Source organism: Electrophorus electricus, chromosome 2 (genome assembly GCF_013358815.1).
Source record: "Electrophorus electricus isolate fEleEle1 chromosome 2, fEleEle1.pri, whole genome shotgun sequence".
In the NCBI taxonomy this organism is placed as follows: Eukaryota; Metazoa; Chordata; class Actinopteri; order Gymnotiformes; family Gymnotidae; genus Electrophorus; species Electrophorus electricus.
This window is the reverse complement of record NC_049536.1, coordinates 11,706,022-11,850,200: the sequence shown is the minus strand read 5'-3', so window position 1 is coordinate 11,850,200 and position 144,179 is coordinate 11,706,022. Positions and strand designations below refer to the sequence as shown.

General features: G+C 41.1%; 2 protein-coding genes across 2 annotated transcripts in view; one reads left to right on the top strand and one right to left on the bottom strand.

The window, feature by feature from the left end:
• Nucleotides 1-78,457: 78,457 nt before the first annotated feature.
• cspg4 (chondroitin sulfate proteoglycan 4) lies at nt 78,458-123,871 on the top strand. Its single transcript, XM_027004064.2, is given in 12 exon segments — nt 78,458-78,571; nt 103,822-103,985; nt 104,754-107,366; nt 107,369-107,405; nt 107,408-108,309; nt 110,968-111,438; nt 113,660-113,836; nt 116,173-116,371; nt 117,023-117,154; nt 117,574-117,734; nt 118,702-118,885; nt 119,090-123,871. Coding segments are annotated over 12 exon segments (6,957 nt in total). The 5' UTR covers nt 78,458-78,501; the 3' UTR covers nt 120,937-123,871.
• Nucleotides 123,872-135,663: 11,792 nt separating this feature from the next.
• snx33 (sorting nexin 33) overlaps nt 135,664-144,179 on the bottom strand; it is a 10,948-nt gene continuing 2,432 nt past the window's right edge. The window contains exon 2 of the mRNA XM_027004035.2: nt 135,664-137,398. Within this exon, the coding sequence (XP_026859836.1) occupies nt 137,145-137,398 (254 nt within the window). The 3' untranslated portion in view covers nt 135,664-137,144. The remainder of the gene's footprint in view (nt 137,399-144,179) is intronic.

Here is a 144,179-nt window from a genome sequence, read left to right as displayed (position 1 = left end):
ATCAATTTACTGAAGGGGACTGTTTAAAAAGCTACATGACCACTGACTTACATTATACATACATTATAAATGTGTATTTCAACAAGTGTCAGCTGTCGTAAAAGCTGTTTTTATCAACCTTGATGTTGACATAACTATCTTAGCTAACTGCCACAAAGTTTTGATAACATATGAATCCATTTAGCCTTTCAATGTTTGAAGAACAAAAGCATGTCGAATTGTCAGGTAACAATGTTCTGGATTTACCAGCGTTTCGCTGGTATAACCAACATAGTACCAGTCACTCATGGAATGACCAACATTGTACCAGTCACTCATCAGTAATAAATAATTTTTTAAAAATCTGTAAGTCACCAATTGATAACAAGAGCTAATCACTGCTATTTCCATAAAACACATTAACTAACAAGTTAGCATTTGACTAACTAACTAGCTAGTCAGTAGGCTTATCCAGCTAGTTAGCTAACATTAGCTAATTTAGCTAGCTACCTTAGCTTTGTTCTCAGTGCTCTTCTAATCTATCTAGGTAATGTAAGGTCAAGACTCAAAAGGAACTAAAAATTAGGCTTCTTTCTAACATTGTCATTTCATGCACAATATTTTACATTTACATTTACGACATTTGGCAGACAACTTATAAAAGTGCTTTGTCAGTTACTCATAGAATACATCTTAGCCAGTACAGTACATTAGAGTGCAATATACCAATGAACTAGAATACTGTTCAAATACAGGGATCAATGTTGATGCCTAGAAGTGCAAAATACATAAGCTCTATCTCAGACAACAATAAGTGCAATAAACAAGTACTAGAGTTTGTTAGTCAACAAAGGAACAGTCAACATCAGCATAATAAACAGTGGGCAGTGTTTAAGGTACTTTGACTTGTAATTGGAAGGTTGCTAGTTCAAACTCCAGCACTTCCACTGTTGGGCTCCTGAGCAAGACCCTTAACCCTCAATTGCTCAGGTTGTATTCAGTCATAATTGTAAGTTGCTTTGGATAAAAGTGTCATCTAAATGCTGTAAATATAAATAAACAATAACCTACAATAAGTACTAGTTTCAATTAGTCCACATAGGGTCAGTGATCATTTAAATATTCCACAAATAGATGGGTCTTCAGTCTATGTTTGATGTCTGATGTGCTGCTGGATAATAAACAACAATAACAACAACAACCAATTGTTCACCAACAACATAAATGTTGAGTTAGCAAATTAACTCACTCTGCCTAGTCAAACCAACCATGAACCTGTCTAGCTAAGCAAGCTAGTGTTAGCTAATAAATTGTCACTTAAGCTTTGTGGCCTATGTAACCTAAACAAGTGGGTAGATTTTGCTATTGAGTGTTTAACATAGTAATCTATTAGTGCGTGTGCGTGTGTGTGTGTGTGTGTGTGTGTGTGTGTGCGTGTGCGTGTGCGTGTGCGTGTGCGTGTGTGTGTGTGCTTGTGCTTGTTGATTCTTGTTAAAATCAGAACAAATTCAAGAATACACACCTTCGACTTTAGAACGTGCTACAACCAGGACATAAATTGACGTCCTAATTTGTCATCTTTTTATTGTTATGTTCTATTATATCTAAATTGGCTCTTGAGCAAAAAATCTTGTGTGTGTTTGTGTGTGCGTGCGTGCGTGCGTGCATGTGTGTGTGTTTGTTTGTTTGTTTTCTTCTCATTCCAGGCATTCTCAATATGTGGTTTAAATGTCTTGTTCCGTTGTTGCAAATTTTCCACAATGCAGCAAGACATCCTATGTAAGCACTCAGTGGCAGAGGTTATTTTTCCTGTGGTGTTAATAATGCACCTTAGAAACATTAAACTCTTTTGCTGTGTTGCATTCATTGTATGCGGTGTACTTTACTTTTAATTATCACAATATAAAATGTATAGTTCAGTCAACTCATTTAAGGGATAGAGAAAATATAAACAACTGTCATTACAGTGTCATGGCACTGTAAAACGATTCATAAAAATCAATCATCCAAAAAGAACTATATTAACTTTTTTAAGCCCACAGGTAACTTTAGCTGCCATAGTCTATTCTCTTTTTTTAATGCAGGTTTGGTGTTATATAGTTTTTCAAAAATTCACACATGACAAAATACAATTGTGCAAAGGCACTTCACGTTATTCAAATTAATTTACTGAGAATTTGTAAGTTTACAGTTACAGATTAGGTGTATCTCTTAGAGTTTGTGTTAAAGGCCAAATAAATACACAAAAATGTGTCATTACAGGGTAAAACTGTCATTGTCCAAAACTTGACCACAGCAGTTGTTCATGTCATTGATAGATTAGGAAATGCTACAGAACATCTTTTTTTTTAACTCTTCTCTTTTGTTAAATTTTACCAGCAGCCTCATTTGGTAAAGTGTCATATCATTATGTCACCCTGACATGCTAAAGAAACACTGAGCTGCAACATCAGTTGTCATAATGTGCAATGCCATTTTTCCCAACATGTGTTATGACACATCTTAATGGCACCAAACTGTGATTGATATAGCTGTTCTCAACTTGATATCAAAGTTGATAAATGCAGTTTTTATGACAGCTGATGGTTGTAGGAATAAACATTTATAAATGTTTATATCAGTTGTCATAAAGGGCTTATATAGGTGTCATGTAGCCTTATAAACAGTGCCCTTCGGTGAAGTGTTACTATGGTGTCTCTGTACACCTACACATTGTGTCTAACTGTACGACTACAGTATCTAACTGTACACCTACACAGTGTCTCTAACGGCACACCTGCATGGTGTTTCTGTGACAGGGACCGTCACTCTCTGAAGGGGAGTATGGTGTGACGGAGACTGTCACAGAATGCTGGCTCTTTGGACCGGTGGTCAGAGCTCATGTTTACCTCCTGTCAGACCTGGCTTCAAGTCCATTAATAAATAAATATTTCTAATAAAGTGAGTGGTGTGCATGTCTGACATTCTGCCATAACTATGCAAAGAGTTCATATTTTACACTATGGAACACAAAATCTGTTATAAATAAAAAATATTTCAGAAATACAGTTTAGAAAGTTTTCTGCTGGCACGTTGTAACCTGTATTAGGTATCATATTAGTCATAACTAGTTGAAGCTACTGGCCTACAATGTAAGCTATACTGTCAAAGCATGCACCAGAGTGATTTTTATCTCAACACCTGATAAAAAAATCCAGATGAGAAAAAGCAAATGAGGAATGGTGAAAGGCTCCCAATGGATTTTGGCTTTGCTGTGCATGTCCACACTTGAGACCTGCCTCAGAGCATCTCTGACCAGGCTGTTCCACACTGACGCATTTAATCATAGCGTTGTCAAACAAAGCATGTGTTGAAGCAACCTAGTGACAATAAAACAAGGCAAGTTTCAGAGCATTTGGTGAATACCATGAATCTGTGACTAATATAACAAACAATTAGAAAGCAGATGTCATCAATTTCAGAAATATGTAACACAGAATCTGTACAGAATGTTTCACATCTAGCTTGTTAGGTACTGGCAGTATTTGATTATTACACTTCTGCTTCACTTCAATGAAAGTGGCTCACAGTTGGACCATGTTGACATGAGCTCCTAATGGCTTGGGACACTTCACTATGCTCCTTGAAAGCAATTGCCAGTGCAGATCAACAACCGCTCCTTATACTGCAGCTTGTTACAGTGCAGCTCCTTATACTGACACTGATGGGGGCAAAGTGGATCTGCTGAGAGCTCTGCTGGCTGAATCTGATGCAGGGTATGCACCATTAAGCTCATAGGACACATCTTTGATCCATGTCCTTGGTCTAAGGAGGAGCAAGACTTTCACATTTCGAAAACATAATTTGCAGTGGTGATTCTTCAGCACGCGGTCCCCTTACATGTTCAGGCTGAGTGTACTTTGAGGGAACAGAAGCACGTGTAAAGCAAGGCAGGGGATATCTGGAAGCCTCCTCTCTGTATGACACAGTTACTCTCTGTATGACAGAGTCCAGACTACTGCCCATGTATTCAGAAAATATTACCATTGTCTTTCCACACCTTTCAGCAGCACTGCTTGTTGGAGGAAATTTTCACAGATCAATCCATCAGGAAGAAGTGTAGAAGTCACTTATCAGACAAGAGCATGCCTGCTTTAATGCATGCATTTGCAAGCCAGACACATTTGACCCTAAGTCTGCAGCTGGACTGTGGTTCATGGAGACATTTAACCATTTACTGAGGTTGTATACAACAAATGTCAGTATCAACATGAGGGAAAGAAATGCAAGTCAGTATGAAAGTGGAAATGAAGGTAAGATGGGCAGTAAGTTGGATGACATTTAATTTGTATGTGTACCATACGGTTTTTGTATGTATTGGAGGACTGCTGCCAAAACACTGTCATATGCCAGTGTTATTGGCGTAATAATCGGTTCTGAGTAGGCAAACATTACATAAACAGTTCTCTATGAACTGACCTTCATCTTTAGCATTTATCATGTCCTACAGATAGACACTCACAGAACCTTTGGAACCAATCTGTAGCAACTAACTTTGTTTCATTGTATTAAATTAAACTAGAGGAGCCAGGAGAGCCATGCTTCTGTTCAGTATTGAATTACATTCACAGGCAGAGTCACAGACACACACAAGACCTGAAGATGGAGAGGAGAGGAGAGAAGAGAAGTATTTGACATAATTGATCAAATATAAAAATGAAATGCTATGTAAAACATAGCTGTTATTCATTGCACATTGTTATCACTAACAAAATAGAAGATATGGCCTTTCTTTGAGATGGTTTCTGCTACTAGATATGCTATCAATACTTAATTCTTAGTTCTATGGCCATCCATCCATTATACTTCAGTGTAATTATATCATGCTTTGCTAGTTTTGTTTGAACCTTGGCCTGTTGTTTATTTTGTTATCTTTTATATGACTTATACAGTACATTAATTTAATAGGTGTGCCAAAGGTTTGCCTATTTCCAAGCAAAGCACAGAGTCTGAATGGGAGTTAATCAATCATTAATGTAAATAAAGAGAGAACAGTGAGTGATTCTACAGACATTAGGCCAGATCATTCATACAGACTGCAAATTACCTTGCTACATGGGACAGCAATGAGCTGAACATGTGATGAGTGCAAACATATTGCCACAGATGCATTTTACTGAGGCCCAGCCCCAATAATCAGTACTGTGAAAACAATGGCAGCCTCTTGGATTACGGTAAGACACAGCAGCATACTCAGTGTCAGCTAGATGATGACAGGACAGGTCTAAAGTCCTCTGTAAGACTGCAATAAGTAGGCCATGTGCAGGTCTGCAGCAGGGAACTTCCATAGTTCCCTTCTACTTCCATTCTACTTCCATAGAAGTACATTTAGTGTGTGGCATTACTAGAAAAGTACATTATAGAGTATTAAAAGTGCCATAACTGATATCTCATGCATTGTTGTGTTCATATTTGAATAATGACCAATGCTGATGTCAGGGTTCATGATAATACTGAGGAGAAAGCCTCCAGCAGTAATGGGCTGGATGTTCCTGCATCCACAGAAATAAAGCTAACATGGACACATTCACAAACACGCAGCCGTGCCTGTCTTACTGCTGCAGGGTGACATCGTGTCCAAGCAGCCTGCCAAGCACAAGCACAGGTAAAGGGAGAATAATGCAGCTGTTCTGAAACTGAGGAAGAATGGAACTTTAGGGAATCCCTGGCATTTTTCATCCAGATCTGTTAACACCATGCAAAACCTGTATACCTAATGAAGCCACACTGTAAGCAAAGCGATCTTGCTATAAATCCAGTCAGAGGCATTCACCAGACCAGCTGAATGTATTAGATTTGTCATCCAAATAGCACAGCACAGCTGCCTGTGTCAACAGGTCAGACACTCTTAACACACAGCATAACAGAAGATCTGAAGATTTTCCTGGTGCCAAGTGCTTCTTATTATACTCTAAAATTACTTTCTAAAAGCCATTTGATTGTACTTTGGCACTTAAAGAGCGTCTATGCTTTCCTTTTGGTTGGCCACTGGGTGGGAGCTTTGCAGATATCCTTATCCCTTCTGTTTTTTGAGTGTGTGTGTGTGTTTGTTTGTGTGTGTGTGTGTGTGTGTGTGTGTGTGTGTGTGTGTGTGTGTATATTACTACCAGTTTTGGCTTGTCAAGGACTTTATTACATCTTAACATGTGTTAAGTCTTAACATCTGATTGTATAGTTTTTGTTTTGTGTGAGCTCTATATTTACTATTGGAAAAGCATGACACTCAAATAATGTGCTCACATGTAAAACACATTTTGTCTTCCAGGCTCATAAATTTGGCTCAATATCCAATCTACTAGAATTAGAAGCATCATATCTCACACCTTTCAGAAAGCAAAGCGTAGTCAGTTCATATGTAAATCCTCAGGTTATCCATAATGAAAGCCAAATTAAACTAAATGGCAAATGTAAACATTCTGACGAGGCAAATCTAGTAGTGACTGAGTAGTGACTGGTGCTTCATTAAGATGAATCTGCAACACTGACTGCTTCATTTGGGCTGAAGGTCCAGATCGTTAGAGAAGCCTGCTCCGGCCAAGCCTCTTCATCTTAATTGAGCCTTTATGGGCAGTGCTAGCAATGCACTCTGTGCATGTACTGTGACGAAAGAAGCCTCTCTACATCACTGCCCTCGGGTAATCCAGCTCCGCACATGAAGAATGAGACACACTAGGAGAATAAGAGGATTAGAGGCAATCCAGGCAGGCTTTGGTGAAGCAATGCTGTGTGGACCATCATCTGCTTGAATTTTTATAATGCTGACTGTGAGTGTGGCAATATAAACCTTACAATTACAATCAAAAACAATCAAAATATAGATGGAATAGATAGGTCACACAAAAATGTAGGCAGATAAGTTTTCCACAAAGCTTACCTGAATACAGATATCTGATGTGTGTGTGTATGTTTATTCATGTGTGCTGACCCTTCCAAATGTCAGCAGTCAGTGAGTGATCATGATTGATCAAGCCACTCCTTGCTCTTTTCTCTCCCTTCCTTTATTCTGTAGCTAATTGATTTTGTGTTTGTGTGTATGTGTGTGTGTGGGGGGGGGGGGTTTACACTGTTCTTTTCTTATTGAAGGCTGCCATAACATTAAATAACATTAAGCATCATTTGATCTGTAACCCAGATTAAACCACATACATGCAGAAACACACGCTCACATACTCTCACACATACACACACACAGTCTGCAAACATGTGCACTCATTAACATTCACAGCACTCTACAAGAAGGCACAGAATGAATGCTGTCTGAAAATGCATTGGGAAGCTTGCATTTTCAGAAAGACTGAAGGCAAACATCTGGAGCTCTAATTTAGATCTTTAAATTTTCACAGGATGAATTGTTTGACCATAGACAGTACAACAGGCAAACACACAGGCTATGTGCAAGAGGAATATTTTCCTGAGCAGCATTATAAGAAACACACATGCAGGCCAAACACATGGCCTGTTACTGTGAGCCACTGCATGTCCAGCTGGCAAAGCATGTTCCCATAACTGTGTTATTAAGTTCTCCAAGACTTCTACAGTGATGTCTAGTTCTGATAGCAGTGAGTTGCCATGGTCTCCAGTGGGTGTACTATTTACTGCACAGGATGTGGGTTCCAGTAACTCACTAATCCTCTAAAATGAAATAAAAATACAGCCAGGTCCATAAAGCCGGCTCAGTATCAGATAGCAGGGGGTTGTTTCGTTGTCATCCTGGTGAGTACCAAGAGTGATGTTGCTACTGGGAACAAATGGTCTCTAGTTGATGGACTGACCCTTTAAGAAGCAGCCTGCTCCCAGAGAGAACCGCAAATCTGTGCTGCGCAGAGCTCAGTTTCAGACTCACAGAGGGCATTATGGGTTAGTGCCGAGTAGATTCTCCCACAGAGACTGTGCACTACTGACACATCAGCTGAGGAGGGCTGTACAGGAAGCTGAGACATGTATAGACACATATGATAAACTTGAATCCCATATTTACATACATTAGCTATGTAAAGGGCAGGGCATATTAATTAATTAATTAATTAATTAATTAATTAATCAATTAATTAATTAATTACACAAGATTACCTCAGGTACAAAATGTGCCAGTTATATTCCAGGAAGGATAAGTGCATAACAGCATATGGAGGAGCTTCTGGCCTGGCAAAGAGTGATCACTGTTCCCAGGGATCTGATCAAACTTAAAGTGGTGCAACAGGCTGAATGGCCTCTGAAGTGTGTGTGTGTGTGTGTGTATGTGTGTGTGTGTGTGTGTGTGTGTGTGTGCGTGCGTGTGTGCGTGCATGCGTGTGTGTGCGCACGTTAGCACTCATGATCATGTCTTTAGCTTGATCATGAGAATCTTTCTGAGGGTGCGATGCCAGAAGGTGTGATTCCCTCTTTCACACACACACACACACACACACACACACACACACACACACACACACACACACACACACACACACAGTGCACACACATAGCTTCCTAAGCCAGCTCTATCTCTGTATCTTAGTAATATACCCCAGCTCTAATATACATTTGTGTATGTTAGAAGCTTTACATTATATAGTTTAAGCAGTGTGTGGGTTTAGGATTGTTTGGTTTCTCTGGTGGATTCTGGAATAGTAATACAAAAGAGCAGCTGGGCAAACATAAACATGCACACACAAACACAGCACTTCAGATACTAAAATTAACAAAGCTTTCTTTTACCATGCTACACAGAGGCTTTCTTGTGCATTAATAAAGATGAGAGTCATAGTGGACAACTGGTTTGGGGGTTTAATTAATGCAAACTTCATTATACTGTGGCATGAGAGCTCTCTTTCAGACATCTGAAACATGAAGAGCCTTCTTCTCTCGCTGAAACAGGAAGGCCCCTAAATCCTTACACATTAACTCCCTCAAGGCCTCAGAAGCAAGTGGCAATTATCAGTTTCATCTGTTACATATATATGCATGTTATCATAAGTTGTTATATGTGTATGGCATGTGCACATTTATTAAAACACACACAGACACACGCACACACACAACACAGCATGAATCTTCATTACTGTTGCAGTGTATGAATTTGTATCATTTGTAATCTTCTGTTTACATGAATTTAAAAAGCGATTTAGCAGTTAAACTGATGGATTAATTACCAGTGAACTTCCCATTAAGATTCATTTATGCTTGAGGTTGTAATTATGCCTAGTCTACCAAAAAATGAAAGCAAATCTTTGTGCTGTCGCAGGACTTCCTATACCAGAATACACCTCCTCCATTTTCTTATCCTGTGCAAGGACGTTCTTTTAATGACATTATATTTATCACTCATGGACCATTTTCAGAGTAGCAGCTCAGGCCAAAGCTTCTCATGTGAACATGAACATGGCAAAAATGTCCCTTTGCATTTGTGTCTGGAGTAATGGTGAACTGCAGATAGTGAGGGAGGCAGACTATCATGAGCTAGGAGAGACAGAGATGGAGATAGCTGGGGTAAGGATGATCAGAGAATGCTTGTGCTGCAGAGAATGCAGTGACATTTGCACCTGACTGGTGTGCTGACTGATGGCCAGCTTTGGAAAAACCGCTGTCATCTACCACCAGGACTCTGTACTGGCTGTGCTGCCAAAGCAGATGTGCCATCACCCCAGCCATGAACCACAACAGCAGCAGACGGATGGTGGTTCTGTCCTGCCACCTCCGGCTGAGTCGTTAAGCAGTCAGGGTGCCAGCGGGTCACAGATATTCATTGTATGCTTTATCCAGGGAAAGGTCTGCAAGGGCCCTGTAACAGCAAAGAGGAAGGTCTTCAGGCAACCTGTAAGTAAAGGAATAGTCATAGAGTTTTTGACACTTTGGCTCTGTGGTCCAGCCCTTTGGAGCTATGACTTTAAAGTGCAGGGTGTCAGCGATAATTTGAGGGTGCGAACAGGATGAACCAAACGTCACAATTTGGCCTTAAACTGCTTCAGTAAGCTCACCAGCCATTGTTACAAACAAGCAGAAAATATTTTTTAACAGAGGCCCTTGTTCAGAGTTCAGAGCACTTACAGCAATAATGATAGCACAATAAGCCACAGTAATTGAGTCAGTATCAGGTGTTTGTCATTAAAAGGCCATATCAGTAACCACTGTGAGTTAGGAGCAAGTGTTTCCATTTGAATGAAACATCTGGTGCCACATCAAAATGAAGTAAATGCATGAACCTGGTATTTAGGTGCATTTCATACAAGCATCTCACAAACATAGCGTCACAGTGCCCTCCCCATGCCGGTAGTTGCCAGCATGCGGCAGCGGATAAGCACATGGCGTTGGTTTTGGTTCACTTGTCATTGTCTTTGTTTTTGCGACACCTCCCTCAACCACTTCAGGATCGCTTTTGTTTCCTTTTGCGTGTGTGTGTGTGTGTGTGTGTGTATGTGTGTGTGCGTGTGTGTGTGTGCGTGTGTGTGTGCGTGTGTGTGTGTGTGGGTGTGCGTGTGTGTGTGTGTATGTGTGTGTGTGCGTGTGTGTGTGTGTCATTGTGTGTCAGTGTGTGTGTGTGTGTGTGTGTGTGTGTGTGTGTGTGTGTGTTAGTGTGTTGTTGGTCTCTTTTCTCTGTTTATGCTTAGTGGACTCCCTCCAGGGGCCGATCGAGATGTGCCTGGCTGTTCTAGTGTCAGATAGGTCGACACGGAGGGCTGCGGGGGAATTGTGATGGGTTTGTATGTTGTAGGCATGAGCATAATGACAGTCGTTGGTCAATGGAGGAGCTCCGTTGATGAGAAAGGGTGCCAGTGGTGCACCGGGTCATCTAAGGAGGGATTTCAACCACTGAAGAGGGTGACGGTCACCCTGTCAAGTGAGGAGTCCAGAGGATGGGTCCTGTCAACATAAGGGGAGCACCAGATATCACCTCCCTCCACCACTTCAGGCCCCTTCTGGATGATAAGTCCAGGTATAGTGAGAGGTCACCAGCACCATGTTCCAGTTGTGCTCTAATGATGAATGAGGCTACCATCGACGAAAGGGGCGAGGTCCTCATGCCCTGTCTGGGTAGAATCCCCATAGATGCCCTGAGGATGGTAGCTCTGGGCTCTGTCATTGTAAGGGGGCACTATGCTCTGGGGATGCATGGTACTGCCTGCCCATGCTTGGGAAGCTAAGCGGCCTCTATGCAACAGGCTCTAGATTGTATGATGTGTCTGTGCCCCAGGTCCAGGCAGGCATGGTCCCTGTTGTGTCCCCTGCCACCCTACCTTTGCTTTTCTAGAAATTATTAAATATATTGCTGAGAAAGACTGACCAACAAGAAGCAACTGTTTGCTTACTATTTATTAAGGTAGCAAGCAGCATGCTAATCATTTCAGCAGCAAAACTCTTCAGCCATACTGCACTTCTTTAGGCAAGTTAGCATTCTTTGAATAGGTAACATCTAACGCCAGTTTTAAGCTTCTCATTATACTTTAGCCCACATCACTGTGTGTGTGCGTGTGTGTGTGTGTGTGTGTGTGTGTGAGAGAGAGAGAGAGAGAGAGAGAGAGAGAGAGAGCGAGAGAGAGAAATCTATCTTACCTCATATTATCAGTTTTTACATCAAAACTGACAAAACAATCCTTTAGGACAGTTGATGCCTGATGAAACTAATTTTTATTTAATGTTTAAGATGATTTCAATTGTTATGAAGGGCTTATGCAGCTTTATATAAACACTGACCTTGTTAGGTAAAGTGTTATTGTGTGCTAAAGGCTAGCATAAACAAATCTAGAGCATTCTGGTCATCTCAACTGAGCCTTATTGTTTCCCAGGCCTCCAGTTAGGTTTCTCTCTTGTTCTTCTTGACTGCCCAGCAATCATGACAATTGTCTCTGTTAAGTGAGTTTTTTAAAGCTGTAATTTATAGCTCCTATTATTCAAACCGATGGATTCTGGCTATCTTATCAAACTATTCCATCATGATTAGAGAACAGATCAGAAAACATGAAGCATAAACTGTACATAAATCACCCACAACCGAATGCTTGTGTTCACATGTGCAATATATGTATAAAGGTTTTTATTACTGTATTTGCTTATCCCCAGTTACCCAGGGCCATAATAAAAAATAGGTGCTGATGAAGGTTTAATTAAAGTAAAATGTAATTAATGTATCTGGTTCTAAATTATAGTTACAAATTAGATAGCACTGAGCACTCCCTTTTGTATAGCCCATCTTATGTTATGAGAATATGAATAACCAACTTAATTTCTGTAGTGTTAAAACCTGGTTTGTTGGAGATATACCATTTGGCTTGTGTCTTGCTTTCCTCCTCTGGCATCACAGATCCTATGGTGTCATTACCATGTGATTTTATTTTAGCTTTGGTCTGTTCCTGACTTCACCCTGCCATAACCTCTGTTCTTCCCACCCTCCAGTGTCCTCACCTAGTTTTTGTAACTATATATGTAAATCCATATATTTATATCCCATGTTATCCAGTCTTTCTTTGTGAACTATAATATAATTGTATAGCTATTTTACTATATGGCTTAGTTATTTGTGTTTTCCATGTGTTCCCAATTTTTGTGATTACATTCTAGTATCTTGACATTAGACTGTCCTTTCAACTTCAGTTATGGGATTACTACTAATGAAGCCCATGCTTACTCCACTTGTGTGTTGCCTCATTGTACAGATGGTGTAACCTAGTATGTATGGTGTAACCAAGTAATCATGTGCAGAGTTTGCTATCTATAAAACTATAGTTGGTTCTTAGAACATATTTCACTCTCGTAAGTAATTATACATTTACTTTAGACATTTACTTTAAAGTAATGCTACCTAAGCTGAGCTTCACAACAGTTCAAGATAACAAGGTCTATTTGTGAAATACAAGCCAATTAGTTACAAACTATAACTGAGTAGATATTGTAATGAGGCTATACAATTATTCTGTTTCACATAAGGTGAACATCCTAACTGCCTATCCACTTTCATTATAATGTAGCAACCGAGCATCTCATAAAAACAATGTAAGACTCGTCATGACATCACCTGGAAAGCAATGTCAGTGATGGCAGTTGTAATACTGTACTCTTGTACTGCCAGATGCAGCAATGCGTGAATTAATTTCCATTCTCTGTAAATTAAGCAAAGGAAGCAAGGGTAATCAAATTTAGAATTATTATAACACGACTAAATAATGTTTGGCCCTGGAGTCAAACAAAAAAGTCAGCACCCTTGGAATCTGAATTGACCATTTATAATCAAGTATTTATCAGAGCTATGGCTGATAAACAGAAATTAAAAACTAATCTCTTGTTCCCTTGTGTGTTCTGACGGAAGCACAGCCTTGAGAAATTAAGTCCTGGTTTGTTTATCTTTTCTCTCTGTGTGTCACATTGATCTGAAGCTTTGCCATTGTATGAGAAGAGCAAAACAGATTTAGAGAAAGTGAGAGAGAGAGAGAGAGTGAGAGAGAGAGGGAGAGAGAGAGAGAGAGAGAGAGAGAGAGAAAGAAAAAAGAGAGAGAGTGTGTGTGCGTGTGTGTGTAAGAGAGAGAGAAAGAAAGAAAAATAAAGAATAAAGAGGTAGATGGTAATAATGACACCCACAAATACATGCACACTTGAAATGTCTTACTGACATCTTTATATTGTTAACCTCAACAGGGCTGTGTGGTTGTACAGCCACCCTGGCTAATATATCGCTTTCATAGGTGGTAGCCATCAAATAATACTTCTGCTTAGATATACAAGGAAAAAAATCAATAGTAAAACATTACTGTTTGCATTACATTTAAAAGATTGATATAAATACATAAGGTTAATTTAGGAATTTTGGAGCATCTGCTGCAGATATTTTCATACAGATGTGAAATTATATCAGAAGAAGGTGAAATGTAATGTACTGTTGTAATGGTTCATGTATACTGCTTCAAATTTTTCATTTCTATTTTATTTTTATCTAGTGAAAATTAATGATTCCTCTGTCACACATCTCTTGTGTCACAGTTTCCCTGGCATATGCACCATGTGTTTTTGGTTTTGGTTTCATTTCTATTTCCATCCAGTCTTATGCTCATTATATCTTGAAAAACCTCTGGAAGGTGCCTGATAGTGCATAAGGACATGAAAATGCTCAATATTTAAACACAAAGGGAAATCAATATAATATAGCTGTCATGCTTTCCGCAAGTACTAATGATGGTTGCTCCAGCACCTCAGAGTGTATCTCCCAGCATCCACCTTCCAGCAGCATGTCATTTCATCCCGAACTTCTAATCACAGCTCCCATCTTTTTCAGCCCCCTGACTACTGATTATTCTCACCTGTACATCGGTCTGCTTACCTGTATAGCCTGTTCATTCTAATATGCCTTTGCGAAGTATTGTCATGTTCATTGTGTGCATACTGAGCGGGTGTTCTTGTGCTGGCCTGTCTGTGTACCTCTCTGCTTTATTTTCTGATATTCATCTCTGCCTTTGTCCCTTTTTGTTTGGTTGCCTGTTTGGAATGCATTCTCTGGCATTTGATTTGGCCTGATCTTATTTTCCCTCTCATCTTCCCCACATGTTTTGGTTGCTTTCTCTTTCGTTATTGACCCTTGCCTGGCTATTGACCAGAGTTTTGGTTAAACTCCTTTATAATAAAACCAGTGTGTTCATTCCACTCTGCGAGCATCTGAGTTTTGTTTGCAGCAATACGGAATACTTCTGCTCCATGCAGATGGCAGAGCTGGAAGCTTTGAAAATGGTGGTCAGCATGCAGGGATGGCTCCAGCTTGCAAGGCTCAAACTCAGCAACCTGGACCAACACCAGCAGTGGTTTGAGAACTTCAATCAGTCTGTTTAGCATTCTCACCCAACAGCAGTATGATCAGCAGAAACGGTTAGTTCTCATTACTGATAGCATGAAAGAGATGTACACAATGCTGCAAACAATACAGCCCTTGAGATCACCTCTGTTCCTTGGAATGCCTCAGCCCCTGTGTTCCCTGTCAATCTCATATTCAAATCAAATCAAAGTTTGTCACATACATAGTCATACACAGTACTAGCAGTGAAATGCTTTGATGACTGCCTGCTCACATGAAGGGTAATGTAGAAATAGAGAATCTAAAGCTATAAGATAGATAATGTAACTAAAAGAAAACTATGGACTGTAGTTGCATTATATACCATACAATGTATCTACAATGTAATAAACAATATAGAGGTATAAGGATTGGCAGTACACGGTATGTACACTTTACACTGTAAGTTTGAGTGTAAAGCGCAACATATAGTTGAGAGCAGTGTATAGTTGAGAGCATAGTCGAGGTTTCCCGGTGAGTAAACCACATAAGGATGATGGGAGCCCCAATGCCTGCTGAGGGTTTTTGCCACAATGCTACCTCTACTTTAATAACTCATCCCTAGCTCAAATCGAGCATGCTTCTCCTTTTTGGTGTGCAAAGCACTAGACTGGGTTACAGCAATCTGCCCACAATACAAGCTATGTCTTAGGAACTGTTTCAAAAAGAGTTTAGAGCGATTTTTGACCACCCTCCTGAGGGAAGTTTAAATGGCCAACGACTCCCTGAAAACCAGCAAGGCAATAATTTTGTGTCTAATTATGCTATGGAGTTTCACAGTCCAGTAGGGGCTGAAATGATCCTGCTTTGATAGATGCCTTCTGCAATGACCTGTGTACAGAAATCCTGTCAATGTTGTCATGCAAGGAAAAGGGCTTGGACTTGGAAGGGCTTGGATCTGGAGCACATGCTCTCCACATAAAAGAACAAGAGATTCCTAGTGTTAGGGATTCTCTGCTCTCAAACTAGTCCTTGCCGCAGTGGTAGTGGAGAATTCACCATTCTTGAGTCCTCTGACCATCAACCTAATGCTATGCTGTGCAATTCATCATGTCTTTCCCAAGAGGAAAGACTCTGCGAGCTACAAAGAGGTTTTTGCCTTGACTGTGGTCACCTACTATGTGAGTGCAAGATCCTGGCCACCTAGTTGTTATGTGCTGACCCCTGGGCAGAGCGTGGAGTACCATCACTTTGTACACCCTTAGTTCTATATCTGTTTCAACACTGATTGACACTGAGGGGAACTTCCTCCATCCACCATCTAGGCATCCAAGTTACACCCTTGAGAAAGCCTATTAGCCTATCAGGGATTCAATTGGAAAGGACATCATCTCATCCAAGACTGAACCTGTCCAGACAACTTCACTCTGAGTCAATCGTATTGTCAAAGACTCAGTTATATTAAAACTTCCCTTGTTACAGTGCCCCTAATTTCTTGTTCTGCTTTAGAGATACTTAGTCACTTTTTTTGTTTCAAGAACTGTTTGGCTCTGCCTCCCTCAGTTAGTTCAACCTCTGTGGACAGTCCCATGTCAAATCCCTTCTGAATATGCTGAACTTTGTGAGGTTTCTGGTAAGGTTAATTCCATGAAACAATTGTGCCAGTACCCTTTTGATTGTGCTGTTCCACTCAAGTCCTATATTTATTCCCTGACAGTGTCTGTCCCTACTTCCAGGCATTATGAATATTTGGTCATGCTGTTTGGCCTCTGTAATACCTCATTTGTTTTTCAGGCACTGATTAATGATGTCCTTTGCAACGTGCTTGGTAAATTTATGATTGCCTTCATTGATGACATTCTAGTACATTCCCCTGACCTAGAAACCCATGTCAGACACATCAACCAGGTCCTCACTAGTTTACTGAGCACCAGTTGTACCTAAAGGGTTTTCCCTTTATATTACTTACAGAGAACAGTGGCAATGGACCATCACAAAATAGATGCTGTAGTTAACTGGCTTGTCCCTGCTTCTATTAAAGCGCTCCGGCAGTTTTTTGGGTTTTGCTTTTACAGGAGGTTTATTAAAAACTGGCCATTGGTACCACATACTGTTTTCAAGTCCTCACAGACCACCAGAACCTGGAACACTTCCACTCTACTAAGTGTTTAAAACCCCATCAGGTCCATAATAATCTCTCCATATTGTATAACCCCAATACATGTAATATCAATGCTGATGCAATATTCTGTACATTTTCTAGTGAGGAGAACTCTCTTTCAGAGAAAAACTCCAATAGCACAGTGTCATAGTTTATGGAAAACATAAGGAACAGGATTAAAGGTTCTGGACAGGGTGACAGTGTACCAGGTTTCCAGTTACCCATTGAAAACAGCTCTGTATATAGTCAGCTCTGTATATAAAAAATCTCACTACTATCTCACATTACAGTCACTACATATATATTCATTGTGTCATATGCAACACACCAGGACATTCACGATAATTCCTAGTCCTGCATAAAGTCAATAAGACCATAAGGGCCTTCGTCTAGAACTCAGTCTAATACTGGAGGACAAACACTAGAATCCAAATTGAAGACAATTGCCCAGGTAACATGAGCAAAACTACCATCAGCTACCTCCTATATATGGATGATTCCAAGCTGACACCAGGCCTCACTTAACACATGACCTGGATCAACAAGAAGGACATTGTAATATCAGTCAGGCTGGAGAAGTGTGGTCAGGTGACAGTAAAAAGGTGATCAGGACAAAGGGAACTGAACTACCATAAGGCCAAATAACAACTTGGAGGACAGCTATTAGTACCTGTGGATTCTCCAGTCACAGAAAAACCATGAGGCATAAACCAGAAGGATAGCAAGAAGTACTTCCACAGGCTAAAATGGGTCGTCAAGAGCCAGTTGAATGGGAATAATAAGAGTAAGGCCATAAACACGTGCCCTGCCAGTCATCAAATACTTAGCAGGCACAATAAGTTTGCCAAGAGAAGAGCTGGAATATGTTAACATTAAAACCATAAAATTCCTATCAAAGCATGGAGCACCCCACACAAGACCCACCATCCGAAGGCTTTACAAAATGAGATGGAGGGGCAAAGCACCCTACAATGTGCAAAATCTACTGTGCAGGATGAGATGCAGAACATTGATGAATACCTCCAAACAATGGCCCCAGCTGATGACAGAGTACCTCAAATAGATGGAGAACATGGATAGCACTGAATTAGAGCAAGTGACATGGCAGGATATGCACATCTATGGAATGTACCACAACAGATAAGTCTATTTAAGACAATTCTACCAATGACTGGAAAAGGCGGGATTGAAGGAAAGCACAGAAGCACAAATCATGACAGCACAAGAGCAAGCACTAAGCACTAGGTCAGTTTAAGCAGGGTTGTATCACACCAGACAAGACACAATATGCATACCGTGCAAAGGAACTCCTGAGGATGCAAGATGCTAGTGTGTTAAAACATGCAATGAGAGAAACAACAAAGTGGCAGAGGATATATACAGGAACATATGCAAGACAGAATGAACTGGACACATTTAAGTCAAATGAGAGGAGCTATAAAGAGTGGTGGAAAATAACAAAAAGTTAAGATCCCATGGGGCCTCCAGATCTAGACAAATAAGCAAGTGATGGCAAAATAACGAGACATCTTGATAGGAGATCAGATGCAGGAGATGCCAAAAAATGTGGCAAAGCCAATGATAAAAGGAAGGAATGTGAGAAGTCAGAGAACTGAAGAGAACTACCAGAGACTGAAAGAGAAAATAGAATATGGAACGTTAACACCAAGGTCGTCCTAGTGGCACATTGGGCTATGAACCCTAAGATGGAGGAGTGGCTCCAAAAGATCTTAGCTCTCAGTCCAGAAGAGTGCAATTAGAGGAACAGCGAAAATATTGCAGCTCACCCTCAAACACCCCTCAAAAAGGATTGGCAAAGGCCCAAGTGTATGAAAAAACAATAATATATGATAACACACTGAAAGAGTGAAACAAGCCCTGTGTGTGTGTGTGTGTGTGTGTGTGTGTGTGTGTGTGTGTGTGTGTGTGTGTGTGTGTGTGTGTGTGTGTTGAATAAAAAAGGAAAGTAGCCTGTAAATGGATTCAATGTGGTCATACTGTTCTTACACGATCAGTTATAACATAAACAAACACAGTAATCTCTCTGTAAGCAGTCTACTCATCCCTGTAAAAATTGGCCAATTGCTTAATATCTATGTTTATGACTGGTTCCCTGATGAAGATGTCAGAAATGCCAAGTAAAGAAAAAGTAAGTAGGGAATCTCTTATACTGGCCTAGGAAGACAGATTTGTGGACAGATTTTTTCAAGTTCTCTGGTGACCCAACACAGACTGTAATATAAACAAATTAACAACAAGATTATTGTTATGGTTCTATACTGTAATGAGACAGGGAATGGGTCATACCCACAGAGGAGCAGGTGAACATAAATGGGCATTTATTCAGCCATATTACCATGCAGGTTAAATAGATTTCAGTTGCAATTATATTAAATAGATTAAACCCTCAATCATGACTGAACATAAAGTCCTAAGAGCTCTCTTGGCTGTCCTCCATCTTCTCTCTGCTTTCTTTCCATGTGCTTCTTCCTTTTCTCTGGGGATCCAGCTGTCCCTTCAAACAGTTCTAGACCCTCCCTATCTCCCTCTGGACCTGGCAAGCTGCAGGTAAAAGTCCTTGAGATGGGGCTGTGACTAATACTGAACAGATGAGTATGGTCTAGCGGTTGCTATGGCCCATCAATGATAAGTCAGACAGCTCTGCCCTTTTGCCTGTCACAGCATTAAAGGACCACCTGTAAAAATGGTTCTAGGGCCAGAGCACATATTTAAAGGCTTAAATTATATCTTTGTCCCACAGGCAATAGCACAGATTTCAGTTTCTGCTTCATCAATGAATGTGCTTATGCAGTTTGCCCTGTGTCGAATCTGCCCTTTGTGAACAGTTTTGCCATCATAATAGACAAGCTAATACAATATAACTAATATGGTCATGCAACAGTGCTTGTTATGTCATCAGCATGTTGTACAGCTCTGACTTTTTTCCAAAGGAGCACTGATAAGGTTCAGTGGTGTGTTAATAATAAACAGTATCAGCAACAAGCAGACACTTGCTGCTAAGCAACTTTCAGTAACTACAGTATTTGTGCTGAGAGTTCCATGCTCCGTTATCTCCATTCAGAGGAACTTCACAATTGCATACTTCATATTTTGCTAAGAAACACTCAGGCATCCATTTCAGTCTCATATAACTAACTGTTAATTGTTCTCGGGTAAAATTGCATGTTAGAAATTCATAATCATTGCTTAGAAAAATAAATGCAACATGAATAAATACCATAAACAGATAACATTCTCCAAAGAGTTATAATATTGCTGCTATGGGATTTAGATTATTCAAGTAGGCATCTATGTATGTGTGTATGTATATATTTCCAATATATATTTAAAATTTTGAGATTAAAAGTGCTTTTAATATTTGGTATTTAAAATAAGTTATATATGATAAAGACTAAGTTTTTCATAATCTGAGGCTCATAATTGGTGCCATGACTAGGGGGCATGAATACAACATATTCATATGAAATCAGTACAAATTCATACAAATGGATGCAAAATTGTTTCTGTTAGTGAATGGCAAGACTTGTTTAATTTTTCATTGCAACTGATCAGATCTGTTTAAACTCTGTAACAGTACTTTTGACTTTTCACAAATATATATAAAGTGTATTTTTGGTGTTGCAGTTATGTGCAGTGATGTGTGTCATGTTTTCTAATTCAGTGAATATTTCCTAATGAGGTGACATTTTTTCTCTATGTCTAGCTGACTTGAATATCATAGAGTACTTCTGTAATTACCCTCAGTGATGTCTGACCACAAGTCTTTGATTCACAGCTGTGAAACAGGAATACAATTCAAGCGCACTTCAAGCTGAGAGGTTGATTACACAGTATTCTAGATACATTGCATAGTAAAATGAAAATGAGTAATGGTTTCATTAAGCAGTGCACTGTGAGACTGAGGGAATGTGTGTGTGTGTGTGTGTGTGTCTGTGTGTGTGTGTGTGTGTGTGTGTGTGTGTGTGTGTGTGTGTGTGTGTGTGTGTGTGTGTGTGTGTGTGTGTGTGTGCATGTGTGTTTGTGTGTGTGCCAGTGTGTACAAACATACATGTGTGTACATGCATGTGCATGCATGAGTTTGTATGTGTGTCATATCTGACATCCGGTCCAAGCACAGAGACGTGACTATTCCCACTTCAATATAATATGTGAGTCCATTCATGTTTCATGGATTTCTGACCTGCCTATCATTTACACACATGCCTGCTGAAATATCCTGTCCAAAAGCAAAATCATCCCCATTAGTTTATGCTGATTACTCCTGACATTCATCGCAGAGAGGGAAAGGTGATTGATGAATATAGATGTCAAGACAGCTCTCACTACACAGAGTACCTTGCAATCACAGATGGAGACGTTTTGGAGATTTACCTTTTATCTCTCTGTTTTTACCCAGAAAGTTATTGCCTAAATGATATATTATATTTAAATTTATAATACTGATCTCTCAGACTGAGTCTGTCTATAATTACTGTCCATCAGTATTATAAAGAAATAATAGAGTGAGAAATCTTGAAACTCACATTCAACATTTAAGTTGTTAATGTTTCAAACAGCATGAAACAAATTTCATTTACAATATCTTTTATACCATACCACACACAGACTGTTATATATCATATCAATGTGTAGAATTTTTGGATGGACTGAAAATATTGCACATGACCATGTATAGTGAATCAAAAAGCCATTTCCCTAAACTCTCACACTGAATTCATTTAAACTAGTGAATTCTTTGAATTACTTGATTGATTAAATGATATTATTTTTTGTGAGATATATGGTAACAGTCTAAGTCGTTACACTGCTTTATATAAAGTTTGAAGTCTGCAAATGCCCCTTATATTGTCAAAGTTAAGTATAATGTTATTTTAAGATACATACATATACTCTATTTGTTATGATCTTCCCAACCCAATGTATGCACATGCAATGGACTGCTTTGTTGTCGCTGTTTAGGTGTTTGCGATGGAGACCGTCATTTAGGAACGTTAAATAGGTGCTTTGGCTGCTATGTCAGGGAGCTGGCTCTTTGATCTGGTGATCAGAGCTCATGTTTACCTCCTACCAGAGCTGGCTTTGAGTCTGGGGTAGGGTGGCTGCCTCCAGCCTTTGTCATCCATGGTGATAGTAGTGGGATGGTGGTGAGGCCATCAGGAGTGAACCCCAAGTTGGTAAACCCACCCCTGCTGTGAAGGGATGGTGTAGCCCACTGTGAGGCGCCCTGATGGAAGGCCAATTGGGTGTAGAGGGACATGTGGACAGTGGCATGTGCAAGGGTGCTCCTCTGAGGTGATGGAGACGGTCACTCTCAGAAGCAGAGGATGGTGTGATGGAGACTGTCACTTAGAAAGGTTAAATTGGTGCTCTGGCTGCTATGCCAGGGTGCTAGCTCTTTGGTGAGAGCTCATGTTTACCTCCTGTGTTCAAACAAATCTGTACTCACCTTCTTCTCTAGAAGTTCACTAACAGTATGAATCAACATTTTAAGAGTTCCCTGAATCCAGTTATTCTAAGGTATTGTATTTCATTGACTGTAATCATGTTTTTAAAATCAATTTCTAGTTAACACGTTTGGTGAACAGTGACTGAGGAAACATAACTGAGGAAGTTGAAGAGAAGAAACTGAAGTAGCATGAAATATATATATATATATTAGAATAACTTTCATCTAAATTTAGTGGAATATTTTAAGCATAGCAATGCACACTTGCTGTTTCATCCAGTTGGTACTATTAGTTCAACTGGATTGTTTACTCGTGTATATCAGTCCACCCACATAGCAGACGCTAACTCTCCCTATAGACACATTCACCTGGCAGGGGCAGTTGTAGTGGGTGGTTGGAACAGCTGGCCCAGACATTGAGCTGACATGGGTCTGTGAATGCAACTGAGACCCAAATCTTTACATATTTTAAACATATTATATGTAAACAGATTTTCTCTATGGTCCATTGGCTATAGTGAGGGCACAATGTGCTCTTTTAACTGATGACCTTTTAAATAAAAGGTATTTCAGTGCTATGATATGTATGGGCTTGTCTAATTCACACACAGAATGAAAAATATTTAAACCACTAACTGAAGAGTTAAGAATGTTTAAGCTATACCCCGACTTCAGTTACTGAGAGCATAGCCTACCTTGACTCACTCATATGTAAACACTGGTTGGATCCACATACCATAATCATCTATGATTTCAGAACAAAACAGTGCACGCTAGCACCAATTCTACACCCCTAGCCCTGCTGTCATAGCAACTAATGCATTGCATTGTTTTGGTGTCGACAGTACAGGGAGCTGTGTCCATTCTAACCACTGTAACTGTGTTCACCACTGTTTGTTGGACCCATGTCTCTCCCTTCACCACTGAAGGGTTCCAGCTCTTTCCCACCCAGCTGGAGAGCGCTACTGAGCTCAGAACCATCACATTCATCCTCATGGCATTCAGAAAAGTCCCAACATCCCAGACACAAGCGACAATCCCAGAATTCCCAACCACCACCATTATTCTCAACCAGGAAACCAAGATGGACAGACTCTGATCAGGGTTAATGGATTCCCGGTGAAAAGATCAATGAGTCACCCGCAGGCGAATAACCCCAGCAAAGCCTGGCATGGAAGAGACGTGGTTTAGAACTGAATAAGGTGAAAACGAGGAAGGTTATTGTGATTTATATCAAACAGAACAGAAGCCTAATTTAAATGATGAGCAGTGTTCTCAAATTAATTTATTGGAGCAAGGCACTCCGTCATGCCATTCATCCTCGCCATTCGTCATCAGTCTTTGTACGATAGATGAGGAGTCTGCTGATGTGTCAGATTTGTCTCTCTGCTGGTCTACTGGCTGAGGATACGTGTGTGGGGGTGAATATCTAAAATCAAGAACACAATCACCCTTGCCTTACCCCTTAGACAGCAGCCATCTCGTCCATCTTTTTTTTTTGTATGACTTTAAATATGTTGCCCCACAACATAACCAACTATTGCTAATGCCCAAATTATTTTAATCATCAGCAAATAATTAGTTATATTTGTTCCTAGACAAACAAGTATGCATTACAATTTGATGTATTCAGTACCCTGTATAGCACACAGAACATCTTCAAAGCATGTCACTGCCCCATACCCCAGAAGAACAGCTCTTAGATGGTATATTCAATCTCTTCACCTTACATTGACTCCGTAAATAAGATCTGTGGCCTCACAAAAGGATTTAATTATCAGTTCAATAACTCACAGGGAGATAAAGGCACCATTCCGGCGGATATCTAAAAAACATGGCTGTTTGTACCATTAGTTTGGATCATTAGACACATATAAGCTGTGTGATGTGTGTGGCAGCGGGTGCCCCAGAGCTGCGGTGCCTGCGGTGTATAAATGATGAATGGCTGCCATGTGCCTCACCCACAGGGAGTAAGCCGAGTTTGAGTTTTACTTATTCACAGCAGGCAGTGCTTAGGGAGGAGGACGGCTGAGGAGCCAATTAACATAAGCAGTGGGGACATACACGGCAAATTAGAGAGATGTTTATTGCGTAGCGCACTGGGGCGTGGACACTCATGTTGCAGACGTATGTGTTTAACAGATTATCGGTTGGACCAGGAGTTTGGCCAGAGGCCCAACTTCTTGAAAATGTTTGGGCTTTCTGACCATGGTGCAAATGTACACACACACAAGCGAGGGTGTTTCCTTTTGTCACTCTGAGGGTTTAATTTAATTATAGAAAAGGAAAATGAAAGTACTTGAGTAATATAAATGGAACACATATGAGTATGTCTTATCACATACAAAACAGTGAATCATCAGACCAATGATATTCAATTAGGTCTGACCAATTTTTATGTGTATATTAAAATAATCTGCACAAAAAATGCACAGATCAGCCACAAAAGCAATTTGTTTCCAGATAGTTTGCTGCTTTACAGTGGCTTATCAAAGGCTTTTAGAAGTTATTACAGCTTACAGAAAACTAAGCAATGCATTAATTAGTCTACTTTCATCTGTGTATATTTACATTTATTTCTAAATTTTGAACATCTATGCAACACTTGACAATGTACACAACCAAACATTTTGATCCAGGGCTGCAAGTGCTGTGTTTGGACTAGCATGCAAGCAGGAAAACAAGAACTACAAAGATTTTTAAATGAACTACATAAACACTAGATTGACGCATGTTGCAATTAAAAGTAATTAAAGAATAAAACACTTTTTTTCACATATCACTATGCTTTAAGCACCACACTGCTGAAAAAATAGGATCCACAGGCAATATATTATGTTAATAAACTTTTACGTCTAGAATTATTGTGAACAAGGTAGGATGTTGCGATCAGTGAACCACACTGTGCCAGGCCTTAGTCTGAGAAAATGAGGACATGGCGGCTGGGAATCCTCAGGGGTCAGCAGCCGTCAGCCTGTCACTGTTTTAATGTTTTCCTGGCACTGACACTTCGTCAGTGCTTATGTTGTTAGGCAACAGCAGTGGACTACATGCTGAACATTTCGAATCAAACCTAGACCTTTTGTTAGCTCTCTTTATCATGAACTAATGATGCATAGACACACTGCTGACCAAGACACAGCCAAGTTGCCAATTTCCAATTATTTGTGGTCCCCCGAAATGGGCGTGCTACATGTGAAATGGGCCATGCCTCGCCCAGTGTAAATGGAAATGCGCTCAAATGAAAGCTGACATTCTGCACTGTAACCTCATAGTCACTGTTTCATTTTCTGCTGAAGAACAGATCCAAAACAGTGAAAGTGCGCCACTGTCCATGGACTTGCAGATGGCACTTTGGGTCAGGGAGCAATTCTGAGTGGTAACGAAAACAGATGGAGGGACAAACTGCATACCCATAATTTATAAGCAGTATGCTGGAAGGAGACAGACATGCATAGAGATCCAAGTTGATAGCATAAACACACACACACACACACACAAATGGATGCTCCAGATAACACACTTGCAAGGGGGTGAGCACGAGGGTAGGCATAATAATGAAAACACCTAATGTATATATTAATTTCAGACACCTATCAAGGGGCAAGAACTTTGTAAAGCGGAACAAGCTTTGCTTCTTCCTGCAATACTACCCTACTAGTATCTAACTGTTTATAATGGTATATTGGGTCATTCTTCAATAAGAAAAGTCTCCAGTTCTTTAAGAGGTGAAAGGGGGAACCCTTCATATTCTGTGCTCCAGATATCCCCCTAAAGATGCAGTGGGGAAAAGTATTTGACCTCTTCCTGGTATTCACTCCTCACTTGGTTTAACAGTGGAGAAATGGGCCATCACCTAGGAATAAATGAACCTTATGAAGGAAGAGTGTTTGCAACACACAGCATTCACGCTGCCACATTCTGTTGTTATTATATGATCATTTAGAGTTGTTTGATTTTGTTGGTCCAATTCTGTGGTATTGGTACAGTTCCATGATATTGACTAGACTATTTCAGAGACTTCCCCTTGAAACACTGTTCAATTTGCATTTGTCCCTCATGATATATTTTACAGCTTTTGCCATTGATTTGGGTGCTGCCTGCATTTCCATTCATCACCTCATGTTACTTTGAGAACTTACATAATGTAGCTGCTTTATATGTGACATATGCTGATACAATTCAGTTATATGCTGGCTTTGTAACTGTGAAAATGGCTCAGTCTAGGGTGGGTCATTTTGTCCATCCTCTACATGGTGTAACTGAACAGTTTCAGTTCCACCTGTCTTGAGTTCTACAGCTCAAAAGTGATGTTTCTTAAGTGGAATGGAGTGGGGCTCATACCAACACACTGCTGTGAAAAAGCATCAAAATGTGTAACTGATAAATTCCTGTTTCACATTAAACACTTACTGGCATTCATCCATTTACATTCTGGATCCAAAGTGCCCCCAAATTAGCAGAGCTATTAGACTCTGGCAAAGCCACACATTACAGATGGATGTGAGTTTGGCATTTCAGGAGCTTTAACAAAAAAAGGGCGAATTGAGTTCACTGGCTCAGTGGATACAGACAATACTGTCTCCTGGAAATGGAGGCTACACACACATACACCCACACTGCTCTCTGCTGCAGGTAATTTCAGTTCCTGTATTGAGACTGAACAGGAGTACTGAATCATTTAAGGAAGTGAGTGTCTTGAACTGATTTGATTGTACTGGAAATTATTAAATTACAACTTGCACAGATTATTCTGTCCCTCTCTCTAATTTTCTGTCCCTCCCTCTCACACACACATGTACAAACACACACATGTATCTACACATGCAAACGTTTGCAGGGCATATCAATATTACTTGGCCCAGACAGAAACGTGTCGATTTTCGGTTTCCTGCTTGTTTATGGATCCTGAATTGTAACACATTAGGTTCAACAGCAGCTGGCATTCACCCTCAGGCACTTACATTGATAAACAGACATAATCTTTTTTAAAAGCAGTCTCAAAGCTTCTCTTAGTAGAAAGCTTTTGCTCAGGTTCATATCAGCCCATGAAAGCATAAATCTGCAGGGCAGTATTCCCTTCTTTAAAAAAATCGATAGCTGCAGAAATCCACAGCAGAGCCCTCTTCCTCTCTCCACACCTTTTTTTAAAGTTGTGTTTTATGCCAGGACATTTATCCCAGGGGAAAGAGGGCAGGAGGAACGTGACCTAAAAGGGAATTCAAACAAAGCTTTTCTAACATACTTATTTACATAAAGTCATCCTGCCACAGCAAAATGTAGAACACTATAATGGTACCTTTCTTTTAATATGTTAAAACTTTGTATTGATTTTTCCTCTTTATATGTTGAAGTTGCTGGTATAGAATGTAGTTTTCCTGCCTATTGCTTTCGTGTGTGTGTGTGTATGTGTGTGTTGCTCAGGAATTTGTTTATGCTCAGAGAAATCAACTAAATCAGCATGTCTACACAGCAAAATTTTATCTTTGCATTAGTTATGTACAGAGTTGATCATATACGAAAGACGCCATTTCAGCTTCCCTCTTTGCCTACTGTGCACCCTAACAGAATATCTCCTCAGCCCCTGTGGAGAATTTGCCTAATTAACCACCATTTCCAAAACTATTTCTTCTGCATGGTGCTTCAAGAGGTTTGCCTCACCCACTTTATGAAGCCATTCTAACAGTTTGGAGACATGTGCCAGAGGTGCAGTGTTCTGCTGCAATGAACCCCATCTTCATAATGTCAGGTGGGAGCCAGGTGATGTCAGATGGGAGGGGCCCCTGCCTCCTTCTGTTCCTTTAGCGTACTGATAGGCTGTGTGCAGTCTGACATATATCCCAGGGTAAAAATCAACTGCCAACTTTGCTTGAAGTTCATTTGTAAGACTTTAATTTTACCATGACCAAGAATTTGTCTCAAAAAAGTCAGGTGAAGTCTGCATTTTTGGAGTGTTTTAGAAGAGCATAGGTCACAGCTTGCTGTCAGATTTGCTTTGTTAAATTTGAGTTACAGTTCAACAAATAAAATTATAAGATCATGTTAACATGCTTCCAAAGCAGGTGGATAATTTTAGGCAACTAGAAAAGTTTCTGAGCCCTTAGCCAACTGATCTGGGGATCTTCTAATTACAGGATAATGTGTATTTATTGGTATTCCTAGAGTTTATGCAGGCCAGCTTTGGGCTATGGAGTAGACTCCGAGCTGCAGTGCTGGCGATGATACTGGGAGTGAATCTTCAATGAGCACATTTACTGGGGGAGGCGGGAAGGCTGTTCCAAAAGTGTCTGAGCCCTCAAGGGTTTTTGAGGACCATGAACACAGACTGCAGCACTGCGAATGTGCCAGATACCCAGGGAGTACTCAGATGGGAACGCTTGCATCTATCGCGCCATAATTTAAACTGAATTATTGTGCTTTTATTTTGCACATGGATAAAAGGCACCTCAAAGTGTGTTTTCTGCTTTTATGAATGCTTTCATGCATTTTCACTAATGGAAGCCCACTCAGCTCCCAGTCAAGTGAAGTTAATGTTTTGTTGGTATCTAGAGCTCAGTGTGACGAAGGCTTAAGTGATAATTATATAGAGAGGGAGAACAATGGTAAATGGTCACTATGCACTAGGCATAGTGCAGCCTATACTCTGTTGTCATTTGCAGTTGAAGTCCTTTGTACTTGTTGCAGTCAGCATTCAAGAGTGTGAGAATGCCCTGCATGTGTGTCAGCTAACATGTAATCACGCAAGACACAAACATCTAAGATTAGACTTTCATAACACTTGTAATAACACATAGAATATGTAGTAACAGATTGAATGGTCTGTTACCTAGAGTGGACCTAGCACATAATAGTTACAATATTTTGAGGGCCTGGAATCAAACCCATTTGGAGTTGGTTTATTCCTCATGTAGCAGGATTCAGCTTTGCGCTCTGTCCTTGGCCTTTTTGCACAGAACATGTCCAACCTAAATGAACATAAACAAGCCCTAAGGGCATCCAAGGGAGACCTGCTCACTTTGAAGGTGCTCCATTCTCTATAGTCTAACTTCACTGAACCTTTGTGTTTTGCTACCCCTGAGAAGGGATAATGACTTGCTATATATTTGTGCTCGCCTGCAAAAGACTGTCACTTTATGTGACTTCAGGGACTATATAGACACGTCTGTTCAGATATTTATGACAATAATCCAAAGAATATGTAAAAACACCATGAAAATTCAAGCAATTAAGATGCACAGTCTAACCTGTGAGGCATGCGCAAGCTCTACACTTCAGCTAAATTCCTATGTGATCTATGAATCTATGAATTTGGAAAATCTGTTCAAAAGTAACTGGCTATGCCTTGCAAAAAGCCATGAGTGTATAGCTTCTCATTGGCAAACATGGTAGTCAATGCAGCCACGGTGTAGCTGAGCCAAGACTACCATCGACGCTCTTCAGAAAGCCCCATCCAGGAGAGCAGGGGCACTATGGCACCTCTTCGGTGCACCTGAGTTCAGTGGCACAGTTGCTAATTACTGCAGCGTGCCACATGGCTCCATCCAGGTGCTCCCTTCCTCTAATCAGTAATCAAACCCCCCAAATGCCTCTCCTCCTCAGGTACCCTCAGCTGTTCATGCCAATTTGTTGAATACAGACCTTCCCTCTGATTGTACCCAAAATCTGCATTTCGTATGTTTGCTCCACTCATGGCAAACTGGCACAGAGTACTGCTGGACACTCAGTCAGTCAGACCACATGGTGCATGAGCATCACACTTGTGATGGCTGGCTATCCACTGTCTCATAAATAGCTGTTGATGTTTTTGGCCATTCAACATCAACAACTCCTCAAATCCTGCTTGTGCCCTCACCTGTTTGGACCTCATCCCCTCCCCTTTGCACCTCAGCCCCTCCCCTTCACATCTCAGCTCCTCCCCTTCACATAGCCTTTTTGCAGAGGGCTTGCAGAGTCAATCAAAGGCTGCCTGAACTGATAGGGCCAATCTCATCCATGTTCAACACTCCCCAACATGGCAGTCAACGATGGTCACTCGCCCCTGAGCCTGGCTGCTTCACTCAGGGGTCACAGACTCCATCTTCTTCCCTGCAGTCCCTGCTGCAGCAGAAGAGATTGCATTCAATTCAATCAGCCTCAGTGATCTCTTATCATATCTCCCCCTCACACTAGATGGGGTGTGTTCTCAGAGCCTAGATCTGACTTGGACAGTGAGAGGGTATATAGGAGGGCATTACCTTCTCTGGCAAAGCTCAAATTTGTGTGGATCTCCACATTTCACCTTAAAAAAACTCATGGCCGGAGAAGTCTTTTACATTCCCGAGGAGTAATATCATCTAATCTCCTGCCATGTGGATTCCATTCTCCGGCTACACAGCTTGCATTCTCCATCCAAGTGGATATCCTCGGCTATGGTAATCCACAATTACCATTACAGTTCTTCAACCAATTCAAACTGTGCTTGAAAACAGGTTAAAACATCCATCACTATTTTCCACAGAATGACAGACAACAGTTTGCGCTTAATTGAACACACGTCATGCAATTTCCTCTATTTCATATGTCTTGTTCACCAAGCATCCATTATCCCTTTACTCACTGGTTGCCCTGGGCAATTTTAATCACTGGAACTCCGAATGTTGTGCTTTAAGTGTGAGTGCCACAGCTGTTGGCAGCCTTCCACTGTGTTCACTCCCTGAGGCGTCGACAGCACCCGTCAGCGGATGCTGCACACGGGTAGCCAGGAGCTCCAGTGTGGGTGAGGGAGACCACCTGCAGACACACTACAACCAACTTCCTGTAATTGATAGATCCCATTCTGTGACACCTTTAGTGTGCACACACAACATAAACGACACATGCAACACACGCGAATGCATGCACATAGACTCAACAGTTGCTAGAGAGTGGAGCTGCTACATGTCTGTGCACAGCGAGTGCTGTCTGTAAGGACTGTGTGTTGGTGGTGGTGAAGGAGGTCGTGAGATGAAGCTGAGCTCATGGCAAAATCCCATTCCCCATGCAGATATATACCCACACATGTCCCCAGTTTCCATGTGACTGGTAGTTACCATGTGATCAGCAGTAGGTTATCTATCTGTGGGAGGAAATCCAATTGGACAGAGGAGTCTTGCTTGGGTTCATGACTCTTACATATCTATTATTGAGCAGGCAGAAGACACAGATAACAAAAACAAAGTCTGGTCCTCAGGGTGCTGCACTGTTCACCCACACTGGGGATAGAGGGAGGTCTGGCTTCTGCCTGTGTCAGGCTGTGTTCTTGCTTTGAGGAGCAGCTCCTAGTGACAGCAGCTGCTCTGAGAGAGACCCTGTCTGAGCACTCACTTTCTGCCTTTGATCACTCAGAATTCTGAAACTGTTTGAAGAGAGTGAACTCATGGTATGTTTTCACTGGCAGTCTTTAAGGCCAAAAGAGCCCACCCATCAAGTCACACACAGTGTGTGTGTGTGTGTGTGTGTGTGTGTGTGTGTGTGTGTGTGTGTACATATGTGTGAGAGAGCGAGAAAAATCTGTACCCTGTGACTATGATTTCGTCCAGAGAAATGAGAGTTTATATGTAGCACGAGTTCACATGCTAGGCGGAAGCAGGTTGCAGCCAGCTTCTAATTAATCTGATTCAGATGAAAGACATGCTGGCAAAATCTGCAGATCTACATTTGCAGCCTTCTCATCCTCATTGTTAGTAAATGCCTCTATTTCACCAAATCTTCCCTTCTCTTCTCTTCTCTTCCCATCATGGCATGGTGCACTAAATAACTTAACTCTCTACCATGGTAATCCTGAAAAATGATTCATTCTCTCTCTCTCTCTCTCTCTCTCTCTCTCTCTCTCTCTCTCTCTCTCTCTCTCTCTGGAGAGTATGGATGTTTATGAGGATGTGGGTATGCTCCTGTACGTTATCCAGCCTGCAGCATGTGCTATCTGCTGTAGGATTCAATAAGCCTGTTTAATATAGGTGACTCAGTGGTTGTCAAGTGCCTGTGTGAGAGTGTGTGCTTGGAATAAGACAACTGCTCCAAAATCTCTTTAGAGTTTGAGATCCAAAAGTGATCAGCAATTTCTGTTTCAGTGTATTTGTTGTTGTTCTTCTTCTTCTTTTTCTCTTTGCGTCTTTTTTTTACAGAAGTTAATTCAAAGTAAATCCACTTTATTATACCTTATTAGATTCCTGAATGATTCAGAATTCTGAGACACAGAATTATGAAAAAGAAAATCACAGTTATTAAATTCTTGACACTTTGGCTAGTGCATAATTATCATAATCTGCTGCTGTTGATGTGTTGATGCTAACTCTAAATGCCTCTTTCTCTGCAATTCTACAAACTCATAATGACATTTCATATGTTAATTATACATTTTCAAACACAGGCAGCCCCTGTTTAAGATTTACATAATAAATAAACTGTCAATTAAATTTCCTAATTAAAAAACACTGGCTTCCCAGCTTCCAGTGGGGTATTCATTTAAGTATATTTTGATCTTTCCGATATCGCTAGCATTTAGAATCTGAAAACCTGAGATCTCCAAAATTGCAATAAATCAATGTGACATTAATGCATTTCTAATTATTTAACTCTTTTTGGATATGTTATGCTCTCTCATCTGGCACAGTGTATGTTAGAACCAGGGTACTTATAATCACCCTGGCCAAAGACAGGTGACCAATCTCATAAAGTTCCCACCTGGCAACAGTAAATAATGTTACTGCATTTAGCATTGAGGCACAGTAGACATTATAGCACTGGGTTATACAATTAAGAATCAGATTATTAGAATTTGACCATTTAGGACAGTAACATCAAATAATGATCTGCTTCAAATGCAGAGTAAAGACTCATCTATTTGTAGAATATTTAAATGACCACTGATGCTGCTCCTATATTTGGTAACTGAAACTCTAGTACTTACTGTAGGGTATTGTTTATTGCACTTATTGTTATAGAGCTTATGTGTGTTTTACACTTCCAGGCCTCAGCATTGATCCATGTATTTCAACAGCATTCTAGTTCAATGATATCTTGAACTCTAGCCCACTGTACTGGCTAGGATGTGTTCTATGAGTAAATGACAAAGCACTTTTATAAGTCTGCCATATGCCATAAATGTAAATGTAACATGTAAATTAAAGGAAAACTGTAGGGCTGAATGACAGGAAATCTCTCACCTCTGATCAGAGGCTTTAACACACAGGATCTCAGATCCCTGCAGTACAATAATCTGTGCAGTTTATTAGACAAACCTGTGTCTCCTTATCTACATCACGAGTATTGATTTTAAATTCACTGTCATAGAAATGAGCTACAGGCACAAAAAGGATGCTCCCTCTACTGTAAATGTGTGCTTCTTAGAGACCTCGAACCAGATAAAGAGCAACCTTCTGTCTCCCCTCCTGGTTGTTGCAAAGAGTTGGAAATGGTCAGTAGTTAGACTGAAAGACAACCATCCTTAGAGCATTGTGCCTCACCCAACCCACGTTCATCCATGCTTGCCTTTGCAGGTGTTTCTCTGTGAATTTATGTCAACAGTGCCAATGCACCATGGGCTCTTCGTGTTAGAGGCGAGAGAGGTTAATGCATGACCTCAGTGAATGAGGCTTTCAGAGCTGTGCATTTTAATAATTAATGCAGACATTCACTTTGGCACTGTCCACCGTTGTGATGACATGCTTGCGGGAAGAACGGAGAAGAGTAACAGCGTCTTCTCTGCAGCTGCAGACAGAGCACTCAGCCGCTGTTCGCAGCTCCCCCTGCACCTCCATTATCATGTCCTATTTATCCGATTTGCATGGAGGGGATGGGGAGGTGTTTTCAGCAGAAACAAGGCGCAAGCCAGCAGAAGAGAGGAGGCACGAGATATCATTACCAGTCTTGCTTTGCATATTTATACTCTAATTATAGACAGTGAATACCTACACATTCTGGCCAGCATTCCTTCAAACCTTTGGAATATTAAGTTCAAATATGCGAGAATATGCATCTTTAACTGTTTGAGGGGACCCACTTCTGTGGAAAACATGGCAATGCGTTGAACAAAGAATGTAACAACTTGCCAGATATAAACCTTGCCAAAGATATCACTATGCAACAGTGAAAGCACAATGTAAAAACATGATCAGAGTCTGGCAGATCCACCAGTTCAGCTGAACTGACTACTACATAAGATGACTATTACATAAGCAGGACCATTTAACAGGAACAAAGGCAGATTGTTTCCACATGCCTTGAAATTGTGCACCAACTCTTCCACCTTTGCATGAACAATGTCACATGATCTGTCACCTGCTAAATACTACAGGCTACTATATATCCAGTACTCTAATATTCTAATATGGTTAATATTACAATATTAGAGTAATTGTAGAAGTAAGATGTTTTGAGAGCAGTAGTACTATTCTTTGGAATTTACACTTGCATGTCATCAATAATCCATCCTTACCCAAGATACATATTAGGAAACTAGGAAAAAAAGAATAAAATAATAATAATAATAATAATACATTTCTATCATTGATGCTGAGTGAGCTTTTATCCAGTCATAAAAAAACAACAAAATAAAAGCAAAACCATCACTGCATCATCATAACTGAGATGTTATGAAATATGTTTCTAAATCCATTATCATGGGCTAAGCAGGCAAGAAGATATTTGCAAGTGCACCCCTATAGTGCATTCCCAGAACAGTGCCTCCAATGAGCACTCAACACCTTTACAGATTTAATTAAATACTTGCACCGTGATTAGCAGTTACGGAATTTATTAAATACTTCCTGGTTTTGTCTGGTGTTTTCCAAAGTTTTACCTCACGTCCTGTGTGCAGTGCTTACTTTCACACTGCTTATCTCGGTGTGACAGTTATTGTGTTGCACAAAAAGAACTGCAACAGTGATTCCTTTAAACCCAATGTGAGGGTTAAAATGCTAAAGCAGGGGACCCTGAGGAAATCTGCTTATTCGCCTCATAAGTGATCAGAAGCGTACATGCCTATAAGAATCCGTAGACGTCCTTTTTAAGCAGCTTCAAATATGGCCTGCTAATAAGATGGAAGCGTAACAGCAGGCTGTGAGGAATTGCTAATGAAGAGCAGAGACTAAATCATGCTAGGAGATTTCTACTGGCCAACCGTTTGCCTTATCTATAAGCACTAGAGGGCCTAAGTTCAGTGAGTCCCACTCTCTCTCTCTAGAATAGCAGGAGATTCTCATTCACATGACCCAAGGATTCTGACACAAATGACATGTTACGTTGGATTTTGAATTGCGCATGGATTCTGGATCCACTGTCTGTGCACGGCAGCCAGCTGTGACAGCCATTAAGGCCTAGTGTAGTCATCTCAAACATGGCCCGCCATAAAGGTTTATCATAACCACAGGGAGTATGAAAATATATGTGCCAAATAGGTTTGCTTATGTAAGTGCCTTTAATATGGCTGTAAATAATGTAGCAGCAGCAGCTGAGGTTTAATGGGTTATTTAATTTTTATTTATTTTTATTTTTTTAAGCAAATGATTTATTAATCCTTTTCTCTACGTGGTTATTGACTAACCAACAACTATTTTTTCTGTGTAAATTCTCTGTAGTTAGTCATGGTTTTGGATTAGCTTTAGTTTTACCACTTTTAAAAAACTTTTTAAAGGACCTGCATTTGAGGAATGCTGACTGCTACACAAGTCCCTTATGGCTGAATGAATTCATGACAGAGACTAACAGGTTAAAATAGCTAAAATTGTCACCTTTGTGCAAATAAGACAATTGAACACAGATACTGTATTGTTATGGCTGCCATCTGGTTAAGAGATGCTGCATTGAAACTTAACAAACAGGTCTTTCCGCCTTAATGAGAAGGTCACCCCCTTATTCACTACAGTGCATTGGAATAAAATGTGCAGTTTTGCACAATGCATCTTTTTAGAATTCCCTTTCGGTCAGAAAGAACATCGGTATCAGAGCCTCATGAACTCCCTCACAACTGCTTCTCACCTCATCTCTACCTATACTCTTCTCATAATGGACATTTTCAAAACACCATGGCTCACTATAGCAGAGATGAATGACATTATAAATGTGCCCATTTGCTGCTTCTGTCTCTGTAAGAGGCAATAAAAGCCTCCCCATGTCTGTCTCCCCACTCCCTTCCACCTCCTCTCTCTCTCTCACACACCCGCTCACCCCTCTTTCTAACTCCCCTTTCTATCTCATACACCTGTCTTCTCCCTCTTTTCCCTCTCTCTCTCGCTCTCTCTCTCTCTCTCTCTCTCTCTCTCTCTCTCTCTCTCTCTCTCTCTATCTCTGTCCTTGCTACAGGGTGATGCTGTAGGTCATTGTATTTTTGGGAGACACCTGGACTGAATCAGGCTCCACACATGCACTCATGTCCACATGGCCACATCTGGGAGAGCAGCACACATGTACACATGCATGCACACACACAAACACACAAACAAACACACACACACAAACAAACAAATACACACACACACACACACTTGTACACACCACATATTAAACACAATCAGTAACTGATGTTTCCGCTTCAGGTCAGAGTAGAGAAGAGGAAACTTTCCATAGTGCCTCCTCCAGGAACTCTCTCTCTTTCTTTCACACTCTCACTCTCTCTGTGTCTGTAGCACGACCTAACCCACTCTGTATCCAACAGATAAAATCCCAGGAAGTCATGAGCTCGCCTGCTACTGCTATGGCTCTCAGTCTCTTTAACGATGCCAAGGAACCAGAATAATGCACAGTGGGAGAGACTCTTATAAGAATTCCCTGAACAGCAGTGCCTCCCCTGTTTATGCAAACTGCAGTCACAAACCCAGATCCTTGATGCGTGCTGCCACTCTCCCTGAGGCCAGGGACTGCTGCGTCTGCACTGCCTCGCCTTTGCCTTGCCCACGCTGCTTTCTGCTCAGCAGCCACTGCCTGCAGTGTTTACACAATGACACAGTGCACATGGCACTCATCAAAACATGCTAAACACAAACACAGATAGATGCAGATATGCAGTGCTGTGAGGCTGAGGTTTAGTACAGTCCTCCTGCCGAATCTACCACGGGGTGGGGGCAGAGTATCTGATCTTCCTGCTTCCAGCTGAATATTTGTACAGTAAAGAAGTTAAATGCACCGATCCTTAGTAATATGAGTCACGCTGACCCATGATGTGTTTGTTTGCCTTGTCGACACTTTATAACTCACCACAGATAAACGCCTATACATGGAGTTTCTGTGTGAAAGCCGAGCACTGTTAAGCACATGACATGAGGTGATTAAGCCGGTCGACACAGAGGGGAGTATCCTCAGGAGCAGGCTAATGGGGGTAAGCATCCCACATCGCATTGCACTCCCATCATTAATGCAGAAAGAACAGCAAAATACTGGGGGGGGGTTAGCACTTGACAAACTTGGTGAGTGGATGCTCACTACTACACCATACCCTGTCTCAACCTCCAACAACCAGCCCACCAACCATCTGATGCAACTATCTACCATCAGCAACGTGTGATGCAGAATCTCTAAGATACTTCATCTACTGGCTAGTCAGTTCACCACAGTGAAAACCACAGGCAACAATCATGCATTGAATTGAGAGTTGTGATTGGCCCATTGGAATCTGCTGCTACAGCAATACAGTACTTCTTACTGTATTACTGACCAGTCTGCTGTAAATTCTTTAAATATGAAATTTGCTTTGTGCTGTATATTTGAAAGCTACACAATGGCCAACTCTGCTTCCTAACTCTTGTCGCCGCAGACCACTCAAAGCCAGCAAACCAAACTGCTGCTGATGTTCAGCTTTAACTCAGGAGCCAGAGATGGGCGGCAGCCACCATGTAACACAGTGGCAGACCACCTGGGCCAGGATCCATTACTCCATTATTGAACAAGGCCCTGCTGCCTTGCACTCAGTGCTCGCCGACTGGGGAGAGGTGGTATTGTTAAGTCATCATCATATGTGCCATGCCAACGCTCAATAAGCCTTGGAGAAATTCATGTGATAAGCCCTTGGAGGGCTGAGGGAGCAAGTCTGCAAAATAAGCACAGGATTTTCCAGAGTACAAACTACCCACAAGGCACGACTGCCCTTTCTGGTCTTGTTGAGAACAGCACAAAAGAGGTGGAAAAGTTTGGTTTCTGAGCACGTGCAAAGGCAGCTTTTAGTTACATCCCTTTAAAAAAAGGGGAAAATGTGCATATTTTAGTATATATAGAGTATTATAAGAACAGAGTGAGCAGACTGCCCAAGTGATGGGTAGTCAGGGGCCTATTTTGACAAACTGTTCAAAGTAAGTGTTGGGATATAGCCCCTTTGCTTCTTTTTATAGCCCTCAGTTTCTTGTGTATCATAGGTGCTATGTTACGGCTAGTCAGCAAGAGCCTTAGCTGGTTGAGATTTCCTTTTTAACAGTTCCTGGAGGCCCAATTTCACCATATGTCCTGTCCCATAATGTTGAATATTAGGATTTGGGTCAGATTATCCTACCCAAAGCTAAGCAAAGCATACAGACCCAGAACAGCATTATAAAAAGAACATTGTCTGAACATTGGAGCCAGCCCCTCATGCTCCTCTCATGAAATCAGCACGCTGCCATCCATGCTATTTTTAACACACTGTGTACTGGGTGGAAGCCAGATTAATCAGCTCCGAGTCTGCAGACCAGACCAGGTGAGAGGTGCAGGTCTACGATGTAGGGGAGTTCTATTTCAGGACATATGGATGCACATGCACAGAACACATATAGCTTCAGATATACACATGGTAGCTAATGTAATGATAGCTAATTAGGTCTTTAAGATTGGATGTTGTTGACCACAAATTTCTGCTGCTATTGAAGTTGATGTCCTGATGGGGGGCATCTGTCTGAGTAGTTATGGAACGGCTTGCTCTGAGTAACTCTGTTCAACCATATTAATGGATAGACTTCTGTGGATAATTTGAGTTTAGAATATAACATGCTTAGATGCTAGATAATTCTGTGGCTTTTTCAAAAATTATTGAACATACAAGGGCTCGTCACCATAATTTTACAATACATTTACAGGATTTATAATACAGTTTTTTACCATTATTTCACACTTGTTTCAAAACACAACACATTCACCATGTCAAAAGACTATATTAACTAAACTGTCTATATTTTTGCATTACTTTGATACAAAATACAAAAGACATTCAACCACGACTCAGTAAGTATTCACCACCAGCAAGTCTGTACAACTACAGCAAATTTGGCAGGCATTTAGATACTCTGTTCAAAAGAGTTAACTTTCAGTTCAAAACCCAGCATATTCTGGATCATGTAGATGGAAATATGTTGTATATTTACAGACAACTGAAAATATATACTTGAAATACAAAAGACAGATTATTCTGATATTATTCTTTTAGCAGAAAGTTTATTCAGTTTTGTTTGTTTGCAGCCTTGTTACCAGTGATACAAAAGTAGTCATTCTTGCATTGAAATGTTCGTGTGTATAGAGAAAATATCAATGTAGTTGTCACTGAAGAGATTTTCCCCCTGAAGAACACTGTGGCTTTTGTGATGTGTTTCTTTATCATATATTGTTTTAAATTATACAGTAAATATTGGGTTTCCATAATATTTGCGGATGAAAAAATAGAGGAAAAAGAAACACATAGTATATGTATTTTGGAATATTAAAAGTTGTGCGTGTTTTGAAGTTCATTGTACATTGAGGGACAAAGCAGCCTTGTGGGAGAAAGCATGTTATAGTTATGACAGCGTGAGTCACTTCTGGATGAAATATGATGTGTTTTGGTGGTTGAAGTGCATTTTGCACGAAATATTAATTGATGTGCTAAGGTGCATGTTTCAAAAGCACAATGTACAAAGAGTTTTGAAGAAGTGAACATGGTATTGAGACAAGTTGGAAAACAAATTGAAAGATCAATTTGAATTGTATACATATAATATATACAATGTATAAGTTCATATAATGCAGGGCATTTGAATTGTTATAAATTAGAAATCATGAAAACAGATTTCTTTATGTCATCAAGTGTGAACTCTGTAGTGTGTGTGTGTGTGTGTGTGTGTGTGTGTGTGTGCAGGTTGTAGTATTTAAACATTGTCTAAGGCTTCTCCTCCACCCTCTAGAGTGACTCGTAAAGCATTGCCCTCTATGTCCCTGACTTACTGTGTCCTCCACTGTCCTCAGATCAGAGCCAGAGTCTCTCTGTCATTGTTAATCACACTGACACAGTACCCATACTCTAACCTAAAATGAACATGATTTACATCCACCCTGGACAGCACAAATATGAGTTACTTTCATCGTCCTGTACTGTGTCTTAGACTGATATAATATGGCTGTGGGCAATGTCTTAACATTTACTGACACCACAGAATCATTACTGATATGATTACTTAACATTCCCCACATGCAGTATTCATAGGATACAATATATTGTCTAATATGTAGCTATAATTTGGACTACTTAACAAGCAATCAAAATGGGTCTGCATTCCCCAGCTGAGCTACTGTCTAATAGATTATTAGTGAATGAAGTGTTCCAAGTGGGTATTTAGATGCAGTATACATCTCTCTCCCCCTCCCCCCCCCTCTCTCTCTCTCGCTCTCTCACTCTCTCTCTCATTCCCTGCATCTCTCTCATCCAACAGTTACGCAATTATTTCTAAGATATAAACACGTTGCAGAGCCTTGGAAAAAAAAAAACACATAGACAAACATCTACACACTCTCTCTGAGCGATTCCCACTGCTGCCGGGGATAAGTTGGAGTTTGTTTCAAGATCAATACTTTATTGCAATACAATACTAGCTGAGATCTTTTTGCAATGCAGCTCAAAGAGGGCAGGTCATGGACTACCCACAACCTTGCAGTCCGTCCACATTTTATAGTCTGCAATCCACAAATACACTTGCACAAAAACAGATATAGTTTAGGCAAAGAGATACAGCATCATTGATGCATGTATTGATCCGGTCAGCAAATTCTTAAAAGACACAATAACACAGGGGCAATTAATGGGCACAGTAGATCTGAGGTTTTGTTTGTGCAAGTGCCAGGTGGCAACATTAATTTCTGCATCAAAGGTTTAGTAATAGGCATGGTGTCTGTCAAAGAGTGATGGAATGGTCACCTGGGCTCAGATCTTAACCTTTGAGTGATTTGTTGAACACATATCCACACTCCCATGCACCATATATTTTAGAAGGATTAATGAATAGGTTATATATAATTATTCTAAAGATTCTATAAGATACACCAGTTTTAGTTTGTGAGACCGGAACAAAATGCTCTCTTGCACAGTTTTAACTACATTTAAACTGCGATAAGCATTTAAAAGCATTTCTTCTCTTCTTGAAAAGAGATTTAACATTCCCAGTAAAGCAAGCATCATTATTGCTAAACACAGTGTCAGATTTGGTTGGAGCGCACAGACACATGTACTGACATTAGATATAATATTGGGGACTGGTGGATAGGGTTCATGAATCGTATACCTGAATCATACAGCCAGCCCTCTCTGCTTTCTTGAGTGTTTGTTGATGTTTTCTGCCAACTCAGATAATCTGTTAAAACCTACTGCCCTGGGCAGACAAAATAATTATGCAACCTCAGGAATGTCCCATAGTCCCCACTTATTGGTCATTTAGATCTCAGAACAGAGGTGATGAGCGCAGTTTTGATTTTAAACAGTCCCTCTTTAATTACAGTCACATGACTTCTTATGGCAAGTGAAACATAGTGAAACACTAGAACTACAGGTACTCCTGTTATTAAGATAATTTACAATAGTACTGAAAAGTAAAATATCCCATTTTCTGTCCTTTCTGAGTTGTAGAGCTGTGGTGTTTTAGTCAGGGGCTCCTGACCTCATTACAGATTTGTGCCGGTGTATATTGTAAACTCATCCCTGCTTTCTCCAGTGGGGATCAAATTAACCCTCAGGCTTATCCACATTTTTGATTGACAGTTCGGCTTTAGGGTTGATTTGTAGCGTAAACAGCAGCAGAAAAACTCTGTGACTTAGCATGTGAACTGCTTCTGTAATGAATCATTTGTCCCTAATGCTTAAGCCTGTGTTCCTTAGCCACCATAAATAGACTGGATTAATGTCACGCATACTAATATTACTGCAGTTCTGCAAGGTTGGGTAATCACTCAAATGCCTAAATACTGTGCAAGGCGTCACACCTTTGAGGGCATTTGTTTTTGAAAAAAAAAAAACCTAAGCTTAAATAAAACAAAGTAATTGAAAAATCTATGTTTAATTTGTTTTTTTGGTACTGGCCATAGAAATATTATATCACTGCCAAAGATGTATTTTTTATAGCCAAATATGACATTTTATAAGCAGCAGCTCATGGGTTAGAAGATATGTCATTACATTCCAACATGCTATTGTTCAAAAATACTTAAACAGAAGCAGTTAAGCACACATAGGAAGGCATTTCATTAACATTCTCCTGTGGTATTGAGGTTTGCATGACGACTCTGGCCGTATTTGAAATGCGCTCACACGTTCTGCATCTCATCAATAGCGAGCTTCTGACAGCAAGGTCAGTGCGAGGCAGGAGAGACGAGCACTCAGCCACTGCTCAGAGCCTCGGGCCTGGTTCTGGGACAGGCGGCCAGCCTGGAGCCCAGTATCAGGGCTTCACCTCCAGCAACAAAATTAGAACCTCATTAGATCAGCTTCAGTCAACCATAATAATTAGGCCAAAGAGGTTCCATTTGTAGGTATCATTCACCATCTAAAAAGTATAGAGACATGGGCTCTTTCTCTCTTTTTTTCTCTCAAGAGAGTCTAGCTTTTTTTGTAAATTTATTGTATCAAATATAAAATAATATAATAAAAGTGCTCAAGATTAGTTTGTTTTTTGTCTAATTGTTCTAATGCTTATTCTCTCTAATATTCCCTTTAGATATTGTTATTTTCAATATGTGATAAAGGAATCTTTAGATTTTATGCCTAATTAAAGAAAATCCTGACAACTGATGTATCAACTGGATCCAAGTATGCACATTAAACTAATATTATATAATAAGAACTAACAAAATGAAAAACCATCCAATAAGGAAACAAAAAATAGAAAATAATATAAAATGCTACATTTAAAAAATATTACATTAAAACACAAGATTCCTGATGTAAGGGGCAGCTCCCAGTTCTATATTTATTAGTACATCTTTCAGAAAGTGCAGAGGCCTTCATCTCTTTCTAACATCATTACAGCTGATTTTCTCTATTTTATCCCAGCTTGGCTATATTAGGCTCATTTATCTATAATGAAGATCTATTTCTCATATTAAGGTCCCGTTATCCAATTTAACCTAACCCTTAACCTGAGGATTTCTCAGGAGGAGGAAGCCCAGCAGCCCAGAGCCAGGCTAGTACAGGTCTCACCAAGCATGGACTCTACACATGACGTAAGACCCACATGGGGTGGGGAAGGAAGCTGTTTTAGCTTAAACGTAATGGAATGGGTGATGATGACTGTAGCCTATTGTGTAAAATATTCTGTCTACTACACATTATATGAAAGCACAGAGAGCATGGAGAACATTATGTGCTGATCTCATGCTGTTTATTTCCCAGTCAGCACTTTCACACCCCAAACTATGAGTCAGCGGGTGTTTAATGACCAGAGATAAAAGGGTTAAAGATGATCATTTCACAGTAATGTCAGAGGCTCATATGGCTGTGTGTGTGTGTGTGTGTGTGTGTGTGTGTGTCTGTATGTGTGTGTGTGTGTATTTTTCAACATACTGCTCAGAGGCTAGCTCATTAGAGAACAACATAAACACACACACACACACACACACACACACGCGCGCACACACACACACACACACACACACACACACACACACATACATACATGCACACCCAGACAAATACCTGTGCATACACACACACACACACACACACACACACACACACACGTGTACTTTGTGGGATGCCATGTGAGCACACATCCTAAGTCCACAGTGGCCTTTCGTTAAGGTGAGGTTGAGTTTCATATCATGCAGTGGTAATCTCTGTGCTTTCAGTGAGCTGCTGTAATTATGACCAGTGCAGGCCACTGAGGAGGGCTTATCACTCAGCTTTTTAATTAAGGGCTCCAAAATCATCGTAATTACATGTACACTGTGGAGCCAGAGAAAGAGAGATGGAACAGAGGAAGACTGCTCTTCCCACCTAACTGCTCAGGGTTGCCTTTGGTCTTAAAGGCTCTGTGCAAAACTGATAGTGTTTCTGAGTGTTTGCCTCCTCTAGGCAATGGAGAGGCCATCCCTTATCACATCCCCAAAAGTTCCTCTGCCGTGACAGGGACCAAGCGATGTTGCCGCACCCCTTGTGGTTCTAGTCAAGGGAAATAAGAAAGGTCTGAGGATTAGGAGCCGCAGATTAGACGCGAGAGAAGCAATAAATGCAGCACAATTAAAATGTCTTAATTAGACTGAAATTCCCCTCACAGGGGTCAACACAAACATGCTAATGATGTTGGAGAGGAGAGCACGCCTCTCGCCAACTAAGTCAGCTCCAGCAGAGGACACGGCAAAGTGGGTTAAGTGTGTTAGCCGAGCGCTCAGAGCTGCTAAAAGGCTTCACACGAGATGCCATTGTGGCTGTAGGAAATTAAAGCTTTGATTTCTGTTTGCTCAAAGCTGTAGGCTGTGTCTTAGCACAAGGGACAGAGAAGAGCCTGGAGAAATATGTTAGGCTTCATCTTAGTGTCTTCCAGCCAGGTCTTGAGCTTATTTTAACTTTCACTCGTTTGCATTCTCCTCTTGGCAATGACAGGCTTGGAGTTTATATACAGTTCATGAGGAATGTAAGATTTGATATTACAAAATAAAGCCCTGAGCTCTATTTTTCAAATAGTGATGTGCTGAAGACAACAGTGGCAAACCACTCAATCTGTGAAACTGCTCTATGCACAGCTTGATGTGCTTAGTTCAAGTTCAAGTTCAAGTTCGGTTTATTCGTCACATACATAGTCATACACAGTATAACGCGCAGTGAAATGGTGGAGAGTGCTCTGTCCAAACTGAGGAAGAGAACCAGGGGTGCATAGAGAAAAAAATATATATACAGATAAATATATATATTCTATGTATGTACAAAAATATATTAACAATGTATGTACAATATATGTATATTATGATTATATACACAATGTACAATGTATATGGTTGGGTATATATGTACACAATCTACAGAATGTACAGATCCATTTTGTATAATACCATATCTACAGTTGTTGTGTAACAGGTTAATTGAGTATAAAGCTAAATCTATATATACAGATGTACAGATATACAGTCATGTTACGTGGTGGTGGTGGTGGTCCCCACAGTTTATCAGTTTCCCTGATTCAGGGCCCGAATGGCCTGTGGGAAGAAGCTCCTCTTCAGCCTCTCTGTCTTGGCCTTCAGGGAGCGGAAGCACCTCCCTGACCTCAACAGAGAGAAGAGTCTATTGTTGGGATGGGTGGGGTCCTTCACAATTTTCCTGGCCTTGGTTTGGCGCCGCTTGTAGTAGGTGGTCTGCAGGTCAGGAAGTTCCGAGTGAGTGATGCGCTCTGCTGAACGCACCACCCTTTGGAGTGCTTGTCTGTCCTGCTTGGTGCTATTCCCAAACCAGACTGTGATGTTCCCCGTGAGGATGCTCTCGATAGTGCAGGTGTAGAAGTTCCGCAGTACCTTGGAGGGCAGTCTGAAGTCCCTTAGGCGTCTGAGGTGGTAAAGACGCTGACGAGCCTTCTTTGCCAGGGAGCTGGTATGGCGGGACCAGGACAGGTCCTGCGAGATGTGAACACCAAGGTACCTGAAACTATCTACTCTCTCCACCGTGGTTCCACTGATCCTCACAGGTTGGTAGTGCCGCTCCTGCTTCTTGCTGCAATCCACGATCAGCTCCTTTGTCTTACTGACGTTTAGGAGGAGATTATTTTCCTGGCACCAGTTTTCCAGGTGTTTAATCTCCTCCAGGTAGGCCCTCTGCTGAGCAGTATGTGGGGACGAGTTCATAGGACAAACACATATGTTTATTTAGACTCGTCAACATGAGCATAGCATGCAGGCTATTGGGTTCAAACATCGACCCACACAGACTCAAACACAAGACTTGTGTGGGTGTGGCCATACAGACAAACACATAGGGAGATGTTTGGGGGGAGGGGCCATACCGTGACAGAGCCCCTCCCGAACGGCACGGCTTTCAACGTGCCAGCCTATCAGGCCATGATCCCTAAACCCACGCCGAATGGCGAGGCTAGGGAATCGAGTGACCCAAGGGAGACAAGAACCAGAGTGAGCACAGACACAGGGACGGACACACTGACGGGCACGGGCACAGACACAAAGCAACTGGTAAAGTGATTGAGACAGAGATGGGTATGGTGATCGGGACGGGTATGAGAACATGACTATATAAAGCACTACTAAACAGTCCAGGGAAGGTAGCCGGAGCCCCAGCCAGTCCTCCACATGATGGCTGGGTTGGAATCCGCCACACCAGCTTGTGTGGCAGCGGCTACTCCATCTTCGGCACGCATGCATCTGGAGGCGCACCAGCTGATTGGGCTGCCTTGGGGGCGGGCTCTGGTGACGCTGCCTTCTTGTCTTTATGAGGCTTTGGTGTAGGCGCATGAACTCTGGAGCTGCGAGCCTTCACAGGAGGAGTGTCCTCATCAGAAGATGATGCCTCCCTGCAAGCCCCATTGGGCAGCCTACTTATTCCCGGTTGGCACCTCCTGGGCGGAGCCTTAGGTGGTACCTTAGGCGCCGGAGGCTCTTCGCTTGCCGATACGTAATCTGCCGATATGGTGTCCATCTCCAAGAGAGAATCTCTATAAAGGGCCTCCTCCATCTCCACCGCCGGATTCTCCACCTGATGGATAGTGGAGTCCGATAGGAAGCTGACGTCGGTACATTTTGATCGGAGGCTGACGTCCATATAGCCCCATCTTTGTTCAGACTCCCAGTAGCTCTCCTGGTAATCCCAGGACTGGTCTCCCTTATACCAGTTCTCATAGTCCATCAGGGGCCTATAGGACTCCACGGACTCCTCCCCTGAACTACACCCAGGGGCCCCCCAAAATTTTCTAGGCGCACTCTCCCCTGTCGTCACGTTACCAAGATTGCCTGGGCATATGGCAGGTTTCTCTGTAAGGGCTGGAGAAGAACGGTTTTTCCCCTTCTTCCCCTTCTTGTTTTTCTTGCATTTCTTTCCTGGCATCCTTCGGTGGTCGATGTTTCTGTGACAAGGAGGCTGAGCAGGATGTGGGGACGAGTTCATAGGACAAACACATACGTTTATTTACACACTTCAACACGAGCATAGCACGCAGGCTATTGGGCGTGGCCATACAGACCAACGCACACACACACACACACACATACACACACACACACACACACGCACGCAGGGAGACAAGGAAGAGATGAATGCCATAAATGCTACACTGCCTCAGCACTTATGGTTTATGCCTTATATATAAAACAGTTGTATTCTATTTGTCAAGTAATAAAGGCTAGTATTGGTATCAAACGATAACTGATGTGATCAAGCAACAATTATATATCTGTGCATAAGAAGCCCAAATGCTTCTTATGCACAGAATAACCATGATAGTCTTTTGCTAAATGATTCTCTGCACAATAGCCTGAAGGTGCTTTGGTAGAGGTGTGTTTGGAATCCGTTGTTCCATGTACCTTATTTGTTCACAAAATATGTAACAGGCCACTTCAAGAAACTACATGACAAATGCATGGCATCCTTTCCCCAAGCTGCTGCTGTGACTTTTATAACTGCACTTCCGCTCTAATTAACTGACAGATGTGCTGAAAATAAACTGCTGTTATAACACTGGCATCTACAGTGTGCGCAGGGCGTGAAGGCGGACTGCTGTACATGCATTGCAGGAAGACGCAGGTTTAATCTAGCAGAGGTGTCCTCATTATTGTATTGCTATTTTTCTCAGTAGCCACTTTAACTTTCCTTGCACCATGGCCTGGTTTTGCACAAGACAATCCAGCTTGAATATCTCGCCCCACTGAACTGGAAACAGTCTCTTCCATGTAGGACAAAGGGGACCATGTTTCAAATATAAGCCAGTGCAGCATGGGGTCAGATGCAGTCCCCTCTGAAAAACGAACCCCTTGCAGCTAATCCAGCATTACTGCCAAAGGCCTGGACCAGAGACCAGACCCAGCTGGTGCCAGTGCTGCTGTGGGTCCTTTCCCAATACTGACACTTTATGCAGTGAACTTATGCAGTGCTGAAGCACATTCTGCAGTAAAGCCGCTGGATGACTAAAGTCAGCAAGAAAAGTAACGTGCTTTGCGAAATTAGGCACAAGGGAACATCTGCAGAGACAAAATAGGATCAGAAAGAACCTATTGGACATGTTCACTTAGGAATATAAATCTTCCTGCATCATGACACTAAATAACTCTGTTTCTCTTTTTTGCATATATGATTGTGAGAATTGCTGATGTAATTGATGTAGCAGAGTAAGTAATATTTTTATTCACCTTTAAAGGAAGGAACAGCAGTTATCACAAAAAGAGCACAAAGTCAAATATGCAGCCACATTCCTTGTTATGAGGATATTACTCAAATGTAATGATATAATGTCCTCTGGGTCTCCAAAAGAAATGAAAATAAAGCTTATACATAATATGAGAGAGAGACAGCGAGAGAGAGAGAGAGAGAGAGAGAGAGAGAGAGAGAGAGAGAGAGAGAGAGAGAGAGAATATTTAAGGCCCCATTACCCAGACAGCGGTTTAGACAGGATTAGCTGCTTGAGGGCACTTTAGGGTTAATCTTTTAAGCACTTATGTTGCATGTTGAGTATGGTGTAGTGTTTCTTCTCCATCATGAGCATCAAATTTAGGATACTACCAACTCCAGGCCCTAAGCAATGCATGCATCTTGTGTGTGTGTGTGTGTGTGTGTGTGTGTGTGTGTGTGTGTGTGTGTGTGTGTGTGTGTGTGTGTGTGTAAGTGTGCATGTTTGTGTGCATGTGTACATGTGTGCTGGTTTCGTGCACGCATACAAGCCAAACTGATCCATAATTACTGTAATGTCAGTGGAAGAGAAAGTGCTAAAAACAGACAGCACACTCTTCTTAATCTTAATCTACACATTCACTGTTTCATCTTAATCTAGATACACCTCCACTCGTTCTTCATAATGTAGATACACCTTCAATTTCTTCTTAATGTAGATATACCTCCATCCTTCTTAATCTAGAAACACATCTATTCTTTCCTCCTTGTTCCTTAGCATCTCTCATGTTCCTACTTCTCACCTCTCTCTCTCTCTCTCTCTCTCTCTCTCTCTCTCTCTCTCAGAGATTTGCACTTTAGGGCTTTAATTACCCCTTGGCTCCAAAAGAAAGCTCAAAAGTGTGCATTGGACATAGAAATGAAAATAGGTGTAAAAAAAATAATACAAATCTCTGTATTTCTGAATGCAGCAATTCCCCTAGGGCTGCGTCATCACATTTACCACACACACTGCATACATGCTGAGAACCTGGGCACAGAGATCTCTGTACATGCATGTGCATAAATGAGTCAGTGATGGTTTCTGGGTCCTAGGGCAGTACTATATAAAGATCAGACAATGACAAGGTTTCCATATCATAAGAGCTCCGACTCGCTCTTCATAATTATATTAAAGTGTACTGCTCACCCAGGCCTTTAAAGGAGTTTTAAAGCCAATCTAAACAAGGGAAAGGTCTGTATGGTGTGTTTGGCCCCAAGAAATTAGGAGTGATGTCTAAGTGTCACAAACCTTTACCCATGTGTTGTTATTATCTGTTGGCTTGGCAGAACAGATTTTACAAATAAGGTGCCAGAAACGCCCTGGTTTTTCCTGTGTGCCACCCAGAGGGAAAATCTTTAATTATTGGCTACCCTGTTAGGAATGACCCAAAATAGATCCTCTCCATACTGACAGGCCATCATATCAAACAGGCACACAAGCATGTACATTTTTCACATACTCAGACAGCTAAACACCAGAGTAGCTCAGTGGAGGCCTAATGCAGCGCTAGTCAGATTGCTAGGACCTCGAACCCCCTAAATCAGGAATGTGCAACCGTGGATGGCACGCAGTGCATCTTAGTGCACAGTGCACAGTGTTCCTACTCTGATCTCCTGTAACCTCTCATAGTTCATCTTCATTAGCAGATGAGAATGGTTAAACAGGCTTTCACCAAAATGCAATAATTGCTATGAGCTCCCATGTTAAAAATATTCAGAACTGCTGCAGTTTGGATAACCAGGGGAATGATAGGGAAGACATCAATATCTCTTTAAAGGGCTATATTGTAATAATGTCACTTTAGAACTTGATACATTGCGGCATTGCAAACACCAAGGTTCAGAAATCTGTGTGACTCCGCAGGATTGTAATTACTGGAATTACTGATGTCTTCTTTACACAATACAAAGAGCCATCACATATATCAAACCTCTCAGAGTAAGACGATCTACAATCACTTCTTGCTTCTATTCCTATTGTAATATATATGATCATTATGAATATTGGAAGATCAGAACTCTCAGACACATAATACTTCTGGGGCAGCTCTTCTCTTTTCCACAATTCCAGCTCCACAGTGGCCTAATCTTGGAGAACCAAGTAAAACAAAATGCAAAATATTTCAGATATGCTACTGAATAGCTGTATCTCTTTGCCCATTAAGATTTGAGAGTGCCCACTGAGAGTGCCCACTTTTCTCCACTGGCGTCCTGGGGAGCCTGCCGGGATGCTGTCTCCACCCACATGTTTTTTTGGTGTGCTCTACCTGGGGACTGTTCACTGTTTATGAGTTGTTAGGTGCTGATTGCAGCTCTGTGTGTAAAGTTAACAAGAGGAGACTTCATAAAGTGGACACACTGGGGTTAAGGATTCATAAAGCCTCATCACTGGGGTAGGGTTTTATAGTGAGGAAGTTCCTGGACATGCCCACATCCAACAGCACAAAGGTCCAGAGTGCCTCACATAAAAGACAGAGCCAAAAGATCTGCGTCTGCTCATCAAAGGACCTACATCTACTCCTCACCTACAGCTGGGCACAGCCATACCCCTCTCTCCTTCTCTATCTCTCACTCTCACTCTCTCACTCGCACTCTCACTTTCACTCTCTCTCAAACTCTCTCTCTCACTCTCTCTCACTCGCTTAGTCTCTCTGTTCCCCGTTCCTTTTCCATATCCACTGACTCTCTCTCCCTTCAGGGCCCTGATTTGTTTCATGGTTATGGTTGATTTACCATCATACTAGTATAACTGTAAAGAATGTATCAGCTCCCTTAAATCATAGCATCACAATATATTTTCATCCACACATTCATATTTGAAAAAAGAGAATCTATCAGTAAGCTTTTTAATTAAAGCATTAAACTCATATAGAGTCAGTTATTCAAATGACTAATGACTAAGAGATTTCACAGCAAATGCATGCTCACACACACACACAAACACACACACACAAATAGACACTGTTATTTCCACCAAACTAGTAAAGCTTTGATCACGCAAAGGCTCCCTCCCTTACAGAGTCACAGCAGGGCACGGAAGGATGAGCAAGATTCAGCATCCCCGCATGTCTGTCCACACATGACCCTCAAAGTTAGCCATCTGTCATCAGAGGAGAGGAGAGGAGAAAAACCAACAAATACAATAATAGCTCAAGGATCAATAGTGTTTTTTACCTTTTTTAAATCGAAAGAGCTAAAGAACTCTTTGGAGTAACTTTTTTGCTGCATTTTCAATTATGCTTCTTTGGGAAGTTGTGTGGAGGTTAAAAGGTGATCAATGAGAGCCCCTCCGAAGAATCCCCACAAGCTCATTCATTCAAACCTCCAGTGTCTGTGAAAGTGACCAGATAGTAGTTCACATAAACTACACTTTAAGCCATGAGGCAATTACTGTAGGCCGCCTAAGGTCACAACCTCATGAATTGATCTGCTCTACCTAAGGTCACCATCCTGAGGCTTTACCATTCCATGCTAGTGAAACGCTGCTGAATGTCATTGACCACCTCTGACAAAAGATACAGAATAATGGGGAGAGGAGAGGAGAGGAGAGGAGAGGAGAGGAGAGGAGGAAAAACAATCTATGTGATTAGAGCATTGAGGTAACTCAGTGTCCAGAAAGCCATTATCAATGAAACATTTCTCCCTCGTCCTATCCCTCTTACTATGTGAGACCAGTTTTCTGGCACTGTGTCCGATTAAACGAATCAGCACGTCCAGCATAAAGAGGGACAAAAGCAAAGGGCAAATATTTGTCAAGGCAAAGCATACCATCTGGTATGTGGCTGGGAGTAGCTAGGAGCAGAGAGAGCGAGACACAGCGAGAGAGAGCTGTGAGTCAGGTGATATTTCACAAAAGATTGAGATGTTGCAAATATCAGTTATTCCTGGCTAGAGGTTGAGCTGAATCAGAGACCTACCACTACAATGTATGAGAAACTGCAGCCGCCAGATGCTCCGCCCACTCTTCAGAGAGGTGAACCTGCAGCGAATTCATTTTCATGAGCAGCACATTTCTCTAAGTATCATATTTCATGCTTAGAAAATCGCAGTATTGCTCCAAGGATAGACACCATGCACTGGTTCAAAATCCGTCCTTTTTGTCATTATATCAGTAGAGCTGGAATTGCATTGGTCATGTAAAAAATTCACATCCTTTACAAAACTTTTTTGCTTAATGTTGGACCATTAAGTATTTGATTATTATAAGCTATATGTCAGAATCGATACGCAGGCTACACAGTGACAATTCATTTCCCGTTGGCCAATTTACTGCATGGAAACAAAAAAATAATGATACTCATATTTCAAAGGAAATATGCATTATGTTTTTTCCTATGATCACATAGTTTAGGATGTTTATGTGGATGGTTGTGAGAACTAGTTGTTGTGATGGTTGTGAATAGTCAATTTATTGACTATGTCCAATTACTCTATTTATCATCTCCAATTACTCCTTTGTGCTTGTTAGCTCTCCTTAACGCACTGTTGGTTTTTTGAACGATGGGGTCCAATTATGTCTGCTCACGCACTGCCTTCGGTACAAAACAAGTCTAAGAGGATGTGCATGGCTCATGTTGGAGCAACATCATCAAAACAACAGATGTCCAGGTCAATCTGGCAGATAAGCCACTTTTTTTAACCTTGGCAGTCCAATTAAATGTAAAAAAAAGCTGGCTATTTTGGGGGCTAATCGATGTAGGCCAAATTATTTATGCAGCAAGTCACTAGTGAATTTTATTCAGCAGACATCGATGTGGATACTGACTGTCCTTCAGCTCATCTTAACCCTCAGCCCTGTGAGTGAGCACCTGCCGTCGCTTCAGAATGTTAAGCAAATCCATATGATTTATTGGCATATTAATGACTGGATGTCGTAGGTGATTAAGTCAGTGATGCACCTGGTGGTAGAGTAGCCAATCAGGACACAGGAAGGGTACAAAGCAAGGGAGAGAGGGAGGTCATGGATAGGTGGATGTCTTCATACCCACAGGAATGCAACAAATTGCAGCACAAAATGCCAGCAGGAAAGAAACAAAGGTGTGACAATCCATCTGTACCACCACTGCATTGAACATTGGCTGCTACACCACTGGGGCAGCACGCATACATCGATACACATTCAAACACACACACACACACACATACACACACACACACACATACACTTATACATACATTTGCACAAATGAGAAAAGAGGATCAGGCAAATAGAGGTGAAAGGGATTAGAGGAAAAAAAAGTATCCTGCACTGTTTGTCCTGTCTGTTATTGATAAGCCTGTGGTTTGTGTTTTTCTTGTAACATACACACACACACACACACACACACACACACACACACACACACACACACACATACACACACACACACACATGCACAAATGAGAAAAGTGGACTAGACAAATAGAGGTGAAAAGGATTAGAAATCAATATGTATGCTGCACCGTGTTTGTCCTGTTATCGATAAGGTTGCAGTTTGTGATTTTTTTGTAATTCTGTTCAGGTGAAGTTGAGAAACTGCTCCTGTCATCTCTGAAATACACACAGCAAACTGATCACAGCTCTTTTTATACAAATTTTTGGGACAAGTCACTAGACAACATAAACCATAAAATTGCTTAAAATGGCTCTGTTTAATACCGTTTGAGGTTTGTGATACATAGATGGAGCCAGACACTAGGTATTATCCCTGACAATGCTCTGCCAGGACTGTAACACAACCATTCTCACTTCCGGAGCAAGTTCAGATGTTTTTGTTTTCAGTAAGTGAATGGCATGCTCAGTGGGTTCAGGTCAAGCAACTGATTTGACTAGTCAAGAACATTTCACATTTTGTTGGACACTGGTGCATGTACATGTAAGGTCATTGTCCAATGTTACATGGTACATGTAAGGTCATTGTCCAGTGTTGCTGGTGTCACAGTAACAAAAGGAGTAAGACAGCATGGATGTACTAAAGCAGTGAGGTAGGATTTACTGTTAAATGTTCATACAAACAAAACCAAGACACAATCAAATATCGAAAACAAAGATGGGCAGAATATCCAGAATTGCTGGTGAATTTAAGCGCAGAATAATAAGGACGGCCCCATACTGAACTTATGAAGAATGGCATGGTGTTGTTTGGAAGGAGGTACCGGATAGCCACTGTGTTTTGGCTCAGAGCATTAAGATGCATCTGTAGACTTCATCCTGCTGCTGCCATCAGCAGACGCACCATGGCACATGACAGCTCCACAGGCCTGCACCACCATACCTCACACTGGAGCTCTACAAGCCCATGCCACCATGCTTCACGCTGGAGCTCTACAGGCCCACGCCACCGTACCTTACGCTGGAGCTCCACAGACTCAAGACACCGTGCTTCACGCAGGAGCTCCACAGGTCTACAACACTGTGCTTCACACAGGAGCTAGAAGCCTTGCTCAGGAGCAGAGTCTTTGTTCTTTCCTCATTCCATCACTCTGGTGCAAATTATTCTCCATTTCATTGGCTTATAAATTAGAAGTGGACAGGCTTCTGTACCTTTTATTTACATTACGTACTTTATGCACTTTTACATCAAACTATAGGCTGCTCTTTCTGTTTTGGAGGCTTACGAACAGAGGTTAGCCCTCGACAGTTAGGGTGGTGGCTTTGTCTTTTCGTGATAGTTGTTAACACTGTTATCCCCTACCTCCTATAGAGAGCTCTTAAAGTGTTCACCAATGACCTGCATTATTGACATTCTTCTTTTGATCCTCATGTTCCTCGTGGTAAGAAACAACAGGAGCAGATTCCAGAAGAAAAGGACACATCTAGAATCAACTCTAGACCTTTTGCACTCTCTCATTTGCGAGAGCTATATGTAAAAGAAGAAATAGTTGATAAAAAAAATGAATTGTCCAATTGCTTATGGTAACACAAAATCAGAACTATATATAAAAATGGATGCAATTCCTATATTGTTCACCCAGTGTAAATTTCTTTGAATCAAAAGTATTAACATTAACATCATACATTTATTTTCATAGTCTCTGATTTATTTCTATATGAATGTGCTGGTGTACTGAGCCAAAACAACAAAAATTGTGTCACTGTGTCATTGTGTAACTTAGGGACTGCTCTGTACTTTCATTTTCTAGTCAATATCATGTGTTTTTTGTCTCTCAGTCAGCTTTGTAGTATGAAACAAAAAGAGAACCTGAAATGTATTAGTCTTTGCAGTATAACAAATAGAGGCAGGGAGAGGCTACAAGCGTTGAGTTTGTAATTAGCTGGACTAGTCAATAGTCTCTCAAACTGAACCACTTGTGAATACTCTGCCTAGGATACAATAGCTCCTATAGTCTCCCCACTATGCTGCAAATGAGTTTAATGTTCACCAGATCTTTGCTTGTTACAAGGGTTACTGCAAGTGGCTCAGCCAAAGTTCATGCACATATATAGCAAACAGAAGAAATAAACAAACAGGAATCTCATATGGTAATCACATGGTAATTGTGTGGTATCTGGAGTGCTTTGGAGTTTCCTTCATCAAACACTCGATTCAGTGAATGAAGAGCTTCACAGTCGACAGTTAAGTTGAGCCATGTGTGTTAATGCAGAGCACACTTTAACGCTCCAGTTTACAGTTTACAGTTCTAGGACTGAGGTACACTCTGTGTCATAGCATGTGCACACAGCATGATGTTTAAAAGACCTCAAATATGCAACTAACTGCAGGGTAAGAAAGAAAGAAAGAGAGAGAGAGAGAGAGAGAGAGAGAGAGAGAGAGAGAGAATTACTGTGTCTTTATGTTCACAGTGGTTTAGCTTTGATTAATTTATAGCTACATAATAAATAGAATCAGTTCTAGCTGAGCCATTAAATTACCTGTAATTAGCCTATTGATTGGGTGTTTTGAACTACTTAATTGATTTTATTGTTCATTAATTTAAAAACAAATTCCGCACTGAAAGGACTAAGTATAGGCTGCCATGTTGGAAAGGAGGCCATTACTCTTTCAATCACTGACATGCAAAAACTCTATTCACACCACAAATGTTTTTTGGTTCAAACTCACAGTTTTTATCTTTTTTGAAGAACAACTAGTAAACTTCAAATTCTCATTGGTCACTATGCACCTCCAAAACATTGCCTCAACCAGCTGTCTTATACTGTCTGCCTTTACCTCAAGACATAAACATGAGACAAGAGCGAACCACTGGGTAGCCAATGTATATAGCCATACAAAATAAAACATAATATTAACCTTCAACTATACCTGCTAAACTACACCTGCTAAATATGGGACTTGTAGTGACAGCATGACTTGGAAATCCTGTTTGTCAACTTGGAGGAAGGATTAATTCTAACAAAACTGCTATGCTAGACTGTAAAACAACAGTCCACTTCATGCTACAATACAGCACTGTGGACTGTGGAACAGCTCTCTGGCTCTTTCTAGCAGTGTAGCTAACTACAGTTATAGAGAGGCCAATGCTTCAAATCTGACTAAGGAATCATTGTAAATCAAGTTCATTGAGGCATGAGTCACATGAGCTCTTGCTAGAGCAATGGTATTCAAATCTGGACCTCGTATCCAAATCCAGTCCTGAATTTTGTAATACTTTGTAGTTGACTAATGTAACTACTTGGCCACTGACTCCCAGATAAAGGGAGAGTGGAAAACCTCTAGGACCTGGATCTTGAGGACTGGGATTTGAAAATTTGTCCTAGGTCTTCTCTGATGATGTTTTCCACAGAACATTAGGAAGGCTCTGTACTGTGCTGAAGACATCTGCATTTTTATATATCCATCATACAAGCAAATCAAAATTTTAAGGACCAACATACAAGATACAGCAGTGGGAAATAATTATCCATCAACACAGCACTGTTTTTGGCCTGTTCTAATTACAGCAATCTTGAGCAATGAGACAAGTGTCACGATTCGCAGTTTAACAAAGAGAGAGAGAGAGACAGAGAGAGAGAATGAGCTTCATGTGAGTTTGGGGCAGCTGTTTGTTTATGACTAAGAATTTATGATTAACACATGAAAGATTTGTTAGCAAACAGTGACTCTGAAGTGGGAAGGATGATTTTGTAAGAAGATAATGAACTCTTAGGAGAAAGATTGTAATCTGTCCCTGGACAATAAAGAGATGGACACAAAGCATTATAAATTAGATTTAATTCATTGTTCTTTAGAATGGCTCTTTCTCCTCATTATTTGCCCTCTCCCTTACTATTAGTCCTAATCTATCTCTCCCTTCCCCCCAACTCTCTCTCACACTCAGAAAAGCATTAAAGATATTTTATAGGGGTATATTTCACTATCATGTTCTTTTCATTATCTTAGCAGCTGCACAGTCTGATCGATTGTGTTAAAATCAGAGGCCAGGGCTTCTTCGCAAAGCAGAGAGAAGGGTTCATCTGACACTCTCACAAGGATTAGAATGACTCTTATTTCTGTGATCAGCTCCATAAGTAAAATGGGGCCTTATTGTAATCCACATACAAAAGTCTTATTCATAAAAAACAAACAAACAAAAAAAAATTTAAATAAAAAAAAAACAAATCATAAATCGATGCTAAAAAGATATAATAAGGGCTTTATTTATGAAAAGAGGTCACATCGAGTCAATGTAGACAAACCAAATAAAAAGAAATCATAATTATAGAGGGTAAAGGTGATGGTGAACTTTACCCAGCTATAGATTGTGTAACAGTAGATCATACCAGTTTGATTAGAAGAAAAGTCAGGCTACCTAAGTAGCACAGTGACAAAAACAAACAAATAGATAATAGATTAAAAAATGTCTCTGCATGTTATAAAAATTATGGTTTGTTTAATTGAGAAGTGCAGGGGGCAAAATGGCATTCCTGTATATAGGCTATGTTTGAAGTCTGACAAAGTATGTACATATGTATATGTATGTGTTTCACGGAACACCCCCCCCCCCCCCACTAGTCACGTGGTATGGCCTGCTGCGTGCAGGGGGAATCACGCCTGTTTGTAGCCATGCCCTCCATAAAGACACACACCTGCATGGGGTTAATCGTAACGTGTCTGTCTATTTAAACACCAGTTAGCGTGTGCCTTGGTGTGGGTCATTGTCGATGTCATTGTATATATAAATGTAAATGTAGATGTAATTAATGTTTTGTAGCCTCACTGTAAATGTTTCTTAGTCTTTGTCAGCTTTATTAATGTTCACATTGTAAATGTGAGAATGTTCACATTTGTGTTTTGTGTGAGTGCCAACAGTAGATCTGTTATTAAATTTCTCTAAACATCGAAGGGGTCTGTGTGACCTGTTTCGTGCCCTGCAGCACTCGGGCAGTCGATACAGAATGACCCACCACCACAGGACGCCAGCTACCCCGGTGACAAACGGACTTCCTAAAGGGCAGTGCAACTGGCATTTGCAGTCAGTCTGGAGGAGGAGTAGAACACCCCCTGGAATTTTTTGGGGGGGGCCTAGGGCTACTGAGCCAGGACCCGAGGGACTCCACGGGACCACGTTGTTGTCGGTTTGGTGGAGCCGGCTGGGTCTCTGGCAAGCGAGGGAAAGGCTCATGTTCTTCCACCTCCGTGGACACGTCAGGAACACTGGATGAGTCCGCCCAAGGCCCATGAGGTGGACTGCCTCTGGGGTGCTTCTAGAGCGGCTGGTAGGAGAAGGACCATTCAGGAGAGTAGCGCATTCGGAATCGGGGCTAATGTGCACCCCCTGCATGTCCAGCAGGGCCAAGGACACATCTCCAGCACCTGCGTAGTTAGCAGGCGCTGTATTACCGTGCCTTTTGTGTATGTTCACAGGCGCATCTGTTTGTGTGTATCTGCGCCTTTCACCTGTCTATAGGAGCGTCGTCACGTCACGTGGAGCGTGCTTGACTGCCCTGAGAGACTGCCCTGTCTCCCTCCCACTGAGAGGACTCCCTCGCTAGTGGTTCCTAGCCCGCCTTGTTTTGGGTGGGCACCAGGCATTGCCGTGCTGTGTTTCTGTGTGTACACAGCGGCCTGGGGTTCGCAGTCCTGGGATGGACATGGGTCGGGAGCTGCGCCCCTTGAGAGGGGGCTCTGTCACGGAACACTCCTCCCCCATGAGTCATGTGGTATGGCCCGCCGTGTGCAGGGGGAACCACATCTGTTTGTAGCCATACCCTCCATAAGGACACACACCTGCATGGGGTTAATCATAACATGTCTATCTGTTTAAACCCCAGTTAGTGTGTGCCTCGGTGTGGGTCATTGTTGATGTAGTTGTAGATGTAAATGTAGATGTAGTTAATGTTTAAAATCACTGTTTCTTAGTCTTTGTCAGCATTATTAATGTTCACGTTGTAAATGTGCAAAACACCATTTGTGTTTTGTGTGAGTGCCAACGTTGTTTTGTATGTTCTATGTTATTAAATGTCTCTAAACGTCGAAGGGGTCTGTGTGTCCTGTTCCGTGCCCTGCAGCACTCAGGCAGTCGTTACAATGTGTGTGTGTGTGTGTGTGTGTGTGTGTGTGTGTGTGTGTGTGTGTGTGTGTGTGTGTGTAAGTAAGTGAGTGTGTGTGATGTGAGTTACAGTTATGATCTCAGCAGCTTATTAATAGAAGACAATGACATTCTGCCATAAAATCAGCTTCTACTATGGTCATTACACCAGACTGTGTAATACACTGGGACAGATGTGAAAAACGTAATATTCTGGAGCAGGACTTTATAGCAGCTAAAGAGTAGGCCAGTCCGTCTGTCATGGTCATCAAACAGCCACTTTCTAAAGCCAGATGTATGAGATGAAAGCCTTACCAAAGGATTTACTCATGTCTCTGTTTCTATTCTGAGGCTGTTCACTGGCATTTACAGTTGGAAAATGATACCAATTCACAAGGACAGATGTTGTGGAGTTTGGGACTTTGGAACCATGTGACTTGACTGTAAGCAGGCTGTGTGGCTGCTGAGCTCTTTTGCAATATGATATTGTATCTTCTCAAAACTAGCAGGCTTTTAGCAAGCTTACTTCCCTGGTAATTAACTTGCTAATTTCAGCTAGTAAATGAGGAACTGTTGGCACACAACTATTTCATAAATCTATTTTTGTGGTATAGTACCTTCTTGTAAAGTCAGTCCATTACTGTCCTGCTGGTGCAGTTCATTCTTGGAAATATTTATTTTGCCTTGTTGTCTATTACTCACTCTTTAGCAGTCTGACACATGTATGTGCTAGTCTTCTGTCTGGATGCAGAATGCAATGTGTTGGGTGAAAACAATTGCAAATGAGGGTTTTTAAGGTGTTAAATGTAGAGAGAGAGGGGGAGACAGGCTGGAATAGGAGTTACTCATCAAGTTCAAAGTTCAGTTTGTCATTATAGAGCTTTGTTACAGTTTTTTGATATCATCAAAGTTTCAGATCTGTGTTTGCTAGGATGAAACAATGCACTTTTACACCACTGTCATATTTCTGGATTTAATATTGCATTGATGTTGCCACACTTGTGCTAAACTCTGTTGTTAATGTTATGTTAGAAAGAGTTTGACAGGCATGATTTCCTTTTAAACAGCTGAACCCATGTAAAGATGTTTGTGTGTGTTTGTGTGTTTGTGTGTGTGTGAGAAAGAGAGAGAGAGAGATAGAGAGAGAGAGAGAGAGAGAGAGAGAGAGAGAGAGAGAGAGAGAGAGAGAGAATGTGTATTTGTCTCTATATCTAGAAAGATTTAAAAAGTTAGTTGGAGGGGTGGGGGGTTGGCCCTTTTTTTCTTGTTGTAATTAAATATTTTGTGTCTCTGTGTTGCCATAATTTTGGTGTGATGAATTCAGTGTTTTATTTCTTCCATCCTACTAAATACAGCCATTAGTCCTATAATGTGACTACTGGTCTCTGTTCCAAATGTTCCACTGCAACACCTGATTGACTGATAGAATGATGGGCAATCTGACTGGTTTTCACATGTCACTCACTGCTAGGCCATGCTCATGACATATGTCACATAGTCACATGTTTGAAATATCCTTTCTCTCCATTTGTGTCATTTTGGTGAGTCTACAAGTATGTGAAGGCAATTAAGTTGTGTGGCTATTAGGTGACCTGCTGATGTCTCATTTTTTCCATCTGCTATTATCTTCATGCTATAGCTCCAAATAACTCTCTGTTTGAAGTATTGTATGATGTATGACATGTTATACTGGGAACAGTCACGTGTAGGATATGACTAGTTCAAATTAGAGCTAGGTTTAGGGTAGGTTGTTTATATGACCATCCTTTACACTTTCATCGGCTACTGTTTTCAACAGGCGTGAAGGTTAAACTATGATGTCATAATGAAAGGCGAATCAATCAAAAGTAGCCCGGCTCCATTTATCGTCCTCCCACTAAACACTATGCCTCTTTGTACCTTCACCAATAATGATGTTAACTTAGCTAGCTGACTCACAGCAAGGAAAGTGTTGTTGCCAAGATTGTGTTATATTAACCCTGACTATAGGACTACTGCATGAAGAACCTAAATTTATAGGTGGAAAATTACCTGAATTCTGAATTAACTTCAGTTCATACATAACAGAATGAAGAATGCTGATTTGTGATTCATAATTTGTGTCTTTATTAACATTCTCAGCTGGAATGAATACATGCTTGTGTTTTATGTGCATGAGTGAACAATAGATCTACATGCACATGTTGAAGGAAGATATGATCACAGTAGTCTGTACTCCTGTGGAATGAAGATAAGATCACAGTAGTCTATACATATGTGGAAGATCTACTCACTGCAGACTATACACACATGGAAGGAAGACATGCTTAATTAGATTGATCGTAGCTTGGGTTTCTGCAGTATTGACACCTACATGGTGCAGTGGTGGACAGAGTCACTGGTAGACACAAAATAACTCAAAAATAAAATAACAGGGACACTGGTAGACACACAGACACTGGTAGACACAGAGTTACTGGTAGATACAGAGACACTTTTATACACAGAGTAACTCGCTGGTAGACATGGAGATACTGGCAGACACAGAGTCACTGGTAGATACCAAGACACTGGTAGACACAGAGTTATTAATAGATACAGAGACACTGGAAGACACAAAGTAACTCACTGGTAGACATGGAGATACTAGTAGACACAGAGTTACTGGTAGACACAGAGTCACTGGTAGACATAGAGACACTGGTAGAGACAGAGTCACTGGTAGATGCAGAGACACGGTGGGCAGCGGTGGGCTATTGTGGCGTAGCAAAGACACTGAGGTGGCCTGCTATGATTATTCCACATAGTAGGTCTTTATTACAATTAATAGGAATGTTAAAATGGGCTCAAATTACCCACATTATTCATCACAGGAGTAGATCTTAGCATAGTTAGCTAGTGGTAAGCTACCTATGCTACAATTCCTCTCACATATTCTAAAACACTCAGTGGTAAAGGTTTTCTTTTTATTTACATTTACAACATTTGGCAGCATTTTTACAACTGATAGAATGCATCCTAGGTAGTACAGTAGGTTAGAGTCCAAGACAGCATTAAACCTGAATGCTGTTGAAATACAGGGATCAGTGCTGATACCTAAAAGTATAAAACACACAGACAACAATAACTGCAATAAACAGTACCCTACAATAAGTACTACAGTTTCAGTTAGTCAACAAAAGAGCAGGATCAGTAGTCATTTAAAATTTTGATAAATAGATGGGTCTACAGTCTGTCTTTGAATACTGCAAGGGAATCTGCTGTCCTGACAGCCAGCAGACGTTCGTTCCACCATCTGGGAGCCAAGACAGAGAACAGTCTTGAAGACTTGAAGCATGGTATCAAGCCAAGCTGTACTTCTTTGAAGTACTCGAGGTACGGCTTGGGCTTTGACCATTGACAACATGTATGGTAGGGCTGGTCCATTTTTGGCTTTGTACGCAAGCATCAAGGTTTTAAATCTGAAGCGGGCTACTGGAAGTCAATCAAAGGATCGCAGCTACAGCGAGACGTGTGAACTTCGGAAGATTGAAGACCAGTCATGCTGCTGCATTCTGGACATGTTGTAGAGGTCAGATGGCTCTTAGAGGAAGACCAGCAAGTAGCAGGTTGCAGTAGTCTTGCTTTGAGATTACAGGAGACTGCATAAGTACCCAGGCTTCCTGCGAGAGAAAGGGCCGAATCCTTCATATGTTACAATGGAAAAATCTGCAAGACCAGGTCAGATTAGAATCATGAGTTGATAACGACAACTGATTGTCCAAAGTTATGCCCAGGCTACGAGCAGCTTCAGGTGGTGATACCAGGGAGTTCTCAAAGAAAACTGTCATGGTAAGGGCTGGAAGTTCCTGAGATGTATAGAAGTTTGGTTTCACTCGTGTTGATCTTCAAGTGATGGAATGTCACCTCTGACCTGTCTGGAAACCTGCGTGTCGGAGGGTGGGAAAGAAATAATTAATTTGGTGTCATAAGCATAGCAGTGGTAGGAGAAGCCATGAGAAGATATTAAATCACCAAGAAAACGAGTATATAAAGAGAAGAGAAGACGGACGAATACTGAGCCTTGGGGGACACCAGTGGAGAGCCTACATGGATTGGATGTGGATACTCTCCATGTTACCTGATAAGACCATCCTTCCAGCTAGGACTGAAACCATTTCAATGCAGGGCCAGCCACACTAAGGCTGGAGATAACAGAAAGGAGAATGGTGTGGTTTACTGTGTCAAAGAAGAATCAAGACAGATGACAGTTTGGCAGCTTTGGCAGCTTTGGCAGCATGAAGTTTCTCCGTCACTGCTATGAGGGCTATTTTCATTGAATGTGTTGGTTTGTACCCAGACTGATTGGGATCATGGAGCTAGCTCTGGGTGAGGAAAAGAGATAATTGATTGTAAACTGCTTGTTCAAGAACTTTTGAGAGGAAAATGATACCGGTCTGTACTTTTTATTTATTTGGAAAATTACACCCATGTGATGAAATGTGATGAATTCTGATGAATTGTGATATTGTTTTCTGATTAATATATATTTTAACTGAAAGATCTATTTGTAGTGTCCAACTTGCGCTTATTACCAGGCAAGTCAGCAAAGTTAAAAACAAAAGTCTACTCTCCCACCAGTCTCACACATACGCACACACACACACACACACACACACACACACACACACACACACACACACACACACACACATACATACAGAACACATGCACATCATAAAATAAACAAACAATAAAAACACACTATTTCTGCAAATGTAATAAAAAGTTATGGTTGTAAAGTTTCCTTGTCTTACCTGCTCTAAGATGACTATCTATTTGATTCAGTATATGTAGTTTTATTTCTACATGAGCAGAAAATTATTAGAAGCTAGGAATACCTTTAAATCATAATGCTAAACTTTCTTTCAGTTAATGCCAAAATGATTTGGCATTTTCAAAATGAGGACTGGATGTTATTCTCAGCACAGTGACTCACAACGCTGTCAACAGCAAACAACAGGATGGCTTTGTGTATGTGTATGTATGTATATGTAGATGTATATGTATGTGTGTGTGCATGTATTTGCATGTGTTCTGTGTGTGTGTGGTGTGTGTGTGTGTGTGTGTGTGTGTGTGTGTGTGTGTGTGTGTGTGTGTGTGTGTATCGCCAAGCTGTGAGTGTTGACAGTTTAGTACTGCGCTTCCGTGTCTGTGATTCCATTTTGCCTCTGTCAATTTGTGACAGAAAGTGATTCTCTAATGCTGGATTTTAGTTACAGCTTTGCAGCAAAGCCGCCCAACACACCGCTCATGCCTGTAAAAAAAAGGGGCCTAGACTGGGAAATGAGTCAAAAAGACACATCTTTAAGAACTTTAAGAGCTATCTACATCAGAAAACATCAGAGTCAATTTTTAATGCTGTTTGTATCCCACACTCCCCTGGCAGATGTGGGGCTGTTACAAAATGATTGGGAGTAGAATATGAGAGCTAGGTCTTCAGAATCTGTGTTACTGCAAGTCTCTGGCAGAGGCCTATTCCTACGCTATAAGGCATGCAGTGAAAACAAAAGGTACTAATGTAACTATGGGCCAGTCTTGGTGGGCCAACTATCTCTAAGTCAAACAGGTTGCACTGTAGTAAATAATGTAATTTTACAGCTGTTTTGCATGGTAAATGGTGCAGCACAAAAATGGTGTAGTTAGTTTTAGTTTTAAAAGGACACTAGTCGACGTCAAGAACAAAACATTAGAAGATATTTAAGATTAAACATTCAGTCTTGTTACAACATCAAGGAGGGAGCAAAGTGCAAGCACAAACAACCGAGAGCTTTATTAACACCCCAACAAGCGAATGACAAAGTGATGATTGTCAAAACAAACACAGGCTAAATAAAGCTTCAAGTCTTTTGAGTCTCCACGAGGTGAAACACTGGAGGCTAAGTCCTGTGGGCTTCAATAGAGACAGCAATTAAGGTGAACGAGGGACAGGTGTGTGTGATTATTGATTAATAGTCTGTTGATTGGGCTCAGAGGTGTGGCTGTGAGGGGGAGCTGTGTGTGTGTGTGTGTGTGTGTCTGCGTGTGTTCCTCTGGCTGGATGCCAACTGGACCATGACATATCTATGGAATAGAGAATGCTGTTTAATATTTTGGTTAAAGTTTATCAGGTAATAGTGTAATAAAATGTATTTTACAGGTCAAAAGGAAGTGTTGACAGAAATGGAACAACTGCGATTAGAAGTGTAAGTACACAGTAATATGCAGTGTCCAAAGGCTATGAGTATGAATGCTACTGCAATTCAGTTTTTAAACAAAGTTTAGTGTTGCACGACATATATACATTGCATTGGGGAGTTTGGCAAAGGCAGAAGGCAGTGACCATACCTCAAAACCAGGTCTACTCAGGAGAAAGTGTAGCAGGTAGTGTCAAGGAGCTTGTGTGTGAGAAAGAGAGAGCTAGCTCCACCTGCAGGGGTGGCCTATGTCAGAGCAGGATAGACAGTAAGGTGGCCTCATCAAGCACGTCTTTTTTTCCGATGGCAAACATGTGTGCTGACCACCAGACCAAAAAGCCAGCTCCAACACAGCAGCCCGAACACACACTTCCCCTGCTGAGTGACACTCTAACACACTGGCCTCTCCTTGGGGTAGTGCACTCGTGCATTTCACCCTCCATGCATCCCTTGTCCATCCAGTCCTCATCCAGGGCCACACTCTTATTCCTCACATGGGGGTTCATACTGGTCTTCACATCAACCCCTCACAGCAGAACAGGTTACATGGGTGTCCTACCGATAGCCTCATGACAACATCCCACTTCTGACAGGTTTTTTTTCAGTTTTAAAAAATACCAACTTTTCATATGCACATTTTAAAAAAAAATGTTTACAGATTGAAAGCTGCCACATTTTAGCCTACATAAATGAGTTCTATTCCTAGTACAAGTGCCGGTGGCATGTCTGAGCCTCATCAAGAAGAATCATTATTTTATGATGAAGAATATGGAATATGTTTACATGGGAACTAGAAACATGGAATAATTAGCATTATTAAGGCATTATTGACATGGGTTCTGCTCTCATTTATACTGCCTCAGCATTTTCATTCAGAAGAACAGCGAGCATGCTCAGCGAGTGTGTTTACCAGAGCCGAACATTTTGATACGACTGAACTTGAATGTACCGCCACCGCATGCCCTTCTACTGATAACAGCAAAGCTTCTGCAACAGGAGGCCTGTCTGAGGTGAACACCATAATCACTGTTGTTATTTGGGGAAGTCAAGAGAGACTAGCAGCGCTATCCAAAGGAGGACGGGGACAGGAAGAGGTGCCCCCATCAGGCCATCTTCATCAGCTAAAAGCTTTAACTTCAAAGTGCCTGATTGGGAATGAGTTGAGCTAGCTCCCTCTCTCAGCTCAAGCATGGGACAACCACACAGTGCACACCAGACATGCTAGTGCTCTTTATTTCTCTCTCTCTCTCTCTCTCTCTTTCTCTCTCTCTATCTATCTATCTATCTATCTCTGTCTCTCTCTCTGTCTGATCTCTCTCACTCTGTTTCCTCTCTCACTATCTCTCCCTCTGACTCTCTCCCTATCTTTCTCCTCTCTCTCACTCTTTCTCTGTATCTCTTTTTCTGTCTGTCTCCTCTGTCTTGTTCTATCGCTCTCTTACTCTTTCTGTCTCCTACCTCTCACTTTCTATCTCTCTGTCTGTGTCACTCACTAAACAGAGATTAAAGCAACAGCTCCCTCACAGGGCCTGGGGAGTAATTCTTTCTCCCTGCCTCTCAGAGGAAGTTTGGCATTAATTTAAAATACATGCAACAGTGTGGGTGTGTGTGTGTATTCACTGCATTTCATGCATAAGTCACCTATTGTCTAAATTCTTATTTGGACTCATTCCAAAATAGGATGTGTTGCCAGGTCCCCATTAGGATATCAGCAAGTGGATGAGAGACCAGAAACATACATGCATAGCTCTGATGCTTTACGTGGAGAATGTCTGCCATACAAGCAGAAACAACATTATGGAATGGTTTACATTCTGCTTTGTATGTCATTGTTTGGATGAGTCTGATCTAAACATATTTTGAAGCATACTTCTTTTGCAGTACCTGAATTACATTTCAAGCTATAATTCTGCCAATGTCAGATTTCTGATATTTTTGCAGGTTTCACAAAATGAAACCTCGGGTTTTGTTTAGCTTATTAAATTTCATTAGCTTATTTACATTTCATTATTTTATGAGAACAATCAAGCAACAAGAAATGAATACTGGTTCCATAATGGAGGAAATTCATTTAGCAACCCTTCCATTCCCCAGGGCGTGGCTGGCACCAGACCACCAAAACAAAGAGTGTGTCAGTACAGAGGCTCCATCTCCACAGAATGCATTTACACTGTTCAGAACATCATGCTGTTTGGTATTCAGAGCAGGCTGTGCTCATGATTCAACTGTTTTGCCTTCAATCAAAGAGTGAAATGTGTTCTCTCTGACCCCCTATTTCAATATCCATTCATAAGGGCCTTGCTCCCCAGCAGTGGGAATATTAGCCACTTATCCCCAAGCTGGAGGATAGCAAAACAGGCCAGTGCTATCTTTCAGAGCTCTGTGTGTGTGCCTGTGTGTGGGTCTACAATATCTATGAAACATATTCACCCTCAGCTTCTGCTAACACACTGCTGACTGTTGTGACACACTAGACTGACAGCTGTGGAGCCTCTGCAGGGTGGTTTTATTGACAGCTCAGAGGTTCGGTAGCTGTGTAATTGTGGTGTGCAGATGAGAGTATTGGTAGAGATGAAACCATGGTCATGCTCCCGTTCTGTCGGCTCACAGCCTTTTGTTTGTCAGAGGGATTGTGCTCCCAACTAACATGCAATTTTTCTCCACTCCTGATTGTCTATCACACCATTTTCTGTTCTGATAGTGAACACTGGCACTGTGTAAGTAAGAATGCAACTCTGCATAATACAAATAACAGCCTTTAAACTAATAACAGCTAAACATCTTTCTACGGCTTTGTGGTTTGGGGTATTTTATGTTATTTATTTATTCATTTTGGTTCTGGTATAAGCAGAGGTTAAAAGCAGAAAAGGCTTACCAGCACATCCCAAAAAGTGCATGCTTCAATCTCCCATCCAGGGAACCAGGGGCCAGAAGCCAGGGACCCAGGAGCCCAGTGATCTCTTGCATTTCAGGAATTCAGACAGGACCAAGGCAAGGGAACAGATAGAGGGTGAGCACCTGGGAAAGCATGCTCTCCTGTGGACAGCAGGAAAACATTAAGATCTGCCTCCTGCTAATCCCACCTAATACTCCATGTCTTTTAAATTGGACCCCTCAGAGCTCTGGAGAAGTATTACTAGTGTAATTATAGACTTTTTGTCTTTGTCTTGCTCTTTTTTCTTTTATTTCATCTATTCCTTTATTAATTAATTATTATTTATTAATTTCCAAATGAGTTTCACTGAAGTGAGAAGGTCATGGAGATTAATTCTGTTAGTGAATGTGATATAAAATGTAAGCTGTTCGGCTGTGGTTTCGAGGTGATGCACAGGAATGCCTGCCTCAGATCTGTGTGATACAGTGTTCCCAAGCACACTGCAGTTCTTGGACTGTTGCTGTGGGATTTCTCCTTCTTCAGTATTTTGAGGTTTGGAGGTCATATCTGCAAACTTGCCAAAAGCTGAACTAACTTCAGGAGAATGGCATGATTTAAAATATTCCTTCTATACTGTCTAAGTTTTACTATCAGTGTGGTGTGAACTATTCTTTAATCACAGTTCTATTATTCGTCTCAGAACTTATCCGAGGAACCTATACAGGATTATAAAACCTTTTGGTTGACTTTTGCATTTGGACTGAGTATGTGTACAGCAAGCTATTCAAAGACAGCCACTGAGGGCAACAAATGTGTTCTAGAGACAGCACACTGCAGAGAGGATCAAATCCAGCCATCCTTCCTTCCACCCATTTCTCTCTCTCTTAATCAGTCTATATCTTTTTTCTCTCTCTCTGTCTTTCTTTCGTTTTCTAATTTGATCAAGATGGTAATGCTTTCTGACTCCAATAATGAGAGATCATTGGACCATTGATGGTCATGGCAATGAGCTGCCACTGCACACAAACACATGCACACAAACACACTATCTGCCAGTCAACTCCACCTGCCCTCCTTCCAAGCTTGGTGAGGCCATGTCGGGCACAGGATGTAGAGGGGCAGAGCAGGATGCTGGGCAGGTAAGGGCAGCTATGCGATGCCGCTGTTCTTGGGAGGTCTGCTAGGCGGAGGCTATCAGAGCACACTGCCAGCAAGGCCTCTGGTCCTCTTGAGGGAAATCCGGCCGCTCAGGGGCTGTAGCGGAATTGTTGGGAGGAGGTGAAAATCATTACCATACAATGCGTGTGACTGCAGGTTCAGTCTGCCAAGCGGCAGAGCAAGGGCACGACATGTGCCAGCAGAGTGAGAGGGTTAAACAGGGGTGTCACGAACACTCTCCATCACCACTAGTGACTCCAGGTCACACCGTGTCATCAAGACAACAGCCCTGCCTACCTTGAAGGTCCTCTCTCTCTGAAGCTGGGACACTGGGCCGGCGTTATGCTAAAAGCCAGAGACTATTCAGAGCGGAGCAGCGGGGGGACCGTGGAGGGATCAGGACAGTAGATCATGTGGGACTGCCTCCCGGAGCATAGTGTAAACACCGTTTCTCATACGGGAAAATGTGTGCGGACACACAACCAGAGCTGGCCATCACAGACGTCATGGGTGAAATAATGCAGGGGTAATGGGGACTGTGCTGATGGCAGGTTTACTGAGGCCGTTCAAGCTGAGTCATCCTCTGAGTGATGAAGACTAGGCCCTTTGGCCCTCTGCTCATTGGCCTTGACTAAAGACAAGTGCTGCCTTTCTCTCTCTGTTTTGTTTTTCCCTATACCACAGTTAAAGTACCTCAGTCCTAAATGCTCAGAACTCAAATAGAGCAGTCTGAGATCTTACAGAGTGCATGCAAGTGTGAATCACACTGTATTGATTTGGTTAAGTATACTTTTGTGTAAGATATTCAGTGTATGAATGTGTGTGTGCGTTCACATGCTTGCTTGTGTATATTCATTTCTAGGTTCATATGTGAATGTGGTGCATCACCATGACCCATGAGCTCAGAGTCGTCTCTCCACAGTCCCCTTTTTTTTCCCAGGACCCAGCTGGGAGTAAGAGAAACAAACACCACAGAACAATAAACAATCCTAAACATCACAGATCATTTGTTCTATCCTTTGACATGTTTGTTTTCATTAATGCCACTTCTTTGTGTCACCATGACAAATCATCAGGATAGATATACACACAGATACCTATACACACCAACAACATAAGAGATGTAAATTCTGGTGTTATGTTACATTTAACACAAAAATTTTTTTTTACAGAACACAAGTCAATGACCAGGCTGTGGTGAAGATAGGCAAATGGACACTTACAAGTTCCTTGATGTAAACGTCCGCTCTAAGCAGTAAATAGAGGCATGAGGCTAACCTAGACATGCAAAGGGAAACTGTGTAATGGGGCAAGTTTACAACATCTGCGATGTATCCCTCTTCATTTACTATCACCTTAACAATGATTTCTTTGTAAGAATAACCAAGAACACATTATTCCACTCTCAGCTTCTCTCAGAGTGAACCCCTGAAGGGAACGTGTAATACCCGGCTTGCAGTTCTGCCTTTTCTGTCATCGAGAGCGATTCACTGTCCACAGAATCATAGTATTATGCATGTTGCCACAAAACATTTTCATTGGTTGACTGAGCACAAAAGCAGCAGACTGTGGTTCATGAGTGTGTGCAGGCATGAGGCACAGGGTGAGTGTGCACACTGCCCACAGCATCACAGCCGCAGCACAAGCACGGTGCAGCTGGGTGTCTTCCATCTCCCTCCCCCTGTCTCTCTCTCTCTTGTGGAGCAGCGCTTCGGGCTTCCAGGTGATCACTAACTGCCTGACAGCTGCCTCAGAGTGCCTGCACTCCAATTAAGACCTGCCTTTGAGATGGGAGAATTAGGCCTATGGCCAAAATTCAGTGTGGGCTTCCAGGTTGTATGAGCTACAGGAGATGCAACAGGAGAAATGCAGAGGCAGTGGCAATAGTTTGGGACATTTTTTTAATCTCACACCACCTCCGACCACATCATGGCCACATGTATGTGGGAGGGGCACAATCTTCAGCTGGTACTGGCGCCATATACCATTTATTTTGAGTGGGAGGTTCACGATCACACGCGCACATACACACACACTCACACAGAGAAAGGACTAATCCAATATGTCAATTTCCCCTTCCCACACTCTTCTTTGGCTCACCAGTGGAGAATGTAATACCTGCAAAGGGATTCTGATCGCTCTCCGTGGCCTCCAAGGACAGCAAGCCTGCTTTAGAGAATTAATGTATTTGCCACAAAGCAGAGGAAGAGCAAGAGGGGGATCATTACTGCTCAGTATAAAGAGGATTAGCATTTAGTCAAGGCTTCTCAGGCTCTGAAGTGGAAACACAGATTAACCACCCCAAACTCTGAAGAAAAAAAACAAACAGAGACGTTTGGTTTCAACTATGTCCTGTAATACTCAGTCAAAAAACACTTCACTGGAAACAATTCAGGCTCCACTGTTAACTTTACATTTTGCTATAATGAGTCCAGTAGCAAGGCATTACGCATGAATATTTGCTTCCAAAGTTTTAAATTACAAAGAATTTAAATTGTAAGAGTCTAGGTCTTCAGTAACCATCTGTAATCCGACAATTACTGTAAATTGCATGTATAGTGCAGCATAATCCATGTGTTCATATGTTCTCAGATGAATGGCCTGGCTGAAGTGTTGCATCTGTACATGTTGCATCTGTCCATGTTTGGTTTGGAATTCCAGATAACGTAATGCCTGTACTCTAATGGCTAGAGCAGCTGTCTGACCCCTGTCAACACCAGTTTGTTACAGACACCAGGGCCACATCTCAGAGACTCCTTGACATCTCTGACCACTCACCCAGTACAAAGCCACCAGCTCTTCTGAGAAGCCAAGCAAAACATGGGATCAAATTTGTAGCAAAATTGTGTTTTGTCATCAGTGTGCATATATTGTATACTGAAGAAACACTGGATTTTAAAATACCAGATCTGTTGGTGATTGTTCTATCAGTAAATTATACATGTGAAACGTTTTCTTGAAAGTGTGATGACCATGGCGTTTTGGCGGGTTTTTCATGTGTGTTTTATTTTATCACACTCATGACTCTGAAAATGAATCTCAAAAAAAATCAATCAATCAATCAAAATAAAAATGTGTTCCTGTTACTAGCCTACATATTTGCATAGCATATACAATATAAACCCTATCTTACTTACACATCCCATATTCAGAACTCCCCCACCATCACCAAGAGGGGAAATACTACTGTACTCCTTGATAAAGCAATAAGATGAGTCCTCAGTATACCAGTATTAGTGTGACATCCAGTGGTGGACAGTAATAAAGTAGCTGGAATTCATTACTGGATTTATGTTTTTACACATTTGAACTTTACTAAAGCATTTCCATTATGAAGGCTCCTTATTTTCACTCTGGTCCAGTAAAATATCCTACTTTCAGTTCATTGATGTCTGAAACAACTGTCAATACTGTATGGGAGAAAAATAAAACTGTTCAAAATGTTTTATTTGTTTGACCTGTTACACATTTTATAGGCACTAGAAAGCTAGTTATCACTGAGCAGGTCCAGTTTTAGGTGTTCGTCAAATGTCAGACAGGCCTACGGTCTACTGTTGCATTGCCGTGTGGAGTTCATAGCACTGCTGCTTGGCCTTATCTGAGAGTTATGTGTGACGTACTGGAGCAAAAGCCACACAGCTCATGTTTCACAAATTGTTCACCAAAATAATATAATAAATATAACTCCCCAATACTTTTACTTTTGATACTATAAAGTATACTTATATGCAAATACTTTTGTAGTTGAATTTGAGTAGAGGACCTTTACTGGAATAACATTTTACAAAAGATTTCTACTTTCACTCAAGTCCAGAATTAATGTGTTTCATACACCACACTACATGAGACAGCAGACCTCTCACTCATGCATACACACACACACCAGCACATCCTAGCTGAGACACAGTGCTTACATTGACCATTTACTTGTGCATTTTATGTGGTAAGGAGATTACTTGGTTGACTTGATTTAATCAAAACCATTGACTGTCAACCATTGACTTTGTTGCTTGCATTGATTGGCTGCTAAGCCAGAGATTCACACCGATGCCTTTTAGTGAATGATAAAATGCTGATTGATTTGGACAGAAGGTCTGGGAATGCATCACATCATGGAGTATTGGTATAATTTACAAGATTAAAATATAAGACAGTAAGATTTTACATTTCATAGCTACATTACATTGTAACTATACTTTTAATTACAATGAAATACACTGAACAACACACTGATACTCTTTCATAATGGAAAACTAAGCATCCAAGTATAAAGAGTAGGCACAGAGTATCTATGCATTATACATTGTTACATCATTACTCTTTATATTACAGTGTAATTAATGGTATACTTACACTGGGTAAAGTTTTACTAAATGAAAGGGTGTATTAGAAAAACTACACTAAATTATTCCTTCACTTGATTTCAGAAGTAGATTTCAGTGGATGAAAAATTATGACAATAGGATTTTTTATTAGTTAGTTACATTATTGTTTGTTTGCTTGTTTGTTTGTTTTTAAAAAGCAAGTTTATGCGGAGAAAAGTCTCTGCAAGGTACACAAAAAGTAGACACAACCAAAAATGATAGAGGAGAAGGTTTGGACAGTAACTGACACCGCCTTCCTACCAAACCCTCTCCAGTGATCTCCTCTGACAAAGTGTCTGTGCAGTTCTGAGATGCGTTCTCTAAAATTTAATGTGACCAAGAAACTTGTCAGAAAACATCTGGCCAACCTGGAGAGAATACTGCCTTGTAAAATGTTTTGATGCATCATATGTCAGCATGGTATTGTTTGACTATGATGGGTTTATGGAAATTTCCTGACTAAAATAGCCTGGGGTGAGACTGGGGATTGGGGGTAGAGGGGTTAAGTGTGCATGGTTTGCTTTAGGCCAGTTGTGGCCAACCTGTCAGACCCCAAATAAATAGAGGCTGAAAAAAAATATCACTACAAGGAGCCACAAGCTATGCATTAATGCAAATATGCATGCAAACATCTACATGTACTAAATCAAATGCAACATTTTAGAACAAGTCAGACTTTTTCAACTTCGAATTCAAAGTTTTCTAAGATTCTTTTGGCATTCACTGCAATTCATGATCCCTTTCAAATTCTGACTTGCTACTCGGAGCAATTCCTTCACATGTGTATCAGTAAGAACACAGCAATGCATTGATTTTTATATGTTTCAGGGTAGAAAAAAACTGATTCACAAACATAGTTTGAGCAAAATATTGACAGCAGCTTGAGACCAGCTGAAATACTTCATATCAGACACGATTTTCCAAAACTCCAGGGCTCCCTCACTCACCTCAGTCACCTCTATCTGAGAAGCAGCTTTATCTGTCACCAGTAGGGCTTCAAACAATCTGAATCCGCAGCTAAAGGGTTAACAAGGAATGTAACCTTGATCTCCAAGGATGTAAAACCCACGAGGTTCAGAGAGCTCCAGCCTTAAAAATGGTACATTAATAAGTAGCTCTTCTTTTACTATACAGTTTTCTATTACTGAAATTATAAAAACTGCAGCTTGAGTAAATCAAAAGCCTCAATCAGTGTATTGCTGAAATAATACAATTTCTCAAGGTCTGAGTTCAATTGTGTCTCAAAATTGCACAGTTTATGTCAGATATTCTGTGTTCAACTATATGTCGTGACAATTGGGAGGATACCATTCATTACAAATATTAATTTTCATTGGCATCCATGAGGCAACTTTTCATAAATTGCTTTTCAATGCATGGTGACTGTTTCTGAATGTTTTGTTTCTGAATTTTTAGAACAGCTGGGACTGGCGTTAATGTTTAGCTTTACATTTCCTGGATACTGAGATGTTTTGACTGTTGGTTGAAGTTGGCCTACTAAAGAGAAAGCTGCACTTTGACTATGGCAACAAACTTTGTCTGCTTTGTTCCAGCCATGAATAAACTCACATAACTACAAGTATGCAACAAATTGTGCTATGCTTCATTGTATCATCAGACCTTTTATTCATATTAAAAATAAATATGTTTTAACAAAATATGTTTTCCTTAAGCAGCTTCCTTTCCTTTCACAAGAAAGAACCAAACTTTCTGTTTCCTCTAAAGACCCAGCTGGGCAGAATGTGATGGTAACAGTGTACTACAAAGGACATTTCTCAAATAGCTCAATTGGTTAGACATGACATAGTTACTATGTAAATCTTATTATGAGAAAGGTTGCTCACAATATTGTGTTTCACCTTTTTGCTTTGTCCGTGCTGTTTTCTGTGTGTAGCTTTTCCCCAGTATTTCTGTGTCAAAATGAAGACTTTGGAACACCTTGACAGGGATTTCTATTTAAACATTTCCCTTTGTTTGGCATGTCAGGGTGTGTGAAGATATTAGCTATATATTTTAATAAAATATATTAAAATATAGGGTGGCTCAAACAAAGCACACTGCTACCACTGAAATGAGCTTTGTATGCATCCGGAAGTTGGAATAGGTCTTCCTTTAACACCAAAAAGATAATGAATAATATAGTCACATAGTGTGGTTAATTAGAGCTAAAGGTGTGTGAGTAGAGTAGCAGAGAGAGCAGAGCAGTACAAGAGGGAAGGTCTCAGGAGTACTTCAGTTATACTCAACTCTGACCAGTAGGCCTCCATCTTGGCCAGGTTTTACAAGTTTATTCAAAAACAGACATTTAACCCATCATGGATTGCAATCACAATAACCTCAAAGCAGCTTCATACATTGCTCTGAAACAGCCATTAAAAACACAACAATCACAGCAGAATGCCAGCAAGCATTCCTTTCTCCTGAAGCTACCTACCATACATTGGCCACGGAAACAGACTTGGACTTTAAGAGTGCCCAGCATGTGTAATCTGAGAGAAGGAGCGGGAAACCAAAGTTGGGGTGGGGGGGTATTGCTAGGAGTAGGGAATAGTTAGCTTACTTAGAAATTCTTATGTGCATAGGAAGCCTGAATGTGAAGAAGAATTAAGGTTCAAAAATGCAGTGGAGGGAGTTTTTCAAAGAACCCTTAGAATTTTTAAATGCTTTACAGTTACAAATAATTTTTGCAACTTTACAGTTACAAATAATTTCATATACAATTTTCATATACACAAGTCTGAAAACTGGGGCTGAAAGAAAGAAAGAAAGAAAGAAAGAAAGAAAGAAAGAAAGAAAGAAAGAAAGAAAGAAAAAGAAAAGGAGTCTGAGAGATACAGAGAGAGAGATAGAGAGAGTGAAAGAAAAAGAATGGAAACATCTTGCTAGACAAATTTATCTATCTCTAGAGATAGAACAATGACATATAATATCCCAGCTAAATTATACATTTCAGCACTTTCAAATTTGAATTTAGTCATAGTCTAATTTCAGATTATAACATAACATTCTTAGACTATGCTGTATAGTTATATATACACAACACTCTGTTGTTCCTGTCACTGCTGTGAGAGGCTGAAATATTAGTGACAATATTCCAACATTTCTCTCAGCACAGTTATGTGGGCTGCAAACAAAAATTCCTGGCACAGCATCAGCTCATCTGTTCCTTTTGCTCAACCTCAGAGAACCTGCACATAATTCCACTCTTCAGAGACAGAGAGAGGGACAGAGGAAGAAACAGTGATAGAAAAAGAGAAGAGGAAGAAGAGAGAAAGCAGAACGAGAGAAAAATTGAGCTTCTTTTGGGGCGGTGCCGGGCAGGGCTGGGAGTGTGAGGGGTGTGTGCATGAGGGGCGGGAGGTGGATTCTCTGGCTGTTTTGCAGGGGGTGGAGGGGGGACTATCAGGCCCTGCTGGTCCACCCCCTCTATGAGAACAGCCCGTGAGGAGTGTCTGCTCACTAAACATAGGCAGTCCCGTGAATGGAAAGCTAGACGCGGAGACGCTTAGACGCACCAGCAACATGAGAAAGCTGCGCTTCTTCCTGTGTGCTGCTCTGGCCCTGCTCTACACGTCCCAGGGAAGCGACGGAGGTAAGGCATCTGAATAAGCCTGCACTCCAGAAATAACCTCAGCTTGAAGGCAGAGGGGACGGTTCTGGGGGCCTCGCGGGGCTCTGCTCCTGAGGCTCCAGCTCAAGTCTGAGGACTCTCCTGTGTCTGGGTTTTCATCTCAGTGAGCTATGCATGCTGAAGTTCTGTTTAACGAGAGGCACATAAGTCGCAAATAAGTGTGGAGTATGAATGGGCTACAGATAGCCGTGTGTGTGTGTGTAGATGGGTGTGGGTGTGGGTGTGGGTGGTGTGAGCATGTTTGTGCATATTATGAATATTTTAATAAGATGCATAATAATCACAAAACCATTTCACTGCGAGTTATACCATGTATGACTATGTACGTGACAAATAAATTTTGAAATAAACTTTGAAACTAATAAGATACTATTTTAATGAGATGCACAGAACCTGGCATAGCAAGTGTATGTGAGAGCACTCTGGCTTAAACATGAAGGTGGCAGAGAGTTGTGTTTGTGTGAAAGTTCATGAGAAGAGTTGTGTGTGTGGGTATGGCTGTGTGTGTGTGTGTGTGTGTGTGTGTGTGTGTGTGTGTGTGTGTGTGTGTGTGTGTGTGTGTGTGTTTGTGTGAGACCTGCAGGCATGCAGTTAAAGGTGGTCTCAGAGTGTCAGAGGTGTTGGGAGGTTTGTGTGTGAACGCAGTGAAAGGATCATTCAGACTTCAGTAGTGTCCCACCCAGAGAAGGCAAGAGAGAGTGAGTGTGAGGAAAGAGAGAGGGAGAGAGGGAGAGAAAGAGTGATAAGGTTGCCAGTATACAATGATTCCCCAGTGCTGCGTGCCTTTCAGCTGCAGTTATTCCCTCTCCCACTCTATTCCTCTGACCGACCCCCCCCCCCCCCTCCCCAACACGTTAAATACATTTCCGCCCAGGAGCTTGAGCGTGTGTGTATGGGAGGAGGGGATCTGGCATCCGGTGGCTCTGGCTTCAGAACAGCCAGGCTGAATGAAGAGAGGCTTTGAGCACTGCCAGAGGAGCACAGATCTCTACACAGCGCTCAGGCAAAAGCCTCTCCCTGAACTCTGCTGAGGTCGGCGTGCTTTTGTTAGTGTAGCACCCTCAGATCTTCCAAGGGACTCTGAGAGCTATGTGTTAATTACAAGGAAAGTTAAATGGGTATTAAAGTGGCCTTTATTGGGTCCTGAAGTCAGGCTTTGGCTCATTAAGGTGGCAGCAGATCACAGCACTGAGAGTGAGAACTGCAGCTGAGAGAGATTCTGGACCATTCCCATTTACCTTCTATTTTAGTCTTCCTTAAGCATGACTGACTGACTGAATGACTGACTGACTGACAGATAGAGTAGCAGGCCAGACATGCATACAGCACAACCACAGATCTGATGAATCTTTAGTCTTCTGCTAGGCGTCTGGGAGAATAAAATATTCATTGTGTGATGACTAAGCAGTCAAATGTCTGATGTGGTCAGAAAATGTGGTCTTACTGAATTTTGATGAAAAGCCATTTCCAAACTGAATGTATAGCTGCACCTCATGGTTTGTGCTACATTGATCATCATAGACAATCTCACACACACTCACCCATGGTCTGTAGTTGAATCTTCTATAATTACAAATGTACTTGTACAATCCTCAGTTACTCTCTCATCTCTCAGTCCTCTTTGTAGTGACCAAAGAAACACCACCCAAATAGGTCCTCAGCAAGTTAGTTTTTGAGGCTATACAAGGAGTGTATGAGAGAGAGAGAGAGAGAGAGAGAGAGAGAGAGAGAGAGAGAGAGAGAGAGAGAGAGAGAGAGAGAGAAAAGAAAGAAAGTACTTGGCAGGGTAAATAGTGTTAGTACAATTTGCTGCACATTAGATGAATAAACAAAATATTTGCATTTAGAAATTTACAAGATTAGTCTCTTGGTCTCCGTGGAATGCAAGAGAACTAGAGAGAAAGGTGCAAGTTAATGGGTGCATTCACACACACACAGGACAGAAGGCTGGAACATACAGCCAAACATTCATCTTTGCTAATCACATGCCACATGCTGGATCAGAAGTCTTGCACAAGAAGTGTACAAAAAGTCTTACTTCTGTGGTAGTAAATTGTGTCACACATGGATGTGTGAACCGAGAGACTGCGTGTGCATATAACCAGCAGCAAATTGTTAAAGCACTGTAGTGCCAAAAGAGATTCAGATAAATCTACATTTCTTGTTTGTCAACGTCCCTATCACCCCCTTGCCTGCAACTGAATGGCATGCCACTTTAAGCCAGATTTACATCACACTTGTTTGGATCACAATATTTTTTTTATTAAGATTCATACAGTTGTGCAAACACTGAAGGTGTCTATGCTTAAAAAATGGAATGTTCCAAGTTGCAGAGTCTCTACCAATGATAAAGTGAAATCAATGTTAAAACAGTTTAAAGCTCCTGGCCCTGGTTTAATGCAGGCCACTGGGGACTGGGGTTTATCTCCCTCCCCCATCAGTATCCAGCCTGCTGATCCCATGCAGTGCAAACCCGCCCAACCTAGGTGCTTCCCTGCTTTGACCTATGTGTGTGTTTACTTTAAAAGCAAAACTTACTGTGAAACACTATTTATCTCAAGATATCAATTTTTAATGGCACTGGAAACTGAGGGGAATGTTCTTTCTGCCACACAAAGAACAGAAAACAATGAGAGAATAGAGAGAGAGAGAGAGAGAGAGAGAGAGAGAGAGAGAGAGAGAGAGAGAGAGAGAGAGAGAGAGAGAGAGAGAGAGAGAGAGAGAGAAAGAGAGAGAGAGAAAGAGAAGGGGAGCAGGAGAGAGGAGAGGATTACTGAACTGGAAATAATATAGAGCCAGATGTCTGGAGCTTCTTATGTACTTTAGCTGTGTTACTGAAGACGTGACACATCAGTCCTCCTCACATGCTCTGAGAAGTACAGTTGTGTCAGTCACGCCAATAGAGAGGCAGACCTTGGGTGTAGCTCTCCACAGCCACGCTTACACTGAAACTGTGTCAGCACTGATTCTGGAGCTCAGTACACTCAAGCTCAGTTAGAGAGCAGTCAGAAATGAGAGAGTGACAACTGCAGATTCACTGGTGCTGTGAAGTGATTCAAATGCCGGTGCATTGGGCTGGTCAGGTGCATGTGAACTGCCAACTGGAGCTGACTATTAACTATTGAATGACTGTTATCTACTGACTAACTACTGAGTACAGACCAACTACTAAATACTGACTAACTACTAACTACTGAGAACAACCAAACAGAGCTGACTACTAACTACTCAAGCATAGTAATCACCTATAATTAAACACAAGCTGTATTTAAACATGAGCCATTGATATATTGAATGTTTTAAAAACATATCCTTTGAATCTAATACATAACCATAAATAGATTTTAAAATTAGATGGAAAAATAGAGTAGACATTTTGTCCATGGACAGAACTAAATGTTACATAGCTGTCTTCTTGTTTATCTGCACTTGAGCCCCTGATAGGCAGAAGTGCAAGGTTATCATCTGCACAGATAACATATTCCCTCTTTTCAGGCACAGAACAGGAATGACTGGTGGGAAGGTGACAGTGTGTATACAGCCATGCAGGCAGACCAGTGCCAAGAGCCAGTCTTAATACTCATACCACAGTTCACCAAGCGCTTATAACCAGCGCTGAAGACATTTACAGAGGCTTCCTGAAGCCTACAGCTATGGGGGAGAAACATGATTAAATAAAGAAATACTGTAACTAATTGTAACTGATGCAATGTCTATATGGGAGATGGTGCTGTAGATAATAATAACCACAGGACTTTGTGTCTCAACCTTATTGTGTCACCTCTCAGGCTTGATAGTCTAGGACCCAAAAAACATTAAAAGAAAACTCATGGACTCATGAGAAAACTCATAAATCCCTGTAGATTTAAATCATTGCAAACTATATACAAAATATCTAAAGAATCATATCTAAAAAACAGAAAGTCAAACTAGGTGTATAACATCATGGTGGGTTTAGAATAAAATAATCTAGAAACCCCCAAAAACTTGCTTTCCTACAAAATGTATTAAAGCACTTCTTCCCCAACTCCCTACCAAAAATAGAAACTGGAGAAAAGGCAAAAGAAAATGACACCCACCCCTACAATGCCAGACGAAGAAAGCATTAACCGAAAAAACAGTTCATATACACTTTCAAAACCCAAATGATGATTTCAAAAGGGACCTGTATTCCTCATATCTATCTTTCAAAAGACTTGAGATAACAGCTCTCAGTACTACTCGTGGCTCCAGTTAAGTATTACTGTATAATACAATGTATCTGAGTAACACTCAAGGCCTCATATAAACAGTCTATGAATGTAGCTTCAGTACAAACTCCTAAGACCCCATCTGAGAATCTACAAAAGTAGCATTAAGTGCATAAGTTCATAAGGTCCTATCAGAGCACCTATGACAAATAGCATTAAGTACAAGTTCATAGGGTCCTTTCAAAGAACCGACAAAGGTGTGTCTACCGTGACCGTGTGGTGACTACCATTCACCACAGGACACTGGCACACATGAATCACAAAAATATAGAGTCAGTCATCCCATCGTCCACACAGGGGAACGAGCTTGTAAGGGCATAAAGTTGTGTGATGGATAAACAAGCATCTCGCTGGGCAGCTCCTCCTACATTGGTCCCTGCGAAACAAAATCATCACAACAGAAACTGCACAGGTGACAACCGCACATTTTCAGATCAACAGAACGTCCAGGGACATAAAACTAGGGTTCGATTTCAGCAAAACGAAGTGTTTGTTTGTGTGTGTGTGTGTGTGTGTGTGTGTGTGTGTGTGTGTGTGTGTGTGTGTGTGTGTGTGTGTGTGTGTGTGCACGCATGCATGTGCATGTATATGCGATGTGTGTGCGTGTTTGACTCTGCACTGAAGGGATGTTCACCAGCATATAAAGAGTCTGATTCCGCTTTAGTGTCACAATTCCCTTTTAGATGAGAATCCATTTTTAGGGAAGCCAAATTTAAATATTTCAAAAAATTCTCTCTTTTGTAAAACACTACTCTGACTGTATTCATAAAAGTTCTTTGGACTAAGGTTCATCGTAAACATGCTGATGAGATGAGAAATGGATGAACCAAGGGCAAATAAATACCATCTTATTCCTTTGAAAAGGTTTATTGGTGGTTCTATCATCTAAAATAAAATAGAGAAGTAAATACTGATGTCATACAATCAGATTATGTGTGTACTGCTGTACACGGTTTGGGCTGGGTATGTTCATAATTCGGTTTCGTGTATTGGTACATTGCAGTCCAACTGTGGCTGTGATTGAATTAGACTGAAATTTCTTGTGTTGGTGAATAACACAGCTGGCCTTCTAGTGCAGTGCTGCTGTGAGTGGAATCCCTCAGAGGGAAGTAGAGCTGACTCACCATCAGCAAATTGGAAAGGGGATGGCCCAATATTATAAGGCTTTCCTAAAAGAGGAACTGTTTCGCCGGACGTCTGCTAATACGAAAACTGGGCGATTGCCCACCGCCCTGATACTCTCCATGATTTAACGCCGAGCGTTTTTTTCCCTGCCAGCAACATCACATGGAACAACGTGAGACATAGTTGTGCCTGTTGCTTAGTAACAGTTTGGACAGTAGCTACAGATCTGATGCATTTGAGACAATACTGGGTATCTGCTAGATTCTGAAATAAAATCCAACTGAATACAAGGAACATTCGTAATTCGTAATATGTTTCCGCTCTGGATGCATGAACACATCTGTGCTGCAAGAAGTTATCTCGGGTCATGGAACCCCTCTCACTTTTCTTTCTCACACAAGAATTACAGTATTTTGTTTTGATTAGAGACGCTTCTTTGACTACACTAAATGGGAATCTAACACCGTTGTCCCATGACTTCGTTTGGCACTGAGAATGGATAACAGATTGCTTCCCACACAGCAGTAACGCGCAGCTGTTAGCTTGCGTCCGCGTCAAATCTTCATCCGGAGGTAAAGTGTTTTGGGAACTATGCGAGAGTCAATACACAGACGCTCCACAGAGATGCAATCAAGCAGGGGAAAGGGACAAGCTCCCATCCTTTCCTAAAAGAGCGGCAAGGATAAATATAGCTGAATCGTGTACGGAACGCCGTGCCTTGGTGGCTGGGAAAACGAGAGGGAAAGATGGGTGCGGCAAGCCAGAGCTCACAGTCACTCCTGTGTTCTTGGCCAGCGCTGTGTCGTCATCGCGAATGCATGAGGGCTTAAAATAAACGGGAGAAAACGGCAGACCGAGAGGGTAGTTCTGGGGAGGGCAGGCTGCTGAAATCTGTCTGGCCTCTGGCACAAAGCAGCCTCTCTGTCTGCGAAACAGACGCCTCCCAGTGCTGCTTTTTATACAAGCTCTTATAGTTAGACGGGGTCTGATTTGGGCTGTCCCTAAGCATGGTTGGAGGACGTTTGCTAAGTTAGCTCACATCAGAGCCTCTTCAAAAGTTTGTAAAGAGGGCGTGTCCACAACTGTCCTTAGCGGAATAAACTATATGATCCAAAATCAAAAACAAATTTTCACCAATCATTAAGCTGATGAAAGAAGGTGGTAGTTTCACTATGCACACAGATGTTGTAGGAGCCTATAAGAGACATAGCAGCTATTCGTCAGGTTTGAGGCAATAGGGTGCTAGCGTTTGAGGCTGTGACCAGACCCTGTATGACTGAGTACCTTTCAGCGATTTCTTCAAATAAATGTTTGCTGGCATCTGGCTTGCTTTCAATGCTACATAGCCATATGTTATGTAGGCTCATTAAGAGTATATAGTCTTTATTGTTTGCTATTTTTTTCAGCAAGACCATGTCTCTCATCCATCATCTTTACTACTCATTTTTCTCAATGTCCCTAGTAGTCACAGAGATGTAAAACTAAACCTCAGTGAACTGTTAACATCCAGGGATATTAACTTGTATTTTATAATACACATTATGCATGTAGAGAAGTAATTTTCTCCAAGATAATCCAATGTAGCCTCTGTTTGTGGGTCTGTACATGAATTCATTAGACATGTTACATTAAATCACCCCCATTGCTCCAACAGTTAAAAAAATATGCTATTATAAGGCAACATTGTCAGGGTTAAAACCTACAAAAATTGCATGAATGCATAAAGAGCATTAAATTTGTGGGGACTGAATCTTATGGCAGTGTCTCTGAACTCACACATGAATGCATTCTCACCCTTCACTCAAGAAGCAAAGAAAGATGAAAATGATGGTTATCTCTTGCATTGCGTGAGCAGTCATGCATAGATGAAATTCCTCCACTACAATCTAAAAATGGATGAAATCGTTTGCTTCTCCAGTGCTACAACGGCCCTTAATCTTTGACCTTTATTTTGCCTACCTTCTCCAACAACCCACTAATACTGCAAGTAAAGGGGGAAAGAAATGCCAACCTCAATCTTCAGCTCGTTGTAGACTCTTGCATCATGTAAGCAGAAGTACAAATTAGATCTGAATTTAAAACAGCCGGCAAAATAATTTAGTGTGTTGACAAATCCCAGCAACTGAGCATGCGTAAGTCAGCTAGCAAGTGTGTTGCATTATAATGGAGAACATAAATCAGTTCTGCAGAAAGCAGTCTCTCCAAAACCACAAAACGTCCTCAGCAATTGCATCGGTTTCAGGCTGCATGACAGAAAACTACCCCAGTCAAACGCATCATGTTATCAATTTCAGTTTTGCAAGAAAATCACAAAACATAATTCTTTGGGGCATAAGGACAACCTGGGCTTCATTTAGAACATAACAAAAGCAATTTAGGTAATGTTTAAAATGGGCATTGAAGGCTTTATCAAAGGCCTTGGAATAATGTAATGTAACAAAAATAATTGTATTACTATGCAGTTATGCAAACATACAGTGTGCAGGTCAGTACTGACCACATGAATGATAGCTGATTACGATGGCCTAATTTTGTAACATATAATTCAATTGACCATACAATTGGTCAGTCCTAATTCAACAGACACTGTGATTGGTCAATTATGATTTTCTGCTTCTAAAAGCAGTGAATTACTTTCTGCAGCTCTCTGCACACTCTGGGCCTTGCATACCATCAGACTCTGTGGCTCAAGGAATCATTCCACCCACAACACACATGGACCTCTTCCATAAGATCACTCACACACCTTTCACTTCCTCTTTGTGACACTAAAAGTAATATCACCTTTGCATTAGAGAGTAGAGTGATAAAAACAAACATGGCTCACTGACCAAATGTTCGATTAGGCTGATTCAAAAAGGTACCGTGGTCCATCAGAGATTTTGGAAACCAAAAGTTACTTAGGATTATCCATGTTTCTTTTTTTTTTTTCACTGTAAAGGTTGAACAAAATGAATGTAAAGTTGAAATTTGATCAGAATTTGAGCTATGAGCTCATGGACACCTTTCCAGTGCTTCAGATGTTACTGGTTATTTGGAATAGAATAATCAGGCAGTAGCTGTCATGTATGACTGTGTAAACTGATGAGAATTCCATAGGCTTTCTACGGTTCACAGACTTGGGTTTCAATGTTCCTCAAATATTCTGATAAAATATCACATATGCTTCACACAGTCTTAGACTCTTGATTTTGTTCATAAATATGTAGACGTGTCCTTGCTATGCATCATACTGCATCAGAGGTCAGAGGTTTTAAAGCTTTGACTGAAATAGTGACTTCACGTTCAGTGCGAAGCCTTTTTCTGTCACCTTCACATTCAGGTTATGAAATTCTAGTATTAATAAAATAAATCCAGGATACTAATGTGCACTATAATCTAGTGTAATCTATGGTTTGGGTTTAATCCATTGCATTGTCTAAGGAATATATGTAATAAATATAAGTTGTTTGTCCTTGTTCATAACATTTTACCTAATGTCAGTATGAATGTGAATGTTGTGGTGTAACCACCCATGTGTTTGCAATAAATACTCAAGACTGAGCTCCAGTCAGCGCTGCAGCTGCTGAGGTGACTGCTGCTTTCTTTCACTGGTTTACAGTGCAAATAAGACATTTGCCTACAACCTGTGCTGTATATTCAAATGTCTTCTTAGCATACAATAATGTTTCAAAACATAGTCAGGGCAGTGCAAGTTTAGTGGTTAAAGTACTTGATTTGTATTTGGAAGGTTGCTGGTTCAACCCCCACCACTGCCAAATTGTCACTGTTGGGCCCCTGTGCAAAGCCTTCAACCCTCAAATTGTACTCAGTCTTAATTCCAAAGGTGTTTGCTCATTTTAAATATTGTGCTTTGTCTAATAGCAACATGTATCATATCTGGAATAATGTAAGCTTTCTGGTATCTATGTAGCTTTTTTAATATGTGACATGAGAGGCTGTTAAAAGAAGATGATATTGATAAAAACCGTTACATAAAAAAGTGTTACAGGGCTGTATCGTTGTCAGGGGTGGTAAGAGTCAGTGTTAGCACTGCAGACAGCCAACGCCCTTAACCCAGAGCCAAACCATCTGGCAGCTCAAAGGGAGCCCAGTTGTGGAAAGAACTGTTACTCAAGTACATCTTACTCCGTTTGGCAAAAGCCCTCTCCTTTTTTGGTAGGTTTTGATTTAAATTTTCTTCACACTCTTTCCCCAATGTTCTTTCCACATGTTTTCAGGGACCTGTAGTTTTTAAAGCCGGGGTATTTTTCTAGGACAAAGGTTCTTTCTTGTAGCAGTCCTGTAAAAATATATTTTGCTTGTTTGCTTTCTCATGCAATTTTCCTTTTGCCCTGCTGAGTTGCTCCTCCCATCTGAGGTGGAATCGCCTGGCATGGCATAAAGGATTTAAAAGGAACACTCTTCCCAAGGTTCCTGGGCCACTCTGAGCGACTCTAGAGTCTGGATAGAGCAGTCAGTTAACACAGGAGTATGCTCCCAGGAGCCTCCTTGGGCCGCTGGCGCAGTTACACGAGTGTGTTTTCTGTGAGCACCTGTCCTAATGACTTAATTGACTCCAGCACCCACACAGCCTTGATGGAGCGTCAGGGCCCTCAGTCATGCCACGTACCTGCAGAAGCACATATTAATAGATGAACTGACAGAGCCCTCTAGAGACAGGGAAGTAAGTGAGAGGTTGTGTTCTGGTGCAGGCACACACACATATATGCCCACCCACATCCTCATGTGAACTGCCTTTCAAAGTGAATGCATGCCTAATGGCTTTACTTAATGCATGTCTGTGTGAGACTGCAAGCTTTCTAAAGCTCTTCACACATTCTGCTCTGACTCTGGAGGGAAGGGGGGTCACAGATGCACACACATGAAAGCACATCAACTATACTGTTTCCAGACCTGCTCCACGGAGCATCTAACATACAATATGAAGCCCAAACACACACCACACATCCTAGAACTTGAAAGAACAAGGGAACTATTGACATTTAGATAGCAAAGTTAAGGTTCTTTTTTTTTTGTCTGTTGATAGGGTGTTGTTAAGTTGTGGGAGTTACATTTTGCTCTCACCAAGTGAGCCTTTGTGACCTTGTGTGCATTCACATGGAGTGCGTACATTTGTGAGCTCAAGCTACTGTGTGAGTGGTTGTATGTAGCTGTGTGGTTTGCTTAGGCCAATGGAGCATCTGCACTGAAAGAGCAGTGGAAGGGTGATGCTTTCGGACTGTGGTCTAACATACATGCAAACACACTCCAAGAATCCTGCTTGGCATTAATGGTGATTGAATGCACTCAAAATATGTTCTATCTATTGACCAAGGCCCAAGAATCCTTCTTACTGTGGGAGGCCAGTGTATGTGAGAGGTTCCTACAGCATTTTGTGGTTAGGGGGCTTGCTGAAGAAAGGGCGAACACAAACTACGATGACACAGAGCAACTGGCCATAAAACAAGCTGGCTGATATTCTACTGTCTGTACTGACATGTTCACATAGCAGAAACATGAGCAAGAAGAACTGGTGATGATGACTATGAGCACAGCATTAGCTTCTGCAGGCAGGATGTGCTAGTGGGTTTAGATCTCACAGGATTGTACAGAAAGTCTGTGAAAAATTAACTGACATCTCCTTTCCTGCTCAAAGCTTCACGTTATTTCACCACATATACCCCCTTACATATATCAGCCTGGATGGCATTGGATATATGTAGTTCTCTCCATTTATTTGTAGTAGAATAGGTTTTAGTGCTGGGTTCAAGAGCTGTGCTCAACTTTCCTCAGCTAAAGAGCTGAGTGGTCCATAATGTGGGGTTTTCTGCTTGAGCACTGAGCACCATGTCATGCTGGTCCTCCAGAAATATGATCAGGGCTAGATGACAAACATTCAGTTGGGTCATCTGCAAGTTATAGATTTCATATTGCCGATTTTGATTGCATATATTCAATATTGCCTCTTTTTTTCAGTGTTAACAAGTGAACTGACCCGCATGAATTTTATCATTTGAGCGCCATTAATGGTTTCAGTTACAGTGGGCATTTGCACTCTGACTCTGAATTCAGAATATGTGCATGCTTTCTTCTTCAGGGCTTCCACCTTTAACACAGATCTAGATGTACAAGAATATTGCTGGCAAGAACACTGTACCAGGTTACTCCTGATAACCTCTTGTTTAAAAGGCATCGCCATGCTTTTGGACTTTTGTTTTTGCACTCAGGCAGTTTGTTAGGCCAGTAGAATCTACAGCAGGTTTTTTGGTAGCTGATTTCCCCAGCGTGGGTTTATCTCTGTCTCTAGGGTTATGGGTAGACTTTCTCCTGCTAACCACTCTAATCCATGTTTGATGAGGGCAACAGCTAGTGTGATAAATTATGCTGCATCTGAAGGAATGTCGGTGTGGGCCAGACTGTAGGTAGAGGATCTGCACACTTCTGTGACTTTAACAATATGGTTTCTGCTAGCTTCTTTCACTCCACGTGTCATGGAGCTTTCTAGCACAAAGAACAGCACTCTGCTGTTAATGGTTCCAAAATGTGACCCTACAGCACACACCAAGGGTAGATTCATGAACCATGGTATTAATTCTTTGCATGAAAAGTTTTTAGGTCAGTTTCTAATAACTCTATTACATTTTCTTTACTAACAACCTACAAAGCATAAGTATTTGACAACTCTGTTGTGTCAGTCTGAACAACTCTTTAATGGTTCCATTACACTTAGGACTTCCCATACATCATCATATTAAGAAATCTGGAAAATGTTTCTTTCAGGGGGAGGGTGGATACTTTAATAAACTATTTTAAAGAAAGGACATCATACCCCTAAAAAGAGTACATACAGGAGACAGAGTTATACTATAACAGACAAAATTAACTTATCTAGTTAATTAACAGATCTGATCAATATGATCTAGAAATTTGTAATATAAATTTATGTTTTACTCACCAAACTTGGAACTTACTTGTAGTATTAGTAAGTCTGGCACCAGTACACAGAAGGCATGAGATTTATCTTTCCTAGTCTTTGAATGGAAAGGATGCGCTGACCAATGAGAACTGAAGTCATTTTTCTTTTTGGTATGTTCACACCACTGCAAGCATCCTAACTGACTAGTGTTTAGAGCATGGAGTGCCTGTGGTTAGCTGGTAGGTGAGGAACAAGGTGATTTGATAAACCAATGAAATACAAGGTGTTTTTGACAGGCATGTGATCCAGTGACACAAGAAAATAATATTGATTACTGGAAAGAAAGTACCACTTAATTCTAGAAGGATGATAAATAGGTGTTCTGCCAGACAGATACAAAGCTGATAAACTGGATTCGCTGGCCTAAAACCAGACCTCTGGCCATTCCACTCAAGATTGTGCCTTTGCTGATGCCAAATCTGTGATATCACAAACTCATCTTTAGTCAAAAAAACAGATAATCTGTCATAATCTCAATGTGTGCACTGTTTTCACTGAGAGTCAGGCTAGGCTGAGATAAAGCACACAGCAATGTAGCGTGTTGAATCAACAGGCTGAGAGTGGCAGAAGCTGCCGATCTGATTCCTCTAAATGAATGCTAATGAATCTGACTGAAAGCCTGTCCTTTCCATCTTGTCCCCCACTGACACAGCCATACCTCAAAGCCTCCCATTAAGCAACCGTGAAATTAGAAATCACAAATGAGAGGTAGAAGGCATTGCTGTTCCAACAGAGGACTCCTGAATGCAGTGAAATGCACGTTCAGTAGACATTTTAATAACATTAAAGAGAGATTAGCAAATTGGTTCCTTGTTTTGTTTGTGGATAAGTGATGTTTATTAAGTAAGGTGCTTTAACCTCTTTATGAGAAAACATGTTTTATGATCACTTCTAGAAGCACAATGAAAGTCAAGCTAGCTGTAATGATATGCCGCATTATAGCTTTCACTAATTTTCACTAATATAAATTTTTGTCATTAAAAAAAACAGGGTGATGTGTGGCAATAGATTCTGTGTAATATGATGGAATATGCAGAATAGAAAAGTTTATATGTGGTTTGTTAACTGTAAGACAAAATCTGCTTCTTACATACGTAACCTTCAGATTTTAAATGTGTTCACAGAATGTGACTCATTTCTGTGTTATGTATGTGCAGATATGTACGTATATATTATTGACACTAGTTGTTGACATTAGTTACCAATGTGCCTAATATATATGGTTGTGTCCTAGCCAGTTTTCAATTGTGTTTGTGTTTTTTACTATTTTGAGCGGTTTGAGTTGAGTTTGAGTTAACAAGGTTTTTTCTTTAAATCACTTTACATCCACAATTTTTCACAAAATATTCTTATCATGGATGCTCTTATAAAGTCTCTTTCACAGGGAGGTTTTAGAGGTAGTTCTGTTGAACCCTTCACAGGCTGTCTGTGGAGGCATACGATGTGTGAGGTACCACTGAATCAGTGTTCCTGCTCTTTCTGAAGGACACCGTCCATACACTGCACAGTAATGACATATGCGAGAGAGAATGATCACCCCAATAACACTGGAAAAAAATAGTAGGATGTCACACAACACAGTCTTTACAGAAGGTCAGCTGACATTTTAAAGGCAAATATCTCATCAATGTTATGGCAAACCAAATGTTTCAGGATTTTTTTTCAACAGACATGGTAAAAAACAGACAAAATAAAAATACCTTGAAGCTTTTTTTTTTTTTAGTTTAAAACCACCATCTAAACTCAGATAAATGTATCAACCCAAAAATAAAAGGTCAAACGTGTGATTGTATTTTTCTCCACATCAGATTAAGTCAATTTAGTTCAATATAATACAAAATATGTACATTAGTGGGATTATCCAGGAGTTTTTCCATGTCTTGTGACTTGTGAGGCATTTTTATCACTGGAAGTCATAGTCACACATGTGAATAGTGTGCTGTATTACTACAAGCTGAAGGGGTTGGAAATGGAGCAGAGAAGAGCAGGAGGCTGATGACTCCTGTGGGAGGTGAAACCGGCCCCATATTACTGTGAAAAACTGCCTCTACACTATTGCCCTCTTTCAAGCCTTCCTTTATGTTACATATTAGGACAACAGCCATCACCTACATCACTCATGGCAAAGTCATTCATATATTTGGGAGAGAAGTCCATCTTTAGCTCTCAGTATTAAAACAACACAAAATCAGACTGGACCATATTAACTCTACCTTTGCTTTCTTTCCCAAAGTGCCCTCACTAGTCCTGCCTTCCTGCCCCAGTTTCCACCCCTTATCCCGTCCCCACCTTGTTCCTCTGCTCCCTACCCTTACTTATCCCAGTGAAGTACACTGCCAAACACAAATCCACCACAGACTAACAAGAATGTCAATATTTTGAGGTTGCAGAGTACAAAAAAATCCCATCTACCTCCAGAAGGGTCCTGCCAGAGTGAACATATTCACCTAAATAAAGCTGCAGGCTTGCTCCTCTTGTATGCAGAGCTGTCTTTATTGATGTGCTTTTTATGTGCGTATGTGGGGCAGCCAACTGCAGGCTATATGCATACGTCACCTCCCTAATCACTGGAGCACCTCTGTTTCTGTCAACCTGCTAATCCCCTCCCCCCACCAGAGCACCGACGCCTGAGCCCCGGGACTGACGCCTGGCCTGTTTAACAGATGGAGATATAGTAGGCCAAGGAAATTCTTAGATCACACGTAAGACGTCTTTCAGATCCCCATGTAGATATTTTCCCTGAGCAATAGTTGTTCTTCCCGAATGTGGTATTCTGTCGCAACCCGCACAGCCATGTTTATGAATTTTTGTTAAGGCACATTATAGACTAATTTGACTGTGTCAGAGCAAGCAAATATCATTTGCCACCTGATCGCAAGGATGTCTGAAGTAAATCTGTGATGTTGGCAGCAAGGAGGGGGCGAGAGGCAAGTGAAAAGCGACAGAATCTTTATTCTCCATAACAGCTCGACTCGAGCGAACCCGACAATAAAAAGCAGACAATGCGATGGTAACAACTTGCTGTGTAGAATAAATGCAGGACTGAAGGGCGCTTGAGAGCAGGTACAGGTGATGGACTACTGGCAATGCTAAGCACCGACGGCAGGTACCTACGGGCCTAAATAGTGAGGACACCAAAAGAGGGCAAATTAGGAACAGGTGTGTGCAATAACTAATAAGTGGGTGATTGGGACTGTGGCAGATGTGTGTGTGTGTGTGTGTGTGTGTGTGTGTGTGTGTGTGTGTGTGTGTGTGTGTGTGTGTGTGTGTGTGTGTGTCGGCGTGTCCTTTCTGCGTGTCCTTTCAGGGTGCCTGGTGCACCGTAACAGAATCCTTCAGTCGATCGGCTCAGGGGACTCAACAGCAGCAGAGACTCTTAGTGCAAGCACACCAGAGCATTCAGCATACAGAGCTTATTATAATCATGTAAATGTTCTTAATTTTAACCTTAAGGAAGCATTTTTCTTCTCTGAGGATTTACTTCAGTGCATGTGTTATCTGATGCAGCACAGGCAGGTTTGAACAAGAATCTGATCATGAAGAGAAAAATTAAGATGATGTGAACATACTGTGAAAACAGTATGCTAATTAATAGCATACAGAAAAGAGATTAAGAGAAGAGAGATACGAGAGGGGATTCCATATGACTCCATGATAAATTTTAACTGGGATGTTTGTCATGATCTAAACACTTACATTTACTTCAACCCAGCGATGGGGAACTCTGGCTGAATAATGGTGATTTAAAATACCCCAGTAATGGTGCCAGGAGTGTAAACTATTATTAAATTATTTTCTTACTGCATCTTTGAGCTCCTCTTTGTAATATGGTGCCAAACTAATAGGAGGGGCGGGGAGGAATGAAAGAGACCAAGAAAGCAAATAAAAATGGTGAGAGTTGGAAATGAGCGGCTGTCACAAGTATGCAGGGGATCTCTCTAGGGGATCAGCAGCCGAGTACATATTTAAACCATTAACATGAGTGTGGCAGCAGAGAGCGTGCTGGATCAGGAGTGGTGCCAGCCTACGGAGACTGAACTGCAGGCAGACTCCAGCTGAGGCCTGATTCACTCACGCCTTGGCCTGATTAAACATGCAAATGTGAACAATTCAAGATGCAAATAAGTGATGTACAGTTGAGTTGAGCTTTTAGGAATCTTTTATTTCCAATGGCAACTTCTCTATTATAAGCTTACTGCAGCAAAGCAGGAACAAAGAATAGATCTAAATATTATAAATAGGTTGGAAAAAAAGAAGAATTATGTTTTGAGTGAATTAACTCCCCATGCGATGACCTACAATTCCAGATATACATTTTCCACAGTAACTGATACTTCCTCCCCTTCCCCTTACTCATAAAGCATTAGACTAAAGAGCACCGCTACACTGCCACTTTAAATGAATGGCTCCAACAGGGCCAGGCTTTGAGCAGGTCTATAGTTTTCTAAAGCTGGGTGTTTATTTTCAGTAGTGTGTTCTTACAGCACAAGAGGCAAGCGGCGGTTGGGACCTAATGTGTCTGTAATGAGAAGCATCAAGAGCACAAGCAGGCTGGGTGAGGTAGACAGCAGCAGCTTGCTGGAAAAAGGACATAAGCAGCTTGTTGCTGAGGGTGGGGCTTGCTCGCAGGGCCCGGGCCAGCTGACAGAAGGCTTCTAGGAAAACCCAGGGAGCAGGAGGTGCTGCTGGAAAAGCCTTTATGAGCCCCCCAAAAACGAGTCCCCCAAGTGAATGGAGAATGAGCGAGCAGAGGCAGACGGGGTGAGTCTGGCACTCTGTTCTTACAGGCTGTTCTTACAGTTAGAGATCAGTGTCACACTCCAATCACGCGCAGGTTTTCTGTGCTCAGGGGTGACCGAGGCTCCTGTAGAAGTTAGGGTCATACAGGCACATGCAGGTGCACACAGGCATTTCTGAAAGGCAAGGCAAGTTTTTTGTAAAGCCAAGAGGTCTGCTGTTACTGCACCAAGAAGGCATTGGAAGGTAGAATTAGCAAATGGCAGCAGAACAGGAGCTCAGTCTACTCAGATGTGTGCCATCTGATTTATAAGAGCAATGTTGCTGAAAACACAAAGGCTGAAATAATAATCAGAGATTCCAGTGGAACTAATGGCTGGGCACAACACTTCTAATGTCCACCCTTAAATTCTTCAGTAAATATTTAAAAAATGATTATGTATAGCAGCTGTCCTCAAAGAACTGGTATTTAGAGCATTTAACACAGAGAGCATGTCATGTCATCTGTAGAAGGAATGGAAAAGTAACAAGACATCTGTAATTCCCAGCTACAGTAAACCTGGGGGGAAACTTATTCCAGACGATGTGAATTTTACACCGTGTTGATTTTCAGATTCCTCACCTGACTGAGTAGATCCAGACTTAACCATTTCCTGTGAACCCAACCCCCTCCTCTCCTGGACCCTGTGAGTGTCCACAAAAAGCAGAGAGGGCAGAGGAAAATTTGCTCATGGGGAGGAGAGGTCAGTAGGGCTGCAATCCAAGCAGGGAATCAGGGCAGAGTAAATACAGACTGGCTCCCTGTGCGCCCCCGCCTCACACACACACACACACATAAACACACACAGTTCAAACACACACAGCTCCAGCATCTGTTATCAGCCACTTTCACAGAGACGTTCCCAGAGCCATGGTGTGCTGGAGTGTGGCATTTCTATCCATTAGCCTAAAATCTATCCAGGACAAATAAGTATTTGTTACGCCAGGCTGCTTGTTAATAATTAAGGTGAAGTCAGTGGGAGTGGCCTGTGATTCTGGGAGACTGGAACACTTGCGTAGCTCTCAGCGGGCCACAGAGTGGCTCTTTGTGCAGGCAGGGCACGAGGCAGACCGCCCACCCTCTCCCACAGTGGTGCCCTTCACATCAGTGTTTGTCTTACAGTGCCAGAAGGTGAGTGACATCACACAGCCAGCACTTCTGTGTCAAATGTTACGAGTCTCTTGTAGTGGCGCGGGCAGTGTGAAGTGAGCTCGCAGGTTTAAGCATGGAAAGAGCATGGCTTAGACAAAAAAGAAGGCCCAGTATGAATGGCGGGAAACACAGCACTACAGCACTGTAACGCTCCCGACTGCGCAAACACACATACACCCCTGCTTCCCCCATCCTCTGCTCATGAGCTACTGCAAAGCAAACAGGGAAATCAGTGCCTGCCAAGAGCAGAATGGGCCGTGGTGAGTGGGGGACATCTGAGCAGTCAGTGGAGGCCTGGGAGATGGGTACACAGCAGAGGAGGTGGGGGACGGGTAGGAGGAGGCAGGTTTTAGGTGATTTTCTCTCCAGATGGAGTCCTGCACCCCTCACCTCTCACCCTTTTCCCCCCACTTCCTGTTTAAGTGTTTGGTTTAATGTAATGGTAGAAAAGAGACACTCCCCCATCATGCATACTGTTGTGTTACACAAATACATTCCTGCACTAAGTGAAAGATGAAATCCAAGTACTTTGTCCATTTAGAGAATAAAAGTGTTTTCGTTTTCATTTTGGGACAATTTCCCAGATGCTTTACATATAGTGAACACAGACAACAGAGGAGTCTTTCTATTATTGCTATGTTTCTCTCATCAGCACAACATTTAGGCGGTTTACTTTGCTGTGTGTGTGTGTGTGTGTGTGTGTGTGTGTGTGTGTGTGTGTGTGTGTGTGTGTGTGTGTGTGTATGTGTGTGTCTGTGTGTGTGTGTGCGCACGTACTTGTGTTTATTTGTGTGCTTGTACATTTTGTACTGAGTTACTGCAAAAATCTTCAATTACATAACACAGTGATATGAGTGTTGCAGTATACATTTATATCAATTACACACCATTACACATTATGTCCTGAGTTCTTTCCCAACTTATCAAATATGTATATACTGATTACATATGCATACTAATCTGAGTCACTATTAAATGCCTACTAAATGCAGTAGCAGGGTCCAGGCTTTGAATTACATTGAATGGTAACCAGTATCTGGTAACTAGAACGTTACAAAACTCAAAGGGGTCAATGTAATCTGTAGGTTGAAAAACTGGGCAAACTAGTATATATAAGATATTATATATAAGGTATATATATATAAGTATACGTAAGTATTCAACGTTTTTCTTTTTTCTTATTAGGGAAAGGTGTTGGGGATTATGCGTGAAGTCAGATAATATTTGCCCTTGATTTGTGTGTCTGTGTGCACGTGCACATATGCATGTGTTAGCGCTCTTCTCCTGAGCAGAAGAGTGCTGGCCTGCAGTATGGTTTATAGTGAGGCTCATATTTATACTTTATTCCTCCATGCTGCATCCACTGGTTCTTGGGCTCCTCTGAGAATTTTCCTGAATTTTAAGGGATGCTGAGCTGGTTTGCAGTCTGATACGATGCCGGCTGGCCCAACCCCTGAGCGCTCTCCTGGCTGGCTGTAAACTGAGCCCCACAGAAGACAGGCCAAAGAGAACTCTGGGGTCTATAACTCCAGAGCAAAGCTGCGCTGAGCTTGACTGTGTCTTCTCCCAGGAGAAAATACACACTAAAGCAACCAGCTGCCTCCCATAACTTCAGCACTGCTGCCCCAGTCTCACTGTTAAACCCCTAACATTCCCTAATGAAGAGCTCCTCATTAGTGAAGCATACAAATGGTTTATGGATGAGGAAGATGGAGCAAGCGCCCTCCCCACCTCCTCAACTGACCAATGATCTGTTTTGTGTCTAAAGTTTGTTAAGATTTGATCACTGGTTTAGTTTGTGAGGCTGACTCACATTAAGCCAAGCATTCTCTCCATTCTCAGACAGATTTCCTACATGCCAGTGTCTGTGGAAAATGCAGCTGGTTTTGTCATCAACACAGCTTTTTTTTTGTAAATTATTATGAAAGTGTTTCTGAGACTTTCAAAATACTTTAGCAATATGTTCTCATAGCAACAACAATAGCCACATATACTTAACTATACACATAAACGTTGTCATGTCCAAACATGGAGTGGCCCCAGTTAAATGATCGCATCTAATGTTTCATATAATTATAACCAGCACATACACACTGTCTCTCTCTCTTTCCCTCTCTCCTCTTCTCTATCTCCCCTTGTTTCTCTATCTCCCCAATCTCTCTCTCTCTCTGTTCCCCTGCCATGACATTGCTAAACAACCAGTGTAACAAATCACCAACATAATCATTATTTATAGACATAGGCCCATCATTTTGCTCCTGCAGTTACACAAGAGAGGGGTTTACTCAGCAGATCTAGTCGTCAGTGGCCGTTACCGTGGACTCTCAGAGAAACATGCTTTTCTCCTTCATTTTCTTGGTGAAAATATCATAATCCCACATGATTTACTCACAGGAAAGAAAAAAAATGTATATTATATGCATCATCTTCCAAATCTATAAGTGCATTTCTCATATACATCAGCAAATGATGATACAGTTACCAGTTACCAGACAAAAGTGACTGAAGGGGCAGATTACTTCAAATTCAATTAGAAATATCTGATCTGTGGTTCATTCGGAGAGAATAATGCGAGATTTGTGATTTTGAGGAGATATGTGCTCACAAATCAAACTTAACAAATCTACATTCAACTCAAATACTTTTCAAGCAGTTGAAGAGCTCTAAGACTGTGTTAGGAATGCCTGAACTCCAAGCTGTTAGTCGATTGCATCCGCCTGGCAGAAAAGCCCAGACTTTCAAAACAATCCTGACTCTTCATGGATTCTGACTCCCACATGCCAAATCAAAAGCACAGAAAGAACCACAAATGACTGTCTGCTCTGTACAGTAGTTGCAGTTGGTACCCCCCCTTTCTGTCTTTGAGTGAGGTTTGCAGAGCAGGTGAGTTAGGTCAGCGTGATTTAGGTCAGCGTGAGTTAGGTCAGCATGAGTTAGGTCAGCAGAGCAGGTGAGTTATGTCAGTAGAGCAGATTTGGTTTGAGGACTCATCCAAAGTGGAGACAGACAGACCCTTGTCCTTAAGAGCAACATAAACACAAACTTGACCATTCCTCTGACCGCAGCCATCTGGCCTGTCCAGAGCCAAAAGACACAGACACACACAAACAATTATTTATTGCTTCCATGGTTATGTTCAGCAGGATAATAGTATTCCATGGAGTATCATCTTATCCTTGAGAAAGGCATATGGACTCAAAATGGAATTTTTCCGCTTTTTCAGACCATTATGTCACACAGGAAACACACAAAGAAACAGAATTGTTCTGTTCAAAATCTAAATTTTTTTTTTTTTCCCAGTAGACAGGATGCACTCAAATTGTAAATTTCCAGCGTTGTGTTAGTAACCAAATTTTCCTCAAGTTTTCTTTCTTTTCTCTACATAAAGCAACCTCAGGCTCCCTTTCCGTCTGTTTAATTCTGCCAGACCTGCCTCCAGCATTCCGCCCCCGAGAAAATCTGTCCCTGCTGGGAAAAACTGCTGAATGATATAGCATACAAAAATGTGCAAAATGTATGGTGCACAGAGAACTCCAGTAAAGGATTTGGGTCCTTAAACACATGTCCAATTTAAAATCTTGAAACCTTTAATGTGTTCCAGATCCAGACATGCTAGCTGTGCTGAGTACAACCATTGTGTTTCTCACACTCAGGGCATGCACAGTTCACTCAGGCTGCTGCTTGCGTGAAGCTCTGAAACAGCAGGCAGACTTAGTAGAATTACTGTATTTTGGCTTCAGTCACTCCCATATTTTGTCCTGTGTACGTTCCATTGTGGCTCGACAGCAACAAAAACTCAGCTATGAGGACTGAAAAGTTGCCTGTAATTCTTCTAGTTAACCTCAATCTCTCTATCTCTCTCTCTCTTTCTCCCTTTATGTTTTGCCCTCTTTCTCTTTCTCTTTTTCCCTCTTCCTTGATCTCACTCTGCCTGATTCTATAACTGGCAGCTCCTAATGCTTGGCAGACCTCCCTATGACCACAGTCATGGACGTGATTATGTCAACATAATCAGTCCCTCACAGCAGATAGATGGGTGTGCTTTGCTTAGCTACCATTTCAAACCCAACATATCAAAGTGTATCAAAAATGTATAACTTTATATATCTATACGTTAAGTGTATACAAAATGTCAACTATATTTAACCATCAAAATCAATAAAATATCAGGAAAGCAGCATGTATAAGGTGGTAGATACCTTGACTTATTGTTTGAAGACAATTTTCTCTATTCACTTGACTTTTTCACTTTAAATGTTAATTCACTCAGATTCGTGCCCAGAATCATAGCAAGAGATTTTGCTTTAGTTTAAACAATGATGTTTCCTCTTACCTGTTTACACTGCCATTGCACATTGTCCATTTATACTGTGCTTTAGTATGGTTTAGGATCACAACAGAACAACAACTATTGCCACTTTGAGAGTTTGCGCAAAATAGTGCTTGGTAATATGCTGCGGGTTTTGTTTAAAAACATCAAATTTTGCCTTGTTAAAATATAATCACATAAATTCTATATGATATATAAATTAATACAAAATATTTTTTGGACATTCAGTAGGTTCCACTTTAATCCATATGGCAAGTGCGGATCTCCTGTCACTTTTCAAAGAATACTGCCAATACTACACCTAAACCTGGTAAAGTTTAAAGACAACAGAAAACCCAACCCACGATGGGCTCATTCTGCTTGATACTCCAAGAGAATGACACCATACTTGCTCTTTGTAACATTATTGACAACTGTTTGGAGGAAGTAACACAAATGGATTGTCCTTGCATCATCAAAATACTAGCAAAGGATTGCGGGATATCTGTGGGAGAAATTTGGACAAGGTCAAACTGAGAGCAAGAGCACACTGATGTAAAGGTAAACTTGCAAAGAAAACAGCACACAGCACACTCTAAAGGATTCCAGTAGGAATGGACAGCACAGGTGAATGAAAACACATCATATAGGGATTTACAAGGTGAGCTGCAAAAGAGGCCTCTCATCCAAGCCTAAAAGGACCACGGAAAATGTTGTGTTGGCATGAGATTCTAATAAGGGACTTTCAGGGGGTTAAAGCTGAATGCTTGACCCGGAAATGTTTAAATATTTAAGGATCTTTTCATAAAGGAGGAAGATAAAAGAAAGGAGAAAGGGCACAAGTTCACTGTGTTCACAATAGGCTGAGCACACAGGAGATAAAAGGGCTTTCTGTCATATTGTACAGACTTCGCTAATACTTCTGTGCATTTTTGATGGGAAATTCCAATGTCCTTTCACAATGCTTGAAAATTATTTCGCCATTTTGTTTGTAAAATAGGTACATGTTAAGCACATAAACTGACTAAAGCAGAACCAACCTTACCTGACTTATGCTTCTACAAGGTGTGGACCTGCATTAGTTTGTGGTTCAAAATGGCCTGGTATAACCGCAAGCATAAAAATCATCGAACTTTACACCTTTGAGTTATTGCATAAATGGATTTTTGATCGTTCTTAACATAAAATCCTTATTTTTCTATTATTTTTATTGGTAGAGTTCTTACAGGCATACCTGAGTTTTAATGTAAGCTTAACTCTTCTGGCTAATTTACACTTACATTTATGTGCACAGCTCTGAAGAGAAGCAACGATTCACACAGTCAAATTAGCACAGAGTGGTAAAATCATTTCAGCTACACACATGTAAGCATTTTGTCATTTGTCTTACCATAGTCTTACCATAAAATGGAAGTAATAGCACAACTGCTAGAGAATATTGCACCATGGCGGAAGCCCATATATTACAGATATATCTCTTTCAATGCTCTATTACCACCTGTGGGAGGTCATTTTTAATGTCTTACTTTAGAAATAGACATTTCACAATTCTGTTTAACATGGAAAATGTGCCTTTTGAGGAAAAAATAATTTTCTCTTTATGTGCTGTCTACTTGAGAGATTTTATTTTTCCCAATGTACATTGTGCACAGATTGTAGAGTTCAGCAGATGACAGATAAAAAACAAGCTTTTGTGGTTTGGTGTTAACATTTTAGGTAGTGTTCAAGGTATAACTCATCCCTGATTTCTGTATTAGTAATAGAGATGAAGATGATTTAAAGTTCAATTTACACTGCATCTGACATCAGCAATCTCTGTATCCGAAATGAGCAATTTCTGTATCGGAAATGATCCATTTATTTTGTTAGAACTGGAGTCTGTAAGCTTGTATTGCAGATGCAGAAATGCTAGTAATACTCATCTTTCTTGTTTCCTTTTATCAGATACAATCTCACTTTGTTCATTTTCACACATTATTTGGTATAATTAAGTCCTTGAAGTGTAAAATCAAAGAACATGTTCAAAACATTAATATATCCCATTTGTGTATGATGGAAGTACTTTTAGGTATTTTCCTGAGAGTTATGCAGCAGTGACTTCTGCTCTGTATGACTTGTGGGTGGTTGTGACATATTTTTGTAGTCTATTGCTTGGCTCAGGCCTTGGGAATCCCTTACCTCTGAGACCTTTGTTGCCTGGTCTAGTTTAAAAGTGGAGGCAATGGGAGATAATCCAATCCCTCTGTGTGTTACACTGTGTGAGAGAAGAGAGGGGTTTTCTGGTGAGTTCATGTGTTAGGCAGGTGGTTGAATTATCACAGAGTCAGACATTACACAGTCAAAGCCTGGGAAATCCTGTAGTAGTGCTGGCAGGCCAAACGTTCTCATGGGGTTCTGAAAGCTAGCTTAGGAAGAGAATCCTCCAAGCAGTTTCCACAACCTTTCCAATTTTCTTTTTGTTTGCAGCAGCTGTGTAAGATTGAATCAGCATGTAAGTTTATCCATTATCCACTGTGTATCTTTCTCGTCAGTTTCCTTATGCACAAGCATCTTTTTGTTTGACAGATTCTGTAACTGAATTACATGAACGTCAGAACTGTGACATGCCTGACACTTCTCTTCCCCTTTTTCTGCTTTCAGTTTCATACTTTGGGGACAGTTACTGTCGGATAGATGCGGTGCAGGACCTGTTTAGTTTTCATCTGTCGCTCCAGTTTAAGACAAGCAGACGCAGTGGGCTTCTCCTCCTAGCTGCTGGGAACACAGACTACCTGTCCCTGGAGTTGTCCAATGGCAGGTTACAGGTGAGGAGCACAGCTGCCAAAGATGTCATGTTATCTTGAAGGAGATTTAGTATAGAAAGCATACAAGAATATCCACACACAGCATATGTGCTTCTGTATTACACTTTCAACACCCATGAATGCCATGAAATGCATATTAAAAAATGGATCTTGTTTCTCTCTGGCCATTCATGCATAAAAGAGTGTGTCTTCAGTTCCTTATAAGAACCAAATATTCATGTCTCAGATGCAGTCATTTGATTTCTCATCCATATGAACTGTGCATTGATAAGTCAGATGTGTTTTCAGCTGCTTTCTATTTAAACAGGCTGTGCTTCAATTCTCTGCTCATCATACATGGATAACATCTTATCTGGAGCTGTAGTCAGTAAATTACCTGAGTTTATATCTTTCATCCCCTCAAGAAAATGTTTGGTCTCGCAGCACACATAGATCACATTTCATAATTTACAGTATTATGAAATATTTAATTAAAAAGGCATCATCCACTGTGCTTTCTTTTTTAATGAATTCAGAAAATATATCAAGAGGCATTGTCTCATCTATCCATTCTGTTATTTTTACTGAGAATCTTGACATCATAATCTCATAATTAATTGCCTTGGCAGAATGCAAGAGGAAAGTAAGAAGCAGACATAAACTTTCCATTTTAAATACAACGTAAATACAATTTAAATGTGGTGTGTGCCTTTAGCATTAATGTCTTTAAAAAAGAAATATAGCACTTTCAAATCAAAATATTCTTTTTATCTGTGCTTGTTTCCACAGGCGAGGATGAATATTGGATCCAGAGAGGTGGTGCTGTACTCCTCTATGGGTGTGCAGCTGAATAATCTGCTGGATCACCATGTATCTCTTGTACTAAAAGAAAACAAACTCAGTATGACTGTGGACAACATTTTCACAACCTTTGTGGGAGTAGAAGGAGATGAGGAGGACCTCAGCATTGACGTGGGTGTATTCCTTGGTGGAGTGGGAGACCTGGAAGTTGATTATCTCAGTACTGCTGTGCCCTTCCTCAGAGGCTGCATAAGCAATGTAAAGTTTGAGTCCCAACAGTTTGATATTTTGTCTTCAGAAGCAACTGTCTGCCATGATACTAAGGATATCTGCAGTAGTGAATTTGAGGCTGGAGATGGGGAGGCCACCAGTTTTTTGAGTCCTGACTCCTTTATGTCTTTCCCAACCTGGACCAGAGCCAACACTGGCTCTCGCAGCATGGAAATGCTGATGAAAACTACCATAGAAGATTCTCTGCTTCTCTTCCACCCAGGTTATCAATCCGATTTCCTTGCCCTGGGAATGATGAGTGGTTACTTAAAAGGTGTTGTAGACGTGGGTATTGGTATGGTGGTTCTGAACAACCTGAATGTGAGGTTAGATGATGACCAGTGGCACAGGATAAGAATTCATATCGAACCCACCACTTTTGAAATTACAGTGGATAGTGAATCTGCCTCAGTCCCTCTAAATGGCTCAGAAAAACTGGATCTTGTCGGAAATCTATACTTAGGAGGCATTCAGGGAAAAATGAAGGATGTATTCCATGACAATTACCTGATTCGCATGCAGGAGGAGATCACTTCTGAGTCATTCATTGGTTGTTTAGGAGAAATCAAGGTTAACCAGAAAGAAAGAAGCCTACAGGATGCATTAATAACTAAAGATGTTCATGTTAAATGTGAGGGAGAGGACTATGATTATTCCACCTATTATGATGTGGAGATGACTACAACTACATCCCCAGTACGGATCATACATGACGATATGAGACCTGATGAAAGACACTGTTTGCCAACTGAAGACATGCCAGATATCTATAAAAATGTCTCCAAGCTCTTGGATGTCAATGCTCTGCTTGTTCCTGAGGGTGGAGAAGCTTTTATTGATATAATCAACCTCAACCCAGCACTCAATCTAAATGCTGCAGGGATCCGACAGTCTCAGATCATCTTCACCCTCCAGAGTGATCCTTGGTATGGGCTTGTAGACATGAACATTAACACTAGACGCAGTAAGAAGTTCACCCTCCTAGATGTGGTGAATAAGAAGATTAAGTATCTTCATGATGGCAATGAAAAATACAGTGATCAGATCCAGCTAGAGGTGGTTGCACATGGTTCCAATCTTCCTGAATGTTTGAAGAGTCCCCACCAGTATGTTCTTCCAGTGGAAATTCTTCCTGTCAATGACATTCCCCAGCTTAGCGGTGGAGAAATTTCAGTCACAGCATATGGTCGCACTCGCTTAAACCCCAACCTGATTAAAATAGTTGATTCAGACAATCGGTGTGATGAGCTTGTTGTTACCGTCACTTCTGACCCTAACCCCAATGGTTACCTGGAGAATGCACAGCAGCCTGGGAGGAGCCTGAAAGAGTTCTCCTGCAGACAGCTTAAAGATGGGCTCATTTACTACATCCATAGAGGAGGCTCTGTGACTGGACTCACCCTACAGGTTTCAGATGGGGATCTGATCAGTCAGTCAACCACTTTTAAACTTGCAGTCACACAGCCACAAATGACCCTGGTGACCAACACCGGCCTCCTCATCACTCAGGGCACAAACTCATCCATTGGAATTCAGAATCTAGCTGTGTTTACCACTCCCAGAACTGGAGATGTCCTATTCAATGTTACACAGCCACTAAGATTTGGAGAACTGCAGATTATTGCAGATGATGGTGTTCCATACAGAGTGTCACAGTTTCATCAAGCCGATCTTGAGCAGAATAGACTGAGATACATTACCACAATTTTAGATGATCTGGAGGACACACAGACTGAGTACCTTTATTTTAATCTTCACCTTGGACAGCTTACTGTTCAAGACAATACATTCATAATTAAGATCATGCCTGCTCAGGTCAGAATGGCTAAGATTGTTCCTCTCAAAATTACAGAAGGACAACCAAGGGTCATTAGGCAAGTGGAGCTGGAGGCTATAGTGAAGGGAATGAATACTGACTCAGGATCAGTCAATTATATTATCTGGACGCGTCCAACACTCGGTGCCTTGATGTTGCAGGGTAGGGATCTGTCAGATGGAGACAGCTTCACTCAACAAGATATTAATACTGGACATGTGAGTTACAGAACCACAATCCGAAGGGCTGTTGATGCTGAGGATTATCTTCAATTTAAAGTATTTGCAGAGGATCAGTACTCTAGATTGTATACCTATCCAATAAGTATTAAAGCTGACTCCAACATCCCTTCTCTGACCAATGAGATATTGGTAGTGCTGGAAGGTAATGAAAACATCTTAAATAAAGAATACCTTTGGACACAGTCTCCCAGCTCCACGGACTTTGTGTACAAAATTTTACAAGACCCAAAGCATGGCCATCTCATTAGGGACTCCCCTCCTGGAGTGGCCAAGGTGTTGAAGGTGCAGTACGAGTTTTCAGTAATGAGGATCTTCTCTGAATAGGCTTATCTACAAACATGATGGATCAGAGAGTAGCCATGACCAGTTCACCTTCAAAGTACTTATAGAGGACAGAGGCAGTAGTGCACAAACTGAAGGACAGGAGGTCCTCAGAGATATATTTAACATAGCAATTCAATCTAGAAATGATCACATACCCCAGAGGGTTATAAATAAACCCTTTAACATAGTGAGAAATGACCAGCGCTTGCTGACCACAGATGACATTCTGTTTAGGGATGATGATTCTGACTTTAATGACACCCACCTGGTATATGCTCGAGTGGGAATTCTTTCAGGCAAAATTGTGTCATCCACGGACCCTTCACAACCTCTGTACCGTTTCACTCAAGCAGACTTGAGAGATAGGAAAGTTCTGTTTGTCCATCATGGTGCCGATCGTGAACGCTTCCAGCTTCAAGTGTCTGATGGTTTTCACAAGACAACAGCCTTGCTCCAGGTGCAGGCAGGAGAGCCATACCTCCATGTGATTAACAACACCATGGTTGTCATTGACCATGGCAGCACCAAGACTATTGACACCAGTCTTCTGGGCACAGAATCCAACATGGACATTAGAAACACTGCAGAAATTACATATGATATAACCTCTCCTCCTAGTGATGGCAGGATTATAGTCAGTGGTATTGAGGCTACTCGCTTTACTCAGGAGGACCTGAAGAAAGGTGTGGTGTCCTATGAGCATAGTGTTCAGAGCCTCAGATCCAAAGACTCATTTACCTTCACTGTGCATGCAAAAGACATGTCTGTGGAAGGGACTTTCAGAATTAAGATCTTCAAGCAAGGATACCTGTCTGAACCTAGAGTTACCTACAACCAGGTGATCATTGCATATGAAGGAGAGCATTCTGTCATCAACCAGGACCATTTGAGGGTAAGAGCTGGCTACTTTAAAATGTATAAATCTGACTATTATTGGGAAATGCCAAATTATTCATTTGTTATCCTTCATCATTAAAGCATTAAGAAATATGAAACTCAAAGATCTGGGAATTTTTAGGATGTGTATGTTGCATATCATATCAATAAATATTTTAACTTAAGAGCATAGATATGTTGTGGTTAATCAAGGGTGAAAGACATAAAGCCAGCACATGAAAAGCAATGCATCAAGGTTACTGACCAACACAGATAAAAAACAGCTAATATTCATGAACTCTTGTTTCAATAAAACAGCTAAACCTACAATGTGTGCACAATTATTAGGCAAGTTGTATTTTTGAGGACTTATTTTATTATTGAACAACTACAGTGCTCTCGGTCAATCCAAAATGTTAATAAACCTCAAACCTGAATATTAAGAAAGTAAAAGTGAGGTTTTGGCTTTCTTAGGAGAATACCCATGTGTGCATAATTATTAGGCAACTATTTTCCTCATTTCACTTGTTTATTTTCATCTGTTAAACTGAGAATAATAACCAATTCAATTTACAAATAAACATTTCTGACATTTCAAAAACAAAGTGACCAATATAGCCACCCTTCTTTTCAATAACAGGCATAAGCCTTCCATTCATGGAGTCTGTCAGTTTCTTAATCTGTTGATCAACTTTTTGTGCAGCAGCAACCACAGCCTCCCACATACTGTTCAGAGAGTTGTGCTGTTTTCCTTGACCATAAATCTCCTGTTTAAGAAGGGCCCACAAGTTCTCAGTATGTTTTATGTGAGAAAGGGGGCCATGTCATTATTCTTTCATCTTTCATCTAGCCTTTACTGGCTAGCTACACAGTGCAGTACTTCGATGCATGCAATGGAGCATTGTCCTGCATAAAAATCATGGTCTTTTTGAAAGATGAAGACTTTTCCCCCGGCATCACTTCTTGAAGAAAGTGTCTTCTAAAAACTGGCAGTAGGTGTAGGAGATGATTTTGAGTCCATCTTCAACCCAAAAAGGCCCAACTAGCTTATCTTTAATAATACCAGCCCATATCACCCCACCTCCACCTTGCTGGTGCATGTGTTGAAGTGAAGCTCTGTGTCTGTTACTGTTCCAGCCACGGGCCCATCCATATGGTCCGTTAAGTGTCTTGCTCATCTCATCAGTTCATAAACCCTTTGAAAAATATGTCTTCAGATATTTCTTGGCTCAGTCTTGACGTTTTACCTTACAGATCTTGTTCAGTGGTGGTCGGGTTTCAGCCTTCCTTACCATGGCCATGTTTCTGAGTACTGAACACTTTGTACTTCTGTGCACTCCGGGTAGGTTGCAGTTCAGGAATATGACAGCACGGGGGGATAATGGGCTCCTGGTCACTTCACATTTGATTCTCCTCAAATCTTTGGTAATTCATTTGTTTATTTTTTTCTCAACACGTTTTTTGTGACCCTGTTGTCTATTTGCAACAATACGTTTGATGGTTCTGTGATCGCGCCCCAACATGCTGCCTCCCTCTGAAAAACCTTTTACAATTTTTGACTTTTCTCTTGGTTGAGCCATTTTGCCTGAGGAAAAGAAGCTGCTTTGATAAAGGGTGTTGATACCTTGATAAAGGGTGTTGATACCTTGATAAAGGGTGTTGATTCCCTTAGGCAACACCCTCCCTCATTACACAAATACACATCACCTAATATGCTTATATCCAATAAGCATTCAGGTTTATACATGTTGGAGTTGGAAAATATGTATAAAAATGATGATATGGTCAAAATACTCTCTTGCCTAATAATTGTGCACACAGTGTAAAGCAACATGACAAAACTGTACATGTTTTAATGAACACATGATTCAACACAAAGACCCACTGACCCACTGTGTGTTTTAGTATTACCAGAGTAGTACTCTACAGTAAAGAAAAAAATGTGCATGACTGTTGCACATTATAACCATAGAACTTTCAAAAACCACACTGTCACTATTGTCAAACCTATCAAATGATAAACTCATAAATCTATTCAAATATTTCTGTGCTTTGTGTTGCAAAATGCTGTTTTGGAGGAAAAGCATTTTCGTTCATAGTTTAGTCCCTGCTATGATTTGCATCTGGTATATGGCTGACCTTCTATTCTTAGAACCCTCCATAATGACGCAGTACTGCCTTTGAGAATAATACCTTCCATGCTAAGTCATTATAGATGCCATTCTCCTTGGCTACTTTACTCTGAGTCACAGCTCAGTTACTTTTTGCTAAGTTTGCTTTTTGCTTAGGGTTACTACATGCTTTATGGAGAGAAAAAAAATTAATCTCATTTATATTATGAGTGCCAGTTTTCTCTGAAAACTCTGTGGTTACAAGCTAGTCTCAGCTACAGGTCATTTCAAATAAAGTACACAGGGCTGTCAAGAACATGTATGAATACTGAGGGGTTGATGTATCTTATGAATTTGCATTTGACAAGGATACGTCTATACTGTCTGATTGGTTTGTAAATGCAATTCAGTGATTATTTTTCAATTAATATAAATGTGTGAGAATAGCAATACTTAATATTTTATTTCTGGAGGTTGTTTTACTCATCCAGACTCAAAAGCATAAACCTGAACAAATGTACTATTACTGATACACACTAAAGCCTATTCCATCTCCCTCTCAGGTGGAGCAGTCAGACATCTTGCCTGCTGAGATGGTCTTTAATATAAAGGAAGCACCACGTCTTGGCCACCTGGTCAGACTGACTAACAACTCAGAGACCACTGAGGCACCCATGTTGGATTACATCCACTCCTTCACTCAGGAGGACGTGAACAAGGGAGTGGTCCTGTACGTGTCAGCCTCACTGCAGGGCAGGGACCTGTTCACCTTGGACGTGAGTAACGGCTTCACCACGGTGGAGGACCTGCAGGTGCAGGTGGATATCGTTCCTCGGATCATCCCTGTCCAGGCGGTCAACATCACGCTGAGGGAAGGCGGAGTCTTGGCACTCAGTGAGGAGGTGCTCAACATCACGCACCCTTTCTACAGGTCCATCAGTGTGGAGTTCATCGTAGAGGAGGCACCTCAACATGGAGACCTCAGATATCTGGATAGGGATGAAGCTGGGCTTGTCACCTTCACCTGGGAAGATGTGAGTGCCCTGTTTTGTTTTGGGTTTTTTTGGTTTTTTGGGGGGTTTTTTGGCGGCAGGGGGTTAGGTTTAATTAAAAAGTGGAAAAGTGGAAAGATGCTTTCAGTGAGCACAAATAAATTCACTCCCTAGGGTTAGCTGTATTATTTAGGCACAGCCAGACATGAAATGGCATTTTCTGCATCTTAATTACAAGTCATTCACAGAATAATAGCCATCGAGCCAGACTCTGATCACACCAGTTGTTTGTACTACAGAGTAGGGATGTTCTCTGTGTTTTAGTGACAGAAGTAATCAATGTCCTTTCTTTCTCTCTCTCTCTCTCCCTACCTTTTCTTTTTCTTGTTCTTTTCCCTATTCAGTGTGATCTTAGCTTTCTTTGTGAATCTCTGTGAAAAAGCTCTGTGATGTTTAGCAGTGGTCCAAAGGTCTAGTGGAAACAGTGAGAGTAAAATGATTGGGTCCTGGTGGAAAAGCACTGTGGGTCATGTGAGCGTAACAGTGCTGAGCATCATGGAGGTGGTTAGACACTGTTCTCAAGGCTGCAGAGTGAGGCTTATCCCCAGCAGCTTCTATTCGAGCACGGGTGGAAATTCTGTCGGAGCTGCCCTGCTGCCCCAAGCCAAAATAAACTGGCCCATATATTCCGACAATAAAGTGTCTACACAAGGTTCTTACTGAGCACTTAAAGATTGTCAAAGGCCCCACTGTGAAGAAGTGGTGGAGAGTAGGAACTGAACACAGATCATGGAAATCTTTGATAGGTTATTATTTTGAATTGATTGGATGGCTCCATTAGATTAGGACCACAGAATTGAGAGTTGTCAACAGAGATGTTGGGCCATATTTGTCCTACTTAAGCATAATTTTATAGCGACATTTAAAGCTGAAGTGGAAGAAACTGCTTGGGTTAATTCTGGCGTTAGGTTAGTCTTTAAAAGTTACAGTGAGTGTCCTAGTTTGGTCTTCTTTTTGCTTCCAGAAGATTGCCAGTTGGTGATTGGAAACCCAAGTAGCAAGTAATTTCTGGACAGAGTATGAATTTCTAGGCTATGTATTGTATTGACAGCTGTTTAAAAGCTTTAGTTCGCCATAGCACCCTTTGAGCTTGGTCTTTATGGAGTGATTTTCTGTTGTGTAGTGCAGCATAGTGGACAGACATCAGAAGTGCTCTAAATGAGTTCAATACTGAGAGAGAAAACAGCAGATAGACTCAGAAACCAAAGGATAATGGTCTCTTTAAATGAAAGAGGCATGGATCATGTTCATTATCTGACATCACCATGAATTATTCCACTCGTTCATGTGGAACCAGTGGTTCTTTTCATACTGTTGCTCATTGTGGGTGAGCCATAGACCAGGCACATAGAAACTGCAGTAGTTTTAGTTACGCAGTGGAAAACAGAATAGGCACCTAGTATTACGCTGGGCAGAAGAATGAAAAGACAACATTGCTTGGATTTCAGGACCACACACAAGAAAGAGTCAAAGTTAGTCAGAATGCAGAACAACCAAAATACGTTGGAGCTGGTTCCTCCAGAAAATTGCCAGTTTGCCGAATGAACAGTTGCAATCAGTAAGCATGGTGAGCTGTTGCCCTTGTTGAGATGGCGCTCATCTGGAGCCCATTAGAGCACACACACACAAACAGCAGTGTGCGCGTTCTGTAGCCTGGGGCTAAAACACAGCAGCAGGCCAGCCCTAAACGGCTGCAATGAACACACATAAGCATTTGCATCTGCATGAATGCATTGTAATTGCATATTACTATTAGAGCACCACATACTATTAGGAACTAAGTGGAAGTGTGTGACTGTTTAAAAGCTGTGTCACGGGTACTGGGTGATGGAGAGCATAAATACAGACATCAGTTTATTGTTCTTTTAAAGTGAATATGAAGGCCTAAGATAAGATTGTTAAGCATTGTATGTCTGCTGTTTCAGTGTATTGAGCTGGGTCTGTGTGTGCAGACGCGTACATATCAGTTGGATATGCTGATCATATTTGATATGTGTGTATGTGCATATTGGTCTGGTTTTATCATATTTGCTACATCTGCATGCACACGTTTGCAAGTTGGTTTAAGACTTTTGAGACTTTTGACCATATTCACTGTAACACTATTCATTGTAACACTATCAGCCTTATTTGCTGTAAAACTATTCATTGAAACACTATTTTGTATTCGACCATATTTGCCAAGTCCCTCTGTCATGCACAGGTGCAACATGGTGTGATCTTCTACCTTCACGACAGCACGGAGACCACAGAGGACAGTTTCACAGTGTCCGCTTCAGCCTTCGAGATCAACCGGCGCAGCTTCCCCATGACCATTGTCATCACTGTGGTCCCCGTTAATGACGAGCCACCATGGCTACAGCAGAATGCCGGCCTGGAGGTAGGCTACAATGCTGAGGCTGTTTGCTCCCTGCTCCCGGCTCACTACTCTCCAGCACACTGTGTTCTCATGGTCCCTCATGACCAGAGGGCCTCCCTAGAATTAAAGAGTGTCTCAGAGACCGCAAGCTTTCTGGAACGGATGCAGGGATGGAAAATAAGAAGCTGCTCATCTCTTGCAACTGGAAATGAGTGTGTCCTCTTTTTTTAAGGTTGCCTGTGGTCTCATGTCGCCTTGGGTAACTCATATTTTTGGAAAAACCATGACTGTGGCAGGAATTCAGCTTTTGAGAGCATAAGAAAACCAACCAATACAAGTTATCGTTACTTCCCACAAAATGCGAAATAATGATATGTCTTTTTCCATATATACAGACTGTATACTCTCTCTCTCTCTCTCTCTCTCTCTCTCTCTCTCTCTCTCTCTCACACACACACACACACACACACACACACACAGACACACACATATGAGTAGCCAAACAAAAACAGAGTCATTAGGAATATAACGCTGCCTGTGATTCTCTTAGTAAATCGATAATCTGTCATTCTTCCTCTCTTTCTCTCTCAATTCAACTCAGTAAGCTTTATTGGCATGACCATATTTATTTATATTAATTCATTCATTTTAAAACAACATGAATTAACCTTTGCAATATTAAGGAAATTAAGAACTCTACTATATTTTAATGATAATTTACATGAAAAGAACTGTAATTAGCATGAAAGAATACTTGAAGTCACCACGACAAAAGAAGCAAAAAGAAAAGAGAACAAGAACTAGAAGCAGAAGAGGAAATAATAAATAGTTAAATGCATGATTCCAGTTTAAAGATCCTCTCTCTCTCTCTTCTTCCTCTCTGATGTGCTGTTCTGATGTGCTGATGTAAAGTAGTGAGCTGCAGTGTTGTCTGACCTGCAGCAGATGATCAGACATGATGAATAACATGGTGGTGACTCAGGCTCAAGGCTCCAGATCCTGCCCAGTCAAATTCCAGCTGGTACTCATTAGACAGCTTCCATCCAATCACACGCTCACGCACTCAGCAGCCCATCAATCTATTCTATGAACTCTCTCCAGCTCTCTCACTTGAGTGTAGCTTTGACTCATTTTACAATCAGCCCCCCAAGTTCCCATCACATACACAAATACAAAAGATAAACACACCCTCAAATTCACACACACACACACACACACACACACACACACACACACACACACACACACACACATTAGCAGCATGTGCAGGCTCAGCACTGTGGTAACTAAAAACTCTAGGGGACACAGCAGTTTAAATCAGAAAGTGATTGTTACTCACTTTAATGGCTTGTTAAGTCACTCTCAAACACAGGTCTCTTCCCCCTGTGAGCTGAAATTAAATGTGCTGGATAGCATCCAATCAATATTATATGCATTACACATCGATTATGAAGAAACATCAATTTCCTACACAATTTGGAAGATAATTGTGGTCCAAAATTATACTGGCCAAAGCTTCAGGGCACAAATGTACTAAGACTGCCACCACGTGGTAGATGACATGAATTTCATTCAGGAAATGGTATACAATGCAAGGCTCCCCATAGGCACTAGAGGGCATAAGTGAGTCCATTTAAAATTTACATACACTGGTGATCGTGGCACATTGACCTATAAATTACATAAAGCTCACATTACCACAGACTAAATGGCAGCCAAGATGAGCATTTTGTACAGGGTATTGCACTTTGTTTATGGTGTTTAAATAAATTTTTGAAACATGCACGGTGTGGAAAAAGCTTCTCTAAAAGTTAATGGAATTGTAGACCTTGCTTTGTAGACCTTGCTTATCTTGTTTAGCTGCTGCATTGTGAATTGGATTCCTCCGCCAGCTTGTTTTGGTCTTCCATTCCTCTCTGGTACTGTCTGGAGAGAGCATGGTGGAAACAGCAGAGGAGAGCAAGGTTGAGGAAATCAATATAAGTCTTTCAGTGCGTGCCTATGTCTTCTCCCCACTGACTCTCGCTATTTAAGAAACTCTTTCGGGAGATCTGCTCCGGTTCTTTCGATTAATGTTCCATTCAGCTTCTCAGCCATTATGGGTCCATTAGGGCCCAGCGAGGCTGAGAACTTAGTCCCCCAGTGCAGCATGCGTTATCTTTGGATAGCACGCCAGGTTGCTGTGGCCCACAACAAACTATCAAATACTGTTAGGGATTTATTTTCCTCTAGATCAGATTTTTGTTTGTTTGTTTGTTTGTTTGTTTGTTTACTAATCTTGTTTGTTTCTCTCTTTCTCACCTCACAAACTAACCCCCGACTAAAAACACTCCCATTCACCATCCCCACGCCCCCAGGTTCTTGTTGGTGAAGAATCAGAAATCACGAGCGCAACACTGAGCACAGAAGATTTGGATACCCCTCCAGAAGAATTGGTTTATACCATAGAGGCACCGACCAATGGAATCGTTGCTCTTAAAGATTCACCTGATGACAGCATTGACAGTTTCTCCCAAGCACAGATCAACAGCGGCGATGTTATTTTCATCCATCAAGGTAGTCTATTACAAAGGTCCTTACACTTTCTTAATCAAATACCTTTATCACTCTTTTACACTCAATGAAACGATTTATCCTAAGAGTTTTTAACAATACATTAGTTTTGGTAGATATATATTTTAATATTTTGATATTTTGACCAAATATGCATGATTGCAAAATTTCCATTTTAGTGACCTCTGATCGTATAGCATTGTTTGTAATTGCCTTCTATAGAAATTTGAGGTTGTAGGAAAGGACTGTTCACAAGAGTGATGCTGAAGCCTAATATTCTCAAACTAGTGCATATGTGGTTTGCACCATTGGGTCGCAATGATAGTGTACTGCTCTGGTTACAATCTATACATGCTTAAAAAAAATGTTTAAAAATTCACAGGGATCTTAATGGCAGCACAGGGTTCAAAAAACACAAAAAGGCACAGAAGAAATTATATTAAGTACTATCTGTAGCCTCTTATCTTGCATAATGTAACCTAAAATCATCCACTTTTAAAAAGTTTTTTTTTAAAGATTTTTAGTTGAATGTAGAGCCAGTGAAATGATGAGAGATGGTCTTACCTGAGTCAGACTAAAGAACCTCAAAGCAGATGTGTCAGAGAATTTGTTAAGCGTACATATTTGACTAACGTAAACTGTTTCTCCCCTCAGGATCTGAATCTGGTGGTTTCAGCTTTACAGTGACGGACGGGGACCACACCTCTCCTCTCCACCACTTTGTCATCACTGCCAGACAGCTCAGCATCTCTGTTGAAGCGCATGGCGAGCTTTTGGTTTTCCCAGGTGGGCTGCCTGTGACAAACTCATTCTCCACAGCTAAACCCAGCAAAGCAGAACAGACCCCAGGCAGGGACACACAGAGTCCAAACTCATCTCTCACTGTGGCCCTGTGGGTCCTTCTCTTACTAGAGATAAGAAAGCTGAAAGCACCCCATTCCTCCTCATTGATGAATGTGCAGTGATATTTTTTATGTACATGGCTCATGGCAGAAAATAAAATGGAGGAGGAGCAGACGTTAAAGAAAGTTTAACATGGAGTGTAGGCATTAGCCTACATGAAATGCTGTGCTTTTAAGGGTACCACGACAAATGAAATATTCGTTCATCTGTATATTATATGTATATAGAATATATATTATATTGAATTTATTTATTTATTTATTTACTTACTTACTTATTTATCTGCTCTAATGTTCTCTCAGGCACCAGACAGGTGATCAGTGGGGATGTCCTGCGAGCAGTGACCAGTGAGGATGGAGATGAAATCAGCTACTCTCTTATGAGGCCTCCACGCCTTGGACGTCTCATTAAACCCAACCACAGTGGACAGTTTGAAGAAATTACAAATTTCACACAAACTGAGGTGACTTCATTTCAGATTCATATTACTGTTTCAGTGTGTTTTAAATAAATATGCTTTTAGTATTTCTAAGTCATTTTAAACACTCATGTTAAACCTTCTCCAGCCACCAGGGAGTACTGTTGTACGTTTAAGGGTCTTTAATGACTGCTAAAGGGCTCAACTAAGCATTAACTGCTTAAATCTATCAAAATCAAGCCTTTTCCGAAGGCTTTTAATTGTATTTTCTGTCATTTGAAAGAGCTGAATGATTTGCTCTTTTCTGTAACTAAAGTCAATTGAATGCCAGTCAAATAAATTTGTGAATCAGTGTGTGATGTCTGGGATTCCATTCTGGACTAAAATGCCATAGCACATTAACAGCAGGAGTTCAAGTTCAGGACAGAATGATCTCAGAGTGAAGGCTCACCCCAGAAACCAGTTCTGCAGTCCAACACAACAAAAACTCTACTATGGTTTTACTCAGTTCTTCGGAATCCACTCACAGAAGTACTACTGTAACCATATATTCAACAGATGGGACAAAATACTTGCAAACAAACATGATACTTTTTCTTATATATAGTGCATTTAAAACAAAGTTGTAATAAGCAAAAGGAATTCCTAGTGTTTGAATTACACCAAAAACACTTTATAGGTGCACATAATAACAGATCTGCATTGTTACAGAAGTCGAATCAGAGTTTGGCTTTAAAGGCTTCTGCAACAATGCAGACTCATTTATGCTGTTACTCAGAATTCTGAGTAATGTCAGAGTAGTATAGAAAGGTGGCATATTGATTCAGTGTGTGAGATATATTGAGAAACAGAAGATGTAGACCAATGTCTATTTTATACTTTATTTAAAATAGGGTCTGGATGGCTTGACAACATGTGATGGTGAGGCTTTTGATTCACAATGTAAATAGGAGGACTCTTAAATAAACAGATTATTTTATCTGTCCATTTTGTTTATATATTTATCTGTCAGCTGGATGCTCATGCTGTGTATTATGAGCACCAGATGCCCTCGGAGCCCTTCTGGTTAGTGAAAGACACCGTCGAGCTCAAGCTCTCAGCTCCACCAGCAGCACAGCTTCTCCACACACTCCCTGTGATCGTGTCATACTACACTGCCAACCACAACGTGTCTTCACAGCTGTGGAAGAACAAAGGTACCACACTGATTCCGTCAAATACTTGCCTGTCAGATGCATATATAAACACCCCCACTTGACGTTCTGTTTACTCATGAATTGTGCAATTCTGTGGCATCAAACAGGATGAAGAATATCTGTTCATCTTTAGGATCTTGTCTGAATGCCACCCAGTTTCTTGCTGAAATGTTTCTGATGTGTTGCTCTGGGGTCATATTTCAGGTATGTCAGTGGTGCAGGGTCAGTCTAAAGTTATCGACAGCTCTATTCTGGATGCATCTAACCTGCTGGGGAGTTTGCCAAAGGAGAAGCAAGCAGGGCAGGACATCGTTTTTGAGGTGCAGCAGTTCCCCATGCATGGCCGGCTCATGCTGGGGGCCACTCATCTTACCCGAGATGCCCCCTACTTCCAGCAAGAGGACATTAGAAGAGGGGAGCTGGAGTACTACCACGATGACTCGGGGGCGCCCTCAGACAGCTTCTCTTTCCGCGTGCGCCTAAACCCCAGTGGGCGCTCACCTCAGGCCGCGCCAGGAGCCGTGGTGCTGGAGGAGATATTATTGATCTCCATCAGACGACGAGACTCCAGCCCTCCAGAGCTGGTCAGCCTAGACCTGCTGCTTGAGGCCCTACAGGGCTCCACCACCGTGCTGTCAAAGCAGTACCTCAACACCATCGACCAAGACAGCGGGCCAGATGAGGTGACATTTACCATCTCGAAGAGCCCCACCAATGGTTATGTGATTTATATGGACACTGGGAACAGGATCCAGCAGTTCACGCAGGAGGATGTGAACATGGCCCGGGTAGCATTCATAAGTGATGGCAGCTTGTCCGATGGCTTCATGGAGTTCACTGTCTCTGACGGGAAGCATCGCACTGAGCCGCATACATTGCACATTGGCATCCTGGCAAAGAAGCTTGTGCTGAGCAAAGTGCAGGAGATCCATGTGAAGCAAGGAGATGATGAAACACCAATCACAGAGGGCATGTTGAAAGCTTCTACAGGAGGGCCCATAGAGGAGGACGTGCTTTATAAGATCACAAATGTCCCTATGTATGCAACAGTGATGGTGGACAGGCAGCCAACCTCTGCCTTCACCCAAAAGCAGATCAAGGAGGGCAGGGTGAGTGTCCGCTTTGTCAAGTCCACTTCCTCTAATGACACCTTTGCTTTTGTGGCCCGAAGCAGAGCTGCTAATGTTTCCTTTGCTCTCAACATCACTGTAAAGCCTTTAGCAAATGTTGCCAAGAATCCACTGCTACCACAAGGTGCTACAGTCCTGGTTGACAGAAAGCTTTTAGATGCCACCCCACTTGCCAACAAAACCAGAACATCTCCAACCTTCAGCGTGACCCAGCAACCAAGAGGAGCGAGATTCGTGAGGAGAGGAGGGGCGGCAGAAGGCCAGCTTGTCAAGTCCTTCACACAGAGAGACCTGGATGAGGGACGGGTAGCTCTAGAGGTTCTGAATACCACCCAGGGTCCAAGGGGCAAAGGGCAAGATCAGGATCAGAGCCAGGATGAGGCTCGCTTCCTCCTCAGAGCACCTGGAGTTCTTCCTGCAGAGTGTATTCTCTCGTTTAAGACAGCTCCCTATGACCCTGCAGTGGTCTACAATGCCACAATCCTAAAAGTTCCCCCTGCTGAGTCTAGCAATGAGAAGAGTAAGGCTGACCAGCCTGACTCCATGGGGAGAGGAGACGGGGAATGGCCATATGGAATGGGCCCTACCACAGCCTCCACTGGCTCTCACAGGTCTCCTGTTTATAGGCGAAACTCTCTATGGGCTGTTCTTATCCCCATCTTAGTCATCCTCGCTCTACTGCTCCTGGCTGGTCTACTGGTGTACTATTTGGTGAGACGTAACAAGACAGGGAAGCACAATGTCCAGACAGCAGCCGCCAAACCGAAGAATGGAGAGGTAAGCCAGGAAACCTTCCGGAAAACGGATCCAGCCAACAATATCCCCATGTCAAACATGGAATCCAAAGAGGCAGATCCTGAATTACTGCAACACTGTCGGACAACAAACCCAGTCCTGAAAAAAAACCAGTACTGGGTATGAGAGAGACAGAAATTAGAACTCTCTTTTGTCATATTCTTTTGATGATGAGTGTATATTGGCATTCGTACACACAGGACTTTGAGAATGTGTATGGGAGCTTCTTCACATCATTCCTAATAGTGTTATAAAGGTCTTTAGCCATACTAGTGTTCTAGGAGAATATCAACATTGTGGCAAATAATTGTGCTTTTCTTCCCTTCATTGTGATGCAGGCAGTGCATGTAGACACATCTCCCATAAACTGGGTTTTCAGGGTTTTCTACATTAGTAGATCATCTTTATAGTGACAATGAAGAAGATCTTTATAGTGAAGATTGCATCACCTCACAAATGTAAGCTATACTTATGTTTGTTTTTTCTCACTTTTTCAAACACCTAACCCTCAGTGGAGCAACAAATGGTAATTAGTGGAAAATGAGGTGCAGTTTTTTCTGGTAGCTCTGTTTTGTTTGGTCACACAAATCTGATATCAAAACTGATATTTTTTATCTGGTCAGCTACAATTAATATGATCTCGCAATTATAAATTCATAAGAACTTGCATAAAATACCTGTATTAAACATGCAGTTAGGGCTAGTGTCTACTTGTGCTTATGTATCTATTCCAGTGACTTAACTCATACAGAATTAAATCTCTCTTGCTCATTGAAATTTTTATATATTTTTGATGTGATTACTCTCAGTAAATCATGAGGTTATTTGCAAAAATGCTGAAGTTGTCCTTCAGTCAAAGCACAGTTTGTCAGAAATATTTGTGTAGTGATCTTCAAATAGTTGGAGAAATTATGCAATTCATCTGATCTAGACTTTAAATAATTTTCCTAACTTTTGATTTAATTTTTGGACATGAACATAGCCTTATATGTTTGAAAAAAAACTTTTTTTAATCGTTAACAGATTTTTGCCATAAAATAATTTGTAGTTTTGTTTATATTAACTTAGAAAATAATAATACATTTTAGAGTTTTATATAAATTATGTGCTTTTGTCCTCATCATGCCCACAGTATTTTTGTGAAATAAATTAAATAGTTTTGTAAAGTCATTTGATTCTCAGCCATATTAACTAAATTCATATTAGATTGTGTCATGATTAAAAAGCAAAAAATTTCAATATATGTTTCGGGGGAGATATATATATTCTTCAGATATGATATTGTTGTAATATTTAATCTGCAGCACATTGTACTATAATCCCCTCTGTGCTTCTGTCGTGTGGCTGACCCATCTGAGATTTTCTACATATATCCACTGGACTGACTTAAGGCACTGAACAATTTCGTGAAGTATACATTACTGAAGCCACAGACAGAAAGTGAGTCAGCACTGTCTGTGTTAACTACATCCCTCTTGGCTGTCAGGAAGCTGAAGTTGAGGTCATTATTCTCAATTACTGGTTTTATTTCCACAAGTGAAATGGAGCTCTTTGGAAAATTAGTGTTCAAATCCCACTTCTAGAGAAAATGCATTTATATCTTTAGACACAGGAAAATATGTGACATTGGTAATAAGAATCCTGCGGCAGTGTATTTCAAGAGGGTGTAAAATGTATAAATGTGTGTTTTATAATTTTAACATTACCAGTCATGATACATTCCTGGTCCCTGAGGTCGTGTCTGAGTTCTGATCCAACTTAGATGGTTCTGTCAAGTGACTTTGCTTTTTTCTCAACTGTGCTTGGAGACTTCCACTTTCCTGATGATTTATTTTGTAAAATATATCACTTCCATGTATACATTTTAGAGAGCATCTCAGCCAGAAATGTAGGCGTGGAGGTCTCTGTCTGCCCAGTGGACTTGCTTTACCCTGAACCACCTCAATAACTTCAGTAGTAGTAATCAGTAGTAAATTGACCCATGGATTATACATTTATACATTCTCAAATCATTTTCATTAGGTGGTATAGATTTTTCTGTCATATTTTTATCATATTCATCATAAGATAATGTTGAAGAATGTTAGGTATGAAGACGATATTGAATGGAAGTTTTCCAAATATATATAGAAAAATATTTATCATTTCAGGTTTTCTTTGATAAAGGTTGTGAAATTAAGGACAGTTTATTCTGAGGATAATGTCCTATTACTTCTATGCATTTGGTTCATTGGGAGACAGTTATGCTTTCCTCCTTTTTAACTGTAAGATTTCACATGTACATACATTGGTCCAGAAATTGTTTTCATTATTAAAGCAGAATCAAACTATTATAATTTAATTTCTTTTTAACATGGCATTTGGGGCTAGACCAATAGGGACTATTCCTTTTTTTGAGAGAAATTAGTAGAAATTATTAGATTTTTTTCTGTCCAAGTTCATTGCATTCTGTAAGGAATTTTAAAGTTGCTAGTGTCTCCAATAAGTGTTGATGCACCTCACTTTAAAAACAATAATTTGCTGATTGGAACATTAGATATAATTTAATTACACACTATAAAATAACTCAGGATTTAGGTTTATAAATTTTGTTCATTCTTTAAAAAGTGGAACTGAACAATCTCTATACCCAAACAAAGATACCAGATTTTGTTTTCATGTTTGTTTGTTTGTTTTGTGTCTGTTGTGATATTATTTTTGTTTGTTTGTTTTGGTATTGTTTTTGGATAACATTAACTCTTAAAGAACATGTTTTTCCCAGGCTGGCTAAACTTGGACAAATTTGTGTTCTGCACTTGCGTCTAGTGCACTCCAGCTTGAGTGTGGTATGTATTACTTATTTACCAATTAAGCAGATTGATCTATTGATCTAGTTTCATTTTAGGCTTTATGTACTTTTACATTTGTTTTCCAAAATGTTTTGAAAAATGACAGACATTTGCATCCTTTGCAAAAAAAATAATTAATTACATCCATTAAAAACTAAAATAAATAAAAAAGATTTTATGGAAATTATTGCCATGACCTTTTGTAAACTTTTGAATAACATGATAATTCCTTAAAACAGTTCTATCAGTTTAATAAATAAAAATGAGTTATATACAATAAAATATTTAAATTTTGTATATTATTTATTATATTCTGTATAATAAAAATTATTTAAAAAAATTAAAAGGGAGACTCATGGATTTGAAGAGATGAACACTGTTGTCTGCTAATCACTTAGTAAACAGCAGATGGTGCAAGTGTGCATGTGAAACTTTTCAACTATGAAACAAGTATTCATTCGTCAGCGTTTAACATGCCCAGTATCTGCACTCATTTTTTCCTACAGACGGCATTTTCTCTCACTGCATTTTTAAGCCTTCTGTTTGCTTAAGAATCATCATGCACGTTCTACTGTATCCATCCACATGCATCTCTAACTGCACAAATGTGCTGGTGCATTTTACAGTGCATTTGTCCAAGCAAAATAAATACTATCTTTAGATTTTTTTTTTTCAAATCGAGAACACATTTTAAATGTGTAGATGTACCTCTAAAGGTTTACAGAGGTAAAACCACACCACATGTCTCAAATTAAAATAATATAACTGCGCTGAAGACTATTTTGGCTGTGTTAAGAGTTACAGTTAATGAAGGATCAGCAGCTGTAAATCTTGGAAACAGCTGACCACTGACTGTATCACATCCAGCCAATCAGAATTGGTGTCAGCTGCAGCAAATGTGCCCTGCCAAAGAAAAGAAAAAAGTATGAGCGAAGCATGCCATGTGTAAAAGGAGATCTATTCAGAGAAATGGCATGATAATTAAGTGAAACTTTTTTTTAACTATAAAAAAGAAAATGATGGGTTGTGAAACTTGTGTGCAGATTTTCTTTCTCAATTTTTCATATTTTATGTTGTTGACTTTGGTCTTTTTTCTTATAGAAGGACCAAACAACCAGTATTAACTCATCTGTGATTGCTGGGAAATGTTTTAACTTACCATTGGCTTCTTAGGGGATATATTATTCTCTAGAATGAGGAGGTAAAACAGAAATGTCTGAAATATAGTTTGAGATCTTGGATATTACCTGCTCATCAGACCCAAAGCCCCAGTGTGCTTATGGGAGGATTTACTGCACCTTAGCATCAGAGATGAGCGCATTCACCTGAGATCATCTAGATGAGAATCCAGACAATAGACTTATATAAGGTATGGTGACCTTTTCTTCTTCTTGTGTGACAAATGATGTCAGGTGTCATGGTGTGCCAGGCACACTGCCACACACACACACATAAACACACACCATACCTGCCCTGTTCCTAATCACTTGATTACTGAACACGAGCACCTGTGTCTTGTTTTGCCTCGCTTGTTTTCTCCCCTATTTAAGCCCAAAGGTAGTCTCCTCCAGCGCTGCATGTTGCTCCCCTGTACCATGCCTGAGATGATGCTCAGAGTTTACTGCTGCTCTTCAGCATCTCCGCACCTCAAGTATTACTGCCAGTGTGTTTTACATTTGTTTTGTGCTTTCTAGCCAGTTCGCCACTTTGCTTTTTCATTGGAATTCTTCTGCAACAGAGAATAAAGAAACGTCTTTGTCACCTCGCGTCTTGCTCACTCCCTGCCAGCCTCACGTCAGGTTAGTGCAAAGGGTCATTCGTGGGACATGTGGCTGTGCTTTTTATGGTTTGTGTTCATGTTTATAAGATGGCAAAAAGTCAGCTGATGGTTCAAAGAAATATCCAATGTCATTTTGTGATTAAAGAAGAAAGAACTCATGGACATCATATAATAAGTGTCCCTCTAAATATGCAGCATAAATGGGTAACCATGAGGATTTCATTGGACAGTTCAGCACACAGCTGTTAAATTTGGCCTATAGCTCTATCCAGAGCTAAAACATATGACAGTGCATTTCAGAGCAGCTGCTGAGCATTGTAGAGTCTACTCATGAAACCAAGGCTTGTGCAATGTGCCTGTGTGGGACATTTTGCAGAGAAATCACTGAGGTTCAGAGAGTGCCTCAAGGTCAAACACTGGACCCACATTCATTCAGAAAGGAACAAAGGCGCATTCTCTCACTCACCATGACGAACAGCAGATATCCCGCAGGCACTGCAGTGACTTGCAGGGCCCAGAGATCACTCAGATACAGCCAGGCTGTTTTTCTTGAATTAACAGCACCAGCTGCCCTATGATCAGATGTGTACAAACCACTGTGCTCGTGTGAGTGTGTGGTGTGTGTGCTGCCACAAGCCACTGGGACACCAGTGAAGTGGGCCTGGTCTTGAAACTTATCACCATCTTAACCAGGGTAACCACTGGCTTGTCAGTCACTGCCAAATGTTTCATACTCCTTTACAGATGGCAAAGATGGATGACCAGTTAGTTGGTCATTGTGCCCAAACACTGCTATGCTGCAGGTAATCGGTTCTGTTTTTCCTGAAGTAAGTCTGATGCACAGGGAGGAGCCACACATGTTTGAACTGACTGCAGTTCACTGCTGCTTTGCAGCATTGTTTTACATATCTTCAGGGTTGGGAGGGTTGTTTTAAAAATTTAGCCTATTACAAATAACTGAATACCTGTTAAAAATGTATCTGTAACCTAAATAAATATTAATATATGTAATGCAACCATGTTTATATTACCTCTACATAATTACAATGGTAATATACCAATATACATTCATGAAAGACATACAATTGACCTACATAATAATAAATAGTAATATGCATGCAGGATAACTTGCTTGGGAAAAGAACTTTCCTTCATGTGTCAGAAAATAAAACAATACTGCTGCTGTCTTAAACAGAGGACAGAGTAGTAGTTCTTGGTGTGCCTTCCTTAAAGGACTGACTCTGGACTGTCCCTGTAGTCAAATTGAACCAAATTTTAATCAGAATAAATCAAAAACATACAATTAATAGATAATCAGATTGTTAGTATATATATTTATTGTGTAGTTTTGAACAGAGAAACACAATAAATATATCATCTGAACCTTTGTATAGATTTGTGATATAGACAAATAAATGTAATCTTGGGTATTTGTACAGATTTATTTAAAAAATTAAAAAATTAAAAATTAACTATTGTGAAAATAAATACTTATGATGATCCAAAGCCTACCATGTCTGAAGAAAGATCTGAAGAGTAGCGTGTATTGTAAACCCTCCTCTCTACAGCCTGGCCTGTTCCTCTCTGTGTGGAAGAGCAGGCAGGGCTGAAGCAGAGATGGAGGTTTTGCTGTATTTGCTCTTTGCAGCCTCATGAGCATTTAGGACATAAAAGTTGTCCCTTTAACAACAAAAGACCATAAAAGTTGTCCCTTTAACAACAAAAGGTCTTTTGCTACAGAATGGCTGGTCCCTACACTCCTATCACGTTGGTAGGCTCCACCAGTGTAAACATTTCAGACAGCTTGGCTATAGTTTTGGGACTGGTGAGAACAAAGTTTTTCATACTGAACCGTTCCAATTCTTGGAATATACCGCCTAAACACTCTCCCACGATTTTGTTTATTTTAAAAACTTGCAGAGGATATTACTCACATTGAGAAGTGGGCATATCTTGAAAAGTGGATCGTGATCCGGGTGACATCTCTTCACTCACTGCATTATAGCTAGTGTATAGGCAGCAGGAGATGATCATCTCATAATGATTATGGGATATAGCAAAAGAATGTCCGTGGCTGGCTGTTTGAACTCCAGTAATCCACAATTCATCTTCAGAAAAACTCAAAACATTCTACGCTGTTGCTGTTGCAGTGTAACATGGGAACCCTTCAGAAGGAAAGAAAATTTTTTTTAAAAAGAGTACGTGATCTTTAAGTTGCAATTTAATCCAGCTATTAATCACCATTTAAAATGTACCAGTAATCTAATTACTGCTCTTTTGTCTGATAGAATCTTTATAACTTCAATGGAATCGTTACCTTTTTTCTGTCCTGATTATATCCTGTTAAATATATTTGGTTACTACCTAAGCCTACAGTATCCTGCACACTTCCCCCGTAAACAGCAAGACAGTGTCTCTTAAGACCCTAAATGAAGATGGCATAACTCAACATAGTCATTTCATGACTCTGCCCTCTCTGGAGGGAAAACTATTGTCATGGCAATGTACATTTGCAACAGAGTGGATGACCAATGGCGTGGCCGAGGCCAAGCATTCCAAGCTAAACACCACCCAATCTCATGTGTCTAGCACCCAGAGCGAAACACCAGACCGGCAGGAAATAGTCAGGGCAGACGCCCTGAGGAGAGACCGACAGCGGGCCTTTGATCCAGGGCATGTTGTCACCCCCTCTGAATGATGGTGGCTGTTTTCCACTTGGCTACATGTACAGAGAGGGCGATGGACTCTGGAATAAGACTGTGGGGCTTGGCCTGTGAGTATGGGAGAGTCAACGCCACCACGTTTCAGCTGTGTACAGTAGGTTATGCTTGCTGCAAGCAGCATTCCTGGTAGACTCTTACACAAACACTGTTTTTTCATCTGTAATTTACCTTTAATTTATGTGTTCTAATGTATTTTAATACACCACCCCTCAATTATTAAGTGCAGATGTTTGCCCTGCCAATATCTACGAGGTGTTTAAAATTAAGCACATAGTCATTCATGCAAGCTCCAGAGACAAACACTTGCAGTATAATTGTCATATTGAAGAGCTCAGTGAATTTAAACATGGCACTGTCTGAGGATGCCATCTTTGTCACAAGTCAGTTTATGAAATTTCAGCTATGCCAGATCTGCCCTTGTCAACTGCAAAGGCTTACTACGGAGCTCCTGATTGCTACTGGAAACGACATCAGCACAAGAACTCTGTGTCAGGCACTTTATGAAATGGGTTTCCCAAGCCCAAGCTCACTATACACAAAGCCAAGTGTCAACTGGAGTGGTGTAAAGCATGACGCCACTGGACTCAGGAGTAGACGAAATTTGTTCTCTAGCTTCCACGCTTCACTATCTGCTAATCTGATAGATGAATCTGGGTTTAGTGGATGCCAGGAGAACACTACCTACCTGAATACACAGTCCAAACAGTAAAGTTTGGTGGAGGAGGGATATTGACCTGAGGTTGTTTTTCAGGGTTTGAGATAGGCCCCTTAGTTCCGGTGAAGGGTAATGTTAATGCTACGGCATACAAAGATATTTCAGATAATTATTTATATGCTTCCCTATGCTTTCCTTTCGTATTCCAGCATGACTGTGACCTTCTCCACATTGTAAGGCCCATAAAGACATGCTCTGATGAGGTGGCTGTGGAGGAACTTCAGTGGCCTGCACAGAACTCTGACTTCAACCCTAGTGAACACCTTTGAAATAAATTAAAACACTGACTGTGAACCAAACCTCGTTCAACATCAGTCCCTGGCCTCACAAATATTCTTTTGACTAAACGGGTGCAAATTCACACAGACACACTGCAGCATCATCAGAGTGGAAGCTGTTATAGCTAGAAATAGAGCTGAGGGTCAACTCCATATTAAGGTTTTGGAATGAGCTGTCCAGTAAGAATGGGATGATGGTCAAGTGTCCACATACTTTTGGCCATCTTGTGTATTTTCTGTCTGTATTTGTGAAACTTTGGATCAGCAGTCTAATTACAGGTAATATCTTTCTCTTTCCTCTCTTTCTCTCCTCGATCTCTTTCCCCATCCTGGAACACTTAGAACCACAGACAGAAAGAATTCACCAACACACTGGGCGGAGGAACTAGTATGCACTCGCAACTCTCTCTCTCTCTCTTTCTCTCACTCTCCCTCTTTCTCTTTCTCTTTCTCTCACTCTCTTTCTCTTTCTCTCACTCTCCCTCTCTCCCTTTCTCTCACTTCTTCTCTTTCCCTGTCTCCCTCTCTTTCTTTCTCACTCCCTTTCTCTTTTTCTCTCTCTCCCCTTTCTCTCACTCCCTTTCTCTTTCTCTCACTCCCTCTCTTTCTCTTTCTCTCTCACTTCCTTTCTCTTTCTCTTTCACTCACTCTCTCTCTTTCTCTTTCTTTCTCTTTCTCTCACTCTCCCTCTTTCTCTCACTCCCTCTCTTTCTCTTTCTCTCCCTCTCCCTCTCTCTTTCTCTCTCCCTTTCTTTCTCTCACTCCCTCTCTTTCTCTTTTTCTCACACTCTCCCCTTTCTCTCACTCCCTTTCTCTTTCTCTCACTCCCTCTCTTTCTCTTTCTCTCTCACTTCCTTTCTCTTTCTCTTTCACTCACTCTCTTTCTGGTACTCATAACAAACACACCCCTTCTCCCCTTAAACAATATTATATCAGCCAAAGATCATCAAGAGAAACATCAATTATATAATCAGACATGGAGAAAACTTCTAAATGCAGTGCTGACACCCTTAAAAGGAGCCTTCTCTTAGTAGATGTTGCCCTTAGGAACTGATATGAAAGTCATGTCAAGACTTCACATCCATGCTCATGTTGCGGCTGTCTTCATGTCGATCTAAAACCTGAGCTCTAAAGCTGTAACTACCCTGATGGTAGCCAGTGTCTGTCAATGCATGCAAAGCCCATTTGTGCATCCTGTTGTCAAAATGTTAGGGTCACATGGGTAGGAAATAGCTCAAATTAACTGATATGATTGTGTGCAGTTCCCACTAACAGATTCCTGACTTTTGGACCACAGCTTTCCTTTTCCTTTTAGGTTTAGACAAGGTGCTCTCACATAACTCTCTTAAAATAGAAGGATCTATATACTGGGTTAGTAGTCTCTCTTTTTCTTTCTTTAAATGACTGGTCAGTGGAACATTGCATCTTGTTCTGTTGGCCTGTCCTAGGTCTCTCTCCTAATGTATCTTGCATGCATTGCATGAATAGTCTGCAATACAAACTTGACCTGACAAGTATCTGGATGTATCTCTGCTGAGTCTCCACTGTGCTGGAAATATAACCAGCTCTGCTCTGATAGATGCTGAATCTAAATCTGAGTATAGAAAGAGAGTAGAAAGAGAGAGAGAGAGAGAGCGAGAGAGAGAGAGAGAGAGAGAGAGAGAGAGAGAGAGAGAGAGACAGACAGACAGACAAAAAAAAGAGATGAGACATCATGGAGAAATAAAGTGCCTTTTCCCAAGCTGGAATGTTGTTTGTGGAGGTCAGACAGAATGTGAGGAATGTGCACTCAGTGTTCTGAGGAAGTGGCTGTTGTCTCTTCTGGGATTTCACTCCAGCCCCATGACCAATAGCGGGATCAGGGGAGGGGCCAGGGGAGGAGCTAAGGCTGTTGTTTTCTTATGCAGAAAGCTGCTGCATTTGGAGGGCGTGTCCAAAGCTAATGTGGAGTCCAGTAGCCAGACGTTTTCCATCTTGATCATCCACCTCTCATTTTCATGTTTACATAACTGACAGCAGAATAATTTTAGACAGTTTTTTACTTCCACACACAGAATCTGAAAAATTATATAGACTCATTATGCATTTTAATAACAATGAAAAACCATACATATTTCAGGCTAAAATCCATCCCAACAGGCTAAGCTTTTTCTAGAATGTTTGATATCCATAACCTCAATTCAATATGTATTGTGGCTGTGGGCATGTAGGCGTGTCTATAGAGCTCATTCTGCTGCTCTGATACTGCCACCTGACAAGAAATACTGAATTCAAATTTTAGAAAAAAAACCCAAAAAAAACACCAGCTATGAATTTCAAATGCAAAAAGAGTCAACCATTAAATATCACTCTGTTCTGAATAAAGGTTGCTGTACATAAATACCTTTGCAAAATTAAAGTAGAACAAAAGTCAATAATGATGATTCATATGCTCTGGAGATGTTCTGTGCTGGAGTAATTTTGGAAATTCATACACAAAGTGAGATATGAAGTAATCAATACAAGCTTTAATTCTGATCCCAGTATTTGGTTGTTAAGTGATGTGACCTTGTTAATGTTTCACATTTTAAGTACTTTGTATTGCCAGTTGGTATAGCTGCCAAGAAATATATATTAGTGAATTGGAAGTCTGATAGATTTTATAGATCTCTTACCTTCAATCAAAATAGAATAGCTTTAAAATAACTTGACACCTAATTTATGTAGTTATGTATGAGTGTTTACATTTACATTATTTGTGGAAAAATTACAATATATAATATTGACAAGGGAAATTTATAATGTGAGGATATATATATATATATATATATATATATATATATATAAAGCAGTAATAGATACGAAAAATATGTGAAAGATGTGAACCCCCCCCTTTTTAAATTTTAACACCACCCCCCCTTTCCTTTTAAAAAAAAAAGAACCAAAAGAAAAAGCAAACATTGTGTCACATTATACATTTTAAATTTCCTATGTGTCTAAATAAAGTACTAACTAAAATAATTGAATTCAGAAATGAGACTCTTTGCGCACCAGGAAATTTCAGCCTAAGAGAAAGTCATCTGGAAAATGTTATGTATCTTTATTATGGTTCTTCTGTTAGCACTGTTTGTTAAATCTATGTAATTTACATTTACATTTACAGCATTAGACATTAGACCCTCTTATTAGACCCTCTTATCAAGAGCGTTAGACCCTCTTATCAAGAGCGACTTACCTAGCCAGTACAGGAGGTTAGAGTTCAAGATACCAATGAAATAGAATACTGTTGAAATACAGGGATCAATACTGATGCCTAGAAGTGCAAAATACATAAGCTCTATCTTTAGTCTGGTTATCCAGTAATGATGGGTGTAATTGATGTAATTTCCTTAAAGAATAGCCTTTAAAAGATTTTCACATGCTGAGCCTTGGAAAGTACTTTTTCATTACATTCATTATGTCCTTTCTGTCTTCAGTCTGCTCCAGTTGCCTGGAGTATGTTTAAGCAGAGAAGGTCAATCAGCTCTATCTACGCTCATCACTACTGGATAACTGGACTACAGTAAGAGTGATGTACACCCATCATTACTGGATGACTGGATTACAGCAAAAATTATTTATAAGGAGGGTTCAGCACTGGTGGGAACAAATCACAGCCACATTCCCACAGAGCTGTGTAACACCCGACAGTATATTAGCAAGACAGCTGCATGAACTCACTAGTGGAGAACAAGATGAGTCAAGTGGGGAAGGGTTAACTTTAATAAACACCATGATCAGTCATATCCCACATGACTGTTGCAGGCTCCTGAAGCCCAAGGGGAGCTGTCAGTTTCCTGTCAGTATCAGGCAGGAGGTCGTGGAGAATAACTGAGTTTGTCACAGTGGGTGTCGGAGCAAAGCAAGGGTGTGTCTCAAGCACTGGCAGTAGCCTGTAGCACATTCTTCTGCAGTGGCCAGCCAATCAGATCTATTTGGTTCAGTGATCAGTGTTGGTGTTCACTATCATAGAATGCATTTGTGTAGCTGTGCGGTAGATTGAGAGCGAGAGAGAAAGAGAGAGAGAGAGAGAAAATAAAGAATAATGACATTACATAATAATTAGAGGATACTATTATGTAACATCTAATTCACATGTAGTAAAATACATAGTCAAAGAAGATTATAAATCATCTTTGATTACTCCAACACGAGAACTTTTGCTATGGGAGTTCCTAATTGTATTTACTGCCATGTTTGTAAGACTTGATCAAAAAATCATCTGTCGTTGTGTCATTTTGCTTTTTGGGAGAATTTGTTTATCGTAAGTGACCCTTTTTTATGTATTTGTAAAAGTGATTGATAGAAGGGTCAATAACAAGTGTAATATACCCAGCAATTTGACATAGAAAAAAAGCATGCAGGAATTTTATAAAGTCATTTCAATAATGAAAATTAACCAGATGTCAGAGTTCTGAATGCGTTATTCACTTAATATTTGCAACTGATTCATGATTATTTTTAGGATAATTTTAAATGTCCAATGTCAGTTATATTTATCACTGACTCTGATATTTATCAAACTCTCCAGCTGCCTAAGTCAAATGTCTTCTGCTTGTGTTTCAGCAACACAATTTCCTTAAGTACAGAGTTTCAGAACTGAGCTATAAGCCTTTTCTAGCCTTATATTTTTATTCTTTAAGGATCTAATGTCCTTCTTATCAGTTTGCCTGGAGGAGAGACTGAAGGAGACTAGAAAAGGGTGGATCCATGAGGATCTATCTTAGTTGAAGTGTGCTGGTTCATAAAACCAAATTCTGCTGATTCACCCTGCCAAGCTTTTTAAATATCTCAGAGCAAAAGTAATGGCCATTATATTTCACAATATTTCAATAAATGTACTCAGGGAGAAAACCAGAAAGCAACAGGAATGTGAGGTCCACTAAGCACATCCAGCCAGCAAGGGAACCAACCAAAGCCTAATGGTTTCTACCTTCCTCTCTGTGTGGTGCGCCTTTGAAGTGCTGCTTTTTAGTTTCAAGCTGGCTTCTCACGTGCTTCTCTACACATGCCGAGTATCTCTGAACCCTCCTGTTCTGCAGCACTCCACCGTCAGGCATTCCCCTACTGCTCTGGGCCAGGCCGGAGCCTTGGAGAGTCCTGCGTAAGCAGTCAACTCAACCAATACTCAGCTGCAGACTTGGACCTTTGGGGAATGGGGGAATGGGTCGGTCTCTGGGCACTGGTGCCTTGGAAGTGCACTGCTCCAGTAGAGGTTTGCGTTGATACAGGACATACTGAACCACAGTGCAGTCTCAGAGTCAGCCTCTGATCTCATTTTGAACACATGATTAGAAACTGCCTTTCAGAAGTTTTCTTGCTTTAATGATTTCTGACTAACGTTCAGTGCTGTTTATTATCAAATGAAGAAAAAAAAATACATGAACAACTTCACTTTTGGATTACCTTTTTTATTAAGATTTTCAGCGCATGACTGGAGTGGAAACTCTGTTCTCCCAACACAGAGAAATCACTCTTTTTTCCTTTTTTTTTTGCTAAACAACCTCACACATTTCTTCACAGTCCAAACCATGAGTGTGAAGCCCACAATCAGAGCTCTTAGTTAACATGGCCTTAACCCACACCACTCTTCCTCATTGCAGGGCCCACGGCGTGTGTGTAGTGGGGTACACACCGTCAGGTCTATGCCTCTTCCATTTCCTGTTGGTTCATTCAATCCTCTCAGTTTTTCACAGCATGGTGTCTCTTCTGCATTATCAGAGTGATGTTTCACCTTGCTGTGGTTAAGAGTATAAAAGGCCTCGAGTTGTCTAAAAAATTACTCTTTGTTTGAGTCAAGAAAATACTTTGGTCTGTCAGCAATTACAGAGCTTGCAAAACAAGGAGGGGCACTTTTATATCACCCTGAAATCAGCTACAGCTAAAAATATGGCTACAGTGGCCTAGTGGGCACATGCAGCCCTGGCTCCACACACACACACACACGTACGTACGTGTGTGTGTGTGTGTGTGTGTGTGTGTGTGTGTGTGTGTGTGTGTGTGTGTGTATACACACATGCAGCCCTGGCTCACTGTGCATGTTGCACTGCTTCTTCTCAAGAGCTTTATCTGCATTGGTGGATTACCAGTAAAGAAACCCCCTAAGAGAAAATACAGCTTTCCATGAACAACTGTATGTACTGAAAATAAAATCTAAAGCTTCTTATGCAAACCTCAGTAACACTGCAGTATGAGATTTGAACATTGCAAATAAATTCATTACGTACTCTATTACTGTGAATTTTGTTTGTTTGTTTTTAGCATTAAACCACGTGTAGATTTACATATCTATGAGGACTCATACTTCTACTATGGCCCTCAACACATTTTCATGGGAAAACCTTAACATTCATATTTAAGAGTTTGGTCAACAGTTGCCAGAATGCTTCCTCCCTAATGCAAAAAGTTCTGTTTGTGAATAAATCTCCAATCAGGAACTGCCAACACGGCACCATGGCCATTTGGGACTATGTCTACATTTCAGGAATGTACACCTTGTTGCCTTGTATAGTTTAGTAGCGGCAGCCTCAAAGCACTGAAACCCTTTATCTTTGCAATACCACAAGCTAGTTTGCTAGCACTGTCTACAGCAAGAACAGAGTTCCAAGAGCCTTCAGAACAGTACAATCTGGAAAGGAAACGTATGCATGGCCTGCATTTGCAAACTGTTTCAAACGTTACAACCTAAACATATAAAATATTAACAAAAGCTAGCCTTACCTTTAACCCCATCTTTAATAATATGTAACATTTGTGTGAATTTGTGATGCATTTTTAACATCTGCACTCTCTTGTTCACAAACTAGTCCTCAGAAGTGTCCTACCTCTGTCCACTGTCCATTAAAGTCTATGCAAAATGACTCTCCTAAAAATAACTAATAGAAGAACCTATTAAAAAAAGGTAGACCACAAGTACCCGTCCCCTCGGACACTTTGCATTCAACATGCACTACAGCTAAAATCAACCCCAAAACTCAGGGTGCATTTATAGAATCATTGTGTGCACCAACATTTGTAAATCCATTCCTGTTAAAACATTCATTTGGAAATTTTAAACGTTGCACACACAAACCAGTCAGCATGTTCTCATAATTAGAATGGGTGGTGTTACAGGAATGTTGCGAACCGCGTGGCCATTTTAAAACAGTGAATACTGTTGCCAGTCATAGAGGCAACAAATTACACTTTGCTGTCTGTTAAAACTTAAAAGCAAACATTTAATAGTCTTTTCTAGGTTTGTAGTAACTGCAAATAGCAGAATCATTACAGTTGTCTATACTGACAAACGCACCACCCCAGTAACAGAATTCTGAGTTCCAGAATACCCGGAATCCCAGAGTTCCAGCTCAGTTGATTCTAGATTGGTTTATTGTGGCAGCAAGCAGTTTTACCCTCATATGGCTCTTGGACCTGCAGAGCCATGAAGACATCCCTGACAGGCACATCCCTAACAGGCACAAAAAAGGGCTTGAATCAAGACCTTTCCTCAAGAAAAGCTACTCAACCTGAGTCTGGGAGGTCACAACTGGTCAAGAGTACAAATCATAATCTAAGAACTTACTTTACTTAGCAAATAAGATTAAATAAAACAGAATATGTGAAACAAAATAAGATGCTAGATATAATTACATGAATATTTCTTATCATCAAGGCATCACAAAACTATGCGAGTCCCTGGAATTCTGTGTTTTGGCTAATAAAAGCAGCCATGAAAGTGACATCTTTAAGTGCATAAGCAAGTGCTTAGTCCACATGTGCATTCGCCTTTTTTAGAAGTCTGACCATCTCCACAACCACCAAGTCCAGCCATCTCTGCAGAATCAGAATGATTCAGAAATGACTTTGAATCCACACATCCTCTCCGAGCTACAGGGCATCTTCGTAACCCTCGAGAGAATATGAGCGGCTCTTGAGCAGGAGCAGGGCGGCCTCCCCACATGAGTTAACTAGGCTCTGGTTGCCTAACGCCAGCTGTGGTGGCAGGCTCACGTGCTACAGGCTGTCATACATGTGCAGTGTCCTCTCCAGCTGCTGACCCACACGCTGGTAGAAGGCGATCTGCTGGCGAAGGTAGGCCTGCATCATCTCCTTGAAGTCCACCTCGCGACGACGGTGGAAGTGACTCATCTCGGCCTGCAGGGCGAAGCCCACAGTCCTGCAGCGCTTGCGAATGCCGTCGGCCTCGTCCTGGTCCATCTTACCCTCATCGCTCATACGCTGTGACTCTTTCACCTTTGCAAATGCACCTGCAGTGGACAGAGTCAAACACGAACAGAACACTTGTTACAGCCATCCTGCAGTTTACTGGAAGGCATGAAAACTTGGATATTACTAGGCCACTGAGGAGAATCATCCAGGTTCGTTGCTGTTTAGGAGTGGTGTGTGGGAAAATTCCATACCATTTAGAAGACACTTTTATGCAAAGTGACTTCAGTTATGCCTGAATACAACATGAACAATTGAGGGTTAAGGGCCTTGCTCAGGGGCCCAACAATGGCAACTTGGCAGTGGTTGGGCTTGAACTGACAAACTTCTGATTACAAATCAAGCACCTTAACAACTGAGCTACCACTGACAGTACTTTCCTCACCTGCAGTGGGAAGGACAGTGAGGATAGTGAAACACACAAAAAACAGAGAAGCAGCAGTAGCCCATTCTTCCTCCCATCACTCCCTAAACTAGAACTAGCCTGAACACAAAGATGATCCCTGTCTGAACCTTGTAAACACACTCCAGAGAACAGCCATGATGAAATATCACAGCCATGCAGACACTGTGTCAAAGGCTTGTCTAACCGGATACACAAAACTTCTGTTAGCCCTAAACAATATGTAATTCTTGCCAGATAATATAAGATATAGATCATGATCATAATTAAGAATGACTCCTCAAAGCTGGAGAGAAAAGTAAACTTGCCTAGAGATTTATTGACATACGTTCCTGTACGGGAACAAACAGGTCCACGGAATTTTCTGACCATCTCACAAAATGTAGTTCAAGCTGGCTTCTCTGGGACCAGCTAAGCTAGAGTGATTATTCGATTGGGAGACTGGTCTTTCTGCCATCTCTTGCAGCTCAAGGACCTCCTTCCATTCTTCTAGAACAGTGTGATTGGGAACTTAATACTTCTGTATGTTTCCATGTTTAACTAAAGTTCAGATCTTCAAACGTTATGTGATCCTCATTTAATCATGCTGAAAGAATTTAAGAGTTCCAAATTTTCAACATCTAAATCAGTATGTGTGTGAGAAGGAGTGATGGAGGAGGAGAGAGAGAAAGAGGGAGGGAGAAGGAGAAAAGAAAAAAGGTAGGGAAAGAGAGGCAGAGATAGAGATAAATTTTCCAGGGCTCTCTAGGTTGCAGTTTTTACACAGTGGCTTGTTCCTTGCCTTTCAAATTTAACACTGGAATCTGTAACAGGAAGCTAAACTGTAATGAGTAATTGTGATATCTAGTACAATCTGAACATGTTTGTTACCAAGCGATCAGAAATCAGATACCTGCTTGTTGTCCAGCAGGTGCTGCAACCATTGTTCCTTTCTTGCTCATTTCAGACTGCATTGACTAAAATCCAGGAAATGTATTGCTGAAACAAAACTAGAGCAGCTCAGTACATCTGTGTGCTGAATGAACCTCTGTCGCTGGAGCCCTCATCTGAGGGTACAGCAGAGATAAATACGACGACAAGTGACCCATCAGTGCCAGGCACTGCAGAGGACCTTTCCTCCTTTCTCCTTCTCGCTCTGTGCTACACAAACAGACAATCTCTCTCCCCCTCTCTCTTACACACTCACAATGCTGCTTCCCAGTTGGACCCTATTTGTTCTGTAATCTCATCGGCAAATGCTACAGTGCAAGCTAAGCTCAGCCAAGCCCACAAACCAAACTTCTTAAGTGTACAATGGACTGACGTCTGTATGGTTAGTTAGGCTGGCCCACCCTCGATACCAACTGCTAGAGTGAAAAAAGAATGATGTAGCACAGCAAGCAAAAATCCATCAGTACAGGAGAGCCAACCTCATGGATTCCAGTCACTACACTTATCATCTCCTCAATGATACATTGTTCTTGCACTAAACCCCAGTCCAAACTGGCTTCACTAGAACCAGCTAAGCTAGAGTGATTATTCAACTGGGAGACTGGTCTTTCTGCCATCTCTTTCAGTTCAAGGAGCTCCTCCCATTCTTCTAGAACAGTGTGATTGGGAACTTAAGACTTCTGTATCTTACCAAGTTTAACTAAAGCTCAGATCTTCAAACATTATGGAATCTATCCAATCGTGCATAAGAATTTAAGAGTTTCAAATTTCCAACATCCAAATGATTAAATGTTCCGTGGTAGAGCTATTTAGGTTGAATGCCTAGTGTCCATAGGTTTTTCTTTTTCTTGTTATTTTGGGTCACAATCCTACACAGAAGCACCTGATTTAGATAATGATGAGTCTTTTATTTGGTCAAAGTGACCTGCACACAATTCAATAGCCCTGCTCTAAAGCGTAAACAAACCTTAACATGTGTGCGCTTAGAAATCATTCCAGTGTAAGAGGCAATAGCAATATATGAAATCTCTGTAACTTGTACTGTTGGACAGAAGAGGCGCAATTAATTGTCTGTGATTTAATTTATATATAAATAAATAACCACATTTAATATTCCTGTTTCCCCATTTGCTCTATGTGAGAAGCCTCTGACACAGAGCATTCAGGTGTATGTATCTATTTATTTCAGAGGAAAGAGCCAGCTGGGTGTAGGTGGGGCCAGTCTTCATTAGAATCCAATATGAGGGAGTGCCCACAATCAGTTAAAATCTCTGAGCCACCACAACTGCTCTAAACAGAACCACAAAACCACATGCATTGTTAAAACTGTAAACCAAATATCACTATACTAACAAAGCCCTTTTTCTCAGAGATTTTTTTTTTATATAAACCATATTTCATGAACAGTTTTCATGCAAGGTCTGCATACTGGTTTAGTCAAATAACAGGACACTAACACCACAGGGCTAAACAAGGCTGAGGAGGTGCGCACACATCTGACCTAAATGCAGGCTGATGGGTGAGGGCTATTGTGGCTAGTCCTGACTGATTAACATGCCCTCCAGTTAAGTGACCTGTCTTTTCAAAATAACACAAAAAGGTCAGTGAGTGCAAAATGCATAGTTATAACCTTTCGGTTACTGAACCTTTATTGGCTGGCAAGAGACAAAAGTGGTGGAAGGGAGAGAGAGACTGAGAGACTGAGAGACAGAGAGAGAGAGAGAGAGAGAGAGAGAGAGAGAGAAAAATGTGCATTCCTTTTGGCTTGGCACAGTATCATGGGAGACAAAGCAAAGCAATATGAACTACATCCACAGACCTTTAAGCCAAATCATTTTTAAAAAAAGAGTGATTTCTTTTGAGCATTCAGATACAAAATAAAATCACACATTGCAGTGCACAGATGTTCTTTTTACATGCTATGCATTTGTGTAGAAGAACATAAAATTACCGGTAGCGTTCTAATGGGTTTAGCAGGCCTGAAGTGAGCTGCAGAAACACTGCAAGGATTGTCAAGCCCATTGGTGTGGGCTGGAAATACAGTGGAAGCCTTCACTCGGATTTATCTGGGAACAACTGCTAATGTGCACCCTAGGACTCAGCAAGGCTATAGGAGAGTGTGACAATACCAACACACCAAGAGAACTACACAAAAGCTTGCAAAACTGGCCACTGAAATCTTTGCAGTGCTGTGAGCACCCTGGTCTCAGGGCTGCTCAGACATACACAGCAGTATTACAGTCCTGTACTCACTGTCTGGTTTTGCTCTCCTGCAAATGAACATGTGTGATCAAACAGACTAGCTGGTTGTGACAAAATGTGTAATAGAAAAGCACTATTTAAATAAATTTGAGTTGACTGGCAGTACTGAAGCTGTTAACCACAGTGTTAAGTCCCAGCATGTATTCTTCCAGGTTATTTACACAACAGCTAGACAAAATAAGCTTAAGATTTAACCTTCCAGTTCCACAGCCTGTTTGCATCTGGCCAGAAAACCAAAGCCTATCTTACACAAGAATTGAGCTTAAGATGACATGTACAGCTGTGCCAACAAGAAAGAGGTTCAGCCTGAAGCTGCCAGACAGCCTTGAATTCTCTCCTTTGTTAAAGAACCCCACAGCTCAAACGAGGAGGCATTCCCAAGTCCCAAGCAGCTGGTACACAGCAGTGGAGTTGTGGAATAATAGGGTCAAAGTTCAAAGCCAACTGAAGCATGGAGCACACGCCACATGTCTGCCTCTGGTGTTGCACGGCATGCCAGAGTAGCATGCGAGGACAGGATGTCTCCAGACCAATCTGGTCTCACCTGGCTCCCTCATATGTGCATGGCTTGCACATGTGTGAGCAAGCACCCTCTCACACCTCGGGCCTCTCAAAAAACAGCTCTTTACTGTGTGTGTGTGTGTGTGTGTGTGTGTGTGTAAAAACCAAACCCAGAGCTGCCTCAGTCCCCACTGGTGTCTCGCTGGCGTTTCCGCTGGACATTCACAGATGGAAAGGTCATTTAGCAGTCTTGCAGCCCCAGATCCTGCGGCTTCCATGGCACACCATGCTCTACCTTCCCTTACCCCCAAAACCAGAACTGCTGCAGCCCAGCCTAAACTCTGAAAGGGTTACTAGCCCATTTATGTGCGTGTTTGTGGAAGTCTGGACCACATCAATGCCTTGACTCTTCTTCAAAGCCAGGAAGTGAATAACATCATTGCACTGCTTGTGAGTGGGCTTTCAGACAGATCTCGGCCTCTGCCACAGGCCCTGCATACGAGGCTAATGTGGACCTCACTCTGATCCACTGCAACTCCGTTATCAGCTCTGATCACCATGCGTCATCTACAGTTCCAAACTGGTGCATTAACATTGAGGTGTACACACTTTGAATTGGGCAACAGGCATTTGCTGAGAACCCAAAAGAGAAAAATCATTAGCAAAATAAATCCATATACAGTTGAACCAGCTGACTAGAAAAACACTTCAACCACAAGGTGACCCAAGACTTCAGGACAAGGCTTTCAAGAACTCCTGAGACTTCACAGTCTTGCTGGTGGAGCAGAGCTCACATACGAGCACATTCAGTGTTTGCTTATCCCTTCACATAGTTATTTTTCTCCTGTTGATTAGCTCGCTTTGATCGCTTCCTGAATGTGTGCACTGTGCAGTGGTAAGGGAACTGGCTTCTCAGATTTCCCATTGCCCAATCTGTTCCCGGAGCCACGGACAGCCGATACCTGAGACACGGCACATGGTCACTCCATTGTCTCTCACTCCGGCTGTAAGGAACCGGAACAGCAGCAGGTCCGCTTCCAAATGGCCAGAGCCCCTCATCTCACAGCTCGCCAACACACATCAATCCAGCAGACAGAGAGCCACTCTCTAAAAAGCATTAACTTAAAGCTTGCTCTATGTCAGCGGTGTTTTGAATGCTTGCCTGTAACCAATAGCGCACTCGTCTCGGATCTGTGAATCATCACGAGGCATGATGAGCATCCTCGTTGGAGCAGATATTCTTTCATTCATGCAAAGTATCATAAACTCTCCAATCAATATCCACCAAAACTGTAATCCACCATGAAGCCCCTATCCAACCAGGCCGTACAGCCAGACCCATAGCCTATGATATATGAGCCATTCAAAGGCAGTCTGTCCGGTAAACAGCGGCATGGATGGTTCTGGTTTGTGTTTTTGCAGGCCTGCCCATTCTTCTCTGCCCTTTATCAGTCCCATATGGACCCCACCACACCCTCAGAACTTTGTTATGGAACCAGCAGACCTAGAGAGGCCTACTGTGTAGAACTACACAGTAAGAGAAGCAACAAAAAATGCAAAAAGACAAGAATTTCTTAAGGTCAGGAAGAGCAAACACAATGAAGGATATGGTGAGCTCTTTAGGCTGAGCAGAGAAGATCTGTAAACAGCTTATGGATACAATAGTGCAGTGGTGTGATCATGTTAACATAGTCTGTGCAGCCTAATGTACTCTGACTTTGTTGATGAAAAATATTTTTCATCAATAGCATTTTACTATGCAGTTTAGAAGTCATACAAGTAAAAGGGCAAAAGGCTAAGGGTAAAGGACAGTGAGCTTGGCCTTCTCTTATACCTGCACACAAAAACAATGGCAAGCAGCAAAATTAATCAGTTGGAATTTAGATAAACTATCTTCAGTGGTTAACAGCAACCACAAAATCTCCCTCATATTTTTAAATGATAGACATCTGTTACACAGCATTCCTTGTGATAAGATAGGCCTGCCTGTCTTAGCAAAACCCAGAGGAGTGTTCACTCATATAGGGCCGACAGGACCTTGCCAAAACAAACAAATCAGGTTTTTCATGCAAGTCTCCCCATTTCCCTTCACAAATACATCTTGCTTTAAACAATCCATCCACTGTATTACATTTTTTAAAATGATTTAATATCTCAAAGCTAAAATCATTTTTTTAACTGAGGGGTAAGATGATACTGCATCTCTGTAAATGAGCACACCTTCTATGATTGCTTGTATGACTCGACAGTTGCTTGTAAAATAATATTGGCTTTGCAAGCACAAACTCGCAGAGCTTTTGGGAAAGGCAGCATACTGTTTCACTGCATAGTGCAGAGAAAAGAGGGAGGAGCAGCCACTGGATATAAGGCACAGACCAGCACAATCAGGGTGATCTGTAACTGAACCACACCACAAAAACTCAACGTTTACTTGAGTTGTCTGACTGCTTTCCAACATTGAATGTACACTGGGTCATACTGTCGAGTTTGAAGGTACACTGGGTCATACTGTCGAGAGATTCATCGTTTTGTTTTATCATTTTAATGCAATTAAGATTTAATGGGAGAGCTGAGTCTGCCATGAATCACAAAATAATGAGCAGATCTGTAGTCAGATATCTGAATCTAACTGTGGTCAGATATCTGTATCTAACTGTGGTTGGACTCCCTATGAAGTAGGGTGTCCACTTTAGTAATCCCTAAAAGGAGGACATACATGGATGGGG